The 131,735-nt window shown below is 45.5% G+C and overlaps 3 protein-coding genes and 1 long non-coding RNA gene across 11 annotated transcripts in view; 2 read left to right on the forward strand and 2 right to left on the reverse strand.

Annotated features, from left to right (window-relative positions):
• Nucleotides 1-14,224, forward strand: part of LOC136159093 (ankyrin repeat domain-containing protein 26-like) — a 29,321-nt gene extending 15,097 nt beyond the window's left edge. Inside the window, exons 7-10 of one of the 2 annotated variants that reach the window (XM_065920904.1) lie at nt 2,576-2,646; nt 3,418-3,515; nt 11,906-12,101; nt 13,345-14,224. In XM_065920904.1, the coding sequence (XP_065776976.1) occupies nt 2,576-2,646; nt 3,418-3,515; nt 11,906-12,101; nt 13,345-13,471 (492 nt within the window). In that variant the 3' untranslated portion in view covers nt 13,472-14,224. The remainder of the gene's footprint in view (nt 1-2,575; nt 2,647-3,417; nt 3,516-11,905; nt 12,102-13,344) is intronic. The other variant, XM_065920905.1, reaches the window with a different exon arrangement.
• Nucleotides 14,225-18,400: 4,176 nt separating this feature from the next.
• LOC136159112 (uncharacterized) lies at nt 18,401-29,697 on the reverse strand. Of its 2 annotated transcripts, none has more exons than XR_010661405.1 (4): nt 29,588-29,697; nt 29,085-29,340; nt 23,535-23,620; nt 18,401-21,970 (listed from the first exon to the last, which is right to left on the reverse strand). It is a non-coding gene; the product is annotated as an uncharacterized lncRNA (long non-coding RNA). The 2 variants fall into 2 exon arrangements; XR_010661404.1 differs by having other exon boundaries at nt 18,401-22,005.
• Nucleotides 29,698-29,986: 289 nt separating this feature from the next.
• FBH1 (F-box DNA helicase 1) lies at nt 29,987-67,273 on the forward strand. Of its 3 annotated transcripts, none has more exons than XM_065920891.1 (21): nt 29,987-30,259; nt 40,038-40,193; nt 40,503-41,104; nt 44,289-44,419; nt 44,526-44,661; nt 46,674-46,864; nt 47,287-47,379; nt 48,106-48,200; nt 48,948-49,116; nt 49,751-49,973; nt 50,708-50,795; nt 50,878-50,964; nt 51,779-51,915; nt 58,351-58,450; nt 58,539-58,660; nt 59,083-59,158; nt 59,746-59,943; nt 60,418-60,543; nt 62,670-62,776; nt 66,188-66,319; nt 66,798-67,273. In XM_065920891.1, the coding sequence occupies exons 3-21, from the start codon at nt 40,568-40,570 to the stop codon at nt 66,966-66,968; spliced, it is 2,919 nt and encodes a 972-aa protein (XP_065776963.1). In that variant the 5' UTR covers nt 29,987-30,259; nt 40,038-40,193; nt 40,503-40,567; the 3' UTR covers nt 66,969-67,273. The 3 variants fall into 3 exon arrangements, with proteins under 3 accessions (XP_065776963.1, XP_065776962.1, XP_065776965.1); XM_065920890.1 differs by having other exon boundaries at nt 29,987-30,165; XM_065920893.1 differs by lacking the exon at nt 40,038-40,193 and having other exon boundaries at nt 29,987-30,165.
• Nucleotides 67,274-79,072: 11,799 nt separating this feature from the next.
• Nucleotides 79,073-115,739, reverse strand: IL15RA (interleukin 15 receptor subunit alpha). 4 transcript variants are annotated; one of them, XM_065920928.1, is made up of 8 exons: nt 115,494-115,739; nt 96,019-96,213; nt 94,126-94,218; nt 91,121-91,312; nt 90,524-90,556; nt 82,292-82,370; nt 79,952-80,176; nt 79,073-79,677 (listed from the first exon to the last, which is right to left on the reverse strand). In XM_065920928.1, the coding sequence occupies exons 1-7, from the start codon at nt 115,585-115,587 to the stop codon at nt 79,993-79,995; spliced, it is 870 nt and encodes a 289-aa protein (XP_065777000.1). In that variant the 5' UTR covers nt 115,588-115,739; the 3' UTR covers nt 79,073-79,677; nt 79,952-79,992. The 4 variants fall into 4 exon arrangements, with proteins under 4 accessions (XP_065777000.1, XP_065777001.1, XP_065776999.1 ...); XM_065920929.1 differs by having other exon boundaries at nt 79,073-80,176; nt 82,292-82,367; XM_065920927.1 differs by having other exon boundaries at nt 79,073-80,176.
• Nucleotides 115,740-131,735: the final 15,996 nt, after the last annotated feature.

Raw genomic sequence — 131,735 nt, forward strand, 5'->3', positions numbered from 1 at the left:
AGCCAGATAAAATCAGAGGATAATGTTTAATGGAATGTTCCAGAAAATTATCATTTCTCATCTTCACTTTTCTGAATGGCTGTGCAGTTCTGTATATATTTATTTTGTGCATTTCAGAATAATGTGCAGACAGTGTATTATACAAACCAGTTGAAGTTAGGCACTGCCTTCTCTTCATTTTTGATACATTGTAAAAGCATGGGGTACTCAGATGGAGTATAATGCCTACATCAAAAATAGAGAATTAAGAAGATTATCTAGATGGTGCCTTTGGATTTTTAAAAAGCTATCGAGATATAATTCATGTATCATATAATTCACCCATTCCAAGTGTGTAGTTCAGTATCTCTTAGTCTAGATAGGTGTCACCTGTGACCACCGTCAATTTTAGAGCATTTATACAACCCCAAAAGAAACCCTGCATCCCTTAGCTACCTCCTATGACCCCGCCATCTCCCTCAGTCCCAGGCAACCCCCAGTCTAATATCTGTCTCTGTAGACATGCCTGTTTTGGGTATTTTATATAAATGGAATCATGCAGTATGCTCCTTTGGGATTAGCTTTTCTCATTTGAGGTCATTTTGTGGTTCATCCATGTTATAGCGCGTATCAGTTCTTCCATTTCTGTTGACTGTCAAACAATAAACATTACGTGGCTATATGAATCCATTCATAAGTTGATGGAGATTTGAGTTGTTTCCACTTTGCGACTGTTAGTAATGCTGCTGTGAACATCGGTTTACGCATTTCTGGATGGGCATGTTTTTATTTTCCTGTGGTTGGATTTTATCCTCAGAGTTCACTGGCTGATCTCACCTTTTCTTGCCTTTGCTCAGACTGTCCTTTCTGTCTTCACAGTTTCTTTTCCTCTGGGGTAGTCCTCCATTTTTTCAGACCTGGTGCCCAGTCCCTCCTCCTCCATGGAGCTTCCTGACTGTCCAGCTCTCATTGAGCCTTTTCTCTTCAGCCCTGTCATCTAGTCTGTGAAGAACAATCTAGCCCTTAATTTTGCATTGTTGTAATTTTTTCATGAGGGAGAATCTTATCTGGGTATACCTTGGTCTAACAGGAAATACTTGTTGATATGCACAGCACTTGTCTTGCATAAATGGAAAACAGTTTAGCTTAACAATCGTTAGGACACAACTGAGTACTTCATCCCATGCCAGTTATTTCTTCTTGAATATGTTTGTATAATAAAACTTTTCTTAAAATGTACTTTAAGCAACTCAATGTAAAATTGAAAGCGCTTAGTCTAATAGAGGAGAATTGTTCAATTAAATGCTCATTTTTCTCCCTGACTCTGGGAGAAAAGTGTAAATCTGCCTTCCTTCATTATGTAGGCAGAGTGGGATTTACAGATTTCTAGCCTTTCGCCAACTGTAAAGCTCTGGGAATAGCCTCACTGATATCCGTACCTTGTAACCTGAATTGTCTCACCGGAGTGCTTGCTAGACATTAACAGTTGTGGGAATGAATTGACTCAGAACTTTGATTTAGCAGTAGGGTAATATTTCCATGGCGGTGACTTCACCCTTCTTCCTCTGACGGTCATGTAAGTTCTGCACCACTCTGTCCAGGAGGTGCTATGTGCATATTAACCTGTGGTCATTGTCCACTGAGTAGTACAGAGAGGAAGTAAGTTACACATTACTGTAAGTGGAGAAAAGTACTAGAGTACTAGCTGGTTAGTGGAGTCAGTGAACGGTTTTGAAGCACTGGACACGTGTTCTGGGCCTCGTGCTCCCTCTTCCTGCCCCTTGCAGCAGCATGGAGAGGGATTTCAGGGTGACTTGTGTAGGAGACCACTTCCGTTGGCATGCCGTCTGCCTGAAGTATCAAATTGTTTGCAGGTAAGATACAGCGACCGTAATAACGCCGATTACAAACAGCTCTTAGTATCTGCCACGTCCTCTTCTAAATACATTATGTATAGTCCCCAATTTAATCTTCCCAGCATCCCACTGAGGTTGATGCTACCACTATCTCCATGTTATGGATGGAGAAACTGAGATACAGAAGGGTTAAGTAGTTCGCCCCAGGACTCACAGCTCAGAACTGATGCAATTGGAACACAGCCCATGCATTCTGGCTCCCATGTAGTTCCTGCCTCTTACACTAGTCCCTGAAGCATCTGGTTGTCACCAACAGCAGTGCTAGCTTTTATAATCACTGGAAGAGCCGTGGTCATTCACCTATGTGGGTATTTAAAGTGATGGCTGATGTGGAGCTTGGAATAAAAATATATGTATATATGTTCATCGTCAGGTAATTTTCTGTCTTTCCCCATCTGGCCAGTTTATAAATTTGCGTATTTATTTGAGAAAATCTAATTTAGAGCATGAATGATTTTGTGTTTGAGTCCGAAAGGAGAGGGCAGTGACGAACAAAGGGCAGACAGTAAATATTTTCACTTTTTGGGCTGTAAGGTGTTTATTGTAACAACTCAACTCTGCTGTATGGCAGGAAAGCAGCCATAAGCAATATGCAGATGGAAGAGACCGAAACTGACATTGGCAGATTCACTAGGTTATTAGTAATTAAGCAGTTGTTTTTTTCCTTTTTCTCTTTTTAGTCTCAAGAAACACAGGATCAACATAGAGAGACCGTGAGATGTGCTGAAAAAACACAGGATCACATCCAAAAGTATGATTTAAAGCAGCACAGAAAACAACTTAAGTATAAAGCAGATAAACAGTATAATATGAGAATTAGATCAGTAATGACAATAAAAACGTCATTGTGAAGCTGAGTAACATTTCAGCTTTGAGCTGTTTTGAGATGCATATTTTCCCCCATTATTCCCATATTTTGCACATTATCCACAAGTGAAAAGTGAAAGTGTTAGTCACTGAGTCTGTCCAACTCTTTATGACTCCATGGACCATAGCCCACCAGGCTCTTCTGTCCATGGAATTCTCCAGGCAAGAATCCTAGAGCGGGTTGCCGTTTCCTTGTCCAGGGGATCTTCCTGACTCGGGGATCGAACCTGGGTCTCCTACATTGTTGGCAGATTCTTTACCGTCTGAGCCACCAAGGAAGCCAATTATCTACAAAACACAACTAGAAAAACAGTACAGTTGCCAAATCATTTACTTTTCAAAATTCTAAAAGCCTACATAATTGAACCTGCAGATGTTTGTTCAGAAACAGTGTGGTATTTTAAAAATCTGTGTGTGAAGGACTTCCGTGACAGTCCAGTGGTTAAAACTATGCCTTCCAAGGCAGAGGGTGTGGGTTTGTTCCCTGGTTGGGGAACTAAGATCCCACGTGCCTCACAGCCAAAAAACCAAAACATAAAAGAGAAGCAATATTGCAGTAAATCAATGAAGACTTTAAAAACGGTCCACATTGAAAAAAATCTTTAAACAAGAAACCCTATGTGTGAGAATCATTATTTTAAAATCTTCATTTTAGGCTTGAAATTGAAAATGCCGAATTACAAACTCCAGTCAAAAAGCAAGCGGGCGAAATTGAACAGCTTCAGAAAAACCTCTTAAGTAAAAGATTGGTAAGTCAGCCTCTTAATTTCTGTCATACTGAGGAAGAATTTAATTTTTTTAATAGTAATATATAAGAATATTTTGGACAATGTGAAAAGTCTCATTGATTAAAAAGTTTATGGTGTTTTACTGATACTTCTTGCTACTAATAGCATCAGTTCAGTCACTCAGTTGTGTCCAACTCTTTGTGACCCCATGAACTGCAGCACGCCAGGCCTCCCTGTCCTTCACCAACTCCCGGAGTTTACTCAAACTCATGTCCATCGAGTCGGTGATGCCATCCAGCCATCTTATCTTCTGTCGTCCCCTTCTCCTCCTGCCCGCAATCCCTCCCAGCATCAGGGTCTTTTCCAGTGAGTCAACACTTCACATGAGGTGGCCAGAGTATTGGAGTTTCAGCTTCAGCATCAGTCCTTCCAATGAACACCCAGGACTGATCTCCTTTAGGATGGACTGGCTTGATCTCCTTGCAGTCCAAGGGACTCTCAAGAGTCTTCTTCAACACCGCAGTTCAAAAGAATGAATTCTTCGGTGCTCAGCGATCTTGATGGTCCAACTTTCACATGCATCCATGACTACTGGAAAAACCATAGCTTTGACTAGACAGACCTTTGTCGGCAAAGTGATGTCTCTGCTTTTTAATATACTGTCTGGGTTGGTCATAGCTTTTCTTCCAAGGAGTGAGGGTCTTTTAATTTCATGACTGCAGTCACCATCTGCAGTGATTTTGAAGCCCAGGAAAATAAAATCTGTCACTGTTTCCATTGTTTCCCCATCTATATGCCATGAAGTCATGGGACTGGATGCCATGATCTTTGTTTTTTGAATGCTGAGTTTTAAACCAGATTTTTCACTTTCCTCTTTGCCTTTCATCAAGAAGCTCTTCAGTTCCTCTTCACTTTCTGCCATAAGGGTGGTGTCATCTGCATATCTGAGGTTATTTATATTACTTCCAGATACCTTGATTCCAGCTTTTACTTCCTCCAGCCTGGCATTTCGCATGATGTATTCTGCATAGAAGTCAAATAAGCAGGTGACAATATACAGCCTTGATGTACTCTTTTCCCAATTTGGAACCAGTTCATTGTTCCATGTTCGATTCTAATTGTTGCTTCTTGAGTTACAGACAGGTTTCTAAGGAAGCAGGTAAGGTGGTCTGGCATTCCCATCTCTTGAAGAATTTTCCACAGTTTGTTATGATCCACATAGTCAAAGGCTTTGGCGTAGTCAGTAAATCAGAAGTAGATGTTTTTCTGTAATTCTCTTGCTTTTTCTATGATCCAACAGATGGATGTTGGCAATTTGACCTCTAGTTCCTCTGCCTTTTCTAAATCCAACTTGTACATCTGGACGTTCTCATTTAACGTACTATTGAAGCCTCACTGGGAGAATTTTGAGCATTACTTTGCTAGCATGTGAGATGAGTGCAGTTGTGCAATTGTTTGACCATTCTTTGGCATTGCCTTTCTTTGGGATTGGAATGAAAATTGACCTTTTCCAGTCCTGTGGCCATGGCTGAATTTTCCAGATTTGCTGGCATATTGAGTGCACCACTTTCAAAACATCATCTTTTAGGATTTGAAATAACTCAATTGGAATTCCATCACCTCCACTAGCTTTTAGTGATGCTTCCTAAGGCTCACTTGACTTTGCAATCCAGGATGTCTGCCTCTAGGTGAGTGATCACACCATACTGGTTATCTGAGTCATGAAGATCGTTTTTGTTTAGTTCTTCTGTGTATTCTTGCCACCTCTTCTTAATATCTTCTGCTTCCGTTAGGTCCATACCGTTTCTGTCTTTTATGTGCCCATCTTTGCATGAAATGTTCCCTTGGTATCACTAATTTTCTTGAATAGATCTCTAGTCTTTCCCATTCTATTGTTTCTCTCTATTTCTTTGCATTGTTCGCTGAGGAAGGCTTTCTTATCTCTCCTTGCTATTTTTTAGAACTCTGCATTCAGATGATTGTATCTTTTCTTTTCTCCTCTGCCTTTAGCTTCTCTTTTTTTCTCAGCTATTTGTAAGGCCTCCTCAGACAACCATTTTGCCTTGTTGCATTTCTTTTTCTTGGGGATGGTCTTGATCACTGCCTCCTGTACAGTGTCACCAACCTCCGTCCACAGTTCTTCAGGCACTGTCTATCAGATCTAATCTCTTGAATCTGTTTGTCACTCCCACTATATAATCATAAGGAATTTGATTTAGGTCATACCTGAATGGTCTAGTGATTTTCTGTACTTTGTTCAATTTAAGTCTGAATTTGGCAATAAGGAGTTCATGATCTGAGCCACAGTCAGCTCTCGGTCTTTTTTTGTTTTGTTTTGCTGATTGTATAGAGCTTGTCTATCTTTGGCTGCAAGAATATAATCAGTCAGACTTTGGTATTGCCCACTTGGTGATGTCCATGTGTAGAGTCATCTCTTGTGTTGTTGGAAGAAGATGTTCTGCTATGACCAGTGCAGACTCTTGGAGGGCACAGAGAAAACCTTGTGTGCACTGGGAGCCGGGAGAAAGGAGCAGTGTCCCCACGAGAGACTGCGCCTGACTTGCCTGTGCGTGTCCAGGCGTCTCCTGCAGAGGGGTGGGTCGACAGTGGCCTGCCGGGGGTCAGGGGCACTGAATACAGCAGAGCATGAACAAGTCCTTTTGAAAGAGGTGGCCATTACCGCCATTACCCCTACCATAGTTTGACCTCAGGCCAAACAACAGGGAGAGAACACAGGCCCACTCATCAACAAAAACTTGGGTGAAAGATTTACTGAGTATGGCCCTGCCCATCAGAATAAGACCCCACAGTCAGTCTCTCCCATCAGGAAGCTTCCATAAGCCTCTATCCTTATCCCTCAGAGGGCAGACAGAATGAAAACCACAATCACAGAAAACTAAGCAAACTGATCACATGGATCACAACCTTGTCTAACTCAGTGAAACTACAAGCTATGCCATGTCGGGCCACCCAAGATGGAAGAGTCATGCTGGAGCGTTCTGAAACAGCGTGGTCCGCTGGAGAAGGGGATGGCAAACCACTTGAGTATTCTTGCCTTGAGAACCCCATGAACTGTATGAAAAGGCAAAATGATAGGACGCTGAAAGATGAACTCCCTGGGTTGATAAGTGCCCAATATGCTACTGAAGATCAGTGGAGAAATAACTCCAGAAAGAATGAAGAGATGGAGCCAAAACAAAAACAACGCCCAGTTGTGGGTATGACTGGTGATAGAAGTAGAGTCTGAAGCTGTAAAGAACAATACTGCATAGGAACCTGGAATGTTGCATCTATGAATCAGGGTAAATTGGAAGTGGTCAAACAGGAGATGGCAAGAGTGAACATTGACATTTAAGGAATCAGTGAGCCAAAATGGACTGGAATGGATGAATTTAACTCAGATGACCATTATATCTACTACTGTGGGCAAGAATCCCTTAGAAGAAAGGGAGTAGCCATCATAGTCAACAAAAGAGTCTGACATGCAGTACTAAGGTGCAATCTCAAAAATGACAGAATGATCTCTGTTCGTTTCCAAGGCAAACCATTCACCATCATGGTAATCCAAGTCAATGCCCCAGCCACTAATGCTGAAGAAGCTGAAGTTGAGTGGTTCTATGATGACCTACAAGACCTTCTAGAATTAACATCAAAAAAAGATGTCCTTTTCATCATAGGGGACTGGAATGCAAAAGTAGGAAGTCAAGAGATACCTGGAGTACCTGGCAAGTTTGGCCTTGGAATACAAAATGAAGCAGGGCAAGGCAAACAGAGTTTTGCCAAGAGAATGCACTGGTCGTAGCAAACGCCCTCTTCCAACAACACAAGAGATGACTCTGCACATGGACATCAGCAGATGGTTGATTTTATGTGTAAAATACCCTATTTTTAAGAAATAAATATTGGCAGTTTAAATTCCAGAAAGATGACAAGATGATGAGCAATTATTTTAAGCTGTTTGAAGGAAAGTCATTCATTTTGAAGTCTGTCCTGACTGGCCTCAGCTTTATAAACTGTCTTGGCTATAAATGCACATCACTCATGAACCCACGAGAGATAGTACTTCTTTTTTTATTTCTGTGCTCACACTCTGAGCTCTGTGCTGTCCTTTTCAAAGGAAATGACCTCTGTCTGTAGCTGAGTCATGTTTCCTAAGCCAGGTTCCTCTTTATCAAACTTCTGAGAAAATCCCAAGGCCTTTTCTCATTTTGTATGTCTTGGTCTCGGTTGGACTTCCCAGATGTCTCAGACAGTAAAGAATCTGCCCGAAATGCAGGAGACCCAGGTTCGATCCCTGGGTTGGGAAGATCCCCTGAAGAAAGTGGGAGTGAAAGTGCTCAGTTGTGTCTGACTCTTTGAGACCCCATGGACTATACAGTCGTTGGAATTCTCTAGGCCAGAATACTGGAGTGGATAGCCTTTCCCTTCTCCAGGGGATCTTCCCAGCGCGGGGATGGAATCCAGGTCTCCCGCATTGCAGGCAGATTCTTTACCAGCTGACTCACAAGGGAAGCCCGAGAATCCTGGAGTGGGTAGCCTTTCCCTTCTCCAGGGGATCTTCCCAGCGCGGGGATGGAATCCAGGTCTCCCGCATTGCAGGCAGATTCTTTACCAGCTGACTCACACGGGAAGCCCGAGAATCCTGGAGTGGGTAGCCTTTCCCTTCTCCCATAGTCCACAGGGTCACAAAGTGTCAGACGTGACTGGGCGACTAACACTTGGTCTCTGTTAGGGCAAGCAAGCAACCTAGTGGTATTTTTGCTGCCAAGGTTCTCTTTAAAGCTTTTGGTGTCCTGTGAATTTAATTGGGGTTCATGCCATTGGAAAAGCTACCCTCAAAAATCTTTTTTGAGGGAAGCATCATACCTTGGGCTTCCTATGAAGCTTTGCAGGATGATGCCTTTAAAATTCTTAGGCACTTAAGATCCTTAAAGGAATCTGAGGCACCACCTTAAGTCTTTCCAGGGTCAACATTCAGAATACTGAGATCATGGCATCTGGTCTCATCACTTCGTGGAAAATAGATGGGGAAACTCTGGAAACAGTGGCTGACTTTATTTTTCTGGGCTCCAAAATCACTGTAGATAGTGACTGCAGCAATGAAATTAAAAGACGCTTACTCCTTGGAAGGAAAGTTACAACCAACCTAGATAGCATATTAAAAAGAAGAGACATTACTTTGCCAACAAAGGTGCGTCTAGTCAAGGCTGTGGTTTTTCCAGTGGTCATGTATGGATGTGAGAGCTGGATTATAAAGAAAGCTGAGCACCGAAGAATTGACGCTTTTGAACCGTGGTGTTGGAGAAGACTCTTGAGAGTCCCTTGGACTGCAAGGATATCCAACCAGTCCATCTTAAAGGAGATCAATCCTCGATGTTCATTGGAAGGACTGATGCTGAAGCTGAAACTCCAGTACTTTGGCCACCTCATGTGAAGAGTTGACTCGTTTGAAAAGACCCTGATGCTGGGAAAGATTGAGGACAGGAGGCGAAGGGGACGACAGAAGATCAAATGGTTAGATGGCATCACAGACTCGATGGACATGGGTTTGGGTGGACTCCGGGAGTTGGTGATGGACAGGGAGGCCTGGCATGCTACGGTTCATGGGGTCGCAAAGAGTCGAACACGACTAAGCATCTGAACTGAGCTGAACTGAATGTAGGGTTTTACAGTCTACAGGTTTTACATTTAGACCATGTTTTCCTTGATAGCACCCTAGATTTGACCTTAGCCAAGCAGCCATTTCTGTCTTTTTGCGTCATGTGACAATTGGACAGGTGGAGATGCTGTAAAGGGGATACAGATATTGAACCCAGTGAGTCCTGGTTCCTTTGTATTTAATAGTGCTTTTTTTGGTCTCATAGCTTACTTATCCTTCTCACTGATTTTACTTTCAGCTGGTTCATAGCAAGAGTCTCCATTCTTCCATGTTTCAGTGTCATTTTCATCTCTTGCCTAGAAGCTGTCACTGGCAGCCTCTTCAAGGGCCATCAGGCTTCTGTTTACAAACTCGTGAAGCCCTTTGGGTTTCCATTTCTTTCTCTGTATCCATTCGGGTCCCACCTACATCCAGGTTCAAAAGCACTCTCACGTGTTTTAGTTCTTTTTTAATGGCAATACCTCATTTTTGGGCATCACTGACTCGATGGACATGAGTTTGAGCAAGCTCCAGGAGTTGGTGATGGACAGGGAATCCTGGTGTGATGCAGTTCACGGGGTCACAAAGAGTCAGGCATGACTGAGTGAACTGCACTGAACCCCATTTTTAATATCCGTATCTGTGCCAGTTATTTATTGCTAACAAATTTATTAGAGATCACCCAAAGCCTAGTGGCTCAAAACAGCATTTCCTTTGTTCACAAGTCTGTGTTGGGGCAAGGCTCAGTGAGTGAGCCCATCTCATTTCTTCTCCAGTCGTCATCAGCTGGGATGTCGTTAAGGTGGGGACCAGAGTCATCTGAAGACCTGTTCATGCACACGTCCGGCAGTTGGAGCTGGCTTTTGGATGGATCGTTAGGTGGGGGTGGTCAGTGGGGACACTGACATGTGCTCAGTATGTGGCCTGGGCTTCTTCAAAGCGTGGTGACTGATGCTAAGTGTGGGCTTCCCCACGGAGCCAGTCAGAAGCTATTTAGCTTGAGAGATCACATAGCAGTTCCCCCAGACTGTGTCCACTAGAATCAGTTACTGAGGCCAGCACATATTTAAGGAGAGGGAATTTCACAAGAAAATTGTCAAAGAATTTGTAGACATGTTTGAAAACCACCGGCTCCACTCACCTCGACTTACCAAGTAATCATTCTGTCTAAATGAAAGTTCTTTCCAACTCTGTGTCACTGAAATTCCAGCAAATATTTTTTGTGTGTTTTCTTTGGTATATTCTCTTATTCTGTGGAAAGTAACAAAGGATTACAAGAAAGAGGCATTTTTCTCTTGTTCAGTAAAATGTATGGATCAACTCACTTAACTCTTAGGAGACGGGATATCTTTAGCCTTGCAAATCATTTCTCTTTGGAATGCAATTCAAAATAGCAAAAACTATTTCTAGTTCAGAAAAAGGCTTATGGATTAAAATCCATACTTACAAGATTTATTAATTACAGCCTTATTTTCACAGTCTTCTTTTGGGAGGCATTTATTAACTCAGCCTCAGATAACTCGATACAGTATACCTCAAACTTCTTTAAAAACCATGGGACATGTTGGGGGGGAAGGAGTAAGAGACGTTCTACTAAGGGGTGACTTGCAGTCATTCCATGGAGGAATGATAGAAAAGTACTATTATAGAACAATAAAAGAGTGTAAAATCAAGTGCAAATGTTGTGTGACAAAGATGATGACAGAAAAGAATATATTTTGTGATTCTTGGTGGTTTGAACTTCTTTCTTGATTCTCTGAGTAATTCCTGCCTGGTGCTACATTCAACAATACAGATACCATCATATTTATTTGAATCTTGGTTTTTGTTAGGCCGGGTTCAGTCCACTTCCCTCATTACCGAATGGTATTTGTTTTATTCTTGCAGATTGATGATCATCCAGCAGAGCTGGAAACTGTATGTTCACAATGTCTGCACATGAATGCAAAAATTCAAGTTCTTCGCGAGGAGTTATTATTCATGACAGGAATGCAAAAGAAATGTGAAAAGCTAGAGAAGAATAACAGGAAGCAGAAGCAAAACATAGTGAACCTCAAAAGTCACATAGAAATGAATATGACGGAACACAGTCAAGTAGAGCAGTATAAACATGAGATTGAAGAAAGAGCGAGACAGGAGCTAGTAGAGAAATTAAAAGAAGTCAACATGGTTTTACAGGTTAATTTGTTGATCTGTCATATCCTTGAATTCACCTGATTGTAAATTACATTGGATGTATACAGCTTATGTGTTTCCTCTACTTCCCTTAGAGCAGTTTGTTTTGTAGATTTCTGGAAGGAAGGAGGCACTTGTCTCTCTCTGAAGAGAGAAATATTTCAATTTCCATCACAGTTATCACTAAATTGATCTTTCAGAATGATTCTGACTAAAGGATCCTTTTACTTATAAGACCAATTGGCATAAAACAAGACTATGAGAGGGAAACAAAGTAATGTGGTTTAGAATGGGTACCATCCTCTTGAATTATTCTCAAGTTGTCTTGTTCAGTTTTTAAAATTTTAAGTTGATCCTTTTATTATTTGAATTATCAGGTTACATAAGTACTACTATAACATTGATTCCACTTTAATTTTATAATTCAGATTTAATTCATTTCACATTGACCATGATTATTTTAAAGTTTCACTTTTCTTTTTTTCACATTTAAAATCGCTCTCTGACTTACTGACTCAAAACTAAAGGGAACAAATATAATTATTCAGGTTATAATCATTAACAAAAGAAATATGTCTTTTAAAATTTGACTTAGATACAAGCAGCATCTCAAGAAAACTTAAAGCAGGCACAAGAGGAGCATATTGCGTCCTTAAGAAGTCAGATGGAACAGAGAATTAAGGAGCTGGAATCTGAAGCCTTGAAGATGGAAACTTCTGAAGCAGATTTGGAAAAATATAAGAAACTCTACCTCGAAGAACTAAAAGTTAGAAAGTCATTGGAAAATAAGCTAGACAAGTAAGTCAAAACACAGAATCACAAAATAAATTTAGTCCATTAATTTGTCTCTGAAGCCTAGTTTTTATAGAGCCAGGTTCTTGAGATTAGTAGTCAGTGAAAGCTAACTAGACAGTTACTGCTATGGGGGCGCCCTAAGACAAATTAGTGACACTACATCCTGGTACGTCTTCCTACACTGTGTAAAAGCATGCTTGTGAAATCGGACCATGTTCACACAGGGGTGAAAGGCAGGGTAATTCACAGAGTGGCTGACGCTGGCATGGTGACCTGACTGAGGGAGGGTGTGGAGGCTGGAAGGGGCAGATCCCACCTGCAGTGCCGTCTGAAAGCAGAGCACTCCTAGGACGCCTTTCATAAGCCCAGAGAGCATACAGCAAAGGAGCAGGGACCCGAGGACACGTTCTGCTAGTCGATGCCTAAAATAAGTACGCACAAGGGAAGCACAGGTGCTCCCAGAGGGTTCACGGCTGTGGGACTTGATGCTGGGATGTGAGGTGTGGCTTCCGGGGAAGGAGCTCGGTGGGGCCGCTCTCCCTGTTTGTGGAGCGCGATGCCTCTCGCTGTAAAAGCATGCACTGAACGCTATTTCAGCTTTTTGCCTTTTTAAATGAAACCAAAAATCCTCTTCAGACTTTTTTTTTCTTTTTCTTTTCTTTTTTTTAATGAAAAACAGGTACCTATGTAGGGCCCTCGTCGAAGTGAAGTAACATAAAATGAACTTTGGAAAAGCAGGGGATGCTTGTAATTGTTCCTGGGGCTGTTTTAGCCCTTTTCAGTCTCACCCACTGACTTTCTCATCCTCGCTCGAGATTGTGGCTCTAGGTGATTCCTCAGAGCCAAGTGCTTAATTTTTCCAAGGTCATGAGTGAAACATTTATACAAGGGTGGCGAAAGCAAATGCTTGAAAGTGGCTTTGTGGGATGGCGTGTTTCTTCATCCCTGAACTGTTTCCTGGGGGCAGGCATGTCCCAGAGGCAGCAGGTGTCGCTGTGAGCCCACCTCCCTTTCCCTCTGAGGCCCGTTCTTTCCTCTCGCAGCTGTGACTTGTTACCTGAGGAGCCCCAGACACACGTGAGCTTCTTTAGAACAAGGTCAGAGCTGTCACTGTTTATAGCAGGTCTGCTCTCTGCTTTCAGCGTTCACACGGTGTGATGGGAATTCCATTTATTGTGCGGCAGCTTACAAAATGCAAATCCTTTAGGGAATCGTGAACAAAACTGGTGTTTTCCATCTTCCCCAGGACTAATTGGAGGCTGGCAGAGATGAGCACCAAACTTGAGGTGGAGAAACAGCAGAACAGCTCTTTACTCAGCACTCTCACCACAAGGCCAGTCCTGGAGCCGCCCTTGCATTGGAAATTTCCATAATACTTCAATATGAATCTTTCTTCAAAAACAAACGTAGGATTTGCTACCTCAATTCCATGCCCTTCAAATAACAGCATGGCGACTGACTTGATCAAGTTTGGTTCTACTATCTTTTTTTCCTTGGGTTTAGGATTTCCAATATGAATGATTCTTATTTTCAACTTCTGAGCTGTTTATTTGACTTATGTGCACTAAGTAAAAGCCATAATTAACTGTGCTAACCAAGGAGAGAAAATTTTTATGTTTCTTTTGTCCTAGATTTATAAGATACTTATTAACTTCTTAAATTTCTTGAAAAGCTGCATTTAAATTCTACTTTAGAAATGAAATCTTATTGCCTGGTAACTGAACATATACTTTCAGATATTTGACCTCCTTTCTAATCGATTTCACCTCGGCAAGTGTTCATAATCATCTCCAAGCTCCGCTGAACCCACTGCGGTTTTTCTACCCCTAAGCATAAGTGAATGACTGGCACCTAAACACTAACAATATATGGATGTTTTTGTATTTGAAGGAATCCTAGATAAATCCTTTTTATGAACGAAACAAACTTGTAGCACTATATCAGAAGATTAATTTCTAGTTTTCAGTCAACATTTTGGTCATTTTCTTACACAAGAATGCATCTTTAATTGCTATTTTACTTATAGCCTTGTTACTTAAATTTCTAAAAAATATTTTCTGAGCAATTGTAGAACGTTTCTAAATTTGTAGTTAAAGCAAACATTAAAAAATTTTAAATGAAGCTCACTTTTGTCTCTATCTCAACAGCGCCTGGATGATTGATGACTAAGAGCAATGATGGGGAGTCTAAATTGCAGCTAGTTTTCATTGTGTGATCGTTGTGATTAAAATATCCATTTTAGTCAGAGCACACGGGTTTATGGTTTTATGGTGTTTTCATGATGGTTATGGTGCAGATAAAAATAGCCCTTGTTAAATGCAGTCTCAGCCTGTTTTCCCATTTGGCTTCTTGCCATCATAGAGCAATCTAAGGTTTCTTCGACAGCACTGGAGCTACGTTGGGTCGTAGTACTTGCGAGCCACGAACCTGGAGGACTTACTTTAGCTGTGCAGTCACAGCGGGCCTCCAAACACTTCATCTCAAGTCAGAGACTTGCCCGCACAGGCCTAAGAGGAGGAAGCGAAGGCTTGACCCCCGTCCCAGGGGCGGGCTGCCTACCACAGACCCAAGTTCACGGTGCTGTGAGCACACACATCTTTTCAAAGAAGAGATTGGGAACCAAGCAAGCACTTCTTAGTTCCTTCTCCCAAACTCACCCGTTGGGTAAATCTCGCTTCTCATGAGGAGGGTAGGAGTATAAGTGCACCCCTTGAAACTTCAGGCTGAGGAAATGAAGTTCAACTGCAACTTCTGACCACATTTAGATTATAGTTGAGATTACACTCATGCTTTTTGTATATACCAATTAATTATGACAGCTTGGATAGAAGTATGCTAAATAGTAAAGAGAGATCTTATTTGTGTTTTAAATTGTGTCCTAAATAACTCAAAATGTGGATAACTCATTTTGCTGATTCATTTTAATAAGCCAGGTTTTATCTGGAGGAAACGAACATCCTTTTAAGCCTAAATCTCTTCAGTTTTGGCCTGCTTGATTCAAACTAAAGATTTCCTCTTTCAAGTTTCCTGTCCTGTGTTTAAAAGATATTTATGCTTTACAAATTAACTATATCGACTGCTACAAATAGGAGTTTGATATTGATTTATTTTTGTTCATGCATTTAAGACATATAATTTAAAACATTTATTAAGTGCCACAAGCATTATTGAACTATGTAACAAGGTTTTACATATTCATTTTCTCGATGTTACAGTTAAAAACCTATATGTGTTTTCTTAACCTGAGGAAGGAGCTGGCATAGGACTCTAGACTCAGTAAGAAGTCCATTGGCCTTGTTACTTCTTTTGTAGAATTAGGAACTTTGACTCAATCAATGACTCTCATACCTTTTAAAAAAATTTTGTGTTTTTTTTTCCCAAAGAAAACAACCTTTCTTTTAAAAAAAACTTCTGAGTGGAATGGTATTATATGAAAGAGACAAGTATAGAGCCATTTAGCTAAAGGAGTGGCCAGAGACCGTGCAGCTGTGACTTCTCTGCTCCTCACCCCTGCAGTGACCCCCGTGGGACCTTCCCCTTCTATGGGACATAGTTCGCAAACTAACACTTACGAGAGAATCCTTCTTGCTAAACACCTTTAGAATTAAAACTTGCCGGTACATTGTTTTCTTGTGTATAATTTTCTCACCTTTCTATGTTTTCACTAAATGGAAAAGTTTAAAGAAAACTGCAGACGTGTTCTCCTTATTAACATTCGACTTCAGACTACTTCCTCCATATGACATGATCCTCACCTAGAAATCAAATAAAGGTCTCGGAAGTACATATTTAGGGCAGGAACTGTTAAAGGAGAAGATAGTGATCTTGTGGGTCATTACTAGGATTACGGGTCATTCCCTAATTCTCTGAAATTATGTATACTCAATAGACTGATATTTATTATACTTTTTATCAGATTAATCTAAATAGCATTCCATATATATATTGTCTTATCTAAAAGCAGAATAAGTAGGAATTCATTTTCTTCTATTTATGTGATGATTTTTCTACTTAAGTAATCTTCAAGTTAGGTCTAGTCTCAAAGTATTACTTAAGTGTCACATGTAGTAAATTATATGTAATTCCTATGGTAATTCTCTTGTTTAACTTAAACATAAATAATATTTGGCTTATTTCAGATGCAGCGGGAGTTGGACAGGAGTATAACTAGAGAACTAGAAGAAGGTATTTTGCCAAAACGTATGAATTAAATTTAGACATTGATTTCTGAAATACATGGTAAACAGTCAGTGGCATCTCTTTCTGTTGTTTGGATAACAGTTGCTATCTTAAATATTTTTTCTTACATATAGCTAATGAGAAATGTGAACGCATGAGCGGTCATAGTGAAAAATATAGTTCTTCCTTATTGATTCATCATGTTCCATAGCTTGAAAAATAATCTCTAAAGGTCTGTGTATTTATTTCTGGCTATATCCTTCCTCTACTGCCTCCATCCCTGTGGAACTGTCCACCTGTACCTGACACTATTCTCAGGAAATGTGGCGTTCACCCGCTTCTCAGGCGCTGGTGGCGGTTAAGGCTGGGAAACCCAGACTCAACAGTCACGGGTGTGCAGCTGTCACTTGGTGGGTGACTAAAATTTCTCTGTCACTGGCTTTGTCACCAGTTTATCTCTCACCCTCAGGAAAAGCTCCAAACACCCACACCAGTTTGGGTCCTGCCAAAGTAGGCGGCCTTACCTCCTTACCGCCCTCCTCTGCCCTCAGCTCTGCATCTAACCAGCCAGACTGTAGGATCCCACAGCTGCGCGTCCTCACCGGCGGGCTTTGTACGTGCTTCTCCCCTCCGTCTCCTGTACTTTTTCCTGTCCTTCAGGCATCTGCTTCCATAGCGCCTCCACCAGAAGGCTGGCAGTACTGACACGAAGCTGGCTGTCCCTTCTGAGTGTCCCTGTGCGTCTTTTGTATCTGTCTTAGAGTTTATGAGTCTGTGTGGAAGCTGCCCGTTCACCTGTTTCCCACTGTAGAGCGTGTCGTTTTCCGGGTGCGCTGGGGCACCTCCATCTTGTACTTCCAGTGCTGTCCCAGCCCCTCTGCGCGTAGTTCCTGAGTAAATGAATGAAGCACGAGGAAGCCAGAGGCTCTGGTCCTCAGCCACACGAGCGACCCTGGGCAGATTATCTAATTGTAATCTTGTTTTTTGTGTTGTGTCATCTATAGATATATTTCATTTTTCAGAACACTTGGAAAGGTCTCAGTTTTTTTTTTTCCTCTTAACTAATACTTAGTTAACTCAAGTATTTTAGGTGAAGAATACAATTCTTTCCTTTTCTTTCCAGTTGATGCTGAATTTGCATCTAATTCCTTTACAGTGTCTCCTTGAGGATCTACAGATGGGTCAAATGTATATGAGGACCTATTTTTGAAAACATCACAAGAATATGTACAGACTTTGAAGAAAAAAGATATGACTTGAACAATAAATAGTAAAAGTTTCCCTACAGGACTGTTTACCTGAGGTTTTCATTGTTTCCCATTAAACATGATGAGAAATTCTTTATTAAAGGAAAATATTTTCATTTTATATGTGTATGATAAAAATGTATATGGTATTTTAAGCGATGTTTCTCTGCATCTAACTTAGCAGACTTAAAAACCAGCACAGTTGAGTTTTCCATATTCAAAGTGATGCTGTAGTCACTCAGTCATGTCGACTCTTTGTGATCCCATGGACAAGCCCGCCAGGCTCCTCTGTCCATGGAATTCTCTAGGCAAGAATACTGGAGCAGGGAGCCATTCCCTTCTCCAGGGGAATCTTCCAGTCCCAGGGATCAAACCCAGGTCACCTGAATTGCAAGTGGATTCTTTACCATTTGAACGGCCCTTTATGAACTCAAACTGAGCCCTAATATCAGCTGTTTAAACAGCACCCAAACAACCAGACTTGTCATTAATATTTAGTGGTATTGACTGATAGCTTTTTTTTGTATTTTCCAGTTTTTATCACTATATATAGACCTAAAGATTTAGATATTGCTGTTATGGTTACCATCAATGTTTTGAGGTATTACAACTGTTAATAGTGGCATAAAACTTACTATATTTAACTTTAAACATGGATTCATAAGTCTTTCCTCATGGAGAAATAAGATTTGCCTTAGTTTTTACCTTTGCAATGAATTAACTTTTAAAAAAAATTTTTATTTTTAATTAGAGGATAATTACTTTACAATATTGTGATGGTTTCTGCCATACATTCACTTGAATTGGCCATAGGAATGCATATGTCCCCTCCCTCTTGACCCTCCCTCCCACCTCCCTCCCTGTTCCACCCCTCTAGGTTGTCACAGAGTACCAGCTTTGGGTTCCCTGCATCATACAGCAAATTCCAAAAAGACACATGTACCTCAGTGTTCACTGCAGCACTATTTACAATAGCTAGGACATGGAAGTAACCTAGATGTCCATTAACAGATGAATGGATAAGGAAGCTGTATATTATTCAGCTATAAAAAGGAATGCATTTGAATTGGTTTTAATTGGCTTTAATTTACTTTTGGAAACAGTGTTAAAATGAGAGAAAAGTTCCAAGTGCCAGACAGACATTTTCACAAAACTCCCCTATCTCCCATATATCCTCCTAAAGTACCATTTATATTTCTTAAATGTTTTTTGTTATAAGTGCCCCTCCTTCCCCAAGTCACCTGTTTTTCAGAAGATGCCTTTTTGTCCTACTCCCTGTCATTTTTTTTTTCATTTATTTTTATTAGTTGGAGGTTAATTACTTCACAACATTGCAGTGGATTTTGTCATACATTGACATGAATCAGCCATGGAGTTACATGTATTCCCCATCGCGATCCCCCCTCCCACCTCCCTCTCCACCCGATTCCTCTGGGTCTTCCCAGTGCACCAGGCCCGAGCACTTGTCTCATGCATCCCACCTGGACTGGTGATCTGTTTCACTATAGATAATATTCATGCTGTTCTCTCGAAACATCCCACCCTCACCTTCTCCCACAGAGTTCAAAAGTCTGTTCTGTACATCTGTGTCTCTTTTTCTGTTTTGCATATAGGGTTATCATTACCATCTTTCTAAATTCCATATATGTGCGTTAGTATACTGTAATGGTCTTTATCTTTCTGGCTTACTTCACTCTGTATAATGGGCTCCAGTTTCATCCGTCTCATTAGAACTGATTCAAATGAATTCTTTTTAACGGCTGAGTAATATTCCATGGTGTATATGTATCACAGCTTCTTTATCCATTCGTCTGAGTAATATTCCATGGTGTATATGTATCACAGCTTCTTTATCCATTCGTCTGCTGATGGGCATCTAGGTTGCTTCCATGTCCTGGCTATTATAAACAGTGCTGCGATGAACACTGGGGTGCACGTGTCTCTTTCAGAGCTGGTTTCCTCAGTGTGTATGCCCAGAAGTGGGATTGCTGGGTCATATGGCAGTTCTACTTCCAGTTTTTTAAGAAATCTCCACACTGTTCTCCATAGTGGCTGTACTAGTTTGCATTCCCACCAACAGTGTAAGAGGGTTCCCTTTTCTCCACACCCTCTCCAGCATTTATTGCTTGTAGACTTTTGGATAGCAGCCATCCTGACTGGAGTGTAATGGTACCTCATTGTGGTTTTGATTTGCATTTCTCTGATAATGAGTGATGTTGAGCATCTTTTCATGTGTTTGTTAGCCATCTGTATGTCTTCTTTGGAGAAATGTCTGTTTAGTTCTTTGGCCCATTTTTTGATTGGGTCATTTATTTTTCTGGAATTGAGCTTCAGGAGTTGCTTGTATATTTTTGAGATTAATCCTTTGTCTGTTGCTTCATTTGCTATTATTTTCTCCCAATCTGAGGGCTCTCTTTTCACCTTACTTATAGTTTCCTTTGTTCCCTGTCATTTATTAAGTAGTATATCAACTCCCAGTTGTAGTCACCCCTTCAAGTCACATTTCTTTGTGAACCTCTGCATGTTGTTGTTGTAGTCCCGTCACTCAGTCATGTCCATCTCTTTGCAACCCCATGGACTGCAACATGCCAGGCTTTCCTGTCCTTCACCATCTCCCGGAGTTTGCTCAAACTCACTGTCCATTTAGTCGAAGATGCCATATAACTATCTCATCCTCTGTCACCCCCTTCCCCTCTGGCTGCAATCTTTTGCAGCATCAGGGCCTTTTCCTGTAAGTCAGCTCTTCCCATCAAGTGGCCAAAATATTGGAGCTTCAGCATCAGTCCTTCCAATGAATATTCAGGGTTGATTTCTTTTAGGATTGACTGGTTCGTTCTCCTTGCAGTCCAAGGGACTCTCAAGAGTCTTCTCCAGCACCACAGTTTGAAAGCACCAATTCTTTAGCACTCAGCCTTGTTTATGGTCCAACTCTCACATGTGTACATCATTCCTGGAAAGCTATGTAAATGTTTTTTCTCATGGTTATCTGCTTTTGTCAGTTTAACTGGCAGACTCCCAATAGCTGAACCTCAGAGGGTGGAGGAAGTTTTTCCCTCCCCAACAATTCCAAGAGCTGACATATTAATAATGCTCACTTAATCCTTGATCCCCTTGTCTTTCTGTCCTCTCAGATATCTGACTTGGGAGAACTCTAGTTTCATATGAGACTGATGATACTTCTCCCCTGTTACCCTCTCCAAGGGTCTCCGTGCTGCACTGCCCAGTGATCCTGCTGCTAAGTCGCTTCAGTCGTGTCCGACTCTGTGCGACCCCATAGATGGCAGCCCACCAGGTTCCCCCGTCCCTGGGATTTTCCAGGCAAGAACACTGGAGTGGGTTGCCATTTCCTTCTCCAATGCATGAACGTGAAAAGTGAAAGTGAAGTTGCTTAATTGTGTCCGGCTCTTAGCGACCCCATGGACTGAAGCCTACCAGGCACCTCCATCCATGAGATTTTCCAGGCAAGAGTACTGGAGTCGGTTGCCATTGCCTTCTCCTGCTACTTTTATTTAATTTGTATCTTCTGATGATTTCAAATCTCCTTTCTATAAATTTCTCACTCTGCTCTTCCCCTCTCACCTGTACCAGACAGTCTTAGGTCCCACAACAAACTTCTTGAAAGGTTTGCCTGTATCTCTAGCAACTCTAGATTGTCTTCCCTCTCTTTCCCTCAAAACTGCTCCCAAGTCACTGATGACTTCCGCGTCACTGAATCAAAGCCACACCTTTCCAGTCCTTGTGTGTCTGAATTTTTCCTTCCTCTTGGCGTTCACTGTCACTCACCTCTTTGAGACACTCTTGCTTTTGGCTGGGCTTTCAGTATTCGTTCCTTTTATCCTGAAGGCACAGACAGGTTATTGAAATCAGAGACATAGTCCTTATTAAATATCTCACAGTAAACACACAGGTGTTGCCCCCTCGCTCAGGACCGCACCTGGGGCCGTGTGTTGAGAGCAGGTCAGTTGTTCCACACCAGCAGGTGCAGGACGGTAGGAAACTTTGTCTCTGCTGCTTGAGAACGGCTTTCTCCTCTCTTGGGAAGGATCTCCTCCTTACTCCGGCCTTTGATATGTAAGTAACGCTGGTACCCACCCCAAAAGGGTCCTTCTGCCCAATGTTTCTCCGCCAATGGAGTGAGTTGTGTTGAGAAGCTAAGGAAATGAGAAGTGGAGCACCCACTGCACAGTCCACGCTCTCCAACAGGCCATGGGTGGGGCTGCTCCATAGGGCTCTCATCAGCGGGGGATTGGGTAGAGTTGGCGGGGTTCTGGGGAGCAGAGGCAGGCACAGCTGCTCCAGGTAATGGGGCTCACAGGGCTCATTGCCATCTTGCATTAAGGTGTCCAGTGCAGCATCTCTGCACACAGCCCCCCTACCCCAAGCAGGAGCATCGGCCAAGCTGGTTCACACCAGGAACTGGGGTTTGAAGAGCCGGAAGCAAGGCCTCTGCAGGAAACACCCGATGAGCAAAAGAAATCAGACTAAGCACATGGGAAAGGAGGTTAGTATTTTTATTCCTAATATTGTTTTTTGGTTTGTTTGTTTTTTTAACCTGGTAACTGTTTATGGGCTTTGCTGGTAACAAAATCTCTCCAGGAGCCTGATCTGGAGTCTCCAAGGTTCTAGGGCTCATCCCTTCTTGAAATATAAATTCTTAGGGAGACGGAGCACCTTCGGGGGACCTACTCTGGGCTGTAGGTCTCCCCTGCTCCTTGGGGAGATGAGACTATGAATTCTTTCAGGTTGGAGCTATTAACTAGATGAACGGCTGCAGATGTCTGTGCTGAAGAGTCTCAGAAGATCTGGGCTTTTTACAAAACCGCTGAGAAATCCCAGGGAAGTTTATTTCCCCACAATTACCCCTGTTGTTCCTAGAAGAGTTCTAGGCCCAACAGCAGCCACTGTAACCAGTGCAAGGAAACTTGAATTTGATGGGCACCAAATCCTTTTGGCTTGTCTTGGGCAACATTTAATCAGCAAGACCCGTACTGAGCAAAAGAAATTAGTCTCAGCTGAACTCCCCCAAGTCTTAGATTCAGGAATCTAAGCAAGTCCCCCAAAATTTTAGGGACTATTTTGGGAAGCAAGGTGGCTTCCTCCTTGGGTTTCCATATTAAGCTTTTTTACCTGATCCAGGGTATTGTAGGGAAGCAAAATTTGTCACCCCAAAATGTGTCTCTTTGGCAAGAGAATGATTTTAGGCAGAATATTTTTAAGAAACAAAAAAGACTCAAAGTCTTTCTTTTAACTGCCTCCTTAAATGTTGAATATTTTAGACAAAGGGCCTGGCCCAGGAAGACAGCTACAACCAGAGATACTGAGAAAAAATGTGGGCCAGGTGTGGTCACGGGAACTACAAATATTTACAGAGTTCCAAACACTTGCTTTTCCATCTCCACATGAATCACCTTCCTCCACATTCTAGTCCCAAACCACTACCCACAACATCCTCCTTTGTTTCTAGCTGAAGATGGCATTTAAGGTGAGGGTTTCAACCATTCTGGTGAGTTACTCAGGTTTTCTGGTTCTCACCCATGTATACAGATGTATACATGCTGTTAAGCTTTTGTTTGCTTTTCTCCTGTTAATCTGTCTCATGTTAAGTTGCTTCTTAACCAGCCAGATGAACCTAGAAGGATAAAGTTTTTGTCCTCCCCCACAGGACACACCTGAGTACAGGTAGTTATGCTCATTACAACTGGCATAGACTTTGCCTCGTCTGCAAGGAAGAGATCTCTGGTAAACTGTTATCTATACAGCAGCACCAGCCAGTGAGCTGACACTCACTTGAAGGCCTTAGACACAGGTAGGGTCATTGTGTTACCAAGTCCTATTGCTTCCTACAGGATGGGCCGATAAATCAAGAGATGAGTTGTTGGGGCAAGGAATAGCAATTTTGTTTGGAAATCTGGTAGATCAAGATAATGGTGGACTCATGTCCCCAAGAACCATCTTGCCTGAGTTAGAATTCAGGTTTGGTTTACACTAAAAGGAGAAAGTAAAGTCAAACCTTTCCTGGTTCACATCAGCCTCTGAAGGGAATGTGTTAATTTCTTTCCTGCAGTCATTGACAGGTGGGCTTGGTCAGGTTGTTTCCTGGAAGGTAAACACAGGTATTTCAGCTTAATGCTCATTATGTGGGAGGCAGGGCTACCAGCAATGAGCCACTATGTATAATATAAGCATAAAGGCAACATCCCTTTAGTGCTGAACTTGTAATAGAATACAAAAGGGTCTTCCCTATTACAGTTGTTCACTTCAGCAGAAGTCAGGAACAGATTTCATACTGCCTTTTGTGAAACAAAAACCATGGAGTCAGTAACGCTCCCTAATTTGAGCAAACTCCGTAAGATAGTGAAGGACAGGAAAGCCTGGCGTGCTGCAGTTCATGGGGTTGCAAAGAGTTGAACATGATTTAGCCACTCAACAACAATAATGCTCCCTAAAGAGCTCTCTGAAACAGAGCCAGGAGACCATTACGGGTATGACATAGGCATGTCTCAGCCTGCATGGAATCTGACCTTCTGATCATTTACTGTCCTAATGAAGTCCTCCAGAACATCTGCCAAAAACTCAAGCTACTTCTCGGACCACCCCTGCCCTAAATAACTTGTGATTCCCTAAGGATAAATATTTCCTGGCTTGTATCAGAGTCGTTCACAGTTCTCACCAGGCAATTTTTGACAACCTGTGGCCTTTTGTCTTCATAAACCTAAACCCCTGACTCTTTTTTGGAACACTCTTTCAGTATAACCTGAATCTCTGTTTCCCGAATTGCTTTTTTTTTTTATCTTCCAGTTTTACTGAGATGTAATTAGCATGCAGCAGTGTATAAGTTTAAGGTGTAGAACATAATGATTGGACTTACAAGATGATTACCACAATGTATTTTACTATAATTATAAACATAACTATATTCCTGCTGCCTCGATATAGTGAAACATAACTAGAGCCACACTGCTGGAATACTGTAGAATTTTTAAGGTTCTCCAAAGGGGGAATAAATACAGTGGGGGATTAGCTATTTATCTATCCATCTGTCAGGAGACCTGAAATCTGTAGAGTGAGCTAGCAGACAAGATTCAGGGAAGAGTTGATGTTGCAGTCTTGAATCTGAATCCCCAGAACAATAGTCTGGAAACTCAGCCAGGGTTTCTATGCTTCAGACTTGAATTCCTTCCACTTTTCGGTTGTTGTTCAGTCGCTAAGTTGTGTTCCACTCTTTGCGACCCCATGGACTGCAGACTTCAGGGCTCCTCTGTCCTCCACTTTTGGAGTTATCTCAAATTTATGTCCATTGAGTCGGTGATGCCATCCAAGCATCTCGTCCTCTGCTGCCCCTTTCTCCTCCTGCCTTCAATCCTTCCCAGCATCAGGGTCTTTTCTGAGAAATCACTCTTTGCATCAGGTGGCCCAAATATTGGAGCTTCAGCTTCAGTATCAGTCCTTCCAATGAATATTCAGTGTTGATTTCCTTTTGGATTGACTGGTTTGCTCTCCTTGCAGTCCAAAGGATTCTCAAGAGTCTTCTATAGCACCACAATTTGAAAGCATCCTTCCACTTTGAGGAACCTCAGTCTTTGGGCTTGCAGCCTTCAGCTGATTGGATAAGACCCATGGACATTATGGAGGGTAGTCAATTTTATTCAAAATTACTGCCTTAAATACTAATCACACCTAAAATATACCTTCACAAAAACATCTAAACTGACCTTGGAAAAAATGAATGCATTTCTTGGTAAACTAGAATAAAGAAAAATATGTGGCTTAGGTTTCCTAAGGACAAAAATAATTTTTTAAAAACAACTTATATTATTGGAGTATAGCCAATGATCAATGTGGTGATAGTTTCAGGAGCACAACAGAGTGACTCAGCCACACATATACATGTATCCATTCTCCCCCAAATTCAGGGAAGGGTTTTTAAAGGCACCGTTAGGGGTGAGGGTTTCAGATGCCTGATAGCTGGTGTACATCCTTCTGGATTGGCTGGTGGTGAGCTAAGTGGGTGTTTTTAGGAGTCAGTATCATCAACCATTGGGTTTCAACTGGTCTGGGGCCTACATAGGTGTAGTCAGCATGTGGTTAACTTCTTCCACCTGGTGGGGGTTTCAGTATCTGCAGCAGAACTCCAGGATATGGCTCAGAATGTTATCTACAGCCTTGAGGAGGAGTTGACTTCGCTGTTTTAACTATTGTTATTTTGTCTTGGACCGTTTTCATTTCTTTCAGCATTTTCTCACTTCTCTGATTACGTTTGCTCTTTGGGACTTGGGCAAAGCCTCAGAGGCTGAAGCTTTTCTACAAACAAGAGGCAGGTGCCATGGGGAGGTGTTCACAGTGTTCTGCTCCATTTCCATTAGTTTTTCTTTTTAGTGTGTCCTCCTTTGTTTTAAATAGATTCAAGAGGCAGAGGGAATGTTCCTAGTTAGGAGTTTTTCATTCGTTACCCACCTAGTGTGAAAGTCCAGAAAAACCTATCTTCTTAAAATACTCTGTGTGTCCTATTCCCCCCTGCCCCTCGGCTGTTCAATGAGTATCATGTCCTTCAAAAGCTGCACACCCAAAACCAACCAAGTCCAGAGTCTAGTCTCTGTGCTGGATGCTAGAGATTCGAAAACCAACAAAATGTGGCTTCTTCTCTTTCGTGGGTTGTTACTGGTTGTCATTGGGCCCCTCAATGCTCATGACCCATTGGACTGAATAAAGGTACTTTAGAAAACTGCAGATTTAATCGAAAGAAGTCATAGGAATGACCCCTTAGCATCTGAGATATTTATTAGGAGTTGGAGAGATTTGTTCTAAAGAGATATAAAGCCTTGTTCCAGCAGGAAACAATTTTTTAAGAATTTCCTTGAAGTACGATGCACAGTGTTGTGTTAGTATCAGGTTATATATGAATATATATATATATATATATATATATATATCTCCATTCTCTATCTCAATAGGTCCTTGTTGGTTATCTGTTTTATGTATTGTTGTCGTTCAGGGGCTCAGTCTTCTCCAAGTCTTTATGACCCCATGGACTGCAGCATACCAGACTTCCCTGTCCTTCACCATCTCCCAGAGCTTGCTCAAACCCATGTCCATTGAGTTGATGATGCCATCCAACCATCTAGTCCTCTGTCATCCCCTTCTCCTCCTGAATCAGTTCAGTTCAGTTCAGTCATTCAGTCATGTCTGACTCTTTGCGACCCCATGGACTGCAGCAAGCCAGGCTTCCCTGTCCATCACTAACTCCTGGAGCTTGCTCAAACTCACGTCCATCGAGTCGGTGATGTCATCCAACCATCTCATTCTGAAGTCCCCTTCTCCTTCTGCCGTCAATCTTTCCCAGCATCAGGGCCTTTTCCAGTGAGTCAGTTCTTCACATTAGGTGGCCAAAGTATTCGTATTTCAGCTTCAGCATCAGTCCTTTCAATTAATATTCAGGACTGATTTCCTTTCAGATTGACTGGTTTGAACTCCTTGCAGTTCAAGGGACTCTCAAGAGTCTTCTCTTTTGAACATCACAGTTCAAAAGCATCAATTCTTCAGCTCTCAGCTCTTCTTTATGGTCCAACTCTCACATCCATACATGACTACTGCAAAAACCATGGCTTTGATTAAATAGGACTGCTTTGGTATTACTTAACTACCAACACTATTTCATTTTTTTGTTTCTTAGAATTTTTCATTTTTCATTGGGATATAGCTGATTAACAATGCTGTGATAGTTTCAGGTGAACAGTAAAGAGACTCAGCTATAGATATACATGTATCCATTCTCCCCCTTGGAAAAGACTTCTTTTTTTTTTTTTTTTTTTTGGAAAAGACTCTTGAGAGTCTCTTGGACAGTCAGGAGATCAAACCAGTCAATCCTAAAGGAAATCAACCCATAATATTCATTGGAAGGACTGACGCTGAAGCTCCAGTACTTTGGCCACCTGATGTGAAGAGCTGACTCACTGGAAAAGACCCTGATGCTGGGAAAGAATGAAGGCAGGAGGAGCAGGGGATGACAGAGAATGAGATGGTTGCATGGCATCACTGACTCAATGGACATGAGTTTAAGCAAGCTCTGGGAGATGGTGAAGGATAGGGAAGCCTGGCATGCTGCAGTCCATGGGGTCACACAGAGTTGGACAGGACTGAGCAACTGAACAACAATTCCCCCTCAAACCCCTCTCCTATCCAGGCTGTCACATAACATTGAACAGACTTCCCTGTGCTATACAGTAGGTCCTTGTTGGGATAGCTAGTGAGTTTGAGACAGTCATGTATATACTGCTGTATTTTAAGTGTTTTGTTTTCTTAGTTTTGGTAATGTAGTAATGAGAGTGAACAAAAAAATCAAAAAGGAGAAATCCAGGTACATGAAGGCTGGAATCTTGAAGAAGTGCTTCACAGAGGGAATGAATCCAGGGTAGAAGGGACATGAGAAAGCCAGTAAGGTGAGAACAGGCAAAATGTCTTGTTGTAACTGCCCTTCCTAAGCACACAGTCAAATGAGACTTGCTGTCCTGATGGTTGTTTAGGGAGGCTGTTTCTTTATCCACAGAACTGTTTTTAAAAAGGTAATATGTCTCCACTATCTTTAGACCAACTTACTAGCAGCAGAATATCTTGGGCTCAGTCACAGCCAAAGCCCAAACTTCAAACGTAAGCAGGCGTATTCCCCCATGCCAGTGGGCAAGATGCGCTTTATTTAGCTGTGTATCTTTCTGATGCTCTTCTTGTTTATGTAAGATGAGGAATCCCTTGTGGATTCATTCAGGAACTTTATTATGGTATGAATTTTCAGGTGTTCAAATGTCTAAGGAGGTGGACCGTTAGTACTGAAGATTGTGTGCATCTATTAATAACAGAATGCAATTGCTTTGTATAATGGTTACAGGTGAGCATAGTGACTGTGGCGGTCATGTTATAAAACTGCACAGAGGACCCCACACACCTGTGCTCATCCATATACCTGTGAAATGTGAGTAAGGGCCCTTACTCATGTAAGTAGCAATGTCATAGCAGTGTCAGTTTCTTCTTGTGATTGTACTCTAGTTGTAAGACATTAACTTTGGGGCAAGATGGGGAAAAGGTGCATGGGACTTCCCAGCTGTCTTTGCAGATTTCTGACAAGCTATAACTAGGAATTTCAAAACAGAAAATTAGAACAATGTCATCTGTGCAATAATCATTTAGCGAGATGTTTCCAGCAAACATCACGCCTGGGACCCACGCTATAGGCAGTGAGTGAGTGAGAGTCGCTCAAGTAGTGTCCTGATCTATGCGACCCCATGGACTGTAGCCTGCCAGGCTCCTCTGTCCATGGAATTCTCCAGGCAAGAATACTGAAGTGGGTTGCCTTTTCCTTCTCCAGGGGATCTGAACATGTTCGTTACAGCTCTCTGCTCTATCATGGGAGGCAGTCTGAAACAGAAGACTGGAGCAGCTAACCCCACAAGGACAGCAATGATGTTCTGTAGGGGAAGCCTCAGAGGCTATGGTGTGGAGGCTGACCAAGAGTGGGAATCTAAGATCGGCAGGAAAGGGTGGGGGTCTGTCTGCAAGGCCCACCACTTACCGGCGGCCCCCCGGGCCAGCAGGTACAGCACGCAGTCCGGATGTCCCATGGAGGCAGCGTCGTGCAGAGAGAGCCCGCTTGTAGTCCTGGTTGACGGCCTCGATGTCCAGGTCCCAGGTGTCAACCAGATAGGCCAAGATGTCCCAGCGGCTGTGGCGCGTAACGTGTGCAGGAGGGTATCTCGGGGCAGGCCCCGCGAAGCCCGCGCGCCCAGTCGCGTACAGCTCCTCTCATCCGGCACCTACCAGCACAGCCGCTGCGGACCCCGAAGCGAGTGTCAAGGCCACAGGCTCGGGTACGGCGGGAACCCCCGCGACCCGCCCCGGCCCGCCCCGCCTCCTCCGGGCCCCGCCTCCTCCGGGCCCCGCCTCCGAGATCCTCCCCCGGCCCCACCCTGCCTGTCAGGGCCTTTCCCCAGACGCCCCGATCTTCACCCCCAACCCTCAGGTTCCGGGCTGACCACGCGACCCACGGGCCGCTGCGAACGCAGGCGCGGAGATTACCGCCCGCACTGGTTTCACTTTGAGGAGAAAGATTAGGTGAACCCCGGGGACAACCACCGCAGGTCCGGTCACAGGCGGTGCGAGCCCGCCAGGACGGGGTGGGGCCCGTGCGGCCCCGCCTCCGCCCTCCGCGACCGGTCCCGCCCATAGCCTTGGCCCCGCCCTCCGCGGCAGGTCCCGCCCACACTCTTGGCCCCGCCCATCTCGCCGGCCGCGGCCCCTCGGTGAGTCCCTAAGTTCGGAGGAACTCTGGGAAAGTTACTGCTCGCCTCTTCCGCCCTGGCGGAAGCGCAGACGGGGCGGGGCCTGCTAGCAGTAGAGTGGTTGAGCGTCTCGACTGGCCACCGCAGCTGTCCGTCAAGTGCGCCCTTCCTCTTGAGTGCTTCAATTGGCCGGGGATGCATTCCGTCAGCGTCGGCAGCGGGCTCTTTGCGGCCCTGCGGCGGCGGTGCTGGTGGAGGAAGTCCACGGCCTGCAGGGGCTCGCACTGCCTTTGGGAAGCCGCGACCGGGAGCCCGGGTGGCCTGGGACCTGAGGCGACGGCGGCGGCGGCGGGAGCCCCGATGCGAATCGCCATAGTGCGTGAGGCCGCCGGCGTGGTGGGGGTGCGGACGGGCCCGGTCGCGTGGAGGCTGAGTCTCTGGGGTCTTTAGCGGGTCTGGTCTCTGCGAGGTACGGTCCTCGGGGATGGTGGAGCGCGGGCTGGGGCCAGGGCCGATGAGAACGCGGCAGGCCGGGGCGCTGTCGGTGATGTGGACGTCGCCGGAACGTGGCCAGAACGTGGCCTCGGCCGTGGGCAGCCAGCATTTTCTTTCCTGCTGCTCATCTGTTTTGACCTTGGGCGAGTCATTTTGTGGCATCCTTTTGCCTCTTGTATTTGCAGTTGCCCTCCCCCTAACCTGAATATTGGGAAAACGGGGGTAATGTGGGAGGGCCTGGAGCTGGTGCAGAGTCTGAGTTCTGAGCAAGCTGTGCGGGGTGGTGGCGGACGTGAGGGTCGGTGTTGACTTCTCTACCTGATCTTCCGAGGTGCTCGTCGTTTAACCCTCCTGGTGTTTTCTGTTCCTTCTGAGGGAAAATGGGAGCAGCTCTGCTTTTCAGGCCTGGAAATTGTTATATTTTGCATCTTGTATTGCACTGTGGTTTACAGAATACTTTACGTTAGTTATCTCATCCGCAAACAAGCCTGTAAGGCCTCATGGCAGGTGGGGAAATTGAGGCCTGAAGAAGTTAGAGATTTTCCCACGGGAGGATAAAGATCTCTGGAAGGAAGGATGGTAGCCGCCATGCTCGTGCCTGGCAACCTGTTCAAATAAGGAAGATAAAATGAAAAAAGATCTCTGACGTGAAAGCAAGCTCATTTTGCTCATGAGCGGATTGAATTTGATTAAACTGAGTAGTAAGAATAGCCCTTGGAGACAGAATCAGGTCCAGTATCACCTTTACCAAAGTTATGGTTCCCTTCTGTCTCATCACTGCAAACAAAAAAGGAAGACATGAAAGTTCTTTAAGGTTCACAAAGTTTTAGGAAATGCCAGGCGTTGTTCTCACTGCAGCCGTTGGTATTGGTGCAAGTGGAAGTTGCGATATCTGCGATATCTGGTAGCTCCACACACTTTTTGCTGCTCACCCGCCCCCGCCCGATCCTTATTACCAGTTGACTCCCTGGAGAAGGGAAAGTATTCTCCAGTATTCTGGCTTGGAGAATTCCATGGTCTGTATGTATAGTCCATGGGGTCGCAAGGAGCAGGACAGGGCTGAGGAACTTTCACTTCACTTTCACTTTCCACCTTTTCTTGGGTTAAGCCTCCAGTTTCCTTGCTTTGAAAAGCAAAACACGTATTTGCAGTATGGGACAGAATATTTTAAATTCAGATGTTTGGTTATTTAACTGGTGTCTCACAGGCAATTCTCCTCCTCCTGTGTCCTTTTTTTTTTTTAAGAGTATTTTATTTTTTAATTTGGCTGCACCAGGTCTTTGTTGTGGCATGCATGATCTAGTGCCCTGACCAGGGATCGAACCCAGCCTCTGCATTGGGAGTGTGGTGTCTCAGCCACCGGACCACCAGAGAAGCCCCCCTTCTGTCTTCTTTAGGAACTGATTTTGGCCTGTATCCCCCTTTCAACAACTAGAGGACAGTGTATGTGGATCTATTCACAGCGCCTGAGATTCTCTAGAGCGAAAGCTTGCTGTTCAGGCGACAGATCTTGACAATATGCTTGCAGAAGGGGATGTTCTGTGGTCTAACTGGTTTCCCCGTTTGTCTGCTGGTCCCTTTTGTGTAGGTGTGTGGAATTTGTGGTGTGCCCTGTAGTAATTCATTTCTCCCGTGGCTTGCCTTGGCATTGTTGCTACTTGGCTATCCTCTTTCCCTTTCCTCTCTTTTTTTTTTCATGGTTCCATTGCATTCCTCAGTTGTCATCAGAGGGGGTCCTGATGGGTTGACATATTTTGTGGCCTTTGAGTGTATGAGCACTAGACTCTTGTTCATGGACTTAGAGTTCTAATTTCAGATTTGTTGTCATCCTCTCTCTCTGCTTATTGTCCCCCTCTGTCCTTCCTAAGCTGATTTTATTTAAAGATTGTGAATTCTGTCTTCATCAGACTGTGGAATCGTCTGCTCTTAGAGCATCTCACCAAAGCACCTCAAATCTTATGTCTCCAGCTGTCATTTACAGATGTTTTGAGGGCTGGTTTCCTATTTCAGAGTACCTCCTGGAGCTTAACCTGCCATTCGACAGATAATTTGAAAACAAAACAAGCATTTTCAAAACTGAAAGCTTTCATTCTCCCTTGACTCCTGGAAGAAGTGATTAAAATGTAAACACGATTTCTTCTTTACTCCTCAGCGTGGTTAATGATGTTACCACTGAGATCTGGCTAGAAATGTCAGTTACCTGTGTTGTGTTTTCTGTTCTGATCTCTCCTGTCCAGTTTTGGTCTTCACTTTCCCCTTCTCCCTGTTTTTGCCACTGCTGCCCTCAGTCCTTGACCAACTCTTGCCTCTGTTAGCAAAGTGACTTTCTGCCTTGTTTCCGTGACAATCTGCATGTTTGCTCAGCCTCTGCCTGCCTTCCGAGTTCCCATTTTAAGGTGTAAATTTGACCAGGCATTGACCCCCCACTTAGAAATGTGAGATAATTCTCTGACTCCCTCTAAGATAAAGTCCAAGTTCATTAGCATTATACTTGAGGGCCTTTGTACTCTGTGTTTCCAAATTCCTTTTTCATCCTTGTGAGCCTCTCTCTTGGTGTGAGGAAACCCAACTTCACACCACTGCTGTGCGTTCCTGGATCCTGCTCATCTTGCGAGGCTGGTCTCTTCATAAAGCCTCTTTCATCATTCCTAACTGGTCACTTTTCTTTACTTCCATAGCATTTCATAAGTGCATGCCTGTTGTGCCTTATGTATAGTAATTTGTGTGTGTTTTGAGAGCTACCTTATGGACAGGTGAAATCATTCATTTTTAAATCTGCAGTGTCTCAAATAGCATGTGACCCCAGAGATGCCAAGAAGGAAGCCCTCGAGGTGTTTGTTATGAATCTGAGGCATCATAGATACTTACACGTGGTTGTGGGATGAATTGACAGTAGAAAAAGCCTTTCAAATCTGTAGAAATACAGTCTAGTCTGTACATCATGATCATTTTCTTGTTTTTCTTTTCTTCCTCCATTCTTGAAACACACATAGGAAGAAAAGCTCTCTCCATCTTCACTTGCTGTATTAAGTGGTTGCTGTTCTATGAGCAGGTATTTGTAGGCGTTAGAGAACCTAAGTGAGGACCTGTGAGTGTGGGCCTTTGGGTTTGTAGGGAAGCAGGGACCTGGCTCTACATTGAGAGCGAGTCCTTGGAGGAGCTAGCACGTTTGCTTCTTGTACAGCTCAAACTTCCAATGAACTAAAAAATATTGAGAGCTTTTTCCATTTTGAGTGTATAGTATTTAGTGGTATCATGTTTACACTTTCCTGATGAGCATCCCTGGTGGCTCAGACTGTCAAGAATCTGCCTGTAATGCAGGAGACCCAGGTTCGATCCCTGGGTCGGGAGGATTCCCTGGAAGAGGGCATGGCTACACACTCCAGTATTTTTGATTTCAAGAATTCCATGGACAGAAGAGCCTGGTGGGCTCCAGTCCTTGGGGTTGCAATGAGTCAGACACGACTGAACGATTAACACTTCCACTCTCCTTACACTTAGGTTTTCTAAGTACTGGAAGTTGGATCTTTGGTTATGATGTTCCACAGTGGTTTCTAAAAAAGGGACAGAGAATTTAAACCTGAGGTTTTTAGAAGCTGCTTTGAGTCTTTCTGGTGGATTTGAAAAGGAGAATATTATCTTCCTTTTTTTGTTTTTTGGCCACACGGCATGTGGGATCTTAGTTCCCCAACCAGGGATCAACCCTGCGTCCCCTGTAGTGGAAGCAAGCATGGAGTCTTAACCACTGGACCACCAGGGAAATTCTGAGACTATTACCTTCCATAGAGAGAACTCTGGATTCGAGGAGTCAGAAGGCCTAAGTTGTATCTATCACCTACAACTGTTGTGACTTCAGGCAAGTTTTCCCTGAGCCTCAGTTTCATCATGGCGCAATCACAGGGTTGTGCAGAAGACAGATGAGAATTTGTGAAAGAACTTTGAAAGCTATGAAGCTCATTGGCACACTGAGATAGCGTAGGATATCAAAACCGAAGAAGACAACCTCAGCTTCTCCAGAGGGCAGTGCCGTAGTTGGTACATTTGTTCCTTTCATTCATTCGTTCATTTCATTAATATTATAGGTGCCTTTCTCCTCCCTCCCACCTGACTGTAAAGCTTTCATTTAGGGGCAGAAGACATGTTGATACACACCTAAACAGTGGTTTGAAAGTGCAAGTCGTGTCTGACTCTTTGCGACCCCATGGACTATACAGTCCATGGGATTCTCCGGGCCAGAATACTGGAGTGGGTAGCCTTTCCCTTCTCCAGGGGATCTTCCCAACCCAGGGACTGAACCCAGGTCTCCCATATTGCGGCTGTATTCTTTATCCCTGAGCCACAAGGAAAGCCCAAGAATTCAGGAGTGGGTAGCTTATCCCTTCTCCAGTGGATCTTCCTAACCCAGGAATGAACTGGGGTCTCCTGCATTGTAGGCAGATCCTTTACCAACTGAGCTATCAGGGAACGTGTTAAACATATTATAGTAATAACACCAGTCTGTATGTGGACAACTCGTGTTAAATACATAGTTGTTCAGGTCATCGTTGCACATGTCTCAGACACATACCGGGTGGCTTCACTGGTGCACAGCCTTGCCCGCGTTGAATGAATACTTTCTGTCTCACTGAGGTTGGGGACCACCACCATCCATGCTGCTGAGATTGGGCTCTTAGATCTCCCAGGGCCCATTTGACCTGTGAAGTACCCAACTCCTGGTAACAACGGGCCTGCCGCAGCGCACCTCCTCTGTCTTGCCAGAAACAAGAAGGTGTCTGCTCAACCTGCACGGAGCCTCTCTGAGAAGGGCAAGAGGCTTGTGGCAGCGAACGGGATGAGGTTGGGTTTCTCTTGATTGGTGAAACCTCCCAGTGCGCCTCTTGTTAGGAGCTGTCGCTCTCATCAGGCCCCTGTGCCAGAGAGTTACCTTGATTTTCCTTTTTCACATTTTTATTTAATAATCTTTTTCTCCAGGAGTTGTAGGCACTTATTATCTTCAGTGTGTCCATTTAGGTCTGTAACCTGCACATCTTGGAGGCCTGTTTGGTATAAATTCTGATTAATGAAGGTTAGGAATGCAAAAAAGTGACTTGGTGTCCCTGGTGACCCTGGAATTTCAGGTGACCCTGGAATGGTTAGGGTGGGCATGACGTCAATAACAAACAGATCCAAACACACAGTGACCTCAGGACTCCAGCTTGTTTCTCTGTCCTGTAGCAGTTTCAGGTGACTGTAGGGGGTGTGCGTGTGTGTGAGTGTTATGGGGGTGGACTCTGGTGGTTTAGTCCCTAAGTCAAATCTGACTCTTTGCAACCCCATGGTTTGTAGTCCACTAGGCTTCTCTGTCCGTGGGATTTCCCAATCTAGAGTACTGGAGTGGGTTGCCATTTCCTTCTCCAGGGAATCTTCCCGACCCAGGGATCGAGCTTAGGTCTTGTGCATTGTAGGCAGATTCTTTACCAACTGAGCCACCAGTAAGTACTGGTGCTCTTTAAAGCAGTAATCCAAGGACCCAGGCTGTTGGAGGGTCTTCCTTTTTGAATGTGTGGCCTCCAGGTTTCCCTGGGGTCACCTTCCTGTTTCCTGGACGGGACTAGAGCGCGGAGGAGGGGGCAGGATAGGCTTTACGGGCCGGGCTTGGGAGAGGTGCACATTCCTCCATGCGTGTTCCCTGGGGCCCCAGCTCCCGGCACAACAGGGAGGCGTGGACCAGTTGTGTGCCGAGGAGGGAGGGAACGGGCCATCTTCACCACGAAATGGGGAGCACCCTGTTCCGCTTTGGGCAACTTGTCTTATAAAATGTCTTGTAATCGGGAGGATGGGAAAATGAAGCCAGGCAGATTCCAGCAGAATTGAGGCATCTGAGCATGCACTTCTTGTTCAGCCAGCGTTGGAGTAGCTCAGATATGCAGAGTGTCATGCTGAGTGCTTTGAGGATGAAGTCGAAGGGGTGTGTTCCCTGCCTTCTCAGGGCTGGGAGTGTCTTGTGCAGGTTTAGTGATGATCAGTATAGTAATGATCATTCCAGGGGGCTGAGGAGAATCTAGTCTTCGACTGTGCACTTGACCTGAGGGGGCGGTGGGGTGATGACAGTCATCAGGGTGAAGAGTACGGTGTTTGGCAGAGGGCTCCAGGTACTCACCACTTGAGAGTCAGACACAAGGACTGGGACCCACACCTGCAGTGCCAGTTGTCTGCCAAGCAGGGTGGAGTGGTGGTGGGGGCGACCCTAGAAACGGGGCCTCGGCAGTGGAGGATCTATGAGGCATCTCGCTGTAAGAGAGCCGTCACAGGAAAAGCAGCATGGGATGGGCAAAATCTTGTTTGAGAAATGGCTTTCCTGTTTTCCCAGTGTTTTTCTGTCATGACTTAAGGGATATGACACTGTGCTCAGCTCTAGAGGCACAAGTGCCCACTGCCGCCTGGAGAAGATTCTGCTGGACCCTTCTGGAGCCTCACAGAGTTCGGAAAGCCCACCAGCAAGTATCATGTCCTTCCATTCCTCTTAACAGTGCACGTTCATCACGGTGCACTTTAGCTGCTTCTTGAAGAATCACGAGCATCTTCTAGTAAGTGCCCTTGGAGAGCCTTGCAGAGAGCACCTGCTGTTTAGAGGAGGGGACCTCACGAGGTCTGGGGACTCAGGGAAGGAAGGGTAGCATTTGAGCATCCTTATTTTGATAAAGTTAGGTTTAAGCTGCTGATTTACAAATATATTAACAAGGCTAGAAGCTGGTTAGAATTTTATTATAGTAATTTTAAATAATTTCACAAGAACACTGATGCTGTTAAAATATAGCATCTTTTAAGAGGCTCATCATGGCATGGTCCACGTGTAATTCTGAGCTGATGGGCTGTGTCAGCCTCCCTGTAGGTATCGCTAGGTGCTTCCATCTGTCTGGTTGGAACCGCATGATTGTGGTGTGAACTCCGCGTGTCAGCTCCTCAGGATCCTCGTTGTGAGTCGACTGTGAGTGATCACGTGGAGGAGGCCTCCCCGCTCCAGATCTGAGCGCATCACACGGCCTCTGGCTTAGACGCCTTGCTAACTCCCGAGACGGCGGCAGGGGCCCCGGCTCCCACACAGTGAAGCACAGAGACCCGAGAGGCAGGAAAAACAGTCTTGGTTTCTGATCTCTCACTGAAGTCAGAGGAGGAAGTCAGCAGTGAAGGCGCCACCTCTGCCTCCTGGGTGCACAGTCAGGGCCATGGGGACCATTCCGGATGGACAGGGCAGGCAGCCTGCTAGTGCCTAGAGGCCAGACAGCCCCGCCTGGGCACCTCTGCGCCAGCGATGGCTTCATGCAGGAACGCTCTGGGCTGTACCTGAAGGTTGGAAGCAGAATACTCGTGCAGGTCTGTGCCGGCGCCAAGGCCCTGGGTCATGTGGATTTGAGGGTTTGACGTTGGTAATCTTACTCCTTTGTGATTTTATCTTTGAAAACTTTCTCTCCAGGCCAGTTTACCTATAGACCTTCACCTTCTTTAAATAAGACATTCTCCCGACTATCGGTAGCTTTCCTCAGCTGTCTCCAGTTCTAATTCTGGACATTGGATTTGCCAGCTCTGAAACAGTTGGGCATGTTGGAGGAGAAAGCCGAGATGAGTCACATATCTGGGATCTACAGGGTTGGTGGGTTTATTGGCTGGAATTCTGCAGCTGCTCCTGTAGTTGAACCAAGTGGGTCTGGAGCACCTGAACTAGGGGCCAGGGTTCGTCAGTGTAGTCGTCCCAAGGTACCTGCAGGGGATTCCTTCCAGGACCCTCCATGGCACCAGAATTCCAGAGAGCTCAGGTCCCTAAGAGTCTACCCTATGGACAGGGACCTCCGAGTCCCGTAGCCTCAGATTCATCCAGCCACGAGTCACGTTAGTGTTGATCTGTGGTTGATTAGCTTAGTGAAAGATTCTGAGCAGGAGAGGTAAACTTTCATGTCTTACTTTTTAAAAGAGAATAATCAGACTTTAAGCTTATTTTTTTTCAATATAGAAAACTTAAAAATTTATTCTTTATTTTTTTATTATAGAAAAACTGAACTTTTTTTTTCCCTTCCCTCTGTGAGTATGAATAAGACTTGGTTTTTAGTGTAGAGGAATATGTTCCACAATGAAATAATGAAATTTATAAAACCATTACAGTGGAAGGGATATTTTCTGATCGTAATAAGAGATTAAAACGACTTGGCTTTGTAAAAGGTGTTTTCAGTAATACAGAACAGGCTGTAACTGGACTGCTGACATACTTCATGTCTTGCCATTAGGTACTGTCTTTATAATTTGAGAGTTATTTCAGTATTTTATGCAATCACATCTAAGCTTTGTTTAAGAGAATAAGCAGATGGGTAAATTTGTGTCGGACTTTATAATTTGACAAGTCTTTTAGGGTGTGTTTTCTCATTTAATCATTATAGCGCTCCTGAGCCTTCAAGAAGCTAAGTGACTGGGGTCCTCCAGCGGCATTTTAACTCTGAATTCAGGCAGTTAAAAAGTCTCTCTAGCATACTTTCAGAGGGCCTTGTAGAGCTGTTTTTGTGTGGAGAAATAATTTTCTAAAAGTCTTGAAATATCCATGAAGTTTTTTTAAAACTTCTGTTAAACTTTCAAAAAATGAATTGAAATTTTGAAGCATCGTTTCTGAAGAAGCTATGGGCTGAGGGGGGTGGGTTATTGATTAATAATATAAATTATACCAGATACACATATTAGTGTCTTGGTTTTAGATATTTTCAGGGTTACAGGAAATGTTGAGTGAAATTCTAACGTGATATTACAGTTTACTCTAGAATATTTTTAGGACCTGTGAAAGTATGGTACTGGCAGGAAGTGATTCTTCTGTTGGCCATCTGTAAAGGGTCACTTTAATTCTCTTGCATGTGTTCTTTTCTTCTCTCTCACCCTTTTTTTAAAAAATGTAACTTTTGTTTTATAGTAGTGTAACTGTTGTATTTAATGACATTGGAGGGGTTAGATCATAAATGCAATAATATGCAGAAACAGGAAGAGCATCAGCTAAATATGGAAAAGAATTACCTGGCAGAAAATGCCTGATATAAATATGTCAGTACTCTTAAGACAGAAATCTGGGCACAGTTGCTGCTGTGTTGCTGAGGGGGAATATGAAACTTCGTCCCATGAAGATGCTGAAGAGTGGTCCTGACTGTCTTTTCCTCTCGGGGGCCTTGCTGCCATCCTCTTACACTAGTGCTGAATGTTGAGGTGCTCGGGGGGTCGGGGGTGCACCCGGGGGTGGGCGGAGGCACACAAGGGTGAGCTGCCCCTTGGGGAACCTATAGTGACTGTCTCCTTAGTGCCTTCTGCTTCTGCGATTTGGGGAAGCTGGTATATTCAGGGGACAAATGTGTGAGTTTATTTTTAAAAAGCTACAGCCAGCTCTTAAAATATTTATGGTTAATATGGGAATATAAAGGGCCTGGGTGAAGTTGGCAAAAGATGACAGATCTCCATTTGGGCAATAGTGGCCACTTTTCAAATAAGCATTTCATGATCAGGGCTTCTAGAAAGCATGATAGGTGAAAAAGAAGGTTATTTTAGGATTCTAAAATCCTGAGGAAGAGCTGCTAAGAAACTATGAGATGACTGAAAATTGATGGGAAAGTAGAGAAGATGGAAAGGGCTGGCTCGGGTGGTCCACAGTCCCTGTATTCCTAAAAACTAAGTTTAATTTGCTGACTAGCTTGTAGAATTTGTGATAACTAACAAGAGTCCCATTTCTTCTGCCCTTTGGTACAAAACAGTGAGACAATTAAAGCGGAAGCATCTTACAGCCACTGAGTGCCAACATCTCGCTCAGAGTCACTTGGCTGCATCCCAGTCCTTTGGTCACATATGGACAAGCAGAGACCCGAACCACGGTCTCTATCCTAGACCCAGAACCAAAAGAGGGACCAGGGGTATGTCTTCCCCCAAATACCTTGCGTTTCAGAATCTATAGTGTGTGTGGCCTTTGAGTATCTCAGCATTTGTAAATGTTGTTCCTGTGATCTTACAGTCCTGTTGCAATAGTCTGACCATATGATAGAACCTGATATAAATATTTCTTGTATTAAGCTTTATGTGTAATCAGTAGACCAATAAATACATCCTTGTCTCTTTCCCGTGTTAAAATAGATAATTGAAAATTAGTTTGTCTCATTCAGGTCAGCAAAGGGTCATCAGTCATTCCTCATTTCTCGTGTGTTCTTTGCGGGTTCTCTGTCTAGGTCGAGGATGCCTGAGATACAGCCTTGACTTCTTCCTCGCTGGCCAGCAGCGGTGCACCAATGACATGGCCAAAAGCAATTCTGTGGGCCAGGACAGCTCTAAGGACTCAGAGGATGAAATGATCTTCGCGGCAGGGAGCCCCTGTGCCCTGCCTCCAGGGGAAGACGGAGAAGCCAGGCTGCACTCGTCAGGGTCCGCTTTGCCTGCAAGGAAGCGGTCTCGGTCCTTAGAGGACGAGAGGAATACAGCCCCAGGGACCAGTCCGTGGGATGGAGTGTCTAAGAAGACCCCATGGCGTCACTCGTCCCCATCGTGCACACAGCCCAGGGAAGCCAGGCCGGAAGCAGAGGTCGGGGTGGGGCAGCTCAGCGTGCAGCCTGCAGAACCCAGCCAGGAGGTGGAGGACATTGGCCCGGACCCTGTTCCTGACTCTCACTACGGGCTCCTTGGGACCTTGCCCAGCCAGGAGCCCCCGAGCCACATCTGCAGCCTGCCCAGCGAGGTCCTGAGGCACATCTTTGCTTTCCTGCCCATGGAAGACCTCTACTGGAACCTGAGCTTGGTGTGCCACCTCTGGAGGGAGGTCATCAGTGATCCGCTGGTATGGAACGTGCTCTTCGTTCTCTGATGTTTGCTCTAAATCTTCACGGATTCGCCTCGCTTAACGCGTCCTGACGATGGCATTTCTTCAGAAATGTTAGTGTCCGTTGTCCTCTAGAATCGAATCCCAACCCCTGGAGGCACCTGAGACCTTCCGTGTGTGTCCCACCTTATTATTTATTCCAGGCTCGCCGCTGACTTTTCTGCAGTCCGCCCCGGTATTCTGTCCACAGCACATGGTGTGCTGCCTCCCAGCTGTGGACTGTGTGGTACTTCCCTTGTGTTGATCTAATCTGCACCCCACAGCCGACCAGCCCAGAGTCCCTCATATCTCTGTTGACATCTCACCTCTTCCAGGCTGCATTCCAAGTAACTCCTCTTCTCTGTTCCATCCCACGGAAGTCACCCTCTCTCTGTCTCTTCCTTACACTATTATAGCGATTTATACCTCTGTTCAAGCCTGTGATGTTCTGCTATGATCTTAGAGAGCCTTCCTCCTCCATTTAACATTAGAGCATTGCTGGAGGGCTCATTGTCCTGTTTGTGCATTCTCCGCTCTGTATTCCACTGTGTCTCACAATAGTTTACATATATTAATAGGAGGTGATTGCTAAATGAGTGTTGCATGTTGTCACAGGAGTACCCTCTGAGAATGACACAGGGGCAACCCACGCTCTCAGAAAGGATTTTATGGTACTGTTAGCCCACAGCCTGTGCTTCCCTTTGTTGTGTCATTAGACTTCCCAGGTTCAGGTCTCCAGGAAGCCTGAGGGCTAGGAGAATGTTCTGCTTAGCTAGTGTGTCCTTTAGACCAGCCGTTGGGAATAAGCCAGAGGTAGAGAGTTTAACCCATTCTTCAAATGTGTGTGCTTAGTCACTCAGTTGCGTCCAGCTCTTTTTGACCCCGTGGACTGTAGCCCACCAGGCTCCTCTGTCCATGGGATTCTCCAGGCAAGGATACTGGAGTGGGTTGCCGTGCCCTCCTCCAAGGGATCTTCCCAACCCAGGGATCGAACCCAGGTCTCCCGCATTGCAGGCAGATTCTTTACCAAGTGAGAAGTTGAAAACCTTGGAGATGGAGGGCAAGATGGATATGTTAAGAGTTAGTACATTTCTCTTCCAAGCTCAAAGGATTTTGGAGGAAATTTCTCATCGCTCTTGCTCCATATTTTGCTTGGGGGTCTTGTCTCCTACTTTCAGACAAATATCTCTCTGTTTTTAGTGGTGAACTTTTTTGGGGGTTAGTATTTCTGGGCACTTGATTAAGGTCTCTGGTGGGAAATGGGGATAAGTGAGGGTTCCTGCCATTCTGCTTGAGAAGATTTTGGGAAGATATCCCAGCTTATTCTTATGTCTTGAAATGTTAGAACAGTGCTCTTTTTATCATCACCAGCAGTGACATGATGGTGTTACTTTCAGTGACCTTGTCACAGCTCTCATTTTCTTTATATTTCTTGTGGTATCTTTGTCTACCTTTGGTATAAGGCTATACTGGCCTCAGAATAAGTCTGGAGTGCTCCCTCCTCTTCAGTTATTTTGAAGAATTTGAGGGGGATTGATACTACTACTTTAAATGTTCAGTAGAATTTTTCAGTGAAGCAATCTGGTCCTGGATGCTTCCTTTTTGGGAGACTTGATTATTGATCCAGTCTCCTTACTCATTGGGCTTCCCTGGTGGCTCAGATGGTAAAAAGCTGGTCTGCAATGCAGGAGACCCAGGTTCAATCCCTGGGTCGGGAAGATTCCCCTGGACCAGGAAATGGCAACCCAGTCCAGTATTCTTGCCTGGAAAATCCCATGGATGGAGGAGCCTGGAGGGCTCATTATTGATCTGTTCAGGTTTTCTGTTTCTCCATGATTCGGTCTTGGTAGGTTGTGTGTTCCTAGGGATTTATTCATTTCTTCTAGAGTATCTGGTTGGCTGACCTGCAATTATTTGAAGTACTCTTATAGCACTTCTTATTTCTGTGACATCAGTTGTAACATTCCTCTTTCATTTCTGATTTCGGTTATTTAAATCTTCCCTTTTTTCCATAATGTATCTAATGGTTGTCAATTTTGTTGATCTTTTAAAAAAAACTCTTATTAGTTTTATTGATCCCCCCCCCATTTTTCTATTCTTTATTTCATTTATTTCTCCTCTATAGTCTCTTTTATTTCCTTCTTTCTGCTAGTTTTGGATTTAGTTTGTTCTTTTTCTAGTTCCTTTAGGTGTAAATTTAGGTTGTTGCTTTGTGATCTTTCTTTTTTAATGTAATTTTTATAGCTATAAACTTAACTCTTAGCATTGCTTGCATTTCATCCCATACATTTTGGTACCTGTGTTTTTATTTGTCTTAAGGTGTTTTCTAATTTCTTTGTGATTTCCCTTTTGACCCATTGGTTGCTTTAAAAATGTTTTGTTTAATTTTCTCATATTTGTGGGTTTTCCAGTTTTCTTTCTGCTACTAATTTCTAGTTTCATTCTGTAGTGACTGAAAAACATGCTTTCTATAATTTCAGTCTTTTAAAATGGATCAAGACTTATTTCATGGCCTCATGAAATGACCTATCCTGGAAAATGTTCTATGTGTACTTGAGAAGATTGTATATTGTTGTTGGGTAGACTGTTCTTTATGTGTCAGTTGGGTTCAATTGGACTAGTGTTGTTTGTGCTATCCGTTCTTAAAACTGGAGCATCAAAGTCTCCTGTTGTCTGTTTCTCTCTTTAGTTCTGCCCGTATGTGCTTCCTAGATTTAGGACTTTGATTATTGGTCCATATGTATTTGTAATTACTATATCTCTTTGGTGAATTGACGCTTTTATCCTTATATAATCTTCTTCTTTGTCCTAGAATTTTTGACTGAAAGTCTGTTTTGTTTAATATTAGTACAGCTGCAGCTCTCATGTTGTTTAATCCTAGTTGAAACTGAGTCATTAGTTTCTCGACAGGCACTAGACTCTGTTTCAGACAGGAAAGCTGAAGCTCTAGCTCTCCCCAGATTCTGTAACAAGTTGGTGTTGGAACCAAGAAACTGAGACCCACCTTCTCCTCGTTTTCAACTAGAATTTGTGTAATGTTTCTGCCCTTTTGTCCAGCTTTTGAGTTGTGGGCTGTAGTTGTTTTCTAAACAGTGTCTGTAGCCTGGTCTGCTCTCTAACAGCCATTGCCTGCATGTCGTTTTGGATTTCTTAAATTATCTAGTTCATTCCTTGGAAAAAGCTGTATCACCGATACCTGATGAATGAAGAGCAAGCTGTCAGCAAGGTGGATGGCATCCTGTCGAGCTACGGCATAGAGAAGGAGTCGGACCTGTGCGTGCTGAACCTCATCCGGTAAGTCACCGTCCTGTGGGAGGAAGTGGATTTCTGAAATCCTTTCTGAGAGATCAGCGCTTAGTGGATCATTTTCCCACGGACACTGCTGTGAATGTCTTAACAGCTACACAGCCACCACGAAGTGCTCCCCGAGTGTGGACCCTGGACAGGCGTTGTGGAGTCTGAGGGATCACCTCCTCCTCCCCGAGGCAGAGGCCTGCGTGCGCCAACACCTCCCTGACCTCTATGCTGCCCCTGCCGTACGTGAAGAGGCTGTGGGGAGGGCTGGGGAGGCGTCGCCTTTCCTCTTTGGAAGAAAATGTCTTGGTGGTCAGGTGTGGCTGAAGGTTGTTTTAGATTTTTTTTTAATTTTTTCTGTAAATCTCTGCTTTGAAGCCTTAATCTTTGTCTTTGGTTCCATAGAGAAACAAATGGCCACAGATTATTTAATTTGGAAGAAATTTTAAAAAGCATTTCATCCAGTTTTCTGTCCTATTGAGCAGTTTCAACAGAGGATGGTCACTTAGCCTCCAAACACTTTGATTGTAAGAGTTTCTTTACAAGCCAGCCCATTGTATTGGTGACAGCTTGGGTTTTCTGAAAGTGAAAGTCGCTCAGTCGGGTACGACTCTTTGCGACCCCATGGACTATACAGTCCATGGAATTCTCCAGGCCAGAGTATTGGAGTAGCCTTTCCCTTCTTCAGGGCATCTTCCCAACCCAGGAACTGAACCCAGATCTCATGCATTGCAGTTGGATTCTTTACCAGCTGAGCCACAAGGGAAGCCCGGAGAAATGATGGGCTTTGTACTGACACATGGTGAGTTAATGAGATGCTGGAAATAGTCCTGAGTGTCCTGAATCCATCTTCTGTTATTGTCATCTAGATCAAGGGTTCTTCTTAAATGTTCTCTTGGAAACCGCGTGCAACCCCAGCCTCATTCTGCACCAGTGGAGGGTTGGAAATCTAACCCTGTGCATTTCTCTGACTTAGCGAAGTGGCTATCGATGGTGGAGTGAGGTTTGTTTCACAAGACAGTTATAGTGAGAAATGTGCAGAACTTTCCTTTTGTGGATTTTTTTTTAACAGGGAGACTTGCAAGGAGTTAAGAATAGTGGTTATCTGACTATTTTTGATATTTCCATGTTAGTGAATGTTTTCTCAGACATTAATAAATGGAGCATACTGTGTCCCTAATCATACACTTGCAATAATTTATTTACTATTTATTAAACTTAGTATTTAATAAATGGTTTTTAAAATTCTACTTATCTTTTTTTTTTAAAGCTTTTTAAATTTATTTGGCTGCACGGGGTCTTAGCTGCAACATGTGGGATCTTTAGTTGTGGTTTGTGAACTCTTAGCTGCGTCATGAGGATCTGGTTCCCTGATCAGGAACCAACCCTGGGCCCCTGCCATTGGGAGTGCAGAGTCTTAGCCATTGGACCACCAGGGAAGTTCCATTAATAAGTTATTGAATAATCGTAATGTAAAGTAAGTAGTAAATTAGCATTTCTTTTTTAAAATTTTATTTTTTTAGGCTGTGCTGGATCTTCATTACTGCACAGGCTTTTCGTTAGTTGCAGCAAGCGGGGACTACTCTCCAGTTGTAATGCTCAGGCCTCTCATTCCAGTGGCTTCTTTTGTGGCACATAGGCTCTTGGGCGAGTGGGCTTAAATAGTTGCTGCTCACAGGCTCCAGAGCAGAGGCTCAGCAGTTGAGGCACAGCCTTAGCTGCTCCGTGGCATGTGGCATCTTTCTGGATCAGGGATCAGATCCGTGTCTCCTGCATTGGCAAGTGGATTCCTTACCACTGAGCCACCAGGGAAGGCCAGTAGTAAATTAACATCTTCATGCCATTGAATTGTCAGCCTTGATTTCTCTGTAAAGACTGCTGTTTTCTTTTTACCTGCCCTTTTTGACACATAAGTAAGCTTGTGGACTTGAGTGTCTGGACCTGAGAGCTCACACTGACCTGAGTGGGGAGGGTGTGGTTTACCTCCGTGCAGGGTCTTATATTAGGGACTTTATAGATGTTATTCAATCAAAGGAAACTGAGAAGTCAAATCCAAAAGTGATGAGAAGGAAGGAATCCAGGGTAAGAGGAGACGTTCCCGTTGTTTCCCAAGTGTCCTTTGGGAAGTTGGCCTCCTTGCAGAGGGTCTTTAGGAGACACGTGCACCCTGAGCCTGACTTTCCTCATTGTTGTCCCGCGTGCTTCTCACCGTGTTTCGGGTCTCTTCTCTCACCCTCTCCGCCTCCCTCCTCAGGGCATCAACGTGTGGGCCTTGGTGGCGGCCATCGTCCTCCTGTCCGGCAGCGTCAGCGACATCCAGCAGCTGCTCTTCTGCCTGCGGCGGCCCAGCTCCACCGTGACGGTGCCGGACGTCACCGAGACCCTATACTGCATCGCCGTGCTGCTCTACGCCATGCGGGAGAAGGGGATCAGCATCAGCAACCGGTAACGGGCCCCCGGGCGGGCCCCCACCCACCGCGCCCCGGCTTCTCTGAGAGATCGGAGTGCACTCCGGGGACAGGAGGTGCTGTTCGGTCTCGCACCGTCCCGGGGCCGCGTGCGCACTCGCGGCTGCGTCCTGTTCCCCAGAGGGCACGTGCCAGTCTCTCCTCTGGCCCCTGCAGCCAGGCCTCTCTCCCGGAATGTGCTCTCCGGATATTTACCTGCACTGCTACTTACCTCCAACAGTGCAGCTAAATACATCTCAGCTTTTGGTATATTTAAGCCCTTTGATTCTCTTTTTTTGTTTGTTTTTGGTAAAATAACGGTACATGTTTTCTTTTTAGCAACGGTTAGGAGTCCGAGGAAAAATAAGACACAGGTTGTGACTGAATTTGAAAATCTCTAATCTCTTTTCTTCCTGTTAGGATTCACTACAACATTTTCTATTGCCTGTATCTTCAGGAGAATTCCTGTACTCAGGCCTCAGGAGACAAAGAGGAACCGTCTGTCTGGCCAGGGTACGTCCATCTGTAGATGTGTTGTGGCGTGTTGTCCTCTGGTTTGTGACTGTCACTCTTAAGGAGAAAAAGGGTTTTGTATTAAGCACTTTATTGAGTTATAGTTTACATAACATAAAAATCACCCATTTTAATTGTATAATTCAGTAATTTTTAGTAGATTTACTGAGTGTTCAGCTGACATCATAATCTAGTTTTAGAACGTTTTTATCACTCTAAAGGACCAGCCTCTCCTTTTTCTCTTTTTCTTAAAGAAGATAGCATTCTTTTTTTTTTAAATAATTTTATGTTTAAAATTTTTGATTATGTTGGATCTTCACTGCTGCAAAGGCTTTTTCTGTAGTTGCAGTGAGCAGGATCTACTCTTTAGTTACGATGTGCAGGCTTCTCATTGTGCTGGCTTCTCCTGTTGTGGAACCACGGGCTCTAGGCACTTAGACTCAGTCGTTGTTACTTGCAGGCTCTAGAGTGCAGGCTTAGTAGTTGTGGCTCATAGGCTTAGTTGCTCCATGGCTTGTGGGATCTTCCAGGACCAGGGAGTGAACTTGTGTCTCCTGCATTGGCAGTTAGATTCTTATCCACTGCGCCACCAGGAAAGTCCCTTCTTTTTTTTTCCTCATTAAATTTTACTTATTCCATTTGGTTTCCTGTTTGGGTTTTGGTAGTCTGTCACCCGATCTTTTCAGTTCCTTGTGCTTTTCCTAATTTCTCTTCTGTAATGATTAGAAAGAAAACAACCATCCAACTGACACATGAACAGCAGCTGATCCTAAGCCATAAGATGGAGCCTCTCCAGGTGGTGAAAATAATGGCATTTGCAGGTAAGGGGGCTGCCGTTCCTGAAGGCCTCTCATCGATGCCTGCCCCTTCCCTCTACCTGCTGGAATATCATACCATCATCTGTTATTCCGCTTCTGCAATTAAATCATCTAAAAAACAGTTGTCAAGGAATAATTGCGTTTTCTTACCACTCCAGGGAGAATCCACCCTGGAGTTCCTGTGGGCAGATGGCCCATAGTTTGTGGGACTGACCCAACCTGTTACGTGTCATCATGTCTGCTCATACATGGTTGGCTGTGGGGCAGCAGGTCGTGTGACTGTCTTGTTCAGACAATGTCAGGAGTCCCTGGCTTTCTGTAGGGTGAAACATAGAAGAGCTTCTAATTCTAACCTGCATCCCCAGAGGTGTGGTCCAGTGTTTTGCCTCGGTCAGCTCATTGTGCTAGCTGGCTTCTAAAGTACTTGGTCACTTTTTGCCTGACCCTTGCTCGTACTACTTTTTCTCCCTGTGTGTTCCGTGCATACGGTTGAGGAGCAGACTGACGCTCAAGGAAGTCAGTGGGCCCCTCGCTGGAGCAGCTAGGGCTGCAACCCCAACCCAGTGGCTCTGTCTCGACTCTGCTGATCCCTTCACTGCATGGCTTTTAGTTCCCATCTGTACTGGAGAACTTGCCACTGTCGGGTCCCGGGCCGGTGGCAAGATAAGCATGGGAAGATTCTGATTACGGTGCCGTTGGAGCAGTTCTTCCTGGTCAGAGGGTGACCTCCCTTCCTCTTGGCGTCTCCAGGCACTGGGAAGACCTCCACACTGGTCAAGTACGCTGAGAAGTGGTCTCAGAGCAGGTTTCTATACGTGACTTTCAACAAGAGTATTGCCAAGCAGGCGGAGCTCGTCTTCCCCAGCAACGTCATCTGCAAGACCTTCCACTCCATGGCCTATGGTCACATCGGGCGCAAGTGAGCATCACGGTGCCGCTTTCACATTGCAGTCAGCGCACCGCAGTGACAGGGGAAAACGTAGTGCCTTATCTCCGTTTACAGGCAGGGAATATAAGGAAAGATTTAGTGATTTTACTTTTACCCCACAGAGATACATTTTTAACTGAGGGAGGCATGCTCATGTCTCTGAAGTTGAGGCACAGGTCAGATGACATGTCTGAAGTTCCAGGCACCACCAGCCTGGTTGATCAGTTCAGGTTTTGCTCAGAAGCACGAGGGGAGAGGATGGGGTTGAGGGGTGCTAGACCCAGGCTCCAGGGCCTCTGAGCCGCACCCATGGGATGAGAAGGCTGTAGGGAGGTTCAAGGTCCCCCCAGGGCCCTCTGGAGTTGGGTCCACACCATGAAACCGCGGTGTCTGCTGTGAGCTCCTTTGTCTCCTGGGTTATTAGATCTGAATTCTGAAAGCCTAGAGGAGCCCTTTCTAGTCCTACAAGGACCTCACTCATCCCCTCAGCTTGTTTCCTCACCTGGAAGAGCCACTGCCGGCAACCTGGTGATGTCATTTGAAGAGAAGGGGGCGAGACCCGGGGGAACACAAGTCCTGTGTGGCCAGGAAGGCTGACCCTGTGCCCTCGGGACGTGCGTTGCAGGTACCAGTTGAAGAAGAAACTGAATCTCTTCAAGTTAACCCCCTTCATGGTCAACTCCGTCCTCACTGAAGGGAAGGGTGGCTTCATCAGGGCCAAGCTCGTGTGCAAGACTCTGGAAAACTTCTTTGCCTCGGCCGACGAGGAACTGACAATTGATCATGTGCCTATCTGGTGCAAGAACAGCCAGGGGCAACGAGTCATGGTTGAACAGAGCGAAAAGCTGGTGAGTGGCTCAGTCTCCCTGGAGTTAAGGCTTGGGAGGATGAGGGTGTGACCTGGGTCGGGTTGTCCCAGCCTTCAGTGTCTTCAGAGCTGCTGGCGGGAGGCAGAGGCGGAGGGAGACCACAGGGCGGTGTGGCAGCAGGGTGTCCAGGGTCTTCTGTGAAGTGTGGTCCTCAGCCTGGCCTGCACTGCATCGACAGGGCTCCTGCCAGGGTTATCAGAGCTCAGCATGGGGTCTGCTAGTCCTAGGATCTAAGGATAAAGTATCTCTCTTCTAATTTTTATCAATTCTTTTCAATCATTGGCCATTTTTTTTTTCCTCATTCCCACTGCACAGCATGTGGGATCCTAGTTCCCTGACCAGGGACCCAGCATGTGCCCCGTGTAGTGGAAGCACAGAGCCCTCATCTCCAGACTGCTAGGGAAGTCCCTGACCACTCTTCTTATGAATATAGTCACTGTGGGTTGTAAATCTAGAGGAATCATCCAGCCTCTCCTGATTCATTGGATGCTGTGCTCCCTGAGAGATGCTCTGCCGCTGGGTGTGGTCCAGCCCCCGGCTGCTTGCCGTCTGGGCACCTGATGATGTCATGAGGCCCTCATGCAGCCGGGGGAGGTCAGGGACGGGGCACCACTCACCATGTGATGGAGCCTTTGCTCTGACCCCTGCACGTGCGTGTGAACCCCTTATTCCTGGGCCCTGACTTTGGCGTCACCGTGTCACTTGCTTTCTAGAACGGAGTCCTCGAAGCAAGCCGGCTTTGGGACAACATGCGGAAGCTGGGCGAGTGCAAGGAGGAGGCTTACCATATGACGCACGATGGTACGCATGGCCCTGTCCTGACCCCTGAGCCCACATGGACCCACCTCATCCCATGTTCTGACTCTTGTGCCCCTTCTCCTAGGCTACTTGAAACTCTGGCAACTCAGCAAGCCCCTCCTCGCCTCCTTTGACGCCATCTTTGTGGACGAGGCCCAGGACTGCACCCCAGGTAATAAAGCATTCGGGACACCAGTACTCTCAAACACACAGAAACTGCATCACACATGTGTCAGAGGACGTGTGTGCAGTGAGTCCGTGCTTCTTATCTGTAGTAGGAGGAGGGGTGTCTGATGCTTAGTCATTCTGAAATCCTTTACTCTCTGACTCCAGCTTTCAACAGTCCCCCACATCTCTGCCCGCACCTCCACCCAGAGGAGACTTATTTTCCTCTAAATATTTGCTTGGGTTATTCTTAAAATATTGGCTGAGCCTAGGTCATCACATTATTAAAACAAAGACTCATGCTGATGGGAAAAGGTAGTCAATTCAGAGTGAACAATTTTTTCCTAGTGGCTGATAGAAAATAGTGTGACTTGGTAGGTCATCTTTAGGCCCCAAGTTATTATATTAAAGAGGATATTTGACGTCATTTTATATTTGCCTTTATGATTTCTTAGACACAATCACATATTCAGGAGTAAAAATAATCTGCATTCGTAGGATTAGAAACCATTTGTCTGTTATAAGCTTGTTTCTTTGGGACTTGTGGATGGTCATGGTTAGGACACTGCACTTCCACTGTAGGGGACGCAGATTCAATCCCTAGTTGGGAACTAAGATCTCACATGCCTCACAGCATGTCCAGAAATAAATACATGAATGAAAATTGTTTCCTTGGACCGTGTGCATGTACCCTGCAGGGAAGGATACCCTGCCATCCAGTGTGCAGGTGTTCTTGTCCTTTTCCTGTCACCCATTTGGTTTCTTTTTGCTGTGTGGGTGGGCCTTGTGTCAGAGTGCTTACTTGCCCCTCTGGATTGCAGCCATCATGAACATCGTTCTGTCTCAGCCCTGTGGGAAGATCTTTGTGGGAGACCCCCACCAGCAGATCTACACCTTCCGCGGCGCCGTCAATGCTCTCTTCACGGTCCCTCACACGCATGTCTTCTATCTCACACAGGTAAGACTGTCTCTGCTTCCCAGCCCCCAGATGCGTGTACACACACACAATACACACACAAGCCTGTGTGGGGCTCCCCACCCCAGTTTTCCAGTGCTGCCTGTGTGCTGGTCTCTGTGCAAGGTTTCGTCTGAGCTCACAGTGTGCAGCAGATCCACGCCTCTAAGTAGGGGCTCTCTGTGGTTCTCGGGGGTCTGCAGAGTCAGAACGGTTTTCAAAATAGTCACTTGCCTTTTGCGCCATGTTGACATTTGCACTCATGATGCAGAGGTGGTAATGAGCCATGGCCTCAGCTGCAGCCCGCTCTTGTAGTCTCTGTATTCTTCAACGCAAGGCGCTGACTAAGAGCATCCCTGATAACAGAGGGAAGAAAGTTTCTGTCCAGCAAGCCCTGAGCCCGTCTCTCCAGCAGTCCGTGTGTGGAAGTGGGAAGTAGAGGGGCATCCTCCTGCCCCTGCGGTGTGCCGGCTGCTCTCTCACCTGGGGCACTTCTGTGACTGTGTTGTGAGCTCCACCGGCTGCTGCTTCCATTTGTACTTGAATGAACAGTCGACAGACCAACTCTGGTTGTTCAGACTTGGGGATTTGGCATTTTCTCAAGAATGAATGCGACGAGCCACGTCTTCAAGGGGAACAGCTAACACATGTTCATTGCCAAAAAAAAGTCTTGCTTTCAAGTGAAATCCGGACTTGGAAACACTAGTTTCCAGCAGGAGCACGGCAACCCCCGGAGCCTGGATTGCCTGGAAAGGCTTTTAAATACTCCAGTGTTTTCAGCACATGTCTGTGTGAGGCCGTCACACCAGGCTGGACACCCACAGAACCCCGAGAATCGGCTCTTCTCTCTTAAGCTGGAAACTAAAGGCATTTGCTAAAATGTAAAAACAGTGCCACTCTTGTCTCTAAATTTTTTTGGGTGGGGGGAGACTACAGTTTTTGAAAAATATGTACTTTGTGTTATCATGTAATGAGATTATTGTTGTTAATGTTTAAATAAACTAAAATTACTAATGTGGTAATTGTAGATAGATAAAACTCACCTAAATACAAGCTTCCTTGGGTCCTCGCTAGTTTTCTGAAGTATGAGGAAGTCCTGAGGCAGAAATCTGTGGGAACCACTGCTTTTAGGAAGCTCCCAGTTAGAGAACATGAGCGGTGGCGACACACACGGACATCGTCCACACCGTGAGTTCTGCTCACAGTGGGGAGCCCGGGAGCCCAGTCTGTGACCCTGTTCCCCAGGCTTTCTCTTATTGTTTGCTGTAGGGATCTAGGACGACGTCAGCGCAGAGAAATTTTTTTTTAGTGGACGTTTTTAGTTTCAGATTTAGAAAAAAGTCTAGAAGACAGTTCTTCTCGACGAACAGTTCTTAAACACGCTGCACTCAGCGTCCTCCAGTACTCGGATGATGAGTTTGCCACAATTAACGTGTCAGTGTGGGCACATTATTATCAACTAAAGTCCACAGTTTATTCAGACTCCTGGTTCTTACAAATGTCCTTTCCCTGTTCCAGAATCTTACTCAGGTGACGCCACTGCCTTTATTTGTCAGGTCTTCCAGTCTCCTGCTGCCCGTCCTCTGTGGTTTCTGAGGCTGGCCTTGGGCCTGGTGACCTTGAAGGGCACCAGCTAGGCATCTTGTCACATGCGCCTCTGCTGGCATTTGTCTGGTGGTTACACTGATACTTGGGTCCATACCATCAACCTGATTTACAACTGATAACGTCGTCTTGGCATCCTGGCTGAGCTGGGGTGTGGCAGGTGACTCTACCGTGAAGTGACCCCCCACCCCCACCTCCGTCTCCCCTTTCCACACTGTGTGCCCCGAAAGGAAGTCACGGCTTGCAGCCCTCAGTTAAGAACAAGAGTTGGAATAGCCACATAGATTGTTTGGAATTCTTCTGTGAAGGAGATACTATGTCTACTCTTCAGTTTATTTATTCATTCATGTATTTGTTTGTATCAGTATGGGCTTGTGGATCTTGATAATTTGGGGATAGCTCACTTAGAACAGGAAACATCAAGATGGTGGAGTGGAGAACCCCATGAGCAGTATGAAAAGGTGAAAAGATAGGACCCTGAAAGATGAGCTCCCCAGGTCGGTAGGTGCCCAGTGTGCTGCTGGAGAAGAGCGGAGAAGTAGCTCCAGGAGGACTGCGGACACTGAACCCAAGTGGAAACAGCGCCAAGTTTTGGGTGTGTCTGGTGGTGGAAGTAAACTCCGACGCCATAAAGAACAACATGCAAAGGAACCTGGAGCGTTAGGTCCCTGAATCAAGGTAAATTGGAAGCGGTAAAACAGGAGATGGCAAGAGAAAATATTGACATTTTAGGATCAGTGAACTAAAATGGACCGGAATGGGCAAATTTAATTCAGATGACCATTATATCTACTACCATGGGCAAGAATCCCTTAGAAGAAAGGGAGTAGCCCTCTTGGTCAACAAGAGAGTCTAAAATGCAGTACTTGGGTACAGTCTGAAAAACGACAAAATGATCTCTGTTCGTTTCCAAGGCAAACCATTCATTATCACAGTAATCCAAGTCTCTGCTCCAACCACTAATGCCAAAGAAGCTAAAGTTGAGCGGTTCTATGAAGACCTACAGGACCTTCTAGAACACACCTTTTTATCATAGGGGTGAGTAAAAGTCACTCACTCGTGTCCGACTCTTTGTGCAGTCCCTGGAATTCTCCAGGCCAGAATACTAGAGTGGGTAGCCTTTCCCTTCTCCAGGGGATCTTCCCAATCCAGGGATCTAATCCAGGTCTCCTGCATTGCAGGCAGATTCTTTGCCAGCTGAGCAACTAGGGAAGCCCAGAAATACTGGCGTGGGGCTATCCCTTCTCTAGCGGATCTTCCTGACTCAGGAATCAAACCCGGTCACCTGCATTGCAGGCAGATTCTTTACCAACTGAACTTTCAGGGAAGCCTCATCATTGGGGACTGTAATGCAAAGGTAAGAAGTCAAAAGATACCTGGAGTAACCGGAAAGTTTGCCTTGAGTACAAAATGTAGCAGGGCAAAGGCGAACAGAGTTTTGCCAAGAGAATGCACCAGTCATAGCAAACACCCTCTTCCAACAGCACAAGAGATAACTCTACACGTGGACATGACCAGATGGTCAATACGAAAATCAGATTGATTGTATTCTTTGCAGGCAAAGATGGAGAAGCTCTATAGATGCTCTATATAGAAAAGCTCTATATAGATGGAGAAGCTCTCAGCAAAAATAAGACTGGGAGCTGACTGTGGCTCAGATCATTAACTTCTATTGCAAAATTCAGACTTAAACAGAGTAGGGAAAACCACTAGGCCATTCAGGTATGACCTAAATCAAATCATTTACGATTATACAGTGGAAGTGACAAACAGATTCAAGGGATTGAATCTGATAGAGTATCTGAAGAACTATGGATGGAGGTTCTTTGCATTGTACAGGAGGCGGTGCTCAAAACCATCCCTAAGAATAAGAAATGCAAAAAGGCAAAATGGTTGTCTGAGGAGACCTTACACATAACAGAAAAGAAGAGAAGCAAAAGGCAAAGGAAAAAAGGAAAGATAAATCCATCTGAATGCAGAGTTCTGAAGAATAGCAAGGAGGGACAAGAAAGCCTAAGTGAACAATGCAAAGAAATAGAGGAAAACAATGGAACGGGAAAGACTAGAGATCTCTTCAAGAAAATTGGCGATAAAGAGGGAACATTTCTTACAAAGATGAGTACAATAAAGGACAGAAATGGTATGGACCTAGCAGAAGCAGAAGAGATTAAGAAGAGCAAGAGTACACAGAACTATACAAGAAAGATTTTAATGACCCAGGTAACCGTGATGGTGTGATCACTCACCTAGAGCCAGACCTCATGGAGTGCGAAGTCAAGTGGGCCTTAGGAAGCATCACTGCAAACAAAACTAGTGGAGGTGATGGAATTCCAGCTGAGCTGTTTCAAATCCTAAAAGATAATGCTGTGAAAGTGCTGCACTCAGTATGCCAGCAAATTTGGAAGATTCTGCACAGTTGCACTCATTTCTCATGCTAGCAAGGGAATGTTCAAAATCTTGCAAGCAGTATGTGAGCCGAGAATTTCCAGATGTTTAAGCTGGATTTAGAAAAGACAGAGGAACCAGTGATCGAATTGCCAACATCCTATGATTGTTGGATCATAGAAAAAGCAAGAGAATTACAGAAAAACGTCTGCTTCTGCTTCATTGACTATGCTAAAGCCTTTGACTGTGTGAATCACAATAAATTTGTGTGGAAAATTCTTAAAGAGATGGGAATACCAGACCACCTGACCTGCCTCCTGTGAAATGTTTATGCAGGTCAAGAAGCAAAAGTTAGAACCAGACCTAGAACAACAGACTGGAAATCTGGAAAGGAGTACATCAAGGCTGTATATTGTCACCCTACTTATTTAACTTACATGCTGAGTACATTAGGAAAAATGCTGGGCTGGATGAAACACAAGCTAAGATTGCAGGGAAAAATATCAATAACCTCAGATATGCAGATGATATCACCCTTATGGCAGAAAATGAAGAAGAACTAAAGAGTCCCTTGATGAAAATGAAAGAGGAGAGTGAAAAAGCTGGCTTAAAATTCAACATTCAAAAAACAAAGATTATCGTATCCGATCCCATCACTTCATGGCAACTAGATGGGGAAACAATGGAAACAATGACAGGCTTTATGTTGGGGGGCTCCAGAATCACTGCAAATGGCGACTGCAACCATGAAATTAAAAGACACTTGCTCCTTGGAAGAAAAGCTATGACCAACCTAGGCAGCATGTTGAAAGCAGAAACATTACTTTGCCGGCAAAAGTCCGTCTAGTCAAAGCTGTGGTTTTTCCAGTAGTCATGTATGGATGTGAGAATTCAACCATAAAGAAGCTGAGTGCCAAAGAATTGATGCTTTTGAACTCGGGGGGTGTTCGAGATGACTCTTGAGAGTCTCTTGGACTGCAAGGAGATCAAACCAGTCCATCCTAAAGGAAATCAGCCCTGAATATTCATTGGAAGGACTGATGCTGAAGCTGAAACTCCAATACTTTGGCTACCTGGTGGGAAGAAGTGACTCACTGGAAAATACCCTGATGCTGGGAAAGATTGAAGGTGATAGGAGAAGGGGATGACAGAGGACGAGATGGTTAAAAGGTATCACCAACTCAATGGACATGAGTTTGAGCAAACTCCGGGAGACGGTGAAGGACAGGGAAGCCTGATGTATGCATTCCATGGGGTCACAAAGAGTCGGACACAAGTGATCAACTCTGAACAAGCACCGCTTAGAATAGTTCTGTAGCAGCAGAGTACTGCTTGTTGAAAATCTCACTCTCCTTCAACTGTGTTCTTACTGGTCACCCAAATATGTAGTACTTCTTTACCTCAAGTTATAAATGGGTGGGAAAAGGCAGTAAACACCATGAGTTTGGGCAAAAGCACTGACTTTCCAGCTGCAGAGGTCAAGGAATTAGTGCATTGGGTGCTGCTTCGAAGGGTAGGAAATTATTTTGCCACATGCAGTGGGCGGGGACGGGGAGGGGGCAGGAAATGCTCAGGACTTGGTAATCTTTCTCACGGCTTGTTAAGTAGAGCAGTGATTTTATTTATTTATTTTTTCCCGAGAAACACTGTGCTCGGTGCAGTAAGGAGTAGCTGTAAGGATTGCACTAAGTGCAGTAAGGAGTAATGCTGTGTGTTGTAACATCCACTTTCATGTCATCTGTGGCCAAGCATTGCAGAAGCCGTGCCTTCCTCAGTGGGGCAGTGGCTTCACATTGGTGTTGAAGGAGCCTCATGGGGCGGGGCCTTGATCTTCTGTGTGTGATTCGTGTGATTTATGCTGCTTCTTTAGGTGGTGTTTGGAAAGAATGAGGGATTTGTTTAAAAGGAAAGTCTGCTGCTGGTCTCAGGGAACAAAGGGGCTGAGAGGGTCCTGAGAGTCCACACCCCACGTCTTTCTTCATGGGTTGCTCTTCCTGTTTGTGGCGAGGCACAGGGCTTTATGAAAGTGTGTGGCGGAGGATTCATCCAGCAGAGAGAAGGGGCAAGGGAGGGGGTTGGAGGCCAGGCAGGTGAGACAGGAGGCGGGGGTTTCTGAATTAATGCTGGGAGCAGTGATAAGAGTGTAGAAAATGTGGTGAAAAGATTGTCAGAGTTTGGATTCAGGGGCAAGAGGTAAAGACAGATAGATCAGTCTCAGGTTTCAAGATAGAAAATGCTGTTTTGAAAAATTAGAATAGTGATGTCTGCCTATGAGGCTCCTCTTCCATGTAAGTGGCTATGCAGTAGGGAATTTCCAAGGACCCTCTCAAGGTTGGGCAAATCAAGGAATGTGCAGCGGGGTTTGGAGAGGCCAGACCTTGGTGGTGACAGCAGTGTGTTCTCATTCTTTGATGGGTGCTAACACCGTCTGTTCTATTCTTCTCCCAGAGTTTCCGGTTCGGTGTGGAGATAGCCTACGTGGGAGCTACCATCTTGGATGTCTGCAAGCGAGTGAGAAACAAGACATTGGTTGGAGGCAACCATCAGAGTAAGGCTGCAGTTCCTTGTGTTTGTTACACAGGTTAGCTTACCTCGTTGCCTGGATCTGCCCCAGAGTTTGTGCTCTCTCCCTCAAGGTGGCATCCGGGGTGACACGAAGGGGCAGGTGGCTCTTCTGTCCCGCACCAACGCCAACGTGTTTGACGAGGCCGTCCGGGTCACAGAGGGAGAGGTGCCTGCCCGGATTCACTTGATCGGGGTAGGAGTGTGTGTCTGTCCTCCGCTCTCACATGGAAACTTCACCCACACACAGAGCTGATGAAAGTGCCGCACGCACTCAGACTTATCCTGCACGTAGGAGTTGGGGTGACTGTCCCACATCTGCGCTGGGAGATGCTCCCCCCGGCTGTTCAGCTCCAGCGAGTCCTGTAAAGTAAGGCCCAGCAAGGACCACGGACCTTTTCCCCTGCTCTCTAAAAAAAGTGCATGCCCTTCTTGCCTGTATGCACACACAAAAGCTCATTGCATTTATGCTCTGGGTGCAGTTTGAGAGTCGGTTCCAAGAAGCCAGCTCATTTCACAATCCCATCTGTACATCCTCTTTACTTTGTCTTGTTAACAACAGTAACAAAGACAAAAAATGCAAAGATTCCCAAAATTTCACCAGCAAACTTTTTTCAGGGGATTAAATCGTTTGGATTGGACAGAATCATTGATATTTGGACACTTCTACAGCCAGAGGAAGAACGGAAGAAACGTGAGTACTGCCTGGCCATGTGGTAAGCACAGGCACCCTGGTGTCGAGCGGGAGGTAGACAGGAGCGCTGCGTTGCTTGTCATCTGCCCTGGAGGAGCCGATGTGCTGCTTCTGGCAGTGGCGCGGTGCCTGAGGCCACCTGTTCTCAGAGGCAGTGACAGCTCTTCCCAGGCCCTGTTCTTGGGAGTCTCGATCTCTCTCTCACACACTGGCCCTGCAGCCATCATCCTCACGCTCTTTCTGTTCCGTCTGCCTGAGGATCTCACACATGGTGACTTCCACCTGGGCCCTGTGTGATCGTCTCTAACACTTCCATAGCACGCTTGCTTTTTCATTATTGCATTGTTTCAAATCCCCAACAAGCGGGGGTCTCAAGGGCAGGCCTCTTGACCCTGAACTTGATGCACAGGTCACTGTGCTGCCTCACCCCGGCGCCCACGGCAGGTCATTGGTGCCGTCGGGCCTGGACCCAGGTCTCCAGCTCTGAGACCACTCATTTGTCTCGTGGTCCGTTAGGAATGTGGAACTGCCACCCCCGAGCATGGGTGCAGCTGTATCTCCCTGACGCACATGCACATTCCCTCTAGGAAACCTCGTCATTAAAGACAAGTTCATCAGGAGGTGGGCACACAAAGAGGGCTTCAGCGGCTTCAAGCGGTACGTGACCGCGGCTGAGGACAAGGAGCTGGAAGCCAAGATCGCGGTCGTGGAGAAGTACAACATCCGCATTCCAGAGCTGGTGGCAAGGATAGAGCGGTGCCACATAGAGGACTTGGACTTCGCAGGTGAGGATGTGGGGCGGAGGCGGCCTCTGGGCCTCTTGCCAGTGTGGACATCACTGACCGGGGCGACCGCACCAGTCGAGGGGAGCTGGGCTGCCTTCCTCCCGCTCCCCTCTATTTCTGCTCTTCTTCCAGCTGGAAGAAGGGGCTCCTGAGCCCCAGCTCTGCCACCGTGTGACCCTGGGCAAGCTCCCGCCCTCCTCTGGGCCTCTGTCCCCTCATGTGCAGAAAGCGGGTGGCAGGTAGTAGCCGTGAGCTCCGGACCGGACTCTGCTGTGTACCCAACCCCTGCAGTGGGTTTCTCATTCCCCTCATCTGTTTACTATCTCCCTCCTCCTCTTTATTTTCAAACTGAGGTTCCCTCCTGCAGCGCTGCACCCAGGCGAGAAGATGCAGTCAGGGCAGCATACACTTTGCTCCCCACTCCTGTCTCCCCCTGCCTGCCCCGGACTGATGGCCGGCTGTGTTTCTGTGCAGAGTACATCTTGGGTACCGTGCACAAGGCCAAGGGCCTGGAGTTCGACACCGTGCACGTCCTGGACGATTTTGTGAAGGTGCCCTGTGCCAAGCACAACCTCGCACAGCTGCCCCACTTCAGAGTCGGTGAGCAGACGGCGTCCTCGCTCTGGGGCTGCCTTGCCTTTTCCGGGATGGTGTGGCCTCTTGGAAGGATCCTCCTAGAACAGAAAGGTCCTCCTGGTCCTAAAATTGTTATTCTTCGACTGGTTTTTAGAAGAACTGAGCTTCCAGGGCCACCTCCGTCAGGCTTCTCCAAGGGCAGGAGTGCTTACCGCGTCTTGGTTTTTCCCCATCGGACAGAAGCTCTAAATCATAGTTTACCTACCCACCAGGGTGTTTTTTCTGTAATTTCTTTTTTTTTTATTAAAGAAGCCTGAGAATCTTAAAAGGCGTCAATGTACACCATCATTTGTCTTCTTTATACTTCAGGCTACCTGTTAAACTCTAAGCATCAGTGCTGTTGATTTGAGGCTTAAGTCTTAGAATGAAACCGTTTGAAGTCTTCCTATAAACAGATAAAATCTCTCTCTTAGTCATGGAATCAAAATTTGGGTCATAGCCTGCATGGGCGAGCCCCAAATATAAATACTAAAAATTCCTTATCTCTATCAAATATATTCCTAAAACAAGAGGAAGACATAGTGCTGAACATATATTGCTGTGGAGCGGGGAGACACAGTGGCCATAGAGAGATACCAGCTGCTCTGTCTTGAGGAAGTGAAGTTTATTTAATAATGTAATAGAGTGTGGCCACACGCAGTCCTTAGCACGAGACTATCGCTGTGCCTTACGATTACTGCCGGACTGTTAGTAGTCCTGCTCTCTCATTGGTTGGCGCCGCAGCGGCCCCTCCCACAGGCAGCCAGCTGTCAGGGAGTGACTTAGCGGTCCATTCAGCCAGCTGTCAGCGGAGTGGTGGTCAGGAGGACAGTGAGGTAAGAGGCGGAGCCTGGCTTTCTCCCTGGGGCCCTTCAGCTCACCCAGCCCTGGGCCAGCTCTTGAGCCGGGGGCCCAGGGAACAGGCTGGGGGCCTTGTCCTGCAGGGCTCCAGAGCCTTCACCAGGACTGCACCCTGACTGGGCCCACGCCTTGAGGTGGTGACCCGGTCCCTGATCCCTGCCTCTGAGACCTCACGGCTGCGGCTGTCTGCGTGTGTAACGGTCTGTGGGGCCTGCCCCCACTGTACTGGCAGCCTGCGGAGGCAGAGGGCCGTTAGGACCTGGGTACCCAGATCCCTCAGCAATGGCAGCTGGTCGGGGTCTGGAGGCCTGGCCCTGAGGGAGCTGCCAGCCGAGATTTGCCTCCTCTCAGCCAGGACCAGACCTTAGAGGGTGATAGTTTTGCCTGGGGACCGTGTCCTTTCTTGTCAGAACAGAGCATATTATTCAGTTGGTGGAGGTTTACAGGACCATCGTTCCCTGACCGTGACCTGACCTCAGGAACACAGGCTCTGCCACCAAGATGTTTGCAACAACTCACTCTGCCCTCCCTTCCCTTCCCTAGAAAAGGGCTTTGCTGAGAGTTCTCGGGGAGTTTGGGCTGTTTAGGGCACAAACCATCCAACTCCTTGCAGGGCCCTGCATTAAACCCTTCTCTGCTCCAAAGTCCAGTGCTGTGGTGTTTGGCCTCATCCCGTGCCCACCCTTCTAAGGCGGATGGCGCAGCTCTGCGTGTGTTCCCAGACCCCCACCCCTTGAGAAGGGCTTCTGTGTGCAGGCAACTGACAGGGCGGAAACCACATGAGCCCATCCAGACTGGCTGAGGGAGAGGGACGGCGTGTGGGGGGAAGAGCATAGCTCTGAGACAGGAGGCTCAGCCGCCCCAAGACCCTTCTGCAGCTGTGGCTGAGGCCTGTCTGTCCAGGGACTTCACCTCCATCAGCCTGATTTCTGCCAGCCTCCTGGTTGCCTTGACGATGCACCAGGCACGTCACTGGTGACCATTCACCAGGTGCTGGGTGACCAGTGAATAAGCCCCCAGGACTTGCCAGAGGCAGCACAAACAGGAACTCAAGGTCCTGTGCCCCTTGTCTTGTAGGGTTTTGTTTGTTTCTGGAGTTGGTGTTTGTAGGAAAGCTTTGTTTATGAAGCCAGCAGATCTTTAGGGGTTTTTGCAGGGTGGGTGGGGAGTAGTAAATGTTTAGATGAGAACGTAAACTTTCACAAGCAGGCTTGTGTGTTGATATATTTTTTTCCCTTTTCTTTTTTTAGAGTCGTTTTCTGAGGATGAGTGGAATTTACTGTATGTAGCTGTAACTCGTGCCAAAAAGCAGCTCATCATGACCAAATCTCTGGAGAACATTTTGACTTTGGCTGGGGTAAGCACAGACGGTTGTTTGCTGACTCCTGGTTTATAGATAAACCTGGCATTTCTTAGTCTCTAAACCAGTACCCCAGAGAGTGAAGTAGGAGAGTAAATTTTATGTACAAATAATCTCTCTCTGTTGTGTGAGTTTCTGTGTGAACTTTGATCTTATGTTTTCTTAGAACCTGCAGCATGGTTTTCTTAATAGAACCTGTGTTACGTTAGTGGTTAGATCTGTAACAGAAGCATATTATCACTGGCAACTGATAACAGATGGCTTGTAGAGTACTGATACTATTTCACAACATGGGTTACTTGAAGAAATCTGAAACATTTTAATGTTGAGACACTGATATATTGCAGTCCTACATCTGCTTATGTTTGGAGTCCATGTCTCTGAAACAATGGGGACTTTTCTTTCATATCCACAGCCCCCGTTATTGTATCTTATAACATTTATGGTGATTCCACATGGCCTCTACCACTCAATCCATAATCATAATTTTATGATTATCTCAGAAATGTCTTTTTATAGCTGATTCATTCAGATCAGGACCCAAACAGACATTTGGTTATTAGGTCTCTTGAAAGTGAAAGTGAAAGTTAAGTCGCTCAGTCGTGTCTGACTCTTTGCGACCCTGTGGACTGTAGCCCACCAGGCTCCTCCGTCCATGGGATTCTCCAGGCAAGAGTACTGGAGTGGGGTGCCATTTCCTTCTCCAGAGGATCTTCCCGACCCAGGGATCGAACCCAGGTCTCCCGCACTGCAGGCAGATGCTTTAACCTCTGAGCCACCGCGAAGATCTCTAAAACTTCTTTATTTAGAGCAGTCCAGGACCCCTCCCTCATCCCAGACGCTTCTGATTTTTTGTGGAAACTGTGTCAGTTGTTCCCCAGAGCGTCCCCTGTTCTGCGTTTGTTCTGCTGTCGCCTGCCATCGCGGAAAGTCACCTGAGGGGCATGACTGAGTTGGGGTCTAACTGTGCTGGCAGGAACCCTCCACGGTGCGGGGGCAGCAGGCTTCGCTCTGTGCTGTATCCCGTCAGGAGGCATTGGTTTCCGATTCTCTCCCTCTTACTGATGCTCAAACTGTTCACCTTTTTAGCAGACAGAGCTAGGAAATCCATATTTTTGATACTGATCATTTCAATTCCAGTTTCTAATTTAAACTTCTTATTAAATGCAACACAGATACATAAAATAGACACACAGGTGCAACTAGCAGGAGGTGGGCTGCCCTCTGGCTGTGCTGTTGGGAACTTTTGGCCAATTGCATTTATAATCCTTGTCATTTGTGGTTCTCCAGCCCAGTCCTTTAAGGATTTTTACTTCTTTACACATTACACACTCTACTTTCTTTTACATTTGAATCTTTTCTCTTACACTGAAAATCTTGGTTCTGAACCGTATTTATTAATTACTTATTTACATTATTCTCTGTGTAAAAGTTTTCAAGTAGTGCCAATATTACTGTTGACAGAATACTGTGTGGAATTAAAGATTTCCTAACAGCTCTGTCTCTCAATATTCCACTGAAGATGTGTAGTCAGAGTACAGTGTTTTGAAGTACCATGCTTGAAATGAGTCTTTTCCCCTCTGTGTGACTTGATCACCAGTTTAAGCGCAGGTAGACATATTTGTTTATCTGCAGCCCCTACAGGGATTGCCGTCCTTTTTCATTATCTTTTTTGAATGTATAAAGTTTATGTATTCTGAAATCAGAACTTTGTAACAGGTGTCCTCTGAGAAGTCTTATTCCCTCCCTAGCTCCTGTAGACATTTATCTTCTTCCATCATTGATAGCTAGTTTTTAAAAATTAGTTTTTGATATTTCCTTTTGCAGATATCAACTAATATGTATAGATGTATTTTTTTATTCTCCTTTTCCGTGAAAGGTAGCATTCTATAATATTCTGTACCTCATTTTTTATCAGTTTCTAAAGCTTTTTCTCCTCCTTTTTACAGCTGAGTAGTATTCACTGCGTCCGTCTGACATGATTTATATAGTGCCTCACCCATGGATGTTGGATATTTTCCAGTCTTTTACTTTTAATATTTTTGCCACCATTCATGATATTAGGCACAAATCATTTTCTGTTTTAGCTAATACATCTTGGAGATACAATTCTACAGTCAAAATTTGTGGGTAAAGGTTAATGAATGTATCACTTTTCTAGGTATTGCCATATTCATCACAGGAATTGTATGTCTTGGAGTCCCACAAGTTTTATGTTAGAGTCTAGCAGACTTTTTAAAGCTAACTGGAAGCATGTCAGTTGCTCATGCACATATTTTATAGGGAAAATGAGCTTTCTCCAAGGAGAAAAGAACATGGACTCTGGAGAAGTACTTCCTTCTCACTAAGGCTGGTTAGGAGATATCTGTTGGTCCAGGGGCTCCAAGGAGGCCCCGGAAGTATAGCTGTTTGTGTGACCAGATGACTCTTAGTCTGAAGGACCTTGTGTGAGGAAAGGACTTCTGCTTTTTCTCTGTTGTGGCTTATGAATCCATGTGGGAGCATCCTGTTTCAAACATGGTGAAGTCCACCCTGGTCAGCAGTTAGTTGTTCATACACACTGGCGGGAACACAAGCGTCTGTATATTTTCTGTTCTTTCCTGTAGCAGGTAGGCAGACCCTGAAAGACAGAAAAACCATATAAATCAGAACCTTAGACCTGGATTTTGCACACACACACAAAAAAAGTTGGATAAATAGCTAATTGTAATTTAAAAAAACCCATGAAATCATAATTGTTTTGTCAGCAAGCGTTTGAGGTCTTTCTGGTGTGCCAGACCCTGGTTACCCTCCTCTGTGGCAGCAGCAGACCAGACCCTGGTCCCTGTTCTCGTGGCATCTCCCATCTGGGAGGGTGCTGGCATTTGACTCGGGTGTCCACTATGTGCAGACGATGCGCGCCTGGCACACGCTATTGTGCATCTTCCTCACAACCGCCAGCTGACCTGGGTGCTGGGTCTGTGCCTTTGGCAGGTAGAGCAGCAGGAGCTCAGAGCCTGCTCACGAGAACAGCCAAGGGCTCGGGCCAATGGGCACAGGCAGGATTTTGAAGCTCACTGGGCTATGAAGAGAACATGCAGATCATTTTTAAAGACTCAGAGACAGGTCAGCCTCAGATAAAATCCAAAAGTAGTCCTAAAATATTGTAGCCAATAGTTTCACATGTTTGTCCATTAAACCTTTTTTTTTAAACCATTCATTTTAGTAAGAATGCAGCTGGACTGGGTCCCGCTGTGTGTGTTCTTTTGGAGCTGGCGTTACGTGCGGGGAAAAGGCAGAGAAACAAGAGAAGCTGCTGTGGTCCCTGCTTTTCTCATCGTGGGACTCATATGATGTCCTAGAGTGTTGGACATCCAGGTAGAAAATTGCAGAGGCACTGCAGTGACACCCTTGCTTTCTCCTTCCCAGGAATACTTCTTGCAGGCGGAGCTGACCAGTAACGTGCTGAAGACAGGCGTGGTGCGCTGCTGCGTGGGCCAGTGCAGCAACGCCATCCCTGTGGACGCCGTGCTCACCATGCGCAAGCTGCCTATCACTTACGTACGTGTCCCGGCCGCCGCCTCTGCCCTCGCCAGGGTTTAGCTCAGTCGTCTGAGCTTTATCACTGGGCAGCCTATCCAGGCCACGGGTGAGGGAGCTGGAGGGGAAGCCTGTCTGATCCTTCCACGAGGAGGTCTGGAGGTGCCCTGTGGACCTCAGTGTCACAGACACTGGACTCCGTGGGGCCAAGCCAGGTGGCAGTCTGGGAGGCGGGCTGGTGCAGACGCTCAGGTGAGGACTGTTTCCTGGGGGCCCAGCTAGCTTTTTCCTGGCTTTGTAATCTCTTGCCTTAATATGCCCTGGGAACTTGATACAGCAGAGTCCACCTTCGATGCTTTGCTGGGGGAGGTGTGACCTCAGGGCCACACAGCACGTCTGAAAGCATCAGAGTCTGATGGAGGGGGGGTCACACTTCTTGGTGGAAAACACTTGTCCTCCAACTGTCCCCCTCCCCTCCTTTCCTTACCCCACCCTGCAGAGCAACAGGAAGGAGAACAAGGGTGGGTACCTGTGCCACTCGTGTGTGGAGCAGCGCATCGGGCCGTTGGCCTTCCTGACCGCCTCCCCCGAGCAGGTGCGCGCCATGGACCGCACAGTGGAGAATGTTGTGCTGCCCCGGCACGAGGCCCTGCTCTTCCTCGTCTTCTGAGCATGGGCCCTGCTCTCCTCCCACTGGGATGCCTGGGGGGCTCCTGCCCCTGCAGACGCCGGCATGGGGGGCCCCCTCCCTGAGGCCAGCCTTGCTCACAGAGCATTTTCCAAGGATGATGATGGCTGCCAGAGTTGGACCTGCTTTGTCTTCACCCCTGGAGGTAGCCAGACCCTGCTGCCCCTCCTCCATGTTAACGGGCCAGGAACGCGGGGGATGGTCTTTTGATAAAAAAAAAAAAAAAAATTTATGTATTTAAACTTTTATTACAAGGTCTCAATTAAACAGGCATTGTAGCACTGGAATTCCACCGTGTGAGGCCCCTGCCTTCACCCCCGCTGTTCCTGGACTTTTCTCCATTTCTCCGCTTACTGTTGTCACAGCTCTGTGACTGTTCACATCACGCGCTGAGCAGAGCAGGAGGCTTTGTGTCCAGGGTGACAACTGACACATCAGAAGCAAGGTTTTTCATGCTCTGGGGAGTCACGCACATGTGAGACCCAGGGTGCGCCTTTGTCATCGTGGGGCTCACAGCCTGAGCAGGGAGGCAGCACGACACATAACAAGTGCAGTGACCCTAGCCAGACATCTCGCATCCCTGCAGGTAGAACAGAGGACCAGAGCCCGAGAGAGGGGCGAGGCCGGCCAACCACCACGCGGGACACAGGCACTGGTTCCTGGTCAGGTGCTGGGGGTGTCAGTGGTAAAGCTGTTCTCACACGTGGATTCGGTATTTTCACGCTTTCGCCATGCAGCACATCAGGGATGCAGGCGGCAGGTGGGGCGCTGCCGGAGCTCCCCGGCTCTGGTGTCTGAGCCCAGGCCGCTGAGTGGGGAGCGGGTTTCTCGCCCTGTGCGGCGCCCTTCGTCTCCCGCATCGGGCCTCTAGTGGAGCTTAGTGAGCTAGCAGGCCGGTGAGGAAAGCAAGGGTGCTGGCGGACGGGGTGGCCATGTGGAGAGGGTGAGGGCTGCGTTAACATCTGCACGGGGAGGAGGAGTCACACGGTGGGCCATGAACACAGCTGGGGCGGACATCCTCACCCCCCTACCGTGCTCCTGGCCCAGCCTCGCTTGGTGCTCCTGGATCTCTCGGAACAAAGCAGCGGGTGGGAGGGGGTGGTTTGGCTTTGCAGGGCACAGTGTTCAGAGTCGTTCAGTAGAAGGATTTGGGGAGGGGATGGCTAGGGAGGGGCCCACAAACACAATTTCTGGAAGTCTGGTTTTGCTCACTGGAGAGGAAGGCGCTTGCGATTGTTGGAGGAGTAGATACTAGGCCTCCACTGAGCACATGTTGGGCAGGCCTGACCATGGGTGTCTGGAATCACATGCAGTCCTGACTCGGAGAGGGCAGTGAGGAGTGTGATGCTGTGTGGGGGGTTGGGGCGGCATCCAGAGCCGGAACCGCACTGCTGCTCTGGGGTCTGAGAGGCGTCCATCAGAGGAGGGCGGGGGACCACCAGAATGGGTGGTGCTGGAGCTGTGTTTAGTATTGGAGTGAGTGGCTAGCTGCCTACTAAAGAAGGAGAGAACCTTCTAGAAAGAAGGAGCAACATGAAGGACAAATTTGTTTGTGGTCATGGTGCCACAGTAAAACACCAGTGTTAGTATTTTGGTACTCATTTAAAAAATAATAGGATCTAGGAATTGATACTGGTACTTTATTTTTTAAGTGTTATATAAGAATTTCTAAAATGTCAGTGAAATCAAATAGTTGGTGTGTTTCAAATAGAAAACTAATTTTTAAATACACAGTAAAAAGAGAAATGTTATTTATTTTAGTTTCTTAAGGAAATCAGTAATCAGTTTATTAAGATAGAAATTCCTATGTAAAATTTATAGTTTTGTTAAATATACTTATAAAGTTAATTATATTCTATTTATTTTTATTACAGATTTTTTTATTGAAGTATAGTTGATTTACAATATTATATTAGTTTCAGGCGTACAACATAATAATTTAATATTTTTATAGATTACACTCCATTTAAAGTTATTAAAAATGGTTATATTTCCCTGTGCTGTACAATATATCTTTGTTGCTTATTTACTTTATACATAATAGTTTGCATCTTCTAATCCCATACCCATGTGTATAAGTGTTAAATATCCATTATCATTTTAATATGAGTGATTAGATGAAAACAATAAAAGTGTTATTCAAAAATATAAACTAAGCACTACATGGAAATGAAAATCTTTTAGATCCTTTATCAAGGTTAGTCTTTAAATCATGGGGCTTCCCTGATTTCATTTAGTTGTGAATGTATTTTTGTGCACATTTTCTGTAGAGATTTGTTTTATTTTTACACCACATAAATTGGGAGAATAAGGAAAATAATTATAAGCTAGTTCCAGATATTTTTCTTTGGTTCATTCATTTTTAAGTAACCCCTTTTCATTGATAACTTAGATGAGATCTTTTTTCAATTGTTTAAGAGTGTGCAGTCTGCTAATACCAAGTTCTAGTTTTTTATTTTTGAAATAAATTAGGATTTCTGATTTGTCTCCATCTTCTTTGATTTTATCATGTGTATAGAGGTTCTGATGCAGAATTACCCATATAAAAACAAATTCTGTTATGTCATATTCCATTTGTTTAGAAGTTATTGAAAATAAAAATTATTCTTGAAATAGAAGTGTTAAAATATCATAGTGCATTGTAGATTATGCATTACTTTGTCCTTTCATATAATTATGCTCAAGGCATATTTCAGATTTTAGATTTTTTTAAAAACTAGGTGATAGCATTTGACCAACCTAAAGTATTGGCACAGAGAAATTTTAAAATATCACAGAATATCAGCACCTGAAATTGCAATCACTAAAGGTATGACCTGTAGGAAATGTTTGGAGAGATGAGACATATTTGGCTGGGGAGTGTGCAGTAGGAACAGACCAGTGAGGGGCCAGGTCACCAAGGGCCCTGCACATGAAGGAGTCTGGGTGGTGTCCTCAAAAGTTATGAGAAGTCAGTGAGAAGCTGTGAGACATTAGGTTTTCATTTCAGGAAGAGCATTCCAGTTGTAGGTTGGGGGATGTTTTGAGGAGGTCAGCTCAGTTAAGAGGCTCAGAGTTATGGTCTCAGCTAGAAATGCCATCTGCTGGGCTGGACCAGCACAGGCGAAGGGGTCCAGTGAGGTGGGGTTGTCCTCTAGTGAGTGGTCCTCAGAGTGTGGCCCCAGCTGAGCAGTGTCACATCCCCTGGGACCTTGATATAAATGCACATTCTGTTCTTCACCCACATCTGCTGGGTCAGAACTTGTGGGACTGAGGCCAGCAGGGAGTACTCTTTTATTATCGTTGCTTTTTATTAGGGTGTCTTTGCTTTACAGTGTTGCTTGTTTCTGCTGTACAGTAGTGTAAATCAGTTACATATACATGCATCCCCTCTCCTTTGGGTTTCCTTCCCATGTACATCGTCATAGAGTACTGAGTACAGTTCCCTGTGCTTAGTTATCAGTTACACATAGTACTGTATATACATCCATCCCTATCTCCCAGTTACTCCTATTCCCCTCTTCCCCACTTGGTATCCACATGTTTGTTCTCTGCATCTGTCTCTTCATTTCTACTTTGCAAATAAATTCATCTGTACCATTTTTCTAGATTCCACATATGAGTGATATTTGTTTTACTCTTTCTGACTTTCTTCATTCTTTATGACAGCCTCTAGGTCCATCCCCATCTCTGCAAATGGCACAGTTTTGTTCCTTTTTGCAGCTGAATAATATTCCATTGTATATATGTACCACATCTTATTTATCCATTCATCTGTTGAGGGACATTTGGTTGATGTTGATGTTTAACAAGCCCTACAAGTGATTCTGACGTGCACTGAGTTCTGAGAACTTCTGCTCTCGAGATTAAAGAGGTCGAATCAGCAGGACTTAGGGCTTCATCGGGGGTAGTAAGTCGGTGGTAGGAATCCCGACAGGACCCCTGGGTTTCTGGCTTGTTTGCAGTGTGGGTGAGGGTACCCTTCATTGGGACAGAGAACATGGGGTGTAGTAGGTTTGTGTAAAAACAATGATGGACTTGGTTTTGACTTGTCAAGTTTGGGTGCTTATAAGAAACCCAAGAAGGTTTGTTGATGGGGACATGGGCCTGTAGGTCAGCAGACTGGCATGGACCGGAAGCAGTTTAGAGTTGTCGTATGTAAGTGGCGGGTGAGGAAGACCAGCATGAGGGTTTCGACGAGCCCACTCCACCATAGTGTCCAGAAAGGAAAGAGCAGAGGAACACCAGGCTTGAGCTGAGAAAGGAAGAGCATTCTCTGAAGGAGGCAACAGCCAGTTCCCAAAGATGGAGTTGCTGCTGAATTCAGGAGAGGAAGGGGTTTAAGTGGAAGTGACTTCAGTGTCCAGCATTGCCCGAACCAGCAGGGGTGGGGAATAAAGTTGCAAAGACGAGGCGATGTTAGCATGGTCACTTCAGTGAGGCCAGGAGCGGAATCGTGGGGGCTAACATCAGTGGGGCCTTGAGGTAACTGGACATGATCATGGACCAATCATATGTGTACTTTGGTTGCTTCCTGAAGCTATACTTCAGAGACAGCAAATAGGATGCTTTTTAAAAGGCATAAACCTGTTCAGACAAAGACAACAGGGAGAAAGTGAGGTTGGGAAGCAGATAAGTGAGAGATGACTGACAGCTCCCCAGGCCCAAGAACTCTGACAGGGGGCGGGACTTGATGGTGCTGGGACCACGGAAATTAGGAGTAAAGGTGGAGCAGGAACAGTGGCAGAGAGTTTGAATAAAAGCCAGTTACATCCTCATGTTCTTGCTGTCCTGTGAAAGTGGGCAACGTCTCATCCTCAACCCTGGCGGAATCCAGAGCTTTGGTCTCTGGGGAGGATGAAACAGGAGGATCTCCTGAGAGAGACCAGGCACAGCTGGGGGCCAGGGCCACGGTGGACACAGGCCATCATCTTCACAAGCTCAGGCAGCTGCAGCAGCAGACTTGTAACCTACAGGCTCCAACTCCTCCCAGCTCTGGAAGCTGGGAGTGTGAGGGGAAGGCACTGGCAGGTGTGTTGTCTGTTGAGCACCTGCTTCCTGGTTCACAGAGAGCATCTTCTCACTGTGTCCTCACCTGAGGAAGGAGCAGGGAGCTCTCGGGTCTGTTCCCAGGACACTGATCCCATCCTGAGGGCTTCACCCCATGACCTCATCACCCCCAAAGGCCCCATCTGACACCATCCCCTTGGCGGGGATGGGGGGTGGTTAGGAATCAACATCCTAGTTTTATACACACATGCATGCACATGCTAGATGGGAGAGCAACAACTTCTGTAGGGAGTAGAACCAACTTCAGCCAAAACACCCACAGTGATGCAGATTCCTTGGGTGATGCCACCTGGAGCACCCATCGGCATCAGACTACCCAAATGCTCAGGGTTTCAAACAAGTTTTTAGTGCTTGACCCTTAAATAGGAGCAGCAGACCAACCAAATGTGGATCTCCAGCCATCTGAAAAGAGCCTCCAAGACAAAGGTGGGATATCAAAACAAAAGAATCAACTTGAAAGAAATGGTCTGTACAAGGAAAAGAAAAATCTAAATCTCTTAAATATATTCAAAGAATAGGAGAAGATAGTGCATGCATGAGATAACAGGATCATTTGTGTGTGTGTGTGTGTGTGTGTGTGTGTGTGTGTGTGTGTGTGTGTGTGTGTGTGTGTGTGTATTTGGAGACAAAAGTAAATGAAAAACCAATAGAATAGTTGAAAGAAATAAGTTGAAAAAATAATACAGGAAGTTGAACAAAAATTAAGATTGAAAGGGGACACGTGGTCAGAACCACCTTGAGGTTGAGATCTCAATGCCAAAGGAGTTTCAGAAAAAACAGGCCGGCAACTTTCATTTTTTAATTATGAAAAATCACCCAGAACTGAATTATGAGTTTCCAAGTTGAAATGCTCAGCAAAGCATATGAAGATAGATCAGTGAGCCCACTGTGGTGCGGTTTCAGGAGCACCAGGGAGAGATCCTACAGGCCCTCAGAAGGAAGAGCATCACCTGCGTGCAAAGGTCCAGGGCCAGAAACATCTTCAGGTTATGCAAATCCATGCTGACGAGCTGCACCTCAAAACCCAGTGGAAGGGATTTCCAGCTTAGCATCCCATTCCCAACCAAAGGACCAGTAAAATGAAGGCACTTTTACATGTAAAAATGTCATCCACCATGCTGCCTTCCTCAGGAAGCTGCAGGAAGGCTGAATCCCAGCAAAGCAAAGGGCCAGTCGGGATGAGGAGGACCTTGCCCAGCAAACAGCAAGCCTGATCCGAGACAGGGGGTCCTGGGCAGAATATCTCTGTAGAGGGCAGAGTGTGGGCTGGAGTTGGTGATGCATAGAGAGTAATCCAGGTTTGCTTTCCTGGAGTCTGGGTGAGGTCTGCTTCCTTTGATGCACACAACAGTATGGAAGAGAATACCCCAGAGTGGGAACTCATTTGAGAAGGAGGGAGGGAGCAGGCAGCCACTGGGGCCTGGTTGTCCAGCATTTACAGTGACCTTATCCAGGAAGCAACTTCAATGTTTATGAGCCTGGTAGACACACTTGGGACACTGTACACCTTGTTCAGCTCTCCTGACAAACCTGGGGGAGCAGATGGTGAGGCAGGCTCTAGTGTGATTGATCAGTAGCACATAGCATAGCGCTCAGGTTGAAACAAGTGTGATCTCCAAATCCATGGTGTTTCCACCACCAGCACGTCAACGGTTGGAACTAGAGCTCTTCTGAAAACCCTGATCTGTCAGAAACAAAGCATTGAAGACTTTCAGATGTTCTCAGCCATGGCATTCTTCAAACCAAATTTTACTCCCAATAAATATAGCTGCCATAATCAGAATTCAGGGTAGCAGCTAGAATTCCTTCTAAGCTCTCCCCTAGGAAGCCCCCAAGCTGAGCCTCTAAGGGTTCTGGGAACAGGCCAGAGACACTGCAGCCACATGCAGCCCAGGGGGCGCTGAACCTCTTGGAGTTAGAGCAACTCCGGCGCCCTCTGGATCTCAGGTTTCTCAGAGGGGATTCTGAAGATTCCATGTGTGTTTTGTAATTAGTGCCTTTGGCTCTCTGCCCAGATACATGAAGAAACAGCGCTGTACAGATAACCAAGTTCATGGTGATGGAGTTCATGAGAAAAGGCCCCCTGGGTAGTACCTGGGACTTGAGCAGGACCCAAAGATTCTGCTGACTGCAACCAGTCCCTGCACAACCTTCACTCTTCGAGGCTGCTTTTGTTTCAGTTTGTTTGTATAATAGTCACTGAGCGATCCTCCTGGAGCCAGCTAGGGTCACAGCAACCCCTGGAGCGGGGGAGGGGGTTGTCGGAGAACACAAAGCTGCACAGTTGGTGAACGTGCCATTTCAGGCCACTCCTGCTCCGTCTCAGGCTCTTAGCAGAGCTCATGCTGTTTTTCTGTCATCTGTAAGGCAGATCACCATTCAAAGTTTTTCCTCCTTCCCTACTTCCCTGTGATTAGCAATACCTGCTTCTACTACCAAATCGTACTGGTGGGATGGCTTCATTACAAGTAATGGAAACTGAGTCTGTAATAAGGAAAGAAGATGTACTGGAAGAATGTTGGGGGCTCAGAGGATCACAGGAAGTTGGAGGATTAGGTTAGGAAAGCTGGGAGGAACCGAGGCAGCCTGGAGAGCTAAGACAACGGCAGCGTGACAACCACTTGGTGCTTCCAAAGCACTGCTGGTTGCTGCTCCATCAGTTCTCATCAGATTGCTCATCAGAATGAGCAATGTGTTTGCTCATTCCACACTCAGTGCTTCTCACCAGATGAGGGCATCTGATGGGCCTCACGTGGGTCTGGGTCTGCACTCTAGTGGGAACCGAGGAAGGGGACATCAGTCTCTCTGCATGTGGGTGGGAGGTCTCCAACATGATTGCAGATCACTTTGCCAACAATGGTGCATTTAATTAAAGCTTTTTCCAGTAGTCACATGCAGATGTGAGAGTGGGACCATAAAGAAGGCTGAGCCGTGAAGAATTGATGCTTTCAAACTGTGGTGTTTGAGAAGACTTGACAGTCCCTTGGACTGCAAGGAGATCCAATCAGTCAATCCTAAAGGAAATCAGTCCTGATTATTAATTGGAAGGACTGTTATTGAAATTCTAATACTTTGACCATCTGATGAGAAGAGCTGACTCATTGGAAAAGACCGTGAGGCTGGGAAAGATTGAGGGCAGCAGGAGGGGACGATAGAGGATGAGGTGGTTGGATGGCATCACCAACTCAATGGACATGAATTTGAGCAAACTCTGGGAGATAGTGAAGGACAGGGAAGCCTGGCATGCTGCAGTCCAAGGGTTTGCAAAGAGTTGGACACGACAGCCACTGAACAACGACAAATTGGAGATGACAGAGCGTCACACCCCAGGTTACTCAGGATCAGAGAAATAGAATGGGTGGGTTCATAGACAGGCCCCTAGGGGAGAAAAGTGTGAACCGCAACTCTTTCATACTTGTAATGCTGTACATTTATAAATTCTGTGAAAATGTCGTATGTTAAGTTCCTGATTTGTTCCTGACAGTGTGAGGTGTTGGGGATGCTTTGATTTGAATTGAGCTGATTTCTTTGCCTTCAAGATTTATGGGAAAACCAACAAGCGAACCTAAGATTCTCAGCTACGTCCTTGAAATTCTGAGGCCAGAATTGAAGTGGATTGGTCAGTTGGAAACATGTAACCACCCTTAAATGTGCCTTTTTGGTCCCTGTTCTCTTACTTCCTAACATCTAGAAGAGAGTTTATAAAGAGGAAAATCTTATTTACTGATCAAGTCAAGGTAAAAAAGATGATGGGCAGTTTTCTTCGTGACAAATGTGTAGAACAGGAAATGAGAGCAGGGAAAAATTTGAATTATGTAGGTTCATAGCCAGTTGACAACATCATCTGGGTTCAAGGCCTCTAATATCTGTAGAGCTCACAGACCCTTTTGGGTCCTGTGTGCTTTCGCCACTAAAAAAAAAAAAGATGGACTCTTCTCATTGCCTGGCAGGTGCTGACCCCTATCATTCTCCTCAGTCATCCACCCAACACTCCTTGGCATTTACGGAGTACCAAGGATGGAAAGTTGGACCTCAAAGAAAGCTGAGCGCCAAAGAATTGATGCTTTTGAACTGTGGTGCTGGAGAAGACTCTTGAGAGTCCCTTGGACTGCAAAGAGATCCAGCCAGTCCATCTTAAAGGAGATCAGTCCTGGGTGTTCATTGGAAGGACTGAAGCTGAAGCTGAAATTCCAATACTTTGGCCACCTGATGCGAAGAGTTGACTCATTTGAAAAGACCCTGATGCTGGGAGGGAATGGGGACAGGAGGAGAAGGGGACAACAGAGGATGAGATGGCTGGATGGCATCACCAACTCAATGAACATGAGTTTGGGTAGAATACTCCAGGAGTTGGTGATGGACAGGGAGGCTTGGCGTGCTACGGTTCATGGGGTTGCAAAGAGTCAGATACGACTGAGTGACTGCACTGAACTGAACTGAAGGATGGAAAGACAGATGCTGGCCCTGGGCAGTACCAAGGTAGAATCTCCCAAGATGGTTCCCTTGATTCCTTCCCTCCGCTTTTACCAGCCTACCACATCTCCAAGAGGCTGGGTGGCCCAGAGACTTGCTTTGACCAATGAAATGAAACAGATGTGCCCATAAGATGTGGCAGTCCCCGCCCGTAAGGGGCCTGGCTATTTCTTCTTTCACCTGGAAGTGGTCTGGCTGTCCCAAGGCCACCATCTGTGAAGAAGTCCCGGCTAGCCACGTGGAGCATTCATGCAAGGGAGTGCTAGGGTCCCAGACAAGGGAGGTCTTCCCAGACCTTCTAGCTCAGCCCAGTCACTAATGGAACGCAGACAAGTGGACGACGTGCAGAGCAGACCTGTCTGGCTGAGCCCAGTCAGCCCCCAAAGGCAGCAAGCAGTAGTAGTCTGGAGCTGCTGCTGGGGAGGCCCAACACATGGTGACAGGTTGAAGGAAGCAGCATCACATCAGGTCCACCTGCAGGACACTCCCCACTTGGCTGAGTCGAGCCTTCCGGGTGGGATGGGAGGTGGTGGTTTTGGAGACCTCACAGTTGGCCTGCAGGTGGACACAGGTGTGAGGGAGTGGGAAGGAGTCCTGATGCAACAGAAAAAGTGCACCAGAGACCCCACATGCCACTCATTTGCCCTTCCAGATAGGTTGTTACGGTCTCCAGGATGACTCCTCATTTCTAGGCACCTTGTGTCCTCCCAGGCCAGCCCTCTGGGATCAGTCACTATCTGCATATAGAAATGGGGGACATGTAGAACTTGAGGTGCTTGGAGGTGTTGGACATGGATGGGGAGGTGCCCCCAGGTTACCTCCTTTGGAACTCTGCCTGAGTTCAGAACATTTTACCTTATTTTGCTTTGGAGTATTTTAATTTTTTCTTTTTATAACATATAGATTGTGAAGAATTATGGGCTTTGAGAATTTATTAAAGGCATGATTTAAAATGAGCTACAGAAATCATAGGCATCCATAGGGTCTTAGCCTGAGATACATTGTGTGATCACTCATTCAGTCGTGTCTGACTCTTTGTGACCCCGTGGACTGTAGCCCGCCAGGCTCCTCTGTCCATGGGATTTCCGAGGCAAGAACATTGGAGTTGGTTGCCCTTTCCTTCTCCAATGGAATCTTTTAGTGTGTTGATCTAGCATCTGTTAATGACCTTCAGGGCAATGCGTCAGTCTCTGAGAGAATTCAAAGAAGAACACACAGTTCTTTCCAAGATGTTCTCTGCTTGATGGATGCATTCTGGGGCCTTGGTATGTTTTGGCATCATAGAGGTTGTTTAAACCTTTCCCTAGAAGGACTGCACCACCTGGTAAAAGAATTCATTTTATCCCTTGGATTAAAAAAAAAAAAGAAAGCCCCGATTGAGTGATTGATTGATCTGTCCCCACCCAAGCGCTCTTGGTCCTTTTTTTTTTTTTTATTAGTTGGAGGCTAATTACTTTACAATACTGTAGTGGTTTTTGCCATACATTGACATGAATCAGCCATGGATTTACATGTGTTCCTCTTGGTCCTTTTAGGCCTCAACTCCACTCAGCCCTGCTTGCTGCTATGTCTAGATCTAACTTTTGACATACAATTCACCCAGCTTGAACCTGGTCGGTGCTTGGTGGATGGCAGACTTTGTGCTGGACCTGAGCCAGGTGATTCCACAGCATCATATCACTCACTCTCCCCAAGATGAGGTGAACTTGAACCATAAATCCATGAGCTAGCCCAGTGACCCAGCCCTCTTCCATCACACAGAAACCTTTCAAATCCCTGGCTCCACTGAACATGTGCCTTTTTGTTGATGTTGTTCCTGTTAAATAAGTTTTAAAAATAACAAGGGTCATACACTTAAAAATTCTTGTAAAGAACAAACTGGATCCAGTTAATAAACTCTAGAAACTTAGGGACAAACAGCTGTAGAGAGAAGCAAAAAAGTGTAGATAACCAGGGTATGTAAGGATAACCAGATAACCAAGTGTACGTAAGGCTCAGCTCGAGTGTTAGCAGTGTTTCCTGCTCATTGAAAGAGACAGTGAAAATGGTACATCTCTGAAATCTCCAACACCAGCTATTTAGAATTCCTACCCTTTCTTCCTTCACTCTTTTTTTAAAAATTAATTAACTTATTTTAATTGGAGGCTAATTACTTTACAATATTGTAGTGGTTTTTGTCATATATTGACCCGAATCAGCCTTGGGTGTACATATGTCCCCCATCCTGAAACCCCCCTCGCACCTCCCTCCCCATCCCATCTCTCAGGGTCATCCCAGTGCACTGGCCCTGATGAAGGCATCTAAATTCACGACCTGAAGAAATTCACAAGAAGGAGCACTCTGAGAGCCCCCGCAGCAGGTGAACTGGTTGCTCTGCCCACATTCCACCTCTCCTCCCGGCTACCCTGGCCGTGTGATGGGGCGGCTGACACCTGGTTTACAGTCCCGCCCCTGTACCTGCCCCCATCCCAACTCTGTGCAGACTCTCCATGAGCAAATGGGCAAGTCACTTCTGTAAGTCTCAGTTTTCCCATCTGTAAAATGAAGAGCTGGGACAAGGCCCATGATTTCATAAACAAACATAAACATCAAAGAAGGAAAGAAAACAACACAGGGACAGCGTGTGCAGCAGACACACACGTGCTTCTCACGTGGAAACGCTACCAGAAATTCTCCAAAGCCACCATCTGACTCGGCTGCAGGCAAGGCTTTTTTCCTCCTTTCAGAGAGAAAAGCTGACCTCAGTCATGTGGGACTCTGCATTCCTGATCTCCTTTTCTTCTTTGTGGTACATTTCTTATCAGTGATTCTTTCAGTGCAATCTTTTTTTATATATATATTGAAAATAGACATTTTATATTGTTTGTACAAGGAACAATTTCAAAATACAAATCTTGTAATATGCAGATATAAAAGACAAGGATATAAATATAAATGCACATCTATAGAAAAACGTCAGCAAGTTAAGTTTTCTTCTTTCTGAATCCTTAAATCTAGAGGATCCACGAGGCACAGTCTCTCTCTGCTCCTTTTCCATGCACGCAGAGCACCTGGCCGAGAGAAGGTTTTACAACCTGAAATGCTGGTGTCATCCTTGTTAACGCCTCCCAATCCGGGAGGAGTCTTATAGTTCACGTGGAGCCTCGGGTGTGTTTCTTTTCTTTGTAACCTGCAGATCAGGATGAGGAATGGGGTTGAATCGAGTGGACAAACTGTCCTGAATAAATGTCACGATGAAATAAAAGCCGATAGGAAACCCTGATGGCTTCACTCCCTCCCGGGTAACCATTGACAGCTGGGACTTTGGGAACTGGGCCTTACACCCAGGGCAGGCAGGCAAGGCAGGCAGATAGTGGGCATCTGTCCTGAGCCCAGAGAATCCACTGCTAAGGGTGGTGCTTGAGCTGGGCAGTCGGTAAAATGATGCATGGATGTTTCCTCACCCTCGGGGGCTATCCCCTGGGGCCAGTGCCCTGAGTCTTCCCTAAGTCCTCTCTGGCTGAAGAAGAGCTGGGCCTTCAGTGTGGCCTCTGCTGGCCTCTGCATCCCCGGAGCCTCCTAGGCCATGCAGGTGGATTTCCGTGTCCTCCCCTCTGGCGTCTGCCCCTGTGGACATCGGCACACTCTCCATGCTGTCCATCTCAACACCGGGTGTCTGGTGGGCTTGCCTAGAAAGCAGGATAATTGCCAAAGGAGAGATTGTGTCAACAAACAGTTCCTTTCGGACACTCTGATGGAGAGCACCTAGACTACCTCCACTCACAGGTGGTCTTTAGATCTTATTTTCGCTTTCACCCCTTTGTCCACCAAATTTTACCAGCACTGTGGGGGCAGCTCCCCGCACCTTGCCAACCCCCTGCCAAAAGGCAGTGGTTCCAGTGCCAGGTGCCATGGGAGGAGTGAGTGACGAGGAGCCTGGCCAAGCCAGCACTGACAGTCCTGATAAAACTAACGTAATGGTTATAAAGCTCACTCAGTCATGTCCGACTCTCTGCGACCCCATGGGCTGTAGCCTACAGGGCTCCGCTGTCCATTGGATTTTCCAGGCAAGGGTACTGGAGTGGGTTGCCATTTCCTTCTCCAGGGGGTCTTCCTGACCCAGGGATTGAACCGAGGCCTCCCGCGTTGTACGCAGAGACTTCACCATCTGAGCCACCAGGGCAGCCCTGACACTTATTTAGTAAGTGTTAAAGACATAAACAAATATCAGTTTAATCAGTCCCTGAGAAGCCAGGAGCAGGGGATGCAGAGAATCTTAATCCCACGCCTCCCCACCTGTCACTGGGTGAGTGTTTCGGTGCTGAGTGTGCGGACCTGTGGGTTACACAGTCTGCCTCCTGAGAAGAAGCAATCTGCAGGACATTGTAGAGTCAACACCTGAGCTCCTTGGAGTGAGGCCTAAACTATAAGAATGCTAGGCCAGTTTACAAAAACAATTTTCTAAAACCCAATTTATTGAATCACTAATCTACCTAATAACCCATTTGCAAATTAATCAGCTTACGGAAAGAATCAGCTCACCACACGGCCAAGTAGCAATGTTTATCATGTTTGCCAGTTCTTAAAGATACATTCATGAGTACTACCATAAATACAGTCAGTGAATATTGATATATTCCTTTTAGGAGCATATTTATTGGCCATACTTATCAAATTTACAAATTCTTTTTAAGAATATATTTTTAATGTCTTCTTTAAAAAGATTGTGTATTTATTCTTTTTTAATATCGTCAATGAATATATTCTAATTACATCTCCTAAGAATAATTCTAAATGCATTTTATGTAGAAATTATTTAACTGTAATGATATTCTTAAAATCCTTTTAAGAGTAATTTTCTATTTTGCAAATATTTTAGCATTTAGGGGGATTTTTTGATGAATTTTTAAGTAAAATATCAGCCTTCTTTTCTTGATTTCTAGACTATGAAGTTTATGGCATTTCTTTTTGGTTAGGGTGATATTAATAACTTTTGAAGATGTGTGTAAATATTTTGATGGCTGTTTTCCATTTTGGCTTTGCAGTGCCATTTCATGGAATATTCATTTTGTCAAAGTTAGGCTCGAAGAATGGTATAATCTTTATATTGATATAATATTTAGGAAGAAATTTTTGTGACTAGTGATTAAAAGTTTAGTTTCAACACACCTGCTATGTCTGTAACAGCCATATCACTATGGAATGGTAAAATACTGGCTACCAGCTGATGGAAGTACAGAGTTAAGGCTAATATGCTATTTGAGGCTTTTATGAAGGAATGGTAAAAATGCTTAAACATTAGAAAAATAAAAGCTGACATTTCAGCAAGTGGCAGAAACAGTCTTGCCAGCAATGCTGAAATATAGAATTTCTAGTATTAGAAATGCCAAGGCCAACATGTATGAGCCTGTTTATGGGGACGTGTGTCCGTATTTAACAAGTACATTCAAGAAGAACAATCCATAAATATACAAATTGCACATCCATCAGATCGGTTACTTGGCACATTCTTTCCTTCTGAATTGGCTTTTGGTGAATTGGCCCCATGCCGTCCATTGATTTCTGGCTGCCCGGATTCTGACCAGTGACCTGCAGGCTGCCTTTGGACAGTGAAGGGAACAGGCCTGACTCAGTGACCACTTGGCCTGGACACTCCTTTTGCCCAGTACAGAGTGGGTGGGAGCACCCACACCTCCAGCCAGGACAGGGTCTTCCTTGGCAAGGGCAGACCTGGGTCATCAGATGCAGCCCTGCTCTTGGGGGAGGAAGCGTCTTGTCCAGCGTGGGTCTCCTGTGCTACTCACCTTGACCTCAGGCGCCAACGTACCAGAAGAAACAGCAGGCATGCTACAAAGAGCACGGTGACAGGTATGGAGACGGCTGCTGGAAAGAGAGCAGAATGAGCTGGCATCCTGCTCAAAGTCCCAGTGTTTCCGAGCCTGAAAATCCTATACAGTTTACGCTTCTGCAGAGAGATCTAGATGTCTTCCCAACCAGCTCACAGTTACTAACAGATCCTGAGATCCACGCTGTTCTGTCTGCTCTACATCAGGGCAGAGAGGACCCTCCTTTCCCGCCAACACAGCCACAGTGGTGGTTTGGGAGTTGCTAGGGAGCGTGGCACCTTCATGTGGAAGAAAGAGTGCTGGACCCAGGGGCAGGTGAAACAGTACTATTTTTAAAACACTTGTATCAATCAGAAGCTCCCAGCAGATTTGGCCAGTTTGCCTTATTATTGTGAAATCTCCCTGCAAAAATCACCAACGTGCCCTGCATCTAAGACGACAACCTGGGGCTTCCCTGGTGACTCAGAGGTAAAGAATTCACTTGCTAATACAGGAGACATGGGTTTGATCCTTGGTCTGGGAACATCCCACTTGCTGCGGAGCACCTGGGCCCAAGTATCACAACTACTGAGTCTGCGCTCCAGAGCCCGTCACACCTACTGAAGCCCTCAGGCCCTAGAGCCCATGCTCCATGAGGGGGAAAGCCACTGCAACGAGAAGCCAGAGCACTGCAACTAGAGAAAGGTCCACACAGTAATGAAGATACATCACAGCCAAAAATAAACTAAATTTAAAAAATTTTAAGATGACAACCTGAACAACTGCGGACCCAGGAGTCTCACTGTGGCCCAGGAGGCATATTGAGGCATATTGAGCTTTTCAGACCTGCGCCTAGACAGACAGTCACACTCGTGTGTGCAAGGACTTGGCCTTAAACTAGAACTGTCCTCAAAAACAGCTAGAGATAAGATGAGGAAACATACCCAGATTTCTGAAGGATAGGAGAGGAAACGGGCAACATGTAACGGAAACTTGAGAGAAGACCATTCCTTTCGACTCTAATTTCACTTCTAGAAATGTATTCTAAGAAAATGGGAGATGCATACACAGGAGTAGTCACTAAAGCATTGTTTAAAATAAATTTTAAAAGGTTAATCTAAATCTCTTATCAGTAGACAGTTAAATGAAATGTGGCATACCTGTACAATGGACTATTATTCAGCTTTTCAAAACTTTGAAATCTACATTTGTTAACACAGAAAGATGTCTACAAAGTCTTAAGAAGTGAAAAAGCTGGTTGAGATAAAAATGAATAAAACAATTTCCAGTAAGCCATGTGTGTGTCCATATACACAAAATAGTCTTGAAGAATATATGCCAAGTATTAAGTAATTCTTTGGGCTTGTAGATAACTTTATTTTCTTTTTTAAAAAGTTTGCATTCCGCAGCCCCCCCCCCCCACCACGCCGATCTTTTTGCAATGATGCTCTAATCAGAAGAGACACTAAATTTACAAAAACAAGACTACTTTTATTTACCTAAGTAAATAAAACAGAAAAACTTAGAAAAGCTATTCCAAAAGAGGTAAGAGAAAACATGAGAAATTAGTGAACGTTGCTCTTGAGTTTCTAGATTTAACATTAATCATCATTATGACTAAAAGACAAATTTCTTAGCAGAGATGTTGTACCCTCCAGGAAACTATTCCTTCACATTGACTAATCAGGTTGGCATGCATTTACTGTTCACGGAGAGATTTATTGGAAAAGGCGAGCTGATGTTAACTCTAGTTCCACTTTCACAACGCTGCTTCCTGTTTCTTACTGAGAATAGAAGCTGCGACTCAGACTCAAGTGCAAAGAGCGGTCCTGAGCCAATGATATAACAAAACAATTTAAATTCAGCCCCTGGAACTCAGACACTTGGTACCTTCCCCAGTTACTTCCAGGCAAATGTAGGAAAGAAATTGAAACAAGAATCATCAAATTTAGTGAAGAAATTGAAACCAGAATCGCCAAAAGAATGGATTAATGCATTGACTGTCATGGTTTCCACCCTTTTGTGTTTCCTAGCAAGGTGCATGGGTTGGAGAAAAAGGAAAAGAGATTTGATGAGACAGAGAAGGGAGGAGGATTAGCTTGAGAGAGGAAGGAGAAGAAAGATTATTGCACAGGAGACCAGAAGGGCCAGGAGCCCCTACCTTGCCTTCAGCCTATGGTGATGTTGGGTCTACAGTGGAGAAGACAGCCGAGGTGGCTGGTGGACTGTGTTCCATGTGGGTGAAGGAGTCCTCTGTAACCACAGTGAGGTACCACCTCATGCCAGTCAGAATGGCCACCATCAACAAGTCTACAGGTAACACTAATTTGAAAAGATATGTGCACCCCAGGGTTCATAGCAGCACCATCTTCCAAGCCAAGACATGGAAACAACCATTGTCCATGAAGAGATGAATGGATAAAGAGGTGGTGTTTACGTACAATGTAATATTGCTCAGCCATTAAAAAGAATGAGATTCTATCATTTGCAGCAGTGTGGATGGGCCTAGAGTATTATGCTCAGTGAAATAGGTCAGAGAAAGAGAAATACTGTATGATATCACTTATATGTGGAATCTAACAAACAATACAAATGAATGTATATGTAAAACAGGAACAGACACAGAGAAAACGAACTTGTGGTTACTGAAGGAAAGACGGAAGGGAGAGGGGCAAATTAGAGACAGGGGATTAGCAGATATAAACCACCATACATAAAATAGATGAGCAATAAGGGTATACTGTACAGCAGAAGGACTTACAATTATCTTGTAGTAGCATGAATGGAGTATAATCTGCAAAAATACTGCACATCTGAAACTAACGTGATGTTGTAAATCAACTATACTTCAGTTTTTTAAAAGTGTTATCTGTGCAGATCCAGGAAATAGTCATTTCTGGCTGTCCCTGCAAATTAACTCAGTCAGAGGGTAGGGTATCTGACATGCTGTGTGCCTGCATTCGCTGAAGGCAGTTCTGAAATGAGAACGTCAACTCCTTATTCCCTGGCAATGGTTTCTCTTTTGTGTCTTCCTGTACTGAGCACATAGGAAATGCTGGGTTCAGAGTGGGTAATCAATAAATACTTAATTGATGAAATTAAACCATTAAACTTCTGCAAGCTAAAGAACTGGAAAAGGTCAGTTTTCATCCCAATCCCAAAGAAGGGCAATGCCAAAGAATGTTCAAACTACTGCACAATTGCATTCATTTCACATGCTAGCAAGGTAATGCTCAAACTCTTGCAAGCTGGGTTTCAGCAGTACATGAACCGAGAACTTCTAGATGTACAAGTTGGATTTAGAAAAGGCAGAGGAACCAGAGATCTGATTGCCAGCATCCATTGGATCATAGAAAAAGCAAGAGAATTTCAGAACAACATCTACTTCTGCTTTATTGACTACGCCAAAGCCTTTGACCATGTGGATCACAACAAACTGTGAAAAATTCTTAAAGAGATGGAAATACCGGACTACCTTACCTGTCTCCTGAGAAACCTATATGCAGGTCCAGAAGCAACAGTTAGAACCAGACATGGAACAACAGACTGGTTCCAAATAGGAAAAGGAGCACATCAAGGCTGTATACTGTCACCGTGCTTATTTAACTTATATGCTGAGTACATCATGCGAAATGCTAGGCTGGATGAAGCACAAGCTGGAATCAAGATTGCTGGGAGAAATATCAATAACCTCAGATATGCAGATAGCACCACCCTTCTGACAGAAAGTGAAGAGGAACTAAAGAACCTCTTGATGATGGTGAAAGAGGAAAGTGAAAAAGCTTGCTTAAAACTCAACATTCCAAAAACTAAGATCATGGCATCTGGTCCCATAACTTCGTGGCAAATAGATGGGGAAAAAATGGAAACAGTGACAGACATTATTTTCTTGGGCCTGACAATTACTGTGGATGGTGACTGCAGCTATGAAAAGTGTTGCTCCTTGGAAGAAAAGCTATGACCAACCTAGACAGCATATTGAAAAGCAGAGATATCACTTTGCTGACAAAGTCTGTCTAGTCAAAGCTATGGTTTTTCCAGTAGTCATGTGTGGATGTAAGAACTGGACCATAAAAAAAGCTGAGCGCTGAAGAATTGATGCTTTTGAACTGTGGTATTGGAGAAGACTCTTCAGAGTCCTTTGGATTGCAAGGAGATCAAATCAGTCAATCCTAAAGGAAATCAACCCTGAATATTCATTGGAAGAATTGATGTTGAAGCTGAAGCTCCAGTACTTTGGCCACCTAATGAGAAGAGTCAACTCATTGGAAAAGACCCTGATATTGGGAAAGGTTGAAGGTTGGAGGAGAAGGGGACGACAGAGGATGAGATGGTTGGATAGCGTCACCGATTCAATGGACATGAATTTGAGCAATCTCTAAGAGATAGTGAAGGACAAGGAAGCTTGGCATGCTGCAGTCCATGGGGTCACAAGGAGTTGGACACAACTGAGTGACTGAACTGACCTGCAGCTGAAGGACATGTAAAGTGCCATTTGCTTTTTAATGAGAAATCTGCATGTTGTTGCAGCTTAAGACCACGTCTGGCTCAGGATAGGAGCTCAATTTGTATTGTTTGAACAGACAAATGATATGATATAGAGGTAGCTCCCTTTAAAGGCTGAGCATGTAAACTACAGCAGATGTACTTCTGCTCTGAAAGATGAAGGTATAATACAGTCTGAAAGATGAACCCTTCCCCTCAGGTGTACTAGATGGACATGGCAGTGTAAATGCTGTCATAGCTGACATTCTACCCTTTTATTTCACAACCAGGAATCTTCAAAAATAGCCTAGGTAAGGAGCAGAGACAGACATTGGAATAATCGAATAAGGTTATTGATTTAAAAAAAAAAAAAGGCTGGCAAGTGAGTGCATAGATATAGAAGACAGTGAAATGAGGACCATTTCCCTCAATATGTATTATAATGTTAGAGCCCTCAAACTCCAATGAGTATTTTCTCACTCACTTATGCAGCATCTACTATTTACCATTTTGCTGCACTAAAAGAGCCACTTTTTAAAAGTTATGAAAGAGACTTCTCTGGCAGTCCGGGGGTTAAGACTTCCCCTTCCAGTACAAGGGGTGCAAGTTCAATCACTGGTTGGGGGCCTAAGACCCCACATACCTGGGAGCCAAAAACCCAAAACATAAAACAGAAGCAATATTGTAACAAATTCAATAAAGACTTTAAAAATGGTCCACATTAAAAAAAAAATCTTTAAATACATAAAAGTCATGATGATCACTTACATAATTTATTTTAGAACTGATATTGGTAATACCAGTGAACTGATTAAAACATTACATTAATATCTGCTGAGCAACTGCTAGGGTAAAGCATTATTTATATCATCTTCCAAAGACGATCAATCAGTGGCTTATTCCTGCAGAAATAGGAGCCCCTACCCATGCCCGAGGTGTCATGAGTGCCTCTGCTTCTTGTACCCAGCGGGACACACTCCTAGCTCCCAGATGGCTGGAATTGTGTGTAACAGACATATTTTGGAGAAACTGTCCATCACCAAGTGTTTCTAGACAACCCTAGCAGGGTTTTAGTTTTAACTCCTATCTCCTTAGCTGATAAAACTTAAATGGATCTTATTTTCATGTCTCTGCTGACTTGGCCTGTCTTATAGTTAGTGTTAACATGTTTACACTAAGCAGTCTGGAAGAAAGAAATCTTATTCATGCCACATAAAAGCTTTAAAGTTTTTTAAATCTCTGTATTTCCACAGTTCCTTGCACATAACTATCTTTGTCTATTGTAGGTGTTCAGTTCATGTTTATTATCTGGCATTTTAGAATAAAGGAGATATTTTAATCCAGTTCAGTTCAGTCGCTCAGTCATGTCTGACTCTGCAACCCCAGGAACCGCAGCACACCAGGCCTCCCTGTCCATCACCAACTGCCGGAGTCTACACAAACCCATGTCCATCGAATCGGTGATGCCATCCAACCATCTCATCCTGTCGTCCCCTTCTCCTCCTACCCTCAATCTTTCCCAGCATCAGAATCTTTTCAAATGAGTCAGCTCTTCGCATCAGGTGGCCAAAGTACTGGAGTTTCAGCTTCAACATCAGTCCTTCCAATGAACACCCAGGATGGACTGATTGGATCTCCTTGCAGTCCAAGGAACTCTCAAGAGTCTTCTCCAACACCACAGTTCAAAAGCATCAATTCTTTGGCGCTCAGCTTTTTTTATAGTCCAACTCTCACATCCATACATGACCTCTAGAAAAACCATAGCCTTGACTAGATGGACCTTTGTTGACAAAGTAATGTCTCTGCTTTTTAATATGCTGTCTAGGTTGGTCATAACTTTCCTTCCAAGGAGTAAGTGTTTTTTAATCTAGTGAAAGTCATAAACTGGAAAAAAGTACAGATTAGATCTCATAATAAAATAGTTTGGAAAGCCACATTGGAAAAAAATGGCCCTGAAATTTTATAGGATTTTTTCTTTCAGATATACTTATACATGGACTTCCCAGGTAGCTCAGTGGTAAAGAATCCACCTGTCAATGCAAGAGATGCAAGAGACTGGGGGTTCAATCCCTGGGTTGGGAAGATCCTGTGGAGGAGGAAATGGCAACCCAGTCCAGTATTCTTGCCTGGGAAATCTCATGGACAGAGGAGCCTGGTGGGCTACTGTCCATGGGGTCACAAAAGTCAGACATGGCGTGGTGACTAAACCAGCACCACCACCATACTTGCACATATGCAAAGTGATACAAGGTTTTCCAATTAGTCCTCCTTTGTTATGTAGCCCAAGAATCTAAGGAACCCCAAGGCCTAGTAGGGGTTTTGGCTAGATAAATTGTGTCAAATTCATATAATAGAATATCCTGAGCTATTGGAAAGAATGAGGTGGTTTTTTTATCTATTGATATGAAAAAATTTCCAAGATATACCATTAGGTGAAGAGAAGGTGCAGAATAATGAAAATAGTATGCTTAACTATATCATGTATCTTCTACATGCTATTTACAGATTGAATTTCTCTGAAGGATACCCTGAAATCTGGTAGCAGGAGTTCCTGCCTGCCTACAAGGGGACTTTCAGTCAGAGATGGGCTTTTTACCTACAGCCTTTTGTAACTTTTAATTGTTAAGCCCTGGGAAAATATTAACAGTTCAAGAAAATGACTTTAAAAATGTAAAAGTCTGTAGAAAGATTAATGTAATACGTGACACAAGGAGAAAAATTTGGTCAGCTCTCTTATTTATTGGCCACCTCTTAAATGATAAACATACTTTTGTTTCAACGTCATTGTCATTAAATGCCACAGTTTTTCCATGAAAACACTCTCCAGAGAGCCTTTTAAAAATATCTTGCATTGGCATATGTTTTGATCTTATTCTTAAAACCATTCTAATCAACTAAATGCAGAAATGACCAAAGTCACTTGGTTTTTTCCCAGAATACACTTGATGCAGATAAAATATGACTACAAAAACTTGAATCATTCTCTAGCTGGGAAATGTGTGAATAGAAATTAGAAATTAATTTTTGCCTGCATTGAAATTATAGTGTTTTTTTCCCTTATTGAAAATTTGCATTTCTCCTTGCTTCTGTTTCCTTGCATTTCTCCCTGCTTCTGTTTCCTCCCCTATCCTTTTTCCTATCTCTCTTCCCTTACTCTTTTTCTTTCATTCTTGCAAGCACTTTTCCATTTTCTTCCTTATACTCTCTAGGACTTTCTCTCTCTCCCAGCCTTAAAGTCATGCGTCTTCTGTAAAGACGCCTTTTATACCAAGAACACGAACTTCTCGCTGTTGAGTATATAGTGCTAACTCCCTGTGAAAGATAAATGCGTCTAATGGCAGAAAATCATTTAATGATGTTATTTGGTTTTCCAGTGGGTCCTGAGTGACAGTCTAGTCCCCACTTAGTAGGCCTGAACAGCTGCACGAGGGGGCCCTGGGATGCACCAACCCTGGCTTCTGTACCAATCGCCTGACAGTGAGAACCCACCAACATTAAGATAAATAGCCAACCTAGAATTCTGCACACACTGTAAACAGCACAGTCATGTAACCCATCTACAAGGAGACCCTTCTGAGACTGAAAGAGGCAGCTATTGGTGACCACGCTGGAGCAGCAGGCGTAGTCAGGACTGACCAGCACCTCGGCACTGAGATCCCCTGAACATAGACACCACCACTTGATGCAGATAAAATATAATTACAAAGGACCAAGGAGAATACTCACCGGTCACAACTCTGGGATTGTACTGATATGCACCTGCAGGGAAGAGAGTACAGCTCAGTTATTGCCACGGTCCTGAAGACACTCATTACTCTAAGCAGGAGAACTCCTGGACGGTTTGGCTCTCATCTTAAAGCCCTGAGAGATTCACAACCGGTAAAATCAGACTCACTTTAGCACCGAACCAGGATCATTTGTTTCCATGCTGAGCCATGCTTAGGAATCAGAGGTGCATTTACAGAACATGCAGATTACCCAGCGAGCGTGCCCCCATCCCTCACACCGTGATTCCAGATGGCAGAAAGCTTCCTCCTCCCATGTCAGGAGGAGGCATATCTTAATCACATTCACAGCAAAGGCTTTGCCATGCAACTTAATAAGGGGGGAGTCAGTTCTCTTCTGGCTGAAGCAGAGTGGAGCATAGAACACAGGCTGGAGGGAGAAGGCTATGGCAGAGAGCAGGAGGCAGAGGGTCACACAGTCGTCCCGATTTTGGATTGGATGGTGTGATGGGATCAGCCTACTCTGGATCTGCGTCCACGTCTCAGAAGCAGCCCCTGGGAGTTGCGCTCTCCTCCAGCAGGCAAAGCCAGCACTAACCGGGCGTGTCCTGCAAGGCCGGGTGTGTGTGTTCCAGAGCCTTGGCTGCTGTCTGAGCTGGGACGTAGGTGGTCTCCTTACTGACTACCCCTGTGGTTCCCACAGGAGGAGCTGTGGATGGCAACCTGGAGCCTGGTCCAGTAGCTGGCCTTGTGGCCACTTTGGTGTCTGACTTGGAAGTAAGATCTGGCTCTGCAGGGGAGTGCAAGACATGGATAATGAAAACATTGAGAACAGTGTCTTTTCTCAGCTTCAGAAGAGAATGGACCAACACCTTCTCCCGTGAGCCCACCCCGGCCAGTCCTCTCCCAGAAAACTCCTCCACAGCTCTGGGGGAAGAACCCTTGAGTGGGTAACATCTTCGTCCGTTCTGAATGGCCAAGAGGCTTTTGTGGACACTAGCGGATTTATGACTATTTATCATGGGCCACATAAGCTAATGATCTCAAAGATCTGAGTAGAATCAGGCACTGGAGAAGTGGTTACCAGGAGACCCAGCTCAGACAAACAAGTGGAACTGAGGATTTCCCTGGTTGTCCATTGGATAAGTATCCACCTGCCAATGCAGCGAAGAGGGGATTCGACCCCTAGTCTGGGAAGATCCCTCACGCTGTGGAGCAACGAAGCCAGTGCACCACAACTGCTGAGGCTGTGCTCCAGAGCCCACCAGCCTCAACTACTGAGCCCATGCTCTGCAATAAGAGGAGCCACGGCAGTAAGAAGCCTGAGCACCGCAACTAGAGAGAGCCTTCGCACAGCGACAAAAAACCAGTGCAACCAAAAAATAAATGAACAAAAATAATTAAGAAGAGTGGAACTGTACTTGCCAAAGACATCAGGATGCTAATTTTGGGTTACTTTTTTCATACTGGCACAAAACTTTTGAAATAAGGGGAACCTGGGAGTCAGCCCACCTGACCTTTAGAGAGTGGACCTGAGAGATGCGTCTTGGCTCAGCGCCCATCTCTGGGGGGAGGCTGAGCCGCCTGCCAGGTGTTGAGGTCCTTGACCTCCCATCCCTCACTGGCCAGCAGCTGCCGCAACCCGTAAGGTGCAGTAGCACAACCCTGCTGTTCTGTTTCCGTGGTGAGTGGGTCTTCCAGTGTGACGATACAGTCCTGATGAACCTAGCCCTGGAGCAGAAGCTGTGATCACACATCCTGGGCTATCCGGCCCCCTGTGAGGGCCTCTGCCCCACGCTCTCCCAGGCACGTGCGCCAGAGGAGTCATCATGCCCTTTCACCCTCTGTCACCACCTCGTAGGGCCCAGGCGCTCTGCAGACCAGGCTCCCCCTGACCCGGGGCAGGCCCATGAGATGCCCCTGGCCCCGGCACCCACCCTGGAGGTTACACTCACCCTGGAGATTTCCCTGCGTGGCTGAAATCTGCCAAATGCTTGGGGCATGAAGGCCAGGCTGAGGGAGGTCCCTCGAGCCAGCTGTGACTTGGGTCAAAGGGGTTGTGGGCACCCCAGCCTCTTCCTTCCATTTGTCATCAGCTCAGTAACTGGGAGGAAACACTTACTCCACCCCGCCACCTTCCCTTCAGCGATGGTTCTCAGCCATGTCCCCCTGAGGGTCCCAGGAGAGCTTCTGGAACTCCAGTAACTAGGCGCTCCCCAGACCACCCAGAGTTCCAGAAGATCTCAGTGAGCATCCTCACTTAAGAACTGGCTCTCGAGGGAGGCGGCCCGAGAAGCGCTGTCAACCACCGTGGGATGGCTGCGCCTGGAGGGAAAGGAGGAGACGGGGCCAGGAGAAGCCTGGCCCTGAGGCTTCCCTGATGGTTCAGTGGTAAAGAAGCCTCCTGCCGACGCAGGAGACGCAGGTTTGATCCCCGGCCCAGGAAGCTCCCACATGCCGCAGGGCAACTAAACCGAGATGCCACAACTAGTGAGTCAGCGCGCTAGAGCCCTCGAGCCACAACTCCTGATCCACGAGCTGCAACTTCTGAAGCCTGGGCGCCTGGAGCCTGTGCTGCCACAGCAAAAGAAGTCACAGCAATGAGAAACCCATGCACCACAACTCGAGCATAGCCCTTGCTCGCCGCGGCTAGAGAAAAGCCTCAGCATCAACAAAGACCCAGCACAGCCAAAATAAATGAAAAATAAATAAAAACCTCACACTGGGTAATGGGCCACAGAGAATCAGGGGTCAAGAGAGGGTGTCAGAAGACACAGGGCAAGTCTTCCCAGGATATTTTGCATCCAAGAGCTCAGATTTTCTTAACAGAGCAGAGGAAACTAAGGTAGAGTTTGCCTAAGACTCGGTCAAAATGCAGAACCCTGGCAGCTTTGTGCAAGTGTCTGTACCAAAACAACCATGGGTAGGGTTGTCGGGAGATGGTGTGCCTGGGCCTCTCCCGGTTCTGCACATCTTACCAGCGGAGGCGCCATCTTTTCTAGGATGCTTAGATGGCCTTGGCAGGTGGAGACAGTACCTCCCCCTGGAGCACAGGGCAGATGCGTTCACATCAACAGTAAAACAACAGGCTCCTGCTCAGACTCCCTGCTCTCCAGGGATGTCCGCCGCCCACACAGGCACCCGCTCAGGTCTGTTTAAGGCACGTGGGGACGGGGGACTGGATGAAATCTGCCGGTGGCCCTGCTGCCTGTGGTGCCAAGTAAGACAGTCCTCCGTCTCTGATCCAGGAGGGTCGGGTTTTCTCCAGTGCCCATGAGGCCCAGGAAGGCTGATATGCAAGGTGGGCAGAACCTCAGCTCCCTGTTCCCCATCCCCCTCGTTCTTGAAGCTATGCATCTGAAACAAGGTGTGATCTGGCCTAGTAAGAGTGGATTTTAAACCATTGTGAATTGTGCACCGGTGAAGCCTGTCAGGCAACTTTGATTGAAAAGAGAAAATGAAGCTAATGTCAACTCTTATCCTTGACGTGAATAAGGGGTGTTTGCGGTGGAACCCCGGCAGTGGCCCACGGATCTGCAGGCTCTCTGTGGATCTGAGGGCAGCTGGGAATGGGGGTCCTGAGAGAGTATGCGGCATTCCTACCTTTTCCGGAGGGGGTGGGGCTCTCTGGCTCTGGGGTCAACCCTGTCGGCGCTGCTGTGGAGGGTGGCCTTTGGTGACTCAGGGAGGGGTCTCCTAGAGAGAGGATAACCACACGGCATTTATGATCCCGAGGGTGGAACCTGAGGTGGCTTCAGAACTGGATGTAGATAAAAGAATAATAATAATAAATGTATAATTTAAATAAACAATATGTTTATAATTTAAAGTGGACACATTTGGCCACCCAGGCCTAGCCAGACACACACGAGATAAACAGCTGCTGGTCTGCAGTTCGCAGAGCAAACAGACTGCACAAGTTCAGTGGCAAGTGTCTTGTCTTTGGCTAGAATGATAGCAATGATATCAACTCAGCTTTTTAATGCTGGCTTTTCCATGAGAAAACAAATGATTACTCAATGGATTGTTTTTGGCACAGGTTTCTGGGGATCATGGAAGGAGTGGTTAGTAGTAAAAGGTGGGGCTTTGGGGGCTAAGACTTAAAGGTTCCCCCAGTCTTTGGTTCTAAACATCTAAGATTCTAGGCTCACCCCCATCTTTCATTCCCCCTGCCCCACCCTGCAACCCACCCTGTTCAGTTCAACATCCTTGATTCATTCACCCAGAGGAACTGGAACATTGAGGAAACGCCCGCGTTCTCTACAGTAGGAAGCCCTGAATTTTGCCCCTGGACTACAGTTCCAGTGGGTCCCTGGGCTAGACTGAGGAAGACAGCTGTGCTCTCCCCAAAGTTACTGCTCAGACCTGGCCTCACCCAGCCCGTTCCCATGGTCCCAATGGTCCATGCGGTGGGCACCCTGTTCCCAGCCCAGCGATGCCTCTGCTACAAGCAGAAGGCTTGCCTGGCCTCTGAGCCCTGCACGGTGGCCACGTGGTGGCGGGACAGGGGCACAGGGTGATCTCAACACTACAGATTCAATAGGAAGACTGGCTTTTCAAGGTGTCCCCCCGCCATGAATCTGCTCTTGAACAACCCCGTTTGGCCATGAATCTGCTCTTGAACAACCCCGTTTGTCTGCTTTCCCCGGAGAGGAGCTGAGACTGTCCACAAATGTTACGTGAGATTGTATCCCACCTGGACACACACCATGTGTTCAGTAACTATGTAACGCATCCTTCTCTTGGAAGGCTATGCTCCTTCCTTCTCTAGAGTACAGGGCTTAGTCTTCCTGAAAATAACACTGCTGGCTTCCACGCTAAGATTCTTTGACTTCTCCTGGCATGGTTTTCCAGCTGTGGATTTTTTTTCTCTCTAAAGGTGGGGCAGTTCCATAGATGTCTCCTCATTCTTGGTCTGGAGCTCCGGCTGGATCCCAGATGATGTCTGGACCAGGAGATCTCTGCTCCATGGGTCTCTCCACTTCTCTCAGGGCAGGTGCCAATAGGAGGAAGGGCAGTGATTTCCCTGTGGGCTGTCCCCTGGGGAGGAATCGGGCAGCCCGCCAGGGAGCAAGGTGCTGTGAGCAAGCATCTCTGTCTGTAGCCCAGTTCTTGCTTCTGTGATCTAAAGCACTGATGGTAATAATAGTTAATATTTACCAGAATTTGTTTACTCCTCCTACAACCCCCCATGTTGAAAGGACCTGATGAATCAGGCCCATTTTCTTGATGAGGAACCAAGAGATCCAAGACATTGAGGCCCTTGCCCAAGGTCTCATGGATGGTTATGTGGCAGAGCCAGGATTTGAACCCAGAACTGTGTGACCCCCAAAGCCCACATAGTTCCCCCTCTTCAAGGTGTGTTTAGAGGAGCATTGGTTTATTTAGCCTCAGTCCTCAACCCAGACGTCTAGGCTCCCTCATCAGCTGCCCGTACTGCGGTCTGCTCTCTGCGTGGCCGTGGCAAAAGGGGACAGTGCTGGGACAGCCACTTACTGATGCACTTGAGGTTGGGAGTGGTCCAGTGGGCGACTTTCGCGGTCTCGTTAAACACACACTGGGTCAGGCTGGAGGTCCCAGCTTTACGCTTGAAGCCAGAATTACAAACATACCGCTCCCTGGAGTTGATGCTGTAATTCTTGACCCGGATGTCTGCATGCTCCACGGATGTGGGAGTCGGGCAGGTGATGCCTACAAAAGTGTAGACGAGAGGGAAGATGTGAGCAGATTGCAGCTTGCTCTGCGGGAGGCTCGGGTGGAAGTCAGTCACTTTAAACCTGAGGGACCCTGGGGATCCACCCCCAGATTCAAGCATGTGGAAGATGCCGAGTAAGGGCACCCACCGTCTGGAAGTGGTCCAGGATCTTTCTCTAAGAGCCAGCCATTGAGCATCATTCGAGCCTCGGGGGTCATCAGTGGAGACCCCTCTCCCTGCCCTCCACCCCCATTAGTCTCCAGCCTCCATATCTCTCAAACATATCCACCTCCGTCTCTCTCCTACCCTGCCTCTCTTGCCTGAACAACAGCAAAAGGCTCCAGGTTGCTACCTTTAACAAACCTTTAATCCATTTCCACAAGGCAGATGGCATCATCTTCATTTTTTAAATAGTTTATGTATTTATTTCTTTGGCTGCACCGGGTCTTAGTTGTGGCATTCAGGAGCTTTAGTTGTGGCATATGAGATCTTAAGTTGCAGTATGTGGGATCTAGTTCCCCCACCAGGGATGAAATCCAGCCCCCCCCCCCCGCCCCCCCGCCGCCCCGCGTTGGGAATGTGGAGTCTTAACCACTGGACCACCAGGGAAGTCCCCAGCAGCATCTTTATAAATGCATATTTGATGACTTCACTCTTTCCTGGTTGCCCACTGCCATCTTTCCTAAGCTGAGTTTAATGTCACTTCCTTAGGAAAGCCCTCCCTCACCCCTACAGTCCCCTGAGTCCCAGAGTTCTGTGCCCTTTTCCTCTACAGTGGGGTCCATCCACAGCTGTATTTAAGACGAAGAGCCTTGAGGAAGGCTCTGCTGTTCCTGTATGCCGCTCCAGCTATTCTTGCCTCTGGCCAACTAGCCTTTGACCCCTCACCACCTCCCATGCCTCCACCGAGCCCCTCTGCCTCCCCCCACCCCACCCTTCCTAGCTTAGTTCAATGCCTCTTCCTCCGGAAAGCCCTCCCTCACAAGGGTCCTCAGTTCTTACAAGGTGAGGACCCAGCCAGGTTACCACCTTTCCTCCAACAGTGGCCTCCTTTAAGACTGAGTCCCACCCAAAGCCAGGAAGAATCTATTGCAGCTCAAGTTTCAAAGCAAGATTTTCCTGTAGCCACTTGAAACAACTGTATGATTTCTTAATGCTCTTTTCCTTATCAATTCAGTACATGATTAGGTTTTCTTGTGCATGGAAGAGACGGGAGAACTCGTTTCTGAGGGTAAGCCTCGCATGTGTGAGGCGGTCGAGGCTGAGGGTGGGTTATGCTGGAGGCAAACTCCCACGGAGAGAAATTCCTCAACAGCATTTGCCATTGGCCTGGGGGCTCCCTTCTCAGTTACTGAAGGGTATGTCTATGCGGAGTGGCTCGTTGGTTGGGTGCCTGGCTGCCCACAGCTGCCTGGGGAGCTGACTTCTGGATTCCGGGTTAGGAAATGAGAAGTGAGTAAGTCTCCGCTGAGCCGCTGGAGCATCAGGAGGCAAGAGAAGGGAGTGAAGTAACCTTTCTGCCAGGGAGGGACTCTGAGGGGAAGACTGAATGTAGCGCCAGTTGGATTTACAGACTGGAGGAGGAAGGCGCCTTAACTGCCCCTGTGCCAGGGGTCAGCAAACTAGGGCCCAAGGGCCAAATCCAGCCTGCCAGATACTTTTGCCAATAAAGTTTTATTAGCACACAGCCTTGTTCATTCATTTATGAAGATAGACGCTTTCACTCTGCAACAGCGGGACTGAATTGTTGCAACAGAAATCTAAATTATTTACTTCCTGGCCCCTTTCAGGAACAGCCTGCCCCAGGCTGTGTAGCCTTGAAACAAACCACTGCCCTTGTTACTTCAGTGCATAAATAACTTTCTTTTTTTTTCCCAGCTGAGTGAGTCAGCACAGAACTAGTGCAGTCCTCGGAGTAACTGAAGTTGACAAAAGTAATGTTGCCCTGCCAAAAAAGAAAAACCTCCCCACAAGGCAAAACTCCATGTAAGTCAGAAGGCAAATGACCAAACTGGAAAAAACAAACTGCATTTTCTATCACATAGGGTTAACTTCTCTCATGTCAAGAGCTCCTGAAAGTCAATCAAAGCACTGCCAATCCCAAGGAAAAATAGGAAAAGAGTAGAAACAGGAACTTGACAGAAAAGGAAATACAAATGTTTTTAACTATATTTTAAAAATACTCAACCTCAGTCATAATGAAGGAAATGTAAAATAAAACTACCTAAGACAGTGAGTGATTTCAGCTCCCAAGGTGGAACAGAGCCAGGAGTTGGTTACTACACCATTACTTGCATGTTGTTTATACAGCCCTGAGGGAGACATACTTGCAATCTAAATACCCATGCATTTTGATCCTGCAATTCTGTTCTCAGGGATTTTATTTTACAGCTATATCTGCATTCCTGTGAAACGTTATTACAACACTTATGCACATACCCTTGAACTCAGCAGTTCCACCTCTAGGATTTGCCTTACTGGTGTATTTATGAAGTGAGTGTGTACAACGTTATCCATTATAATAGCCAGTAAATTGCCCTGTATGTCGTCAGTAGGAGAATAAATAAATTACAACAGAGATTATAGCACCACTGTACCATGAAGTCCTACCCAGCTCTTTACAATAGAAATTAGAAAAAAAAAAGAAAGTTGTTTATGCACTGAAGTGGAGAGATTTCCAGGATAAACTGTTAGGTTTGGAAGAAAAGGAACAGAGCACTGTATATTATACACTACCCTCAGTGAGAAATGAAGCAACACATTTATCCAGTTTTTTGTTTATACATAAAATCTGCAGAAGTATACACAAAAAACAATTCACACTGGAGGTGAGGTAGCTGAGAGGTAAGATTGCTGCCTTTTCACGCTTTCTGGATTTTTAATGGTGCAAATGCTTTACCCATTAAAAATGCTTCTGAAATGTTTTGTAATTCTGTTTCCTCTGCTGATGTTTACACAGGTTTTTTTTTGTTTTTTTTTTCCACGATATATGCTGGAGTAACAACCAAAATAGCTAGCAACCAGACAGTGGCCTGATTCGGACAGTAAACAATCAGAATAGCTGCTGGCATTAACCAGGACCTGGTGGAGTGACCACAGGCCACAAAGCAAAAGCCACACCAATGATGAGGACTGGCAGAATATCAGTCATGTAGATATACTATATACTGTTTAAAATATATGAAATACTTCATAATAAAAAAGTGGGGGATGGGATTTAAAAATACCCCACCACAGGAAGTCAGAAACCACAGGACAAAGCGTGTTCATTGCTTTTACTGTAATACCATGCCGCCTCTGCGTGGAGCCCTAGCTTTCTGCTTTCCTGCCTGACCCTCTGCCCAGGGCTTGCCCATCTTCTCCTCCAGAAGGCGCCCTCTGGGTTTCCACACTCCCCAGCTGCTAGCCTAGGTGCAGATGTCAGAGAATCATTGCCAGAATCAGTGGGACACGTACTCACCTCTCGGGGTCACCACTTCCTGAACCCCTTCTGCCACATCCTGCTGGCTAGGAGGGCCGCTTTAGATATCAAATCAGAGGGAGCCAGTTCCAAATTCAGAGTGTGGTTGGAACAGTCTACTGTCAAGTGCTCAGCAGTCTGCAGACAGGCCAGCCCACCACTGGGTCAGCTGTCAGACCCTCCCCTCCTGCTTCAGGGTGTATTGCCAAGGTGTCAGCATCCTCATACCTGAACACACCTGAGCACACCTGAGTCCATTGGGTCAGTCACTCCAGGCTTTACTTTGGTCTTCCTAGTCTCAGAAGGGAAAATAGCTTGTTTGATTTTCATTCTTAATCCAACCCTGACTCTTCTTTTAAAACCCCATCAACATCTAATATTAGATTTTTAAAATATTTATGTACTTATTTAGGGTGCACTGGGTCTCAGTTACCACATAGAGTATCTAGTTCCCCAATCAAGGAGCATGAAGCCTTAGCCATTGGACCACAAAAGAGGTCCCTAATATTACATTTTAAAAACTCTCATATCCAGCTTGCGGTCCTTTGTCACTCCATCCTGACGCTGACCATGCTGTCTTTACTTACAGTGATTCTATAGTGGACACAGCATTTTCATTCCCTTTTCAATGAGATCATAAGATAATCATTATTTTAATGTACCAGTTTTCTAAAAAGAATTTTTTTTTTCCTATTAACTTGTTTGAAAAGAGTTCATGGGAGAAGCGATCTGGCTGTTTAGGCATACTTCCTTCCTCCTCCTCTCTCTCCATCTGAAGTCTGGATTGCATCTTGCTCATCTGAATCCCTTCTCAAACGTTTTTATTCACCTTGTAGTCCTCAAGTTCAGCTTCATCCACTGATTCCAATTTCAAATCATGTTTTGAATCTCTTGATCTTGCCTTGGTCACTTTTTTTTTTTTTTTGGTCTTCACTGTTTCTATGTTGTTTTCAGATTTGAGATTGTGTGTCAGCAAATTGTCCTACATCTTCTAGATCTGGAAATCCTTTCCTCCATTTAGGCAGTGGATTTCAGCTTTGAGTGTTTGTGGCACTCTGAAATAAAACATTTGCCCTGTCACTCGAGGGGATTTTAAAAGTTGAGGCCATGGCAACCGTGTCAGTAAGAGCCACAAAGAATCACTGCTACAGTGTAAGGACACCGTGCTAGAGTGTCATTCTGCAGAACTGCCTGCTATGTGGGTGGGACAGTTTACTGCATGTATAAGTACCTTAATTTATGGTATATGTAATAATTCTAGGTTTTGGACAGGCTTCAGTAAATAGGCAGTCTTCTCCATGGTGGTCTGACTTCACCTGTGACACAGTAAAGATGTGTGTGAGCGCCCTGGCAGGACGGAAGGAGCGTTCCTGATCCTTTGCACTTGGGAGATGGCTGCCCTTGCAGCTCCCGCTGTCACTCATCTGCGGCCCCCGCGGGTGGCAGAGCAGCTCCTCCAGCCCTGTGACCCTTTGCTGCAGCTTCTCCCGCCTTTGGGCCAGGTGTGTCCAGCTCCAGGATGAGGAGCGCCCCTTGTGGAAGCTGGAGTCTCACAGGGAAGATGAAGGACCCACAGGGGTTCCAGCTCTGCCTCTCAGCTCCCACGTGGCTCTTGCTTCCCCCTGTTCTACGTCCATCTTCCCACCGGACCATGACCTGGAGGCTCCAGCTTCAGATGCAGAAAGGGCAGCTTACCTAGACGGTAACCGACTCCCACAGCAGCAGGAGGTGGTTCTGTTCCTCTTAGATTCTTTGGACCACAGTCCTGACCAACACAGTCTCAAAGTATCTTCCCACAGCTGGTTACTAGTTACAATGGGGAAAATGGTAACTACATTGCTTCCCACAATTGGTTACTAGTTACAACAGGGAAAATGGTAACTACCTCAAAGAAAGCTGACAACTGCCACCTGAACCAAGTGATCAGACATCACAGGGACTTCCCCCTGGTGGTCTAGAGGCTATGACACTGCATCCCCAGTGCAGGGGGCCTAGGTTCAATCCCTGGTCAGGGAACTACATCCTGCATGCTGCAACTAAAGATCCTACATGCTGCATGTGGGAACTACATCCTGCATGCTGCGACTAAAGATCCCACACGCTGCATGTGGGAACTACATCCTGCATGCTGCGACTAAGACCCAGGATGTGGGTCAAATAAATAAATTAAATATTAAATAAAAAGAAGTAATATCACCAACATGGGGTTATAATAGCTGTCATATGCCTCCTGATCTGATTCACTGCCAAGGATACAGGATCACATCTGTGGTCTCCCCCCTCCCCCCAAATCAATAACCTGAATCTAACCATGAGGAAACATACAGAATGTTCCAGACTGAAAGAGGCCAAAGAGATATGATAACTAAATGTTACAGGTGGTCCTAGATTAGATCCAGAATTAGGAAGAAAACAGCTAAAAGGACATTAATGGGACAACTGATAAAATTTGAAAAAATGGACCTCGTATTAGATAATATTATTATGCCATGATTAAATGTCCTAATTTTGATAGTTGTACTGTGATCTGGTAAGAGTGTTGTGTTTTAGGAAGGTATGTAAGAAAATGTGTTCTTAGGAAATATACATTGAAATATCTAGGCATAAATATTTCAAGCATAACGTGGCAAACAGTTTAGATGCTTCAGAAGAAGATGTACATATGATATAAATATGCAAATGTACATATATTTAGAGAGAGGGGGAAATAGTAAATAAAATGCTGGTTCAGTGGTCAGGAATCTGCTTTGCAGTGCAGGGGACATGGGTTTGATCCCTGGTTGGGGAACTAAGATCCCACATGCCACAGAGCATCTAAGTCCGTGTGCCACAAGTAGAGAATCTGCACCACAATCTCGCATGATGCAACTAAGACCCGACAAAGCATAGAAATAAATTTTAAAAAAAAGAAAATTGGGCAAAATGTAAACAGTTGGCAAAGCTGGGTACAAGGTATTCAGAAGGTCTTTGTACTGTCTTTACAACTTCCTGGTGAGTTTGAGGTTGTATCGGAATAAATAAAGGTTAAAAAATAAGTACGCATCCAAATAAAAAGTAGCTGAGTGGTGCTTGGGGCCCTTTCCTTGAGACTTCCTCTTGAAGGAAACTCTACGGGCCCTCTACAGCTCAGACCACGATTGCCTTTTGGTCAGGAAAATCTTCTTTGATTATTTCCCTCACTGTGATTTTCATGGTGCTGACTGCCCCTCGTTACCTGTCCTCTCTTCACACCTTTTAGAGTTTCTTCCTCATTTCCCCGGGGCCAGTAGTGGTGCTTCCACTCTTTCTACACTTGGTCTTTTTTTTTTTTTTTTTTAATATTTATTTATTTTGCTGCTCTGGGTCTTTTTAAAAATTTGATTATGTTATTTTTTTATTCTTGGCTGTGCTGGGTCTTTGCTGCTGCATGGGCTTCTCTCTAGTTGTGGTGAGCGGGGGCTCCTCTAGGTGCGGTGCTGGGCTTCTGATTGCCGTGGCCTCTCTTGTTGCTCTAGGGCCCGAGAGCTTCAGTAGTTGCGGCTCTAGAGCACAAGCTCAGTAGTTGTGGCGCACAGGCTTAGTTGGTCTGCAGCATATGGGATCTTCCCGGAACAGGGATCGAAACCAAGTCTCTGGCATGGGCAGGCAGATTCTTTACCACTGAGCTACCAGGGAAGCCCTGCTCCGGGTCTTACCTGCAGCCAAGAGTGTTCGTCTCCATCAGGGCCACACTGGAGGTCTTGCTCTGCCTCACCAACTGCTCTTTACTGCCTTTACCCTCCTCTTCTACCCTCCTTGTCAGTGCATCTCAAATGTACACCAGAACTGTCTGGAGGGCCTGTGACAACACCTGAGTCAGCAGGTCCTGGGCAGGAGCCACACATCTCACTTCCTAACCCTAACCCTAACAAGCTCCAGGTGATGACAATGCTGCTGGCCCAGGGACCATGCCCTCTGCTATTTAAAGGTACAAAAGAGCCTCGGCATCACAGCAAGTTACTTTTCAGCATGAAAACTGCTTGTTCATACTTTTTCAGGTCCTGGTCTTGGTTCTATCAGGGAGGATTTCTTTTACAGGTTCTTCCTGCTGTGCTTTTCTGAATTTCTGTTCTGAATTTCAGTTCTAATACTTTTTCATTGGATCTAATTCTCCCCCACCTCCAGTTCAAAAATGTTCTGTGGGTGTGTTTGTGTGTGTCAAGCTTGACAGTACCACACCACAAAATCTTAAATTAAATCTCAGATTTTTGCTACCAAAATCCTAAATCTGTACCTGTGGGGCTTTGCTATATATGAACAGAGCTGGGGAAGTATTTTGAGGTGGAGTGGTGGGTTGAGTGGAGAGGAATGACCATAAAACTCAACCCTGGAAACATCTGACCATGACCAGCACAGATAGTCCCATAAAAACGCTAGACTCTGTTCTATGATAAAGTGTTCCTTCCTGCTGTGGGAGCCTGAATGGACCTTGGACCTTTGGACCTCTCAGAGTACATTACTGATGGCTGGATGGTCTCTCCAGTCCCAGAGGAGTAACTCCAGAGAATACAGCAGACGGGAGAGGGCTTAGCAAAGACGGGATTTAGTCGGCCAGAGTGTGTTTAGCTGGTTTCCTTCTTTATGCCAGGTCTGGTCTTTGGAGCTGACACCATTGTTGTCTTGGCCTTGGGAGAGTCTGTAATGTCAGAGTCAAGTGCTAAGCCTCTCTGCCAGAGGTTGTTCTGAAACCTTATAAGGGGGGAGACTCAGAACCCCCGCCTCACCCCAAACACCATACATACAGTGACTCTCAGGACCAGTCCATTTCCTCAGAATTGCAAAGGCAAAGTGCTCAAAGCTGTACCTGTCTTTTTGTGACCAGCTTATTTCACTTAAAGGGCTTCCCTGGTGGCTCAGATGGTAAAGAATCTGCCTGCAATGCAGGAGACCTGGGTTTGATCCCTAGATGGGGAAGATCCCTTGGAGGAGGGCATGGCAACCCACTCCAATATTCTTGCCTGGAGAATCCCCATGGACAGAGGAGCCTGGTGGGCTACGGTCCATGGTGTCACAAAGAGTTGGACATGACTGAGTGGCTAACACACTATTTCATTTAGTATAATCAATATTGTAGCATATTTTAAAACCTCCTTCCTGTTTAATGCTAAATATTGCACTGTATGTATAGACCACATTTTGATTGTTATTCATCTGCTGATGGACACTTGTGTTGCTTCCACAATTTACTTACTGTGAGTAATGCTGCTATGATCATAGGTGCACAAATATCTCTTTAGACCCTACTTTCTTATCTTTGTTCCTCTGTATATAACGTATCTTTATTCTTTGATCATGATTTTCTCTTTCTCTATATTTTTCAGCAGTCTGAATATGATGTGTCTAGCATGAGATTGGGGCTTCCCTGGTAGCTCAGACGGTAAAGCGTCTGCCTGCAATTCAGGAGACCTGGGTTCAGTCCCCGGGTCAGGAAGAACCCCTGGAGAAGGAAATGGCAATCCACTCCAGTACTCTTGCCTGGGAAATTCCATGGATGGAGGAGCCTGGTAGGCTACAGTTCACGGGATCGCAAAGAGTTGGATATGACTGAGCAACTTCACTGAGCTTGAGATTATTTCAAGGGGGTAGCATTTATCCTGCTTGGTGTTTTCTCAGCTTCCTGGATCTGTAACTGAATATCTTTTATAAATTTGGAGAAATTCTCAACTAATATCTCTTCATATATTTCTTCTGCTCTATTCTCTTTTGTTTCTGGAGTTCTGATTACACATATATTAAACCACTTCCTACTGTACCACAGCTCTTGGATATTCTGTTCTGTGTCTTTGTTTTCCCACTCATTTTTGCTCTTTGTGTTGCTGTTAGAGTAATTTGTACTGACCTATCTTCAAGTTTTGGAGAAGGCAATGGCACCCCACTGCAGTACTCTTGCCTGGAAAAATCCCATGGATGGAGGAGCCTGGTAGGCTACAGTCCATGGGGTCGCGAAGAGTCGGATACGACTGAGCGACTTCACTTTCACTTTTCTTTATATTCAAGTTTACTGATTCTATTCTTGGCTGTGTCAAGTGCTCTGATAAGCTTGTCAAAGGTTCGCTTCATCTCTATTGTTTTTAAATTTTTTCTAACATTACCATTTGAGACTTTCTCATGATTTCCATTTCTCAGCTGAAATTCCCCCTTTACTCATGAATGCTGTCTTTTCCATCTGAGCCTTTAACATATTAATGATATTCAGCTAGCCCAAAGTTTCCTTTGTTTTTTTTTGTTTTCCAAAAGATGGCTCTCATAGAGCTTAGCTGTCTTTAACTTCATTGGAAACAATTTTGTTAGATTGTATTGTGACAACTCATATCAGCATACATTTTTAAAAACTTATCAAAATTGGTGAATTTGTATGTAGCCATTTTAATATTGAAGACGGAAGAAAAAAGCAACATTTTTGGCATATCGTGCATTATTATTTCAGGAAAGGTAAAAGCACAGCTGCAATGCAGAAAAATGTTTGCACACTGTGTGGAGACCATGCCGTGACTAACCGAACATGTCAAAAGTGGTTTGCAAAGTTTCATGCTGGAGATTTCTCACTGGATGATGCTCCATGATTGAGCAGACCAGTTGAAGTTGATAGTAATCAAATTGAGACATTAATTGAGAACAATCCATTAATTGTTACATCATGCAGGCGATTGCCAACATACTGAAAATATTCAAACCAAGGGTTGAATATCCCGTGCACCAGGTTGTTTATATCCATCGATTTGATGTTTGGGTTCCACAAAGTTAAGGAAAAAAAAAAAAAAACCTTCTTGACTGTATTTCCACATGCGACTCTCCACTTAAATGTAATCCCTTCCATTTTTAAAACACATTGTGACAGATGATGAAAAGTGGACACTGTACAATAATGCAGAATGGAAAAGATAGTGGGCCAGGTGAAATGAACCACCACCAACCACACCAAAGGCCAGTCTTCATCCAAAGAAGGTGAAGTTGTGTATATGGTGGGATTGGAAGGGAGTCCTCTATTATGAGCTCCTTCTGGAAAACCAAACGATTAATTCCAACAAATACTGCTCCCAATTAGACCAACAGAAAGCAGCACTCAGCAAAAAGCGTCCAGAATTGGTCAACAGAAAACGCATACACATCAGGATAAGGCAAGATCACTGTTTCTTTAACACCCAGGCAAAAACTGTTGCAGCTTGGCTGGAAAGTTCTGATTCATCTGCCATGTACACCAGACACTGCACCTTTAGATGTCCATTTATTTCAGTCTTTACAAATTAATGGAAAAACTTTCAATTCCCTGGAAGACTGTATAAGGCACTTGGAACAGTTGTTTGCTCAAAAGATACAAAGTTTTGGGAAGATGGAATTATGAAATTGTCTGAAAAAAAATGGCAGAAGGTAGTGGAACAAAACAGTGAATATGTTGTTGAACAAAGTTCTTGGTTAAAAAAAAAAAAGAAAGAAAGAAAGAAAGAAAAAAAAAGAAAGTTCTTGGTGACGATGAAAAATGTGTCTTTTATTTTTACTTAAAAAACTGAAGGAACTTTTTGGCCAACCCAACAGTTCCTTTAACTTCCAGTCTGATAGTTTCAATTTCTGGGTCACTGGTGAGTCTTGCTTATTGCTTTCGATCCCTGGGTCGGGAAGATCCCCTGGAGGAGGAAATGGCAACCCACTCCAGTATTCTTGCCTGGAAAATCCCATGGATGGAGGAGCCTGGTAGGCTATAGTCCATGGGGTCCCAAAGAGTTGGACATGACTGAGCAACTTCACTTTCACTTCATAGTGGGACTTTTCTGTTGTTGCGACATACAGACATACAATATGTTGAGACATATTTTTTTGTATGTCTCAATTTTTGACTGAATGCTTAACCATAGTTGTAGAACTGAGATAAACAGTATTTACGCCTGAAAGTGTGAACACTTCTAATGCTTAACTGATGACGTGGGGAAGGTTGAGTCAGTCAAGTCAGTTGTTGAATTGGATTTAGATTTTGTTGTTGCTATGGTTACCTTCAGAATATCATTGGCTTCAAATTCCCCCATTTTTTTTTAGCGGGGGTGGGGCAGAGCGGGGCAGGGCTGGGGCTGTGCTGGGTCTTCGCTGCAGTGAGAAGGGTCTCCTCTCTCATTGCTGTGTGCAGGCTTCTCACTCCAGGGGCGTCTCTGCATGGCTCCAGGGCACACACAGGTTTCAGTAGTTGCTGCTCCCAGGCTCGAGAGCCAGGCTCAGTAATTGTGGCACACACTCTTAGTTGCTCTGTGGCATGTGGGACATTCCTGCGCAGGGATCGAACCTCTGTCTCCTGCATTGGCAGGTGAATTCTTTACCACTGTGCCACCAGGGAAGCCCTCTTTTAGTCTTTTCTTGTGCTTAGGGTGGATTTGAGTAAACTCTGGGAGAAAACGGAGGGCAGAGGATCCTGGCGTGCTGCAATCCAAAGGGCTCAGACACCACGTAGCGACTGAGCAGCAACAAGTGCTTCGAGTGGGGGCTGGAGTGGCGAGAGGTTTTTCTCTGTGTTCCTGCTCCACCCTCATCTTGTGTCCTTTTCTGTTTATCTAAACCGCAGGGGTTATCTCTCCACACTCCTGCCCACCCCGCCCTGGGCCGTTGACAGCTGGCTGCGTTTGTGACTTGGCGTTTGCTTGCTTGGACGGGGTGGGATCAGGGGAAGCTGACTCTTGTCCGGGTCCAGCCTCAGTCTTAGGCAGGCCCGTTGTGCCTGGCGCTCAGGCTTGCAGCTTTCAGTCGTATTGCTTTTTCCTTTCATGGCAGCCAACCACACCCTCGTTATCTTTAACAGGTTTTGTACATGAAAAAGCTTCCACCCCCTCCTCCAGCAGCAGCAGTAGTGGGCCTCCAGTGGTGTTGGTATAGGATCTACACCCAGGACCAAGTATACGTGGGGTTATTTAGGGACTTGACATTCTGTTCCATTGATGTATTTGTCTATTTGTTCATCTAGACACCCAATACCTTGCTGTCTTGATTATTGTAGCTTTATTGTTGAAGTCAGGTAGTGTAAATCCTCTGACTTTGTTAATCATTTTCAAAGTTGACTTTGGTCCTTTACTGGGTTATCGAATCGGTATATCAATTTCTAACTGGAAAAAAAAAAAGCCTGCTGAAAGTTTGATTGGAATTGCATTAAATTTATAGATCAAGTTGGTGAAGAACTGACATCTTAATAGTCCTGAGTCTTCTCAATACCCCCAAACACGGTCTTTCTTGATTTATTTAAGTCTTCAGTAACTTATCTCAGAAATGTTTTCTAGTTTTCAGTGTATCAATTTTGTACACCTTTTGTCAATGTGTCCCTAAGTACTTCACATTTTTACTACAACACAAATGAGATTGTGTTTATTTCAGTTTCTAATTGTTGCTCATATTTTGTATATTGACCTTTGTAAATTGATTGTGTACTCTGCAACTTTGCTCAACTTATTCCATTAGCATTTTTGTAGATTCCATGGGATTTTCTACACAGATGGTCCCATAGAAATTTCATGATTCCCTTTCATTTACCGTGTTGTCTTACTAACTGTAATGCTTTGCTGTATTATTGTAGTGTTTGCTTTCAGATCTGTAGTATATGTCTTTACCTCATCACAGCTCACCCACAGGTGAAATCATACTACTTCACATGTATAGGATAAGAACCTTGAACAATACACTCTCATTTCTCTCCATCCAGCCTTTTGCTATTCTGTCAAATGTTTTGCTTCTACTTATAAACACCACGATACATTATTATTATTTTTACTTTAAACAGCTGATTACATATTTTATTGGCTACAGATTTTAATAGATGTTTTCTATGTCTTATTCATCATTTCTGGGTGTTTTGTTTCAGGCAGAATTTTTCGGAATGTCTACTTTGTCATTTTACTGAAAAAGGAAGTCTACTTTCCATTGTGAACAGTGTGTATGTGTCTGTGCATGCTTAATCTCTCAATTGTGTCAAGCTCTTTGCAACGCCATGGACTGTAGCCCGCCAGACTCCGGTGTCCATGGGATTTCCCAGGTAAGGATACTGGAGTAGGTTGCCATTCCCGTCTCCAGGGGATCTTCCCAACCCAGGGATCGAACCTGTGTCTCCTACATTGCAGGCGGATTCTTTACCACTGAGCCACCTGAGCAGCCAATCAACCACATATTGGTCAGTAACTGACTTTACAAAGCTGGACTCACACAATTGCAGTGGAGGTAACACATTTGATTGTGTCAATAATCTTCATCTCAGAGGCCTTAATCACACCTTTTGATACTTCAATTATAATTTCTCTTCTCATAGCATTGTTCTCTAGATGGTCAGTGAAGCAAATCTCACCTTGTTTCCAACACTGTAAGCTCCTGAATACAGTTCTCTGGGACTCATTACAGGAGCTAAGCCCAGTGTGTGATGGGTGTTTTCTGAAGTTAGTTTTTAGCTCATGAATCTACAGAATGGAATGGATGAAGTAATGGAAATGGGAGAAAACGTAAGATTCTTGGATTTTCAAAACTCTTGAGTAGGCAAAAAATATACATAACAAGTCCTAACAATTGTTTAAATGAAGTCACCAAAATATTTGTGTAGGGCCACACCTCTTTCTACTTCCCATAACCTGTGAATCAGACTTTTTTCTAACATGAGTAAATAACCCTGGCCTACTCTCAAAACCAGAGTTCAAGAGTAGCAGGCTCCTCCCATTCTGTAAGAAAAGTCAGAATCCATTTCAGTATTTTCTGTCTCTTATTCTGCTGTTCAAACACCTACAGCAGCATGCTGACTGTGGTGGGAGACCAAGATGTATAGGATATGATCTCTGCCCTTGGGCTCACTGTGACACTGATGTAGCCAACGCATGAAAGCCTTTCTGTGTTTTCAGTAATCCATTTTCCCTCATTATTCTGGAAGCGCCAGCCAAGCCAACACACATTTTCCTCTCGGCACTCAGTGTAAGTACCCACTATACCCAGGTCATGCCTTTAACTCATCAACTCTCTTCTCTCAGGCTTGTTAACTGAGCCTCCCCGTCTACCTTTTGTGTGGTAGGTGGACTCATCACCATTCAAGTCCTTAAATTATGACTTCTGAAAGCTTGGGAGACTTGAGTGGCTGTAGGTTGAAGGACAAACAAAAGGGAAAGAATGAAATACAATCTATACTCAAAGGACTCAGGAGGAAATCTGCACCCCCCAGCCTTACCAACACTGCCTTGGTTCAGGGTTTCATCACCACTTACCGGAACTATTGCAAAAGCCTCCAGCTTAGCTTCCTGCCTCCAGACCCTCTTGCCTGCAATCTTTTGAAATGTATTCTCCACACTCTTGACAAGAGTAAACTTTTCACCACGTGTGTGAATGTTAAGTCGCTTTAGTCATGTCCAACTCTTTGTGACCCCATGAACTGTAGCCCGCCAGACTCCTCTCTCCATGGGATTTCCCAGGCAAGAACGCTGGATTGGGTTGCCATACTGTCTTCTAGGGGATATTACTGACCCAAGGATCAAACCTGGGTCTCCCACATTGCAGGCGGAATCTTTACCGTCTGAGTCACTAGAGAAGTCCAACTTTTCCACCATACAGCTCCAGTAACATCCCCCTGGACTCAGCCCTTAAATTACCTCCCCACTGTGCAGAAGAAAATCATCTTTCCAAGTAGAAACATTCAAATAACATCGATCATGTTTAATAAGTAACATGGATATGACTCTAAGATTATGTACTAGGGGACTTTATACATGTATTTACTTAGCTATGTGCTATTTGGTAAAATCAGTTTGGTAGAAGTGATCTAGCCCAATACAAGTTAGCTGGAGTGATGATTTTATTGAAAAAGAATATCCTCAAATGTTTCTGCCATTTAAAAAGACTTTGAGGACTTTCCCCTTGCCTTATTTGTTCTATATAGTTAATTTTCATCCAACTTTTTTTACTCTATGATGTTTAGAATAACAGAGATTTTGAAACAACCTGAATATCCATCCTTTGGCAGGTAACAGAAGCCTACCAACAACTCTAACAATAAGGAACTATTTAAATAAGTCATAGAGGATTATAAAATATATGTATATAATGCACAGTTATATGCAGTGACTTTATAGAGCCCAATTTTGAGCAATCTGCAAAATTTAGAAAGCCACAAAAACATTGCCAAACAAGATTGGTTGTAATTAAAGATGAATTAGAAAAAACTCAAAAATTCTAGTTCCTTTTTGTGTTACTTCTTTTGTAGTTTTACTTTTTTCCTTTCATTACAAAAGCAATGCAAATTACATCAGAAAGACAAGAAAAGGCAGACAACTACACAGACACAGACACGCACACACGCACAACCTATCATCTCTCGACTCTAGATCTTTAGTAAAGGCTGAATCATGCAATGCATACTATTTGAAAGCAACCCCATTATATTTATGCAGTCCTCCATTGTTGGAAATTCAGGTTGATTTCAACAAATTCCATATCTTGTACATTTAAGTTTGTATCACTTTTTTGCTATCAGTAGCCGCACAAAGCAAAAATGAGATAAAAATGATATGATTAAAGTTTTTAGCAAAACTCCCCAGATGTCACTGCTGGAATTTTTATTTGGGGAGAACTGATACCTTAGCAGTATTGATTTGTCCAATCCATGAACATGATACACCTCCATTTGTTTAGATCTTCTTTAATTTCTCTCAGCAGTGCTTTGTGGTTTTTAGTGTATAGTCTTACTCATTTTTTTTGGTCAGAGTTATCCCTAACCTTCTGATGATATTGCAAATGATATTGCTTATTTAAAAATTTTGGTTTCCAATTACTCATTGGTAATGTATAGAAATATAATTGATGTTCATGTAGTGATGTTTTGTCTACAGCAACCAATATATACAAACAGCTGATGCTCAAGACAGGTGAAGAGCAATTCAGCAGAGATCATCTTTTCAACAAATGGTGCTGGTAAAATTGGATAGCCATATTTGCATGGAAAATCAAACAAATACAGAATTTTCAATCCATATTTCACATTATATGAAAAATTAATTCAAAATGAATCACAGACATCAATAAAACCTAAACTATAAAACTTCTAGAAGTAAACATAGAAGAAAACCTTTGTAACCTTGACTTAAGCAAATATTTCTTAGGTATGACACTAAAAGCACAATACAAAAGAACAAATTAATAAGCTGAACTTCATCAAAATTAAAAATGTCTTCTCTTCATCAAAGACTGTTATAAAAATGAAGAAAGAAGTCACAGACTCTGAAAGTTGTCTTTGCAAATCACATATCAGATAAAGGACTTATACCCAGAAAATATAAAGAAGTCTCAAAACTCAATAATAATTCAATAACTCAGTTTTTTAAAAGGCAGAATGCTTAACTAGACACTTTACAAAAGAAGACATTGATGGCAAAGAAGCACAAGAAGAGATGCTCAATATCATTAATTATTAGGAAAATGCAAATTAAAACTATGAAAGACAACTACACATCTACTAGAATGGGAACGATTAAAGAGAAAGACTGATCACACACACACAATTGTTTTCTTTTGGTAAATATGTGAGCTGATGATGAATGTGTTAATCTTATTGCGGTAATCATTTCACAATATACACATATCAGATCATCACTTTGTATACCTTGTGTGTGTGGTCAGTTGCTCAGTTGTTCCAACTCTGTGACCTCACGCACTGTACCCACCAGGCTCCTCTGTCCATGGGATTCTCCAGGCAAGAATGCTGGAGAGGGTAGCCATGCCCTCCTCCAGGGGATCTTTCTGACCCAGGGATCAACCCTGTGCCTCCCGCATCTCCTGCACTGGCAGGTGGGTTGTTTATCACTGTGCCAACTGGGAAGCCCTTTGTACCGCTTAAACTTGCACAATATTATATATCAATTACATATACCTCAATAAAACTGGAAAATAATTTAAAAGTTAACAAAAAAAAAAAAAAGACTGGCCAACAAGGATGGAGAGGAAGTAGAATTCTTACCCACTGCTGGCGGGAATGTAAACGAGTACAATTACTTTAGAAAACAGATTGGCTGTTACTTTAAACAGTAAGCATACACATGTCATGTGATATAGCCATTCGCTCCTAGCCATTTTCTCCAACCCAAGTGAAATGAAAACGTCTGTCCACACAAAAACCTATATGCAAACGTTCATAACAGTTTTATATTTCATAGTCAAAACCAGAAACAACCCGCAAAACATCCAGCAACAAAGAGGATGGATTAAAAAAACTGCAATATCCGTGCATTAGAACAGTTAGTAATAAAGAAGAATGGACTGCTTGATACAAGTTACAAGGCTGGAGAATTCTCAGGATAATTATTATGAGTGAAAGGAACACAGGACATGAGGAAGCTTCTGAGAGTGATGATTATATTTACTCTCCTGATGGTGGTGAAGGTTTTGTGACGTCACGTTTACCTCTAAACTTATCAAATTGTGCAATCTATATGTGCACTGTTTATTATCTGTCAACCTACCCCCCAAGACAGCTGTTTAGGAAAAACTAAGAACCATCAGGAGTTGAGAGATGGAAGCCGTGCCTCTGTGAGGTCAAAGAGCTGCTGGAGCTGAGGAGCTTCGGGGAACTTGCCTGCAGCCTGCTCCGCCCTGGGAGGTACACAGCTCTCGGTTTAGCTGGGTTCTGCCTTAAAGGCTGCATTTCACTTTCACATTGTCCAGTAGACTTGACCCCCAGGGCTCTCCCCCGGGTCATGCAAGACACTGGCTAGGCAGGTGGGAGGACCTGACCACATCACTCACATAGCTCGGATTCTCAAATATGGGGGAAATCCAAACATAGTTTCAGGAAAAGAAAATGTCAGGAAAGCCAGAAGAGCCAGGGGGTTCTCAGCAGGCCAGCCGGCCACCACTGGGATGGATCCTCGAATGGAGGACAGGCAGACTGACCCGACTGGATGTAAGTTATGAGGAGTGGTGCCTTAAACACACAAGTGCACAGACAGATCACAGCATTACTATCCTCTGGAGAGTCCCTGGATGGCCCCCAAAACTATATGCAGGTTTTGTTAAGTTTGTGCATTCGTGTGCTTTTCAGCGGAGAGGGTTTGTAGCTTTCATCAGACGCTCGCAGCTCTGTGACTGGAAAATGGTTAAGGCGCGCCAATGCGGATAAACGCGGACACATCCCTGCTTTCTCCTCCCTCTTGTCCAGCTCCTGGGACGAAAGCCCACCACTGGCAGGACACTCAGTCGAGTCTGCCCAGTGAGCTGACATCTGTGTGTCTAAAATTCCTCCTGAACACGCTCACACCAGCCATCCTTCGACTTCATTTTTCCCGGTTTGCCTGGGGGCGCGGGGTCCGGGCTGCGGCCCCACCCCCGCGCGCCCTCAGGGTTTCCTAACGCTGAGACTTCGCAGCGGTTGTCAGGCTCCCAGGTGTGGAACCTGCCCGACACGTTTTCTCTCCTCTGGGACGCACGCGGCCCGTACCCGTCCTACCGCCGCTCACCCGTATAACCTGCTTTGGTCGAGGGGAGGGACCCCGCGGGGACTGCCGGCTGTTGAACGCTCTGCCTGCTTTCCTCGCGGGGTTCACGCATTTCTCGAAATCGCTGTAAAGCTCCCAACTGGAGCCCGTGCGGCACACCCCGGCTTTTTCCCTCTGCCTCGGAAATTGGGGAAAACGTAGAATAAAAAGCCCGGCGACTCGCTGCCTGCCTTGAGTGGCCAGGCGAGCGGGGCCCGTGGCCCGTGGTCCCCGCGTCTCTCCACGTGTCCCCGGCACGCGGGGCGCACCCTCGTGCTGGGGGCCGCCCGGCGCCCGGCCGCCCGCCTCCCTGCCCGCCCGCCAGCCGCGCGCGTCCTACCCGGCGTGGCCGGCGATCCGAGCAGCAGCAGCAGCAGCAGCAGCCCCAGCGCGGGGAGGGCGTCGGCCCCGCGGCCCCGGAGCCGCCCGGACATGGCCGGACTTCGGCCGCGCCCCCGGCGGCCGCCTCCCGCGCTCGGCCGGGCCGGGACGCCCCGCCGCCGGCGCGCTGAGATGCCCACGGCCTGGGGGAGGCGGCGGGCGCAGCTCCGGGACCGGCCGCCCAGCGAGCGGCATTCGCTTTCGCTTTTGCTTTAGCCCCCGAGGGCTGGAGAGAGGTGAGAAGCGGTGACAGTTCCGTGACTCAGCATCCCCGCCCCCTCCCCTGGAAAAAACCCCGGCGGCGCCGTGACCCCCGCGGCGCCGCCCGATCCCCGCAGCGCCGCCGGCCGCGCCGGAACGGGGACCCGGACTGTGTGCCCCGCGGAGGCCCGGAGTCCTCGCCGGCTGTGCCCTCCAGCCCCTGGAGACCCCAGCGGTTCATTCCGTCGCATGTCCCCGCGCAGAGGGAGTGGGAGAAGCCGCCTCTTTCCCGTAAACACGGCCGGTGGGCCTCACACCTGGCTTCAGCTCCACTCCGTCACCTCCCTGGCTTGTCTGCGTCTGTCGCTCTGACTTAGACGGCCTGGACCGCGGGCTGCCGGCGAACGAGTGGCCCCGCGCCCCGCCGGCCCGGGCCTGTGACGCTGGGTGGCAGCTGGGGTGTCGCCCGGCGCGGCTGACTCGGTCACCTGCCCTGTGCCCTCAGGCCCAGACCTGGCGCGCAGCCCGGGCGCCTGACCGGCCGCTCCCCCACTCCCCGCACTGCCACCGGCGCTTCTTACTCTTGCTGCATCTTTCTTCCCAAGAACATTTCAGCTATTTAAAGGGGGCTCGGGAGAGAGGACCGACCGTGGTTCCCCTCTGTGCCTTATTCCTGCGTTAGAGGAATTCGCCTAGCCCTCCATCCTGCGGCTGGGCAGGCAGCTTGCTTTCTTGTTTAAGCTGGACAGTACTGAGAAGCAGGTACTATGAGAAAGTTCCCGATGCACGATCGAAAATCCCGTTTGGGAAGTGAAATGAGGCCGAGGCGGGGTCTGTGGCCTGGGCCTCCCTCCATTCTCCAAGCACTAACGTCCTGAATAACTCGGCACAGTACACTGTCACTAATGCCAACGGCCAGTCCTTACTCAGGTTTGGCCCGTTTTCCATGCCGCAGGGGAGGGTGTGTACTCAGTTCTAGGCAGTCTTGTCCCGTGTGAAGATGTCTGTGCCCCCCACGGTCAAGATGGGGAGCACTTGTCACCAGCACCCTCTCCCTGAGCCCTGGCCACTGTCGAGATTTTCTCCATCTCTGTGACCTTGTCATTCAATGAAGGATGGTGTGTAAGTAGAATCATACAGTTCATAACCACTAGGGGGTCGGCTCTTCTCCCCTGAGATCCATTCAAGTTGCTGTGTGTCAGTACTTTGTTACTTTTAGTGAGCAATGCTGATGGTTTCTTTTTTAAAATGTGTGAGGCTCCGCCATCCACACCCAGGCAACCCTGTGCTTTTGGGTCTGTGTTAGTTGGCTAGGGCTGCCTTAACAGAGTTTCAAGAACTAGGTGCTTGATTACAGCAGAAAGTGATTCTCTGATGTTCTGGAGGCCAGGAGTCCCAGATCCAGGTGTCCCCGGGGCCTAGCTCTCTGGGAAGATGCTGGGGGGACCGTCCTACCAACCTCTTCTAGCTTCTGGAGTTCCTGAGCTTGTCAGCGCATCACTGCAGTTACTACATTTGTGCCTTCACCTTGCCTTCCCTCTGTGCCCATCTCTGCCCGAATTTCTCCTTCTTCTACTGACACCAGTCATAATGGATTAGGAAGCACCCTAATCCTAAGGACCTCGTTTTCTCTTGATGACCTCTTAAAGATCCTATTTTCAAAGTGGCGACATGCTGAGTCACTGGGAGTTAGGACTTCAGCATACGTTTCCAGGATGACACATTTCCACCCTAAACAAGAGGGTGTCTTTTTATTTTTTAAATTTGTTTTACTTATTTATTTAATTTTTGGCTGCACCGAGTCTTCGTTACGGCTGAATGGGCTTTCTCTAAGGATGGCGAGCGGGGTCATCTCTTTAGTTCCAGTGTGCAGGCTTCTTATTGTGGGGGTTTTGTAGTTTCTGCCCCCGGGCTCCAGATCACGGGCTCAGTAGTTGTGGCTCCCATGGGACGTGTGATTGAACCGGTGTCCCCAGCATTGGCAGGTGGCTTCTTACCCACTGAATCAGTAGGGAAGCCCCCATGGTATCTTTACGTCTGAGAACAAAGTCCAAGACCTGTTTTTCAGGCCAAAGGGAGTGAACAGCTGGGTCCCTGAGTTATCCACACCTCGAGGGTGACTCATGTAGGAGTTTGTCCCAGGGCCTTCAAATCAGAGGCCCTTACAGGGCTGGGGAACTCGGTTGTCAGCCTCCACTCAGAGCACAGCTTGGGCTGAGGACAAAGCTGTGGTGTTGGGAAAGGTGATTCCTGGTAGCAGGGTCTTCAGCCATAGCCTTTCCTCTGGAGGGGTAGACAGTGGACCCTCAGGACAGAAGGGTAACAGGTCACACAAGGTCACCCAGAAGAGGAGGCCGTGGGTCAAGGCTAATGGATTATTCCCCACCCTCCTCCTCCTCCTCTGCCTTGTTCTTGCTTTAAAATCTTAATTAAAAAAAAAAAAATTTTTGGCTGCACCAGGTCTTGGTTGCAGTATGTAGGATCTTCGATCTTTATTGTGACATGTGGGATCTGTTAATAGTTCCCTGACCAAGGATTGAACCTGGGGCCCCTGCATTGGGAGTTCAGAGTTTTAACCACTGGACCACCAGAAAAGTCCTAAGAATCTTAAATTTTTAAAGTAAACTGTAATTCATATAACAGTAAATTCACCACTTTATTTATTTATCCAGTTGTGTCTGACTCTGTGTGACCCTGTGGATTGTAGCCCACCAGGCTCCTCTGTCCGTGGGATTCTCCAGGCAAGAATGGGTTGGGGTGGAGTGGGTTGCCATGCCTTCCTCCAGGGGATCTTCCAGACCCAGGAATAGAACCTGTGTCTCTTATATCTCCTGCATTGGCAGGCATGTTCTTTACCACTAGCGCCACCTGGGAAGCCCATGACACTGTATAACCATCACCAATAGTGAATTCCAGAACACTTCCATCATCCCAGAAAGAAACCCAGGGCCTGTCGGAGTTACTCCCAGTTCCTCCTCTCCTTAGTCCCTGCTAACCTCGCATCTTTCTTTTCCTATGGATATGCCTATTCAGAATCTTTCACATAAATGGAATCATACAGTATGTCCTTCTGTGTCTGGTATCTTTCACTCAGCATAATTTTTTCAAGGTTCATCTGTGTTGTAAGGCATATCAGTACTTTATTCATTTTTTTGGCTACATATTATTCCGTTAACTAGATATTCCACATTTTGTTTATTCATAAGCTAGCACACGGATATTTGAGCTGCTTCTACCTTTTGGCTGTTAGGAATAATGGTGCTGCGAACATTCATGTACAAGCCTTTAGGTGAATCTATGTCTTCAGTTCCCTTGGATGTGTGCCTAGGAGCAGAACTGTTGGGTTGCATGAACACACTCAGATTCTTGAAGGATAGCACAAAGATGTGGGAGCCACTTAAGAACCAGGCATGATTGGTCACCAGACTGGGAGTGGTCATTCCACTGCTCACCAAGGGATAGCATCCTTGACTTTGGAAGATGCTGACTTAGGAGCTAAGGCGAGGGAAATCTGTTGGGATCGGTATACAGGCATGTAGCAGTAGACAACCCAGGGAAACCAAGGTGACAAACTGTGATACAGGGACCGAAAGAAAACAGGTCCATGCACAGAAGAGCCTTTCTGAAGAGCAGAAAGACAAATGCTGGCTGTGAGAGGACAGAATTGCTTCTCAATCTTCAGAATATAAAAAATACCACATTTTCTAATTTTGTAAATCTTCATATCAGGCCCCAAGCTTCCGTTTGCCAAGATCAACAAAAATCCGATACGACTCCCTCCCACCACCCCTGCACCCCTCCAAAAGCAATGGCTCTCTTCCCTTCCCATGGGTTTTTTCTGGAAAACTGGAGGGGAGGCCTGCCACCTCTGACTTCTTGGTTATTTCTGGATAGTCGTTGTCCAGACCCAGGCTCCAGCCTCTGGTTTCAGCAAGCCTCTCTGACCCCTTCTGACAATTCCACCTCCATTCCCCTTAATACTCAATTTTGCACAGCCTCATGGGCAGTCTCAGCAGATTCTCTCAATTAGCTGAGGTCCTTGACCAGAAGAGTCCTATGTGGGTCCACCTTCCTGGTACCCAGCCATCAATCAGACAAGTAAACATCAAACAGTCTGTAAACTGCATCCCTGGGACAGCCCAGATTCTGGAACACAAAAGCCTATCCACTCTCAGGGAAAATCACCCATTAGTTTCTTCCCTGTCTTCAGTAGCAGAAATCTCCAAGCGACCAACCCATCCCTTTCATTTACTTGTTTCATTTTCTTTTTGGCTGCATCAGGTCGCTGCTGCAGCACACAGAATCTTCATTGCAGCACATAGGCTCCTCTCTAGTGGTGATGCTCGGGCTTAGTTGTGCCTGGAGTGTGGGATTTTAGTTCCTTGACCAGGGATCAAACCTAGGCCTCCGACATTGGAGGTCAGATTCTTAACCACTGGGCTGCTAGAGAAGTCCCCCAATCCATTTCTTGATATCACAATTATCTTCATTTGTAGCCCATAGCCATACTTGAGCCACTTTGGTAGTTGAAAAATGGAGTGATGAAATGGACTTTGAATTTTAAAGATTTAAACATGAGAGAGGAGAGTGTGCTTAACAATTCCTTACAGTTTCATTTTTTTTTTTTTTTGACTCAACATTGTTTTGGATCTTTTAATTGAGGTGACAAGACTTACAGCAAGTTTCATTTGTAAAATGTTTTATTTTTACTTCTGTCTACCCTGCAGAGTGCTCACCACCAAAAATTTACTTTCCCTCCATCACCATACAGCTGATCCCATTTATCCATTTTACCCTCCACTACCCCTTCCCCTCTGGTAACCCCTATTCTGTTCTCTGTATCTGCGTGTTCATTTTTGTTTGATTTGTCTTGGAGCTTTTACTTTATAATTGACTTTGAACCACATTCTCTCCAGTTCTGCACGCATGGTAATAATAAGATCCACATCATAGGGTGGTCGTGAAAATCAGATGAATAAGTAAAACCATTTTGTGTGCCCCACATACAACAAATACTCGATAAGTGTTACATATGTGACATACAATGTGTAATATATAATGCATTGTCCTTTGTAAACTACCCTAGATGATTGTAAAGAAAGTTATCAGCTAGAAAGTTTAAGTACAAGTTAGGGGTGGGAAAGGGGCTGGGAGAAATATTATCTATGACACTAAGTCGAGACATCTGCCGAGGTGGGGGCCAGACAGCTGGAGGAGCCCAGTGGGTGTAACAGAGGAAGAACACGCAGACAGTGATCTGAAGGAGGCAGCACCCGCCACCCTCGTGGGGTCATCAGGGAGCTTTCTCAGCATTCCAGCTCCAGCTTTGGGGAAGTAAAACCCATGGGGTCCTCTTGATTGAAGGCAAAGTTTCAATGCATCCACACAAAGGAGGCAGAGTCAAGGATTTATCATCACTTACGGATCCCAGAAGCAAGGAGGGGGACACAACTGACTCCAGGAGAGACAGTTCTCCATCCCAGGCTGCAGTGAGCAGGAGGTAGAGAGGAGGGGAGCAAGCATCTATTACTCATGAAGTCCTTGGGCTGAGGTCACTAATTTTTCACAGGCTTACCTGTAAGCAGTAACTTTAAAAGGCGCCTGAAGAGTAGCGAAGTGGGAACTTAGAGTGGCATCCTCCATTTGAGTCTTTATCCGGATGTCCAGACTGGGTGTGAGGAGGATTATCACAGCGTATAATATCTCAGTGGCAACTCAGAAAGACAAAGTTGTTTTTCTCAGAACATTTTTTTTTTTCCTCTCTCATCACATCAAAGTCTCAAGAAGATGGACAGTGAGGCACCATGAACAGATGGTGAGGATAGAAACCCCACCCTGGGTGAAGTCCCAACAGCTGGGACCAATCTTCCCGCTTCTGCCGTCACTTCCTACAGCCAGATTACAGCCAACTAAGATGCCGAACTCATGAAGCAAACCACCCCGAGCTGAACAGGCTTGGTGTTTCATTTTCAGTTACACCATGAGAATCCCCTCCTGTCCCTCATCTACCCAAGGGCCCAACGTGGCCAGTTACCCTGAAGCTTCTTCCTTAATTTTCACAAATACACCTGTCCCTCTTCTCTGCCTCTCATCCTGTCTCTTCTTCTTCCCTTGGCTCATCTCCCGGTGAGGAGGCTTGAAGAGCAGGAGCCTCCTGCTCTCTCCATTGTTTTTGGTTCATCCCTGAATAGCTTAGGATAAAACCAAGGAAGAAAGTGACAGAACCTCAGGGTTTTAAAAATGCAAACTCATGACTTACCCCAGAATCTCAAACCCAAATAAATGCCCACAATGGCCAGAGAGCAGGGTTGGTGGGCATGAGAGGAAGTGAGCTGAAAGCTCTTGAAGGCTTTATAAGCCGTGTGTGTCCAAAATATAGGTCTTTGTGTGATAACTCCTGGTTTGAAAACAGTGATTATTGTTTTAGAAAAAAATCGAGACACCATGCAAGCCCAAGAGAACCCATTTATAGGCTTTGCAACATCTAATATATAGTAATCTTTTTATTCAGACAACCACTCAGCTTCCTCCACCATGCTAAAAATCAGAAATACTACTTTATTGGAATGAGTTCAATCCACACATTTAAAAATCTTATGTCTATGACCAATCACAGATTGCAGGGTAGCCACAAACCTTCAATTTGTGAAAGAAGATGCATTATCTGCAAAATACAATAAAAATGAAGTGCAACAACTCACTAAATTTACTAAAGTCATTTAATTGTACTTGAAAATTGAGTGAATTTTTTGGTATGTAAATTATACCTCAATAAAATTATCTACAGAGGTAAAAAAAAAAGTGCAATACATTGAGGGCTGCTGTAATTGCCTGGTAGAAGAACATGCATGCCCATTTATGAGTATAAACATTCCTTGCTTCAGTCTTTACTATTCTCATACACAGAAAATTTAACATTCAATCCAAATAGCAAGCTATTCCCCGCCCAAAAAACAAGATGATGTGAGTTAAAACAGTCAACAGAACCAGACACAGAGGTGGTACAGATGTGGAAACTATCAAAAACTTTAAAAATAACTGTAACTAATGTATTAAAAGGGCATAGTGGGAAAAGTGAACTCTAGGTAAGAGTTAAATCAAAATTCTGAAAATGAACATTATTTTTACGGGCTAAACTCGCCCCCAAATTCATCTATTGTAGCCCTAACCCCCCAGTGTGACTGCATTAGGAGATAAGGCCTGCCCTAGCAGACTAATGAAACCATGACATGAGATATGAAGAATTCCTCAACAGGCCTATTAGCAGAGAAAAAAAACCAATGAGCTTGAGGAAAGGTCACTAGCAATGATCCACACTGAAACATTAGGTGTGAAAAGGGAGGACAAGAAATAACAGCATCCTCGAGGCATAGGATAGTACAAAATAGTCTTACATATATGTTATTGAGCCCTCGAAGGATGAAAGAGAAGAAGATGGAAGAAGAGATAAAAGGCTGAGATTTTCCCAAAGTGCATGAAAAACAACAAACTCCAGATATAGGAAGCTGAAAGCACCCTGATCAAGATAAATACCAATAAAAACAAATAGCATGTCATTGTCAAACTACTGAAAATCAGTGATATAGGGAAAACCTTAGAGTCAGTCAGAAGGAAATAATGAAATGATCCATAAGGAAAATACTGCATTCTGAAGACTTCATATCAGTTCCTGTGTGAACTGGAAGAGAATGGAGGGACATGGTTAAGAAGCTAAAAGAAGGGACTTACCGCGCGGTCCAGTGGTCAGAACTCCACACTTCCACTGCAGGGGGCACAGGTTCAATCCCTGGTTGGGGAACTAAGGTCCTACAAGACATTCAGTGTGGCAGGAAAAAAAAGAAAAAAGAATGAAACTGTACTTGCAGTTTATTTATTCTCCAATATCCTTTTCTCTAAGGATCCCAGCACGTGGTTTGTCACCATAATATGGCTGAGACATCTCTAGGGAGAGGAACCATGGGAGAAGAGGGAAGGAAAAGCCTGCCAACCCCGCAGGTGTAGTTTTGGGGAGCAGAGATGGCCATCTGATTCCCTACAGGTAAAGTGAGCAGACATCTGCCTTCACAGGACCCAGGTGGCAGAAGCATTCTAGCGTGTGGCAATAATTTCTCTTTAAAAATCTTGCATATATAATTTTTTAAATATCAAAATGAAATATTATTTTAGGAACACAGACATTATGAAAAAAAGCCCTCTGTATTTCTCTTCTCCCAGTCTCCATCCATTCTGAAATGTGTGACAGTAATTTCTGACTGCAAATCTCTGACCTGCCAGGTACATTCCGTTCCACCTTGCCCACTCCACGCTGTCCCTCCATCCACTTCAGTCAGCTCACAGGTCAATTATTAACTCGATCCGAGTTTCATCCCCCTCTTCCTTGGACAGGGGATGTCTCTCTTCAATTTCTCCCCCGGTGTCTCCAGGTGCTGAGGGAGGGTTTCCCTGCTCCAGTCCCAGCAGTTCCGGAGGTGCCCTCAGGTCCCTGCAGGAGATCCGCTGACATCCTGAGCCTCAACTCCCTCCCTGCACCCAGGCTCCTTCCTCGCTGAGGCCTGAAGAGTGAGCGGTCACTGTCTGCGGTGCACCGGGCACCTGGGGACGTTTGGATTCTGTTTGGGCGTTTGTCCCTAGGGGAGCTCAGAACTTGGGCCATCTCTGGCAGCTTCCTGGCTTTCCCCACTTCTAGGGGCACAGGATTCGTGTCCTGGCTGCCCCTCCCAAAACAGTCAGACTCCCCTAGGCTCTTTGTTTTTTTTAAACAGCTTTGTTGATGTTCTTTGACATATAAAAATTACATACACTTAAGATGTTTGATACACGTATACATCATGAAAAGATCACCAGGATCTTTACCGTCCCCTTTACCCTGTCCCTGGATCCTCCAGTGTCTCAATTTAACGGTGCCTGTGTCAGAACCTCCCACCCGCCCCAGAGCCAGGACGGTGGGCTCTGAGCTCGCCCCTCCCCTGCCCTCTCCTCTTCCCCATGGGCTGGGGAGGTGATGGGCTTAGGGAAGGAAACCAGCTCTCCCGGTTGTCCCAAGATCCCCCTCCTTTCTTGTCCCACGCCGTTGGTGGAGTTTCCTTGAACTAGATTAGCATCTGGTGACTTTGTTTTCACGAGTTCCCGGTGTAGGTGGTTACGGGGGTGCAGAACACAGTCTAGTCCTTTCATTTCTAACACAGTCAAAACGTCCTCCTTTATGTATGATCCTGTCATACCGGCTATGAAGCTGTCTGTCTGGTTTTCCCTAGAGAGTGGTGCTCCATATTTGTAAAATGATTACACAGGAAGCTGAAACTCCAGAGGCCCTAGAAGAGGTTTCAGCACTGGGGTCCTGATCACTGTGAACTGGATGTCCCGCTCCCCTGAGCTCACCAGTGAAATCCACCCCTCTCTGGGCATGCCTGCTGAACCTCTAGGGACAGTAAGCAGGAGTCCATTTGCAGCTTTGGAGGCCTGGGCCCTGGGGACAAACCCAGGGAGGAAGAGAGGACAGGCTGGTGCCTGTCTGAGGCTGTTCCGGTGGTCTGGCCCCTTGGTTGTGGATGAGAACCTGAAAAGCTATTTAGGCGTGAGCTGAGAACGCGGGGTTCACAGAGACTCCAGGTGAGATTCCAGGGTGCACGGAACTTGCTTTAGTGCAAATGCAGTCCTGACAGCCAGATCCTGGGGATTCCCAAACATGTCTGACGGAGACGGTGTGTGTGTCAGTGTGTGTGTGTGTGTATGCCGTGGGCGTGTGCGGGGTTGAAGTCCGACACTAGCAGGTGGAGCAAGAACAAGGCATTATGGTTTATCCCTAATAGCCTGGCCTCATCTGAACCTGTAGGCTGGTGAGGCCAGAAGACATTTCATTCAGATGTTAGTCTCCCCTCGAACCCCCAAACCCTGCCACCCCACCAGGAACTTCAAACGAGGTGAATTTTTTAGAAAGCATTTTATTGGAGGGAGTTAATATTTGAAACATACAGTTGGGTAGGTTTTGACATATCTGCAACTGTAAACCCACAGTCACACAAAAGCCCTTTTTAACCCTTACTCTGCCCCTCCCTGCCCACCTTCCATGTCTCCACTTAACATATATAATCTTTCTTCTAGCTTTTTAAAAGTCTTTTAAAATTAATTTATTAATTAATTTTGACTCTGCTGGGTGTTTGCCGCTGCAGTTGGGTTTTTCTCTAGTTGCGTGCGGCGAGCGGGGAGCTACTTTAGTTGCAGTGCGCCGGCTTCTCACTGCAGCGCCTTCTCCTGTTGCCAAGCGCAGGCTCCAGGCGCACAGGCTTTAGTTGCTCTATGACAAGTGGAATCTTCCCGGATCAGGGATCCAACCCATGTCCCCTGCACTGGCAGGCAGATTCCTAGCCAGTGGACCACCAGGGAAGTCCTTCTTTAGCTTTTTTAAACAGATGAAATGCAGTTGCTGTTACCATTTTAATGGGTCACCTGCTTTGTTTTTGATCGATTGACCTTCACTCATTGTGAGTCATGAACTCCTGCTGGTTTGCATGGCCCGTACATCCCGACTGGTTTGTGGATTTTATCTTGTTGGCTGCTGGATGTTTTTCTACATTCCTGTAAACATTCTCGAGCTTAGTTCCAGGGTGCAGTGAAATGCGTGGATACGCTTTGATCCTTTTGGATCTCGCTTTTAAGGTGTGTCAGGAAGGATTTGCACAGCTTGTAGCCTGGGGGGTTGTTATTCCCCAATGCTGAGGTGTGGCCCCTCTGAGCACTCTACCCAGCGCCTCATGAGTTACGGAATCCGGAGAGCTTTAGGCTGGCTGGTGGGAGCGGCACTGTCCGTGACCTCTCGCGTGCTGGGTATTGTCCCCCAGGTCTCAGGCTGGTGGGAGCGGGCACTATCCATGATCTCTCGCATGCTGGGTATTGTCCCCCAGGTCTCAGGCTGGTGGGAGCGGCACTGCCCGTGACCTCTCGTGTGCTGGGCGTTGCTCTCCCCCCAGTCCCTCAGGTGGCCCTTTTCTTGGTCTGAGCAGTTTCCTCACACACAGCTGCTGATGGCCGGCACTCTCGTGAGGTGAAGGGCACTAGCACAGTCGCTCCAGAACCCGCGGGTCTCCGGGTCCTCTCACTGCTGCTTTTCCTGGGTCCTCCTCCCTGTGAACCGTGAGGCCCAGCTCTCTCGGACTCTCAGCTGCATCTCCAAACCAGGAATTCTGCTGTGTCTCCTCCCCACACCTGGCCTGAAACATAAGACATAAGCTGGGCCAGCGTAGGCTCTCCTGTCTGTTTTTCACCCCTCAGGGATCGGTATCCTTCACTGCAGCACGTCCAATGTCTTGAAAACCATTGTCAGGGCTTCCCTGGTGGTCCAGTGGTTAAGACTTTGCCTTCTAGTGCAGTGGGTGCAGGTTTGATCCCACATGCCTCAGGGACAAAAAAAACAGAAAAAAGAGAAGCAATATGATAACAAATTCAATAAAGACTTAAAAACGGTCCACATTTTTTTAAAAAAGTCTTAACAAAATCTTGTTATCTCATTTTATTTTCTCCCATTTTTGGTTGTTTCAGGCATGAGGGTAAGTTCAGTTTCTATTTCTCCATCTTGGCTTGAAATGGAGCCTAAGCAGAGTTTATTTAATATAAGAATCTGGTTGCATTAAATAAACTAAAGGAGCAAAATGGGAGAGGTTTCATTTCAGGAAGCAAAGTGTTAGTCATTTAGTCTGTCATATTCGATTCTTTGCAACTCCATGGACTGTAGCCCACCAGGCTCCTCTTTCATGGAATTCTCCAGGCAAGGATACTGGACTGGGTTGCCATTCCCTTCTCCAAGGGATCTTCCTGACTCAGGGATTGAACCCAGGTCTCCTGCTTTGCAGGCAGATTCTTTAAGGTCTGAGCCACTCCAGGGAAGCCATCAGGAGGCAAAGCCTGGAGGAACACAGGGAAGAGGTAGGGTTACATGAGCAGACTTTCGCCTGATTCTGAAGGAAATTGTTGCTGCTCTTGAAATAAGTGCTGCTATAACTGCAAAACCATTTTGGAGCCTGTAATGGCAGTCAACCACTGCTGTCTGTACCGGGGCTGCCAAAGGCTGCTGGAGCCCACAGCCATCTGTACTGATGCCTGGACACGCTGGTGGAAAGGCCACGAGAAGCTGAAAGGAAGGATTATGGCTTCTCTTTCTTCATCAGCCTCCCAAACTCTTCTTTGGACTTCCCGATGGCCACTTAGCCCACAGCCAAGGCAGGAGCAAGTGGGAAGTTGCAGACACAGCCCCTGACAGTAGAGACCCAGGCGTGCAAGGACAGGAAGTCATCACCTATCTGCGGCTGCGTCTTTTACTCCCTTGCTGACCACTGGTATTTACCTTCTCAGTTAATCAATGGCTGTGAAGCATCTACTCCACTGAAGATTTCAGATAGTTTATAGCTTCTCATATTGGGGTCTATTCTTTCAAGGTAATCTAAAGGACTTAAGCCAGATTCTCTCTTCCGACTCTACTAATGGAAGTTAGTAGCCATCCATCTTGCCTGACTGCTTGAAGGTAGTTCTTAGCCTATTTTTTTCCAGATGGAATACTCTGTTATCCTACCCTCATAGCATTAGGATAACTTATGTAAGTAGGATAACTTATTGTAGAAAGAAAAGGACGTACATTTTGCGCTGCACTCTTTCGCAGGTGGAATGGAGTAACAAGGGGATTGGCTCTGCAAATCTCAGCCCTCCCTCTTTCTGATTCCTAGCTTAGCCAGAAAGGACCATCTGCCTGGAATATTCCCATATGAGCCCACATTTTTGGAAAGCCTTCAGGGACACTTCAGACTAACTACAGTCATTCTCTGAAGATGAGTAAGGAAGTAGTCAAATTAGTACAGAGTCGCAATGCTGTTTCCTTGGATGTACTTGTTTACCTCCTGGAGGGAGAAATTTTTTAGATAATATTTATGAACAGCAAACATGAACTTACTTGAAAGTCTGTTTAAATATTGCATGCTCATTCTTGTCTCATTTTCCACTGAGAATATTTGGATACTGATAAGACGACCATATAAGCCAAATTTGGGGGAGAGGCATGTCTGTCTTTGATACTGGTAGGGGTGGATGCTATGGGGGTGTTGATATAGCTGTTCTAACAAGGGCAGAAGTCGTAGGGTCCTAAAAGGGAGAGTATCCCTTTCTTTCTTTTTGGTAGTTATAACTGTTATGAGGGCTTCCCAGGTGGCTCAGTGGTAAAGAATCTGCCTGCCAATGCAGGAGATGCAAGAGAAACTGTTATAAATGTTACATCTGCATTTTATTTTTATTTTTAAAATATTTTGTTTTATATTTGAGCATAATTGATTAACTGTTGCATGCATTTCAGGTGTACAGAAAGTAATTCAGTTATACATGTACATGTATCTATTCTTTTTCAAACTCTTTTCCCATTTAGGTTGTTACAGAGTACTGTGTAGACTTCCCTATGCTATGTAATAGGTCCTTGTTGGTGATCGATTTTACATACAGTAGTGTGAACATGTCCCTTCCAAACTCCCAATCTGCCCCCAGGGGAGGGTATTTCTGTCTCACGTCCAGCACAAGTATAAGCAGTCCTGGCATGGCCCCGCCATGTCAGACATCCTGGCTCCTTCGGTTTCATTTCAGTTTTGACCCCACTTCTGGTGGGACTCCCACCACCAAGGCTACCTCCACTCCACCAGTGGAGAAGGTGAAGGAGGGGCAGGACACACCCATTGTCTTCACGGGCACATCCTAGAGACTGCTTGCTTTACTACACTCACGTCTCCTGGGGCAGAACTTAGTCACGGGACCCACTGAACTGCAAGGGAGGCCGGCAAATGTAATCCTCAGCTGGGGCAGGACCGTGTCCCACTAAAACCTGGGGCTAAGGGAAGGATGGATTTAGGGAGTCACAGAGCAATCTCTGTTAGAATGGCTTATTTTCCACAGTTGTTTTAAATTCCCAACCTGGTAAATCCAGCATCTTTGCCATGTCAGTATTTGGTTCTGATGCTGGCTCTGTCTCTTCACACTGTATTTGCTGCCTTTTAGCTTGCCTTGTAGTTTTTATTTATTTTTTTGCCCCACTGCTTGGCTTGAGGGATCTTAAGTCCCTGACCAGGGATCGAACTGGGGTCCTTGGCAGTGAAAACATTGAGTCTTAACTACTGAACCACCCAGGAATTCCCTAGCATGCTTGTACTTTTTAGTTGAGAGCTGGATATGATGTCCCAGGTAACAGGAGCTGAGGTAAGCAGGCCTTTGTGTTAGGCTTTGAATGTCGGTGTAGGAATTAAGCTGTTTAATGCTTACAGTACCTGGGGTGTCAGAGGGTGAAACTGCCTGTGGTGTGGTTTTTTCCCCCTGGTTTTCCCTGGGTTTTCTCTGGGTCTCCCTTCAGATTTTTTCTTACATAGGGTCTGAGACATGCCGGTCTTTGGGCTGTTTTGATGTTGTTTAGTCAGTCAGTCATGTCTGCATGCTGTATGCAGCCCACCAGGCTCCCCTGTCCATGGGATTCTCCAGGCAAGAATACTGGAGTGGGTAGCCATTCGCTTCTCCAGGGGGTCTTCCCTACAGTCTCTCACAGTCCTGCATTGGCAGGCAGGTTCGTTACCACTGCATCACCTGGGGAGACTCACCACCCCCTCCCCGTTAGGTAATCACTCTTGCCAGCCCTGGTAAGCAATAGTTTGCTTCAGTCTCTTTGGACCTGCCTCTTCTGGACATTTTGTATAAAAGGAATCGTATGACATTTGACATATGATTTTTGTCATATGACAAAAGGAAGCATGTGACATTTTATGTCTGGCCTCCTTCACTTAGCGTCATGTTCTTTAGGCTCATCTTCATGGCAGCCGTTTTGAAGACCTCGTTCCTTTCTGTGACTGGGTCGTATTGCAGTGTGTGGAGAGACCACGGCTTGCTTACCTGCTCATCCACTGGTGGGCATTCGGGTTGCTTCCATCTCTTGACTGTTTGGCTGTGACGCTGTTATAAATAGTCGTATACCAGTTTCTGTGTGGACAAGGGTTTTCTTCACTCCTGGGTTTGCCAAGCCATGTGGTCATTCCATGTTTAACTTTTTCAGAAACTACTATCACCGTGGCTGCGTCATTTTACATTCGCACCAGCAATGTGTGAGGGTTCCTATTTCTCCATATTCTTGTCAACATTTGTTATTTCTTTTCTTTTCTCCTTAAGTCGTCTTATTGGGTATAACCATCTCACTGTGGTTTTGATTTGCATTTCTGTTTTAAAAATGTTTATTGAAATATAGTTGATTTACAATGTTCTGTTATTTTCAACTATATATATATATATATATATATATATATATATAAATGTTATTTTTTTACATTCTCTTCCTTTATAGGTTATTATAAGATTTTTGAGTAGAGTTCTCTGGGCCATACAGTAGGTTCTTGTTAATTATCTATTTTTCTATATAGTAGTATTTATATGTTAACCCCAAACTCCTAATTTATCCCTCCCCACTTCCCCTTTGGTAACCATACGTTTGTTTTCTATGTCTGTCATAGAAAACAATATGTCAAAACATATTGTTTTGTTAACAAGATCACTTGTATCTTTTTAGACTCCACGTATGAGTGATATTGCACAATATTTGTCTCTCTCAGTCTGACTTACTTCACTTAGTATGATCATCTCTAGGTCTACCATAGTACCTACCATACTTATATGCTAAAACCAAGAAATTTAAAAAATATTATTTATTAATTCTTCCATAAACAATAGTAATAAACTCATTATATGTTAACACCCATGTTGCTGAAATGGCATTATGTCATTATTTTTATGGCTGAATAATATTCCATTGCACACAGGTGTGTGCATGTGCATGTGTGTGTACACACACACATATATATATATATATATACACACATATATATACCTGATTTGCCTTGCTGTGTGTGTGTGTGTACACACACACACACACACACACACACACACACACATATATATATACACACATATATATATGTGTGTGTGTACACATATATATATA

This window comes from Muntiacus reevesi, chromosome 2, assembly GCF_963930625.1.
Source record: "Muntiacus reevesi chromosome 2, mMunRee1.1, whole genome shotgun sequence".
Classification (NCBI taxonomy): Eukaryota; Metazoa; Chordata; class Mammalia; order Artiodactyla; family Cervidae; genus Muntiacus; species Muntiacus reevesi.

Excerpts from the sequence above, each read along its gene's own strand:
- FBH1 (XM_065920890.1), top strand. Across the intron at positions 48,201-48,947 it reads GAAAATAATGGCATTTGCAG|GCACTGGGAAGACCTCCACA; the intron begins GTAAGGGGGCTG and ends TGGCGTCTCCAG. Across the intron at positions 59,159-59,745 it reads AGAGGAAGAACGGAAGAAAC|GAAACCTCGTCATTAAAGAC; the intron begins GTGAGTACTGCC and ends CATTCCCTCTAG.
- IL15RA (XM_065920928.1), bottom strand. The coding sequence starts at position 115,587 with ATGTCCGGGCGGCTCCGGGGCCGCGGGGCCGACGCCCTCCCCGCGCTG. Across the intron at positions 91,313-94,125 it reads CCCCACCCCCTCCGGAAAAG|AGCCAGATCTTACTTCCAAG; the intron begins GTAGGAATGCCG and ends ACTCCCCTGCAG. Across the intron at positions 90,557-91,120 it reads GGCCTTGCAGGACACGCCCG|GTGCATATCAGTACAATCCC; the intron begins GTTAGTGCTGGC and ends TCTTCCCTGCAG.